Source organism: Vulpes vulpes, chromosome X (assembly GCF_048418805.1).
Source record: "Vulpes vulpes isolate BD-2025 chromosome X, VulVul3, whole genome shotgun sequence".
Taxonomy (NCBI): domain Eukaryota; kingdom Metazoa; phylum Chordata; class Mammalia; order Carnivora; family Canidae; genus Vulpes; species Vulpes vulpes.
Window position 1 is genome coordinate 104,261,654 of NC_132796.1, and position 108,144 is coordinate 104,369,797.

Sequence of the window (108,144 nt, forward strand, 5' to 3'; positions counted from 1 at the left end):
AACAGATGAATGACATCGATCTCTTAGGTAACCATGCCATGGGAACCAAAGAGGATTGACTAGAGAAGGTGACACAAGAGGCAAGGAGATGCATTAGTCTAAAGGAGAGATGATAAGCGCCAAAAACAGGTGATGGTCAGGAGGATGGAGAGGAATTCAGATGATACAACAGAGTTAAAAATGGTAAGAGTGGATAGCTAGACTTACAAAGGGTTAATGTATAAATTTATACAGGCTTGAGAGAGAGGATGGAGCAGATAATAATGCCCATTTTCCTGATAGGCAACTAAGTGGCCAGGGGTGCTGTTCACCGGGATGGGAAACATTGGAGGAGCTGATCTGGGAATAAAAATGAGGAGTCCTATTTCGGACATGTTGAGTTCAAGGTGCTGTAGGACAACCAAATTGAGACTGCAGGAAGTAGCTGTATCCATGGGTCTGGTGCTCAGGAGAAAGATTGGGATGGAAAAACACGGACATGGGGGTCACTTGCATTTTCATCAATGAGGTTTTAGGAATAGATGAGGTTGTCCAGAAAGAGGCTATAAAAAGGAAGAGAAGAAGAAGAAGTGTCGAGGATATCAAATGTTCAAGGGACAGGCAAAGGAGGCAAAGCCAGCAAAGAAGACAGGGGTGGTCAGAAAGATTGAATGAATGCCAGAAAAGTTGGGATCATGAAAGCCAAGGAAGGAGAGATTTATCAAGGAGGTGAGGGTCAAATAATGTGGAGATGTCAGGATAGGAATTGAAAAGTGTTCCCTGGATTTTTCAATTAAGAGCTCATTAGTGATTTCTGAGAGTAGGTCGCTGAGGTAGAAGCCTATTTAGTAGGCTCCAAGTATAGAAGTGAAAGCATGGTAGAAAGAGCATGGATCCCAGAGGCATACGGACCAAGGTTTCGAATCCCAGCTCCACACATACTAGCATCTTGTTCAACACCTGTGCCTCTGTTCCTTTTTAAGATGGGGATAACCAGTACTTCATACAGTGGGTGCAAATGTTTTGTGAGCTCAACCATATAAAACACTTAGGATAGAGCCCAGAACATGGGAGGTGTGATATTGGATCTACTGCTTCAGAGTAGGAGACATAGCCTCCAAAGGCATCCTAAGCAGAAAGGTAATACTTGGTGCCTAAAAAATCATTGGCTACAGGAGTAGAAGTCAGGGGCTTCTGTTGGACTAATGGTTTCAAGGTCATCGTACTGTAGTTGTGATCCAAATTTGGTCCAGGAAGCTTCTACTCCTGTTCCACCCCCACCACTGTCACAACAATCTCCCAAGCACAAAGCCATGAGTGGACACACTGGAAGCTACAGTTCAGAAGCCACAAACACATCTGTGGAACTGCCCACCAGCTGCCAAGCCCCAGGAAGATGGCCTCTGCCTCATGTAAACCTTCCAAACATCATGCAAAGGCATCTCATTGGCAGAACTGAAAATACGTCAGAACCCACATTGTATAGAGAACCCTACTGCAACGGAGTCTGAAATAGGTCTTTTGTTTTGTTTTTTAGGCTTCCAGGGAGAAACACAAAAGGGGTAGGAAGGGAAGCTGAGTAGCAACAGATACCTACAGCACACCTGTCTCGAGGTGGAGCAAATATTTTTATTTTGACTGCTGACACCAGCATTCCAACTGCAGTCAAAATGTAGGCTTCAAGTGGTTGACAAAATCCTGATACAGGATGGAAAATAGTGTACAGTTCATAGGTTGAGGATGGAAGGAGAGGGGTGGAGAAGTTAAGGAAGGCCCGTATTATCTCTGTAAAGCAGGGAGCAGATCTCACCTGCCCAGACTGAAACAGGTGGAAGACAGCTGGAGAGCGGACGCCTAATAAGTAAATGGGGTGGGGGGGAAGCTGCCATAGCATGAAAAATCCTTCTGCACACTGGTTAGAGAAAAAAAGGAAGAAAAAGAAAGAAAAAGAAAAGAAAACACAGGACTTAGTTTATAAAGCACTGTTATTCTTATTTATTGAAAACGTCCATTTTAAAAGTCTTCAAAATAAAAACAAGTTAGAAAATTTGAGCTTGTGTAAGAAGAAACATGATGGAAGAGGAACTAAAAAGCCTCTAAGGGCAGCAGTTTAATTACAGAGTAAGAGGAACCCACTTATAGAGTATGTAAACAACACAACTATGAAGACACTGCTCTCGGGTTAACATGGCTTCATTTCCTTTATATTACTGCTTACTGTGTGAGCGCAGACACCACACTCTGCACAAGCTTCACTACCCAGAGTACCGAGGGCCTCTCCTCAGAAGGTCAAGTTCCAAAAACATGCATATGTACACTTTACTTTAAAATAAAGACCTTTCAGTATTATAAGCAATCTTGTACCTTATCTACTAAAGTATTTTGTAATCACAAAAATGTTCCCTATGGATATAGTGTGCGCATTTACTGTAAGCCATTGATTAACCACAGATGGGGCAGATGCTCAGATCTTTGTGGTTGTCGTTAATTTTTAGGTGAAGGATGGCACAGCTAAGCTTCTGGGCTTAAAAACAGAATGACGGCCATTTCTAGAAATCTTCACTCTTCAGCTTCCAAAGATGGCTGCATGTGGTTGGCTGATGGCGGACTGCAGGTAGAGTCCCTTTCCTGTGGATGGTGTCATTTCTGCTGTGCAGCAAGTAGTCAACAGCCCTGTACCGTGTAGCTATGGGAACTTGAGACGCCCACCCCCCCCCCCCCCCCAGTATGAGAAAGAAAAAGAGTTTAGCAAGCTGGGGGATTCGAGCTTCAAGTGTGCTTTCTTAATAACATTTGCAAAACCCACATTTATAGGCACCCGCCAAATATATCTGGAAGACTACCTTGACCAGACCATTGGCCCTCTGCCTCTCTTTCCAGTGATCTTCCCCACCTGCCCAGTTGCACCTGTCTTGGGGAGAGAGAGGGGTGGGTCGCACTGTGCTAACTTTCAGTTGTGCTGAATTTGCATGAGTTCTGCTCTTCTGTGACCCTCCTTCTAAACCTGGTTTACCACAGTTTTAATTGTTGAGACACTTACAAAGGTGATCGTTGGATTTAATGAGCCACTTTAGTAAACCAGTTCCAAATCCTGAGCTTCACTAGCAACCAGCACACAACCACTAGAGGTGTCCATTCTTTCTGGATATACAAACTGGACCAAGAGCACATTTCTGCAAATAATGCTTCAAGGCTGAGGAATATTACAGCTTCTCACTGCATACCTGGTAGAGCAATAAAGTGAATTAAAGCAGTCTACTAGGGCATGATAGCTCCTCAATGCAGATTGTTTTGAAGGATGAGAAGTCACAAGTTGAATATGCAGTGTAGATGAAGCAACTGCTCACAGTCTATATTTTCAAAAAGGAAGCGAAGCACACACATACTAGTTTACACATCGCTTCATATGGTTGGCTAAAAGCACTGGGGAAATATAAAACTTACATACGAGGCAGAAGGTTGGGGGGGAATCTATCATGCACTGGGGAGAGATGATCAACTCTGCTGCTGAAGGGGAAGATTGTCTAGTGCAATTCGCTAATGGATCTGGTATTGGCATGGATGACCGGAGCTTCTGCCCCATAGAGTTAAAATGTAAACGCACACAAAAGGAATAAGGGTGCTACTGTTTTCTTGGCCTTATAGACAACACAGGGCAGTAATTTTTTTTAAAAAGTGTGCATTGAGGGCTGGCACATGATAGTCCAGGGAGGGTGGCTGGGTCACTGGGCAAATGTGCTAGTCTTCCAATCACCCTACCCTAGTCATAGCTCAAGGAGCTTTGTCTTCCTTAAATTGGGTACAGAGGGGCTTCCAGATACAAGAAAGCATGAGAGAAAAAGTCAAGTTCACATTTACTAAGCCATGGCCAGCCACTTTGACATGGCATCCAGCCCAAAAGAGTGATGGGGCGGGGCGGGGCGGGGAGGGGAAATGGCTGGTTGAAGAGGCACTATGAATTGAAGGCCATCTGAAGACCATTTAAGTCATTTGCCTATACTAGTTTTCCTTTTCTTATTGAATGGAAAAGACTCTGGAGAGACTTCCACCACCACTTTCACTTTTACCCCTGTCAGAAAGAAAACAACCAACCAATAACCAAACAACAACAAACACTCAAGCAAACAGAAAGCAAACAGAGACAGAGAAAGAAAGCAAGAGCGAGAGCGGGGGAATGGAAGGGGGGAGAGAGGACTGACTCAGATACAAAATAAAAGCCAAGGAAGTGAGCAAACAAATCATTCAGCTGGACATTTCGAGATGCCCCGAAGGCACGTCTGCCCAGCTGCACAGTGATAGTTATGGAAGAATGGAGGTCTTGCTACTGGATTCAGCCCGAATACACTCATCAGTTTGCTTCAACAGCCTCCGGACCAACTTTTCTAGGTCCCTTCTTGATTTCAATTCTTCTTCCAGGCATTGCTTCATTCTTTTATTTTCCTACGATGAGAAAAGACTCATTAATTCCCAAACTACGTGGCCCCTTCCCAGGGCTCCTCCTGTTCCTCCTCTTGGCAGCTTTCACCACTGACTACACTTTCCTTCCTCAGACTCCTCTCCTTCAGCTTTTAGGACAAGGCAGCCCCCTGATTCTCCTACCTTTCTCTGGCCGAGCCTTTGCAGTCTTCTTGCTTGCAGTCTAAGCGTCCTGTACAGTATTGGCCCGGGCCCTCTTCCAACTCAGCTCTCTTTTCACCTAGCGTCTCTTCTTCAGCTCAACTCAGGGGCCTCCCTAATCCCTCTGACACTTGACCTCATCTCATCTCATGAACACCAGGTCCACAGTCCCTAGTGTCGAGTTGATATTTACAAGCACTTCAGACTCATATCCTAGAGTGAATTCAGTCTCTCCTCTGTCACCCCAAACTTCTTTTCCTCCTGTGGTTCCTGAGTTCGTGAAGGGCACTGCCCTATCCAAGTAGATATCCATGTAAGAAGCCTCATCTTCAATCTCTGGCTCTCCCTCTCAATCCCAACATCATGGCATCAATTTTTCATAGGCTCTAACTCTACGATGTGCCTTCCTTTACATTTGTTTTCCTTCTCTGCAGCCTCAATGGCACTGCCTCAGTTCAGAACTCCATTGTGTCTCACCCTAAGTTTTGTGATAGATAACCTCCCAAGAGGTCTTCTAGCCTCTGTTCTCCCCCTCCAGTCCATCCTTTACCCCGTCACCAGGTGCAGCCAGTCCCCAAACACCAGGAATAGTGTGCACCATGGAGCACTGGATCACATCTTCAGAGGAGCCCGCAAATCAAGATTTATGGTTCTCTTTATACTTACACACTCGTGGATGACTTATCTTTTCTAAAATTCTGTTTACAAATGTCAGAGAACATGAAAGCTTAACTAAGTATTGGGAACTTATTGTAAACTGCTAAATAGTTATAGGAGCAAGCCTAAGAAATTTAAACCCAACACTACATGGCAAAATCAACAGAACTCACCCTGTAGAAATAAGAAAAATCCCCCCCTCACCACCTTGTTCCTATTATATGACCCAAGAAAATCAGTTATATATTTCATTACCTGTTTCAGTTCTTTGACCTCATCCTTCAAGGCATACACAGTATCAACCAGACTCCTAGAACATGAAGTTCAGAGATTCATAGCTGGCACTGAAACACTGTCACATAAAACTTAACCATAAAAGCTGCTTTCAAGAAATACAGATTCTGAAAAACAGTGGCCTTTCTAGCTGGTTGGGAGAGATACTGCTACGAATGGCCCCTGTGGTCTCTATTTTTATGGGCAAACCACCACCAGCCCACATGCTCATTCAAATGCCATGTCATTACACCTTTATTTTTTATTTTTTTTTTCATTACACCTTTAATATAGTGCCCTCCTCCTTGGCCACTTATTTCCCAGCTTGGGGGATTTACAAAAATAGAGACTAGAGCTCATCGCAAGTTTTTGACTTTCTTAAGAGCAGGAGTGAACATCACATAACATATAATGAGGGGTGTCATGAGGCCCTGCTTATCCTGTGCTATGGCATTGCTGCTCTCACCTCTGTGACCCTACGTGACCCTATATGACACAAAGTCAGGGGCATTCTTTCTGGAAGGTCTCATCTGTTCCAAAAGAGGATAAAATGCCCTGCCTGAGTCATGGAACAGTTAATTCCCAGATGGCTCTCTCCCTGGACAAGAATTCTAGAGATCTGGGTTCCAGGTCTGACCCTACCACTTACCATCCTCCAGCCTTGGGTGACCAGGTTCTTTCTCCTCTTCTTGCCTTACTTTCTTCGCATACAAAATGGGGATAATACCACATTCCCCACAAACTTCACAAAGTTGTTGTGGGGATTAATATAGCTCTCTATAATAACAATCCTTATTACAACTGTTATCATTTATTGAGTGATTACTATGTGCCAGCCTTTATACTTATTATTCCATTTAACTTCACAACAAACCTTAAAGTATTACTATCATACTTATTTACAGATGGGGAAATGGAGGCACAGAACGGTAAAGAGGCTGGCCCCAGGTCACACGGCTAACACGATGCTGAATTTGGGCTTGAACCAGGACTGTTCTCTTGAGCCCAAGCACTTTACCATTTTGCCACATCACTTCGTATACCAGATGGAAAAATACATTGACGATGTCAAGCACTTTGAAATATGCTGTACTATGCAAATTTAGGCCTGACTTCAGAAATGACTCAAGTTTAAACAAATGAATTATTTGGCTACTTTGTGTTTATTTTATGAGCCCATAGGTACTTAACCTGATTTTTCCCCATTAGGTCACCCTCATTAGTGTGCAAAGGTAGACCAGGAACATCATTTCCCTGAACCTCAACTTCAATAGAATTGATGAAAGTAATGCTTAATTCACTGGGTTTCTGTAGGATGCTAAATAGGCCAAGTATGTGAAAGTCCAGTGTTTGATTCAGTAAATGTGAGAAGCATCCCTCTGGGCAAGGAAATTGGTGCTGTGGCCTTCCCAAGCACCATCTAGACCCATCTAGAGTGCGATTCTTGCATACCCTGAAGCACTTTACTGTATGGGGGAGCTAGCCCCAGGGGCAGCCACCACACACAGAATTCCAGGCCCTCTGCCTCCCCTGCCGCCTTCCCCTGATTGTGGGGGCAGCCCTCCTGCAGCCCAACTATATTCTTGGAGAAGGAGGGACTGTCCTTCAGCGCGGGCTTTGCAAGAGACGCATTGCCTTTCTGGAACCTTATTTCCAGTCCCCAGACAAATCAGAAAAGGTAGCCCACTCTACTCACTTTTCTTCAATGATAGTCTGGCCATTGCTCCTGGTTTCTTCAATGATGAGTTTCTCTTCCTCAGGGAGTAAGACTTGTGGAAGTGAATCTTTGCGAGCACCTACAAACAAGGGTTGCAAGAGGGACAAGAGAGGAGAGTTAGCAGAGACTATTCTAGGTGTTGGTCCCTTCTACTAACGTCACTGAGGGGTCTCTGCTGATGGCATGTTGCTGCTTTGCACCCAGAGAGCAGCCATCCAACATTTGCTGACATGAGAAAACAGACAACTACATCAATTGGATTTTGGCCAGGGTGGAGGCACTTTATCAGTCAAGTTCATTTGGGTCAAGGGTGGAGAGGGGTTTGGGGATCGTCACACCAGCACAAAGGTGTGGACATCCTCATGGCTCTGCTCAGACAGTCTCCAGGCTCTGGGGATGGAAGAGGTGACAGAACAGACAAGGGACTGGACCAAACAGCTCTCCTGCACCTCTAACCTCCCCCTCACTTCTGGATCCTTACTCCTGGAGCTCAAGGCCTTAATCTTCAGTCTCCCTGAGCCTTCAAGTTGTGTGCGCTCACTGTCTCATCTTTGCTCAGGTGGCAGTGGCTTTGCCTTCCTGGGCCCAGTACTCTGTAGGTGCTTAATAATTAGACAGCAGACTGGCTGACTCACTGGTTAAATGTAGCAGGAAATAACAGCAGTGAGGTCCTAGGAAACAGGACTTCCAGCTGAAGAGGGACAGAGGATGGAAGGTCGCCACGATGCTAGACAACCTGCCACGTGTCGGGGACAGGCTAGGTAGGAGGGGCGGAAACGTGGCTCTTTAGGCCAGAACACCTGCCTGTGCCTCCTACAGATCTGCGGATGCCGTGAATGTGAAGAGAGCAGGGTCGGGGAGCAGATGAGGTCACGTTTTGTACGAGGGAGGCTTCTTCTGGTGTCTCCCTGTCCCCCTCTCTTTCCTAGCTTTCATGCCCCAAACTGCTCTCGCTGTCCTTTCCTGCCTCCTTGAAACTTGTTCACAGAGCTGGGCATGTCCAAAGCCACCACTAGGATCTATCTGTGAAGCAGAGGGTGTGACAGACCTCTCTTCACGGCCAAATGTGTCAAGTTTGACATCAAATGTTTTCCTCATGCCAGCCTTAGTTAGGGACAAGTTCCTTTGGAGGCACCCAAGTGATCCCCACCTCCAACTCGAGTGATGATGGGACAGCAGCTGTCCAAAATGGAGCATTATGGAGAACTCACTTCTTGTGTGGATGCAAACACCTCACAGAGGTCTCCTGAATGTCTATAATCATGCAAGACAAGACAGGACTGATGCGACCCAGTTTTTTGAGAAGCTCAAGGATCAATCAGAAAACCTCATCTCGCTTTCAGTAGCCTGAAAGGTGTTGGAGTGAGTGGGGAACACCCTTCCTGATCACTCCCTGAAAACTGCAGACATTCCAAACAGCCCCTGCTAAGCAGCTACATTTCCAGATTTTCAGAGCAACTTTGAAACTCAAGCTGGGTGGAGCACTGTTCACTTAAAAATGCAGCTGATCAAAGATAGTATTGTAACTTCCTTTCCAAATCTGCCTATGAGAAGAGATTACCATCAGTTCACAGACACAGGAACTCTTCTGGGCTCTTTAATTCCTAACTAGTGCTGGCAAAGGTATCTGTATACTTCAAAGGAGAAGGACTTTTTTAAAAAAAAAAAAAAAAGACTTCTTTTTTTCATTTCTATCACCTCCAACTTTTTTACTCTTGCGTCTCTCTTTCTCTCTGAGTGAAAAGAAAGAGTGGGTAAACAAACCGCCTGGCAGCTAAAAGCACCTTATCGGAAAGATGCAGTTCTGCACCAGGTCACCTGCTTTCCACACCCTGCAACCCATCTGGGTTGCTTTGCTCTTTTTCAAAGAGGTGCTGAGCAGTCAAAAAGAAACAACATTCATTAGAGAAAGTGGTTTGGGGGGGAACCTACTTGAGCCATGGCCTTGTTGAAAATTCGCGCTGGTGCAGTAGGCTTCAATCACTTTAAGGATCTGAGCATCCTCTTCCAGAGCAGCCGTACCTATTGGATTTAATTAATAATGACTTTGCAGATAGAGATCCACCTCTGGACCCTCAAAATGATGCCATGTACTCAGTTGCTGGGGACTGGTTTCCCTGACCGGAAAGCCTTTGCCAGCAGCGGCAGCTTTCTTTCAATTTTTCTTTTCTGAAGAAACTTCTACATCATTTGGAGGCTTTTACTAGACTCCTAGGGGCCACGATGACAGCACCAGGCTTGGCGCTAGCCTCAGTTCTCACCCAACATACACCACAGCCTGCCTCTCCTCCAAATTGCAAGGCATCCCTTCTCTAGGAAGCTTTCCCCCATAGACCTCACCCGGTTTTTCCCAATCAGCCGGGAAAGGGAGAATCAATGACAGCAGTCATTGATTCTCCCTTCCCCTCCAACTCTTTCTTGAAATGACTGGGAGGCGGAACCCCGCTCGAGGGATGATGCATGCACCCAGGGGTGGGCTGGGCGATGCAGAAGCTGGAGTCCAGTAAAGACTTCTACAGATTACTTTTGCCTGAGACACACAATTCTGCCACCCTTTTGGGATGTACCACTCACTCCTTCATGTGTCTCCCAGAGTACCTTGGTCCCAGTCGTAGAGGCAAATACGGACATATGGACTGGCCAAAGGACTCTGTAGCCTGCCTCAGAATCAAGCCATTTCTACATGGCAGCAGGGTGACTGCTTAGCTAACTGGAAATGTCACTGAGCGTTAAACGTCCAGAAGGATTTCAGCCTTCAGGTCTGTTTCGTCTATCTCAGTAGGGAAAACATCTTGTGTATGAGAAACTGAGGGAAAGAAATGAATCTGTAGCAAATGAGGCCCTTTAGTGGTTCTCACCCAGGTGGGGTAAAATATTCTATGCCAAGATCATACAATGGTGTCTGCCTCAGATCACATGAAGTGCAGAAGCAGGCAGCTCATTCAAGAAGCTTAGAAGTGACCAGCCCTAGAATGGCATTTTTCTTTGGGTAACAGGTGATAACGGGGGACAAATGGCTCTAATCATCTGCTTTCAACAAAATTCTTCTGATAGCTCATCCATAACCAACTGTCAAAAAAGTGCAAGACACATACTTTTCCGAATCACATATTCCTCCTCAGATGGCTTTCTTTCCGTCTTTCTTTTATGAAGAAACTTCTTCATTGTTTTGGGGCTTTTACTAGACTCCTGTAAGGATAGAGGTTTCTTTATGAATTAGAATTATCCCCAAAAAAAACAAATTAAAAAGAGCAAACGAACTTAAACTGCGTGACTCTCCCTTACTTTAACAGTCTCAAGAATGCATCAAAATGTAATAATGTACACAATAAAAATGGCTCCAGTAAATTCTAAAAGATCACATAAAACAGAGGCAATGACATTGTCTCTTCAATTGCCATAGGGATGGGTGCCATCTGCAAAGAAAGTAGTGGGTGTTGATCCTAGGGAAATAAAAAATGAAGAAATTCCTAACTTAGTTGATGGTCTTCACTGATACAGTGTTAAGGGAATTAAACAACTATTGTAGTATATGCTGCTTTTCAAAGAGTTTCAAAGCGGTTTAAATACATTTTCTTTAGCAACAGTCCCGGAAAGAATATTAATTTCCATTTTTCAGATGGAAAAATTAAGGCAGAGGGACTAAATAATTTCCCTGAAGTCAGAGAGAAGAGCAAAATGAGGGATCTCTGAATAAATAACTTGGGGTTAGGAGTAATGGGTGTAGCTCCAAGCTTAAAAATACATATATAAAGTGTATTTTAAATTAGTAGATAAAAGAGCCATGGATTCTTGAATTTGCTTTTGCCGTATGAATAACCAGAGCCCGTGAACAGGTACCCAAGTAAACAGATTAGAATCTTAGACCCTAGTGACCATTCTTATCCCAATCTCCCATGTGTATATAAGTGATGTATGGATAATAACTAGTACCTTAAAATATATGGAACAAAGAATTTAATTTCTTCCACTTAACCACAGTGACCCACTTAGGCTTGAGAACAGACAGACATGGAAAACTCACGAGGGACAAAAATAACAGGAAAAGGAGCAATTTAAAAGAACACAAGGAAAACAGGCATTTTTAAGGCATCTAAGACTACATTTTCACATGTGTTTCATAAGAGCCTGATTTTTTGAAGCAAATACTTACATGTCAGAATTGCATCTTCATACTCTAGCCACCAATTAGAACAAGGGACACAACAAGCATAAAGGAAAGCTTCATTCATCAAAGGTTACAGCACAGCATTATGATGTCACCATAAGCCAAAGATATTGTTCTACCCTTACCTTCAAGATATAAGACATCCTCTAAAGTGAATATGTAAAGAAAGAGAAGATGAGCATGAGAGGTCGATGGTTATAATGATCAAATCCATTTATCAATAATTCTAAAACAACATTTGAAATGTTAGTGTTATCATCAATTACACAGAAGGAATATCATTATGTTTCCCACATTAGTCTCAGATGCAATAGCATCATGCAAAAGCCCAAGAAATACAGTTCTATGCAGAATAACAAATACTGAAAATAACCGAAATACACACTATGCAGTAAGAATATATTAATAACTCTCTTCTCCCAGCAGAAACAACATGATCATGCCTTAGTTTTAATGGATTAGTTCTGTGAAGGATTAAGTAAACTTTACCCTTCAAGGCTCACCTTCATTTGAACTTAGTAACTGACAATTCTAAAATATCCATCGTTAAAAAGGGGACCCAGATAACTATGCAGTGGCACTCCTGCTTTACGTAATCAGAGAAGAAAACTGGATGCTTGCGGGTATCACTGGTCGATTTCCAAAGCAAACCTGTGGGACTGTTTCCTGGCCCAATTCTGAACAGAGGTACATGATAAGGATTCAGCTCAAGCATTATTTCTCCTGTTGTGCCCGTATCATTTTTTTTGAAATGATCAAAAAAATCCTCCAGTGCCCAAAGTTTGTTCTATTTTTTACTGCATGTGGAGTCGAAGGCAACAATTAATGGAAACAGCAGCATGGTGTTTGAAATCAAGATCAACTTGAAATGGAGCTAAATCTGTATCACATGTCAAAGCACACGTTTGATATGCTGTCTTTACCTCTAATTCTAAGATGTACCTCATAACCGTCATGGACTTAAACTTTCACTTGGTAAGATCTGGGTAAAGAACAGTTCCAAATAAATGAGGCTCTTTACTGAAAGCTGAAATGATGAGAAACAGCTTAGGGGAAAAAAACCAACCCAAAAAACACTGGATGGAAAAAGTAACTGTCCATACAGTCCTAGAAGCTAGTGACTGACATTTCCTGACTGCGACTTTCAGGAAAAAATAGAAAGAACCTCAAAGTCCCCCCACTACCCAAATTTATCCTATGTCTTCTAGGGTTGTCGCTTAGAAGCCTCTGTGGAAAAGATGTTCTTTTCATTACATTCTTTTCCCTTCTCAACTGCAGCAAAAAGTCTAGACCCTCAAAATTCAGACTCACGGCTTGGTCCCATAAGACTTTCCTGGTTTGGCTTAATAGATCAAAACGGTCCAAAATGCAGAATTGGGTCTTCTTGGCCGGAAATTCAAGTCAAATGAAGTGGCTCTTGTTTGAGATGTGTGGACATTATTACCAAAGTATACAATCAGGTGAGCCAGAGGCACTTCAGGAGGGGGCCAGGGAACTCAGGCAGTGCACAGAAACTCTGTGGATGTTTGCTAAATATTTGTGCGGGGACCATGGGAAAAAAGGGAAATTAAGCAACAAACAAAACCCCTGAGTCTAACAATTCATAATTGATTGACATGTATCACCTAGCATAAGTTCTAGCACATTCCCACAGAACTCTTTGTAACGAGCTATGAAATTAGCTTGTCAGAAGCATTTTATACCACATGTAGCAAAATTACCTCTTTATAACCTAGTGCTGCTGATGGTCTAAGTGGAGGTGCGGGTCGTAGACAACTTAAACTCCACGGTTTTATAATCTGAGGAGGTTCCAGGGGTCCTCGGGGCTGTCCAGTAGAGCTAAAAGACTGGGAAAATGTCTGATGAGATGTTGGCAATCTGCCGTCTGAACCCGACCTTGTGCCACACGGCGAGAGAACAGCGACAGTGTCATTGGATCAGCAAAGCCAGCCATAGAAAAGGAGAGGTGGGAAAACAAAATTCTCCAGTTTGGGAACTGGCACTTTCCAGTTCAGATTATGGGGTCTCTAAGGAACAGCACAAAATTGACTCAACATCCTATGATCCTGTCTTCCCTCTCTCTTTGGGAATGTCACTCAAGTCAGGGGTGGCTTTCCTTTAGGAAGCAGGAAAGCTGAGTCAACATTGACTGCGTTCAGTCATGCGTTGGGCACTCTACTAGGTGCCGAAATAGGTTATTTTGGCAGAATGACTTAAGACGAACCTTAGCAAAGCAAAGCAGCTAGCTGGCAATTGAACAAGCCAAGATTTGAACTCAGATCTGATGCCAAAGCCCTTGTTCTTCCCACCACAATGCACAGTACTTAAGACTGGGGTTTTGGCATTGCCCATTTGAGTGTTAACAGACAACACAACAATCTGCGCTCTCACTCAGCACATACAGTAAAATCTCAACGATTCCGAATCTAGGAATTCCAGATTCATGATAACCTGGAAGAAGGCAACGCTGAGAGTTTACCCTTAAAGCTGACCTAGTGAATGCAGTAGCATAAATGAGATTCCATGAGGGCACTTAAGGATTTACGAAGGTAAACTCTGTGTTTTGACTCCGCACACAATTCACATGAGACTAATGGTTGACAATTCACATGAATCTTGTTTATCACTGAAATGTCTTAGCAGGACTCGTGATGAGAAAAACTTTGCTGGCAGTCAGGGGGAGTTGCTTAGAATTGTCAAACAAAAGCGCACATCCCTTGGTAAAATGTTTTATTAATTCGGATGGGCCTCCCTCCACAGCAAGAAATCAGAATTAATGAGGTTTTACTGTACTTCAAAACCTACAAATATAGAAGACCCAAAGACTGAGGGCATGCTAACTGCTTCTTGAAAGTTCTCTGCAGGCAGGTCTGATGAGAGACTCATCAGTCCCCAAGCCGCACAAGTGGACTACTTACAGAATGAGTGCTGCAAGATGACGATGATGTTTTGGATAAAGAACTGCAAGAGGCAGGGCCCCTGATGAGTCTGCACAGCTGCTCCAGCCACTCCTGGAAGTCCTGGCTATTGTTGCAGTGGATCACAATTCTGTCGACCATGTTACCTGCATCGCCCGATGGTGAGCATTTGGAAATAAGAGGCAAGGAGAAGCTTGAACGCACCTCATTCATAAACAGACCTGACGCAACTAAGAGTTGGGTGCCTGTTATCAGGAGGGGTCACACCTATGGGGTGACCCTATGGAAACTTCTATGTCAGGAACAGGTAATGAAGCAAGGAAAGAAATATCTGTGTCTGATTTTTAAAACTGTCCTTGACTTCTACTGCTTACAGAATCTGAGGAAAGTAGTCTAAAACTTCACTTTAAACAAACTCACAGTGCAAAAGTGTAAGCACAGAGCCCATCTAGATCGCAGCCTACAATGAGAATGCTGTCCTGCTTTACCCAATATTCAAGTTGAAACAAGGCCAACATCCAAGCTGGGCTCCCTACTGGGGAAGAAGGGGGGAGGCCTGGGGCCATAGTCCCAGTACTAGCCACTGTGCCATGTCAGTAAGAAAAGGAAAACTGCCACATGGAAATTACACAGGCCTGGCAAAAGGGACCACAGGCCACAAAGGTCAGGCCTGGTATTTTGCTCAATTTGTTCATTTACATCAGCCTGTTTTGTTATTTTTTAGTTCTAACAAGTGGCTCCTGTGCAAGAAAAGATTGAAACTAATGGCAAAGCTGAGGCTTTTGAATGACTGAGAGACTTTGTTCTTTCACTGGATGCTAATTATCCCGGGAAAGAGAACAAACCTTGCCGTGCCCAGGTAAAGCTTGTTGCTCATAGACTTAGGGCAGAAAATAATAGCATTTATTTATTTAAATCCCACTTTGCTCCAAAAAGAATTTCAAGTAGCTACTTGAAAAAAATAAAATTACCTACCTGTGATTTCAAATGTATTGTCATTCCCTTCAATTTCATCTAATCTGGTCACCACCATTCCCGCCACTGGTATTTTTCCCTATTGGAAAAAGAACATTTCCATTAATTCTGTGGTTATATGCATCCCTGCTTATGTCTATCAGATTTTTCTGACCCTCTCAGGAATCACTGCTGAATTATGGCCAGACATATCTCTCTGGCCTGTCAATAGATAATATGTTTTCCTGCTTTCAATTTTAATTAGACAAAAAAGCAAGGGGGAAATGTGGGTTGTGTTTTGCTAACACGCCCTAAACCATACGGTGGGGATTTACAAACAGCTTACTTTTTTCTAACACATTTGGGGGAGAATCAGTAAACAAAGTAAATATTCAAAAAAATTCCAATTTTATGAAAATTAGTAATCACTAGGCCAGTTATAACAGATGACAGTAACTCACTAGCCTTCCATATTTTGGGAGCAGACAGAGGAAGTTTAATTTCCTAAGGAGTTTCATGACTTGCACCTCAGAACCCCAAATCATGTGATATGACTGTAGTCACAGGAGCAGGCCCCAGCTTTACAGTTTCTCAGCAATAATGATATGATATGAGCCTGTGAAATATGGCTGCTAATTTATCTGGTTGTAGACTCAGAATTCTATTTGAACATCCATAACCTAGCTCATAACCAGAGCAGTGGATATTCAATATAAACTCATTACAGCGATATAAAGGTTTCTGATCTAAGGAACATCTGCTCTTATAAGCTGTTTAATTACAACAAAGGGTCAGAACATTCTGTCTTTTCTGGCTGGAGCTTTTAATGCCAGAGTGGAAATATTGCATCTGGATGGAAACCTGTTTTCATTCTGGATCCTGCTATTTGCTTTATATGAAATCTACTAACCTGATAGATAAAGCCACTCATCCGAGGACTTGCAGATAACATTATCAAGACACTTGAAAACAGCATGAGGTACCGCTCCTCTTTCTCCTAAAGTGAAATGAAAAAATGTTAAGTGGAGAACAGAAATTGGACATTTTATTTGTTAAGAATTTCTGGAGTCACTGTTGTATAACACAGAGCTTGTATAAGGCAACAGAGCACAAAAAGTGACCGTTTAAAACAGATACCCAACCTAAAAGCACAAAACTGGTTGAATTTTGCTTTGATATGAGTACAAACCCCTGGTTTATCCCTTTTCTTCATATACATAAGTTAGATACAAATTAACCATGCTGGTTCCCCAGGTATGCACACCTGAGACATCACACAGTTAATGGCAAGGCACAAGTCTCTGGGTTTACAAAATGAAAATGATTTTTCCTTTGAAAAGGAGCAAAGCAGAAGGGGCTTTGGGGCAATAGGAAGTTTACTATGCTCTAGCATGTATATTAAAATCCTATTCATAAAATTAATTTTTATCTTAATTATAAGATCACTTAATCACTAAAATTTTATTTTTAATTTATTTTTAATTTTTAAAGATGTTATTTATTTATTCATGAGAGACAGAGAGAGAGAGAGAGACAGAGACACAGGTGGAGGGAGAAGCAGGCTCCATGCAGGGAGCCTGACATGAGACTCGATCCTGGGTCCCCAGGATCATGCCCTGGACTGAAGGCAGCGCTAAAGCACTGAGCCACCCAGGTTGCCCAATCACTAAAATTTTAGAACAAGGTAGCTATTGTTCCCACATAACACGAAGAAGTAAATACTTTTTGAAAATGGCACTAAAGGAAACTTCACACAAGAGGGCTTCTCTGAACTCCTTACACAGATGTGTGATTAGTAGGTGCAAAAACTTCTGTTTGGCTGACACATCCAGCCATGTTAGCTACAACGATCCTTATGCCTATCTCCATCTCCTTCCTTGCACTTGAGAAAGGCAATCAATCCTTTGAGGCTCACTCTTCTAGCAAGTTCTTTGCACCCTCTCACGTCTTTCTCTTGCTTGGCTTCCTTCTGCAGACACTCTGTCTCTTCCCTGTCCTTCCAGCAGCCTCGCCCACTTACCTAATTTCTTCTCTTCTGCTTGTTAACATATGGCCAGCTTCTGTCCTAACAGGCCTTCATGGATCCCATGGCTCCTTCTGTGTAACACGGGCCTGCCTCACCTTACTGTGCCTCCCCGTATCGGGTTTCACGGGGGTTTTTACGCATTGAGCGTTCGTAGGGCCCGGTGTGGAGTGAGTCTGTAGGCGCCATTTTTCCAACAGTATTTGCTCACTTCATGTCTCTGTCATGTTTTGGTAATTCTTGCCGCATTTCAAGCTTTTTCACTATTACTGTTTTTGTTATGGTGATCAGTGATTATGACTCACTGAAAGCCGTGATGCTGGTTAGCATTTTTTAGCAATAAAGTATTTTTGATTAAGGTCCGTAACTGTTTTTAGACATAACACTATTGTACGCTTAATAAACTATGGTATAGCATAAAGACTACTTTTATATGCACCGAGAGACCAAAAACTTCATTTGACTCACTTCACTGCACTGTTTGCTTTATGGCAGGTGTCTGGAACCCAACGTCCAACATCTCCCAGGTCTGCCAGTACCTCCTGGTCCTTGACACTATATTGCCAAATTACTTGCTGTCTTCATTTTTCTCCCCATTGATTCCTCCCTAACTGCAGCCCCACTGCTCTCCCGAAGTCATCAATAACTGCCTTCTAGCGAAATCCAATGGTTTCTTCTGGGTCTCCAGACTCCTTGACCTCCGAACCTTCGAACCTTCAGTGGCACTCAGCAGGCTGACCACTTTCCACAGCCCCTCCTGGAGTTTCCATGACAACACACTTCCCCAATTCTCTTTGTCAGCTCTTTGAGGCCCTGGCTCCTCCTCCCTTCACCCCAGAGGTTTATCCCAAAGGTGTGAAAGACTAATAGTTAGACTGGCCACCGCATTAACCCTCCCCAGGGTATCTGCATCTTAAATGAGATTGCTTATTAACCCTAAGTAATGAATCTCTGACAGAGACCTGTCAGGGACTATAGGAAGATGTTTTGGGACAGGGAAGGCAGTTCTAACACTCGATAAATCATACCAGGTGACATAAGCAACCTTCCTCCCCTACTCTGCCCCCTTCCTAAAAGACATAATCCATCTTCAGCCCTCCGTGCTTCTCTCCGGATATTTACTTCCTAGGAGGGCACATCTGTCAGGGACATCTGAATCTCTGCCTCTCACTCCCACTCACATTTCTCTACTGTTTTAACAGCTGCCTACAAGACCTTTCCACCTGGAGACCTATGGTTACAGGCAAGTTAACAGGTCTAAGAGAACATCCATCGTCTCCTCTGGCCCCCAGGTCACTGCTTCCTCTCAACCTGCCCTCCTAAACGGGGCTCATTTGCCCCTGCACTTTCATTTTCTCCCCTACCACCTTCGTGGGGGGTGCTTCTCACTGTGCAACCCAGCTGGTCCCTTCTGTGCCTAGCCCCATCCCCCCAGTTTACTGACACACATGGTTGGCAGAGTGAATATTGTTATCACCCCTGTCGTCGTGTTTCTCTATGACTCTGCTGCCTACCTTGTGGATCTGAACAGCTCTTGCCTGATGCCCGGGGTTCTCAAAACCTGATGTTTCTCTCCATCTCAAAAGGCCACGCTCCTGTTCTTTCCAGAGGTAAGAACAGCCTCTAACTTACAAAATCCTTGCCATCTCTCTTCCTGGCCCTCCTCCTCAGGTCCTACCTCCATAAGGCTTTCCGTGGAATCCACTGTGGAGACCACACAACCTACGCTGACTATTTGGGTTTGTTTGCTAGTTGCAGCTTGAGTTTCCATCTGTTTTGTAAGGCATTCCTCGAAGGCCGGGATTATCGCGTATTCTCTCCTATCTCCCACAGCACCCAGCAGAGTGCCGGGCAAAGAAGAGGTGCTCAGTTTCTTTGAATGTTCAAGCACTTGACCTTGACGAAAGGACAAGTCAAAGAAGAGAAACAGGAAAGATGGAAGCAATGGCGTTGAGATTTGAAACATCTTACCTCAGACGTTCCGTATTGCATCATTACTTGTGACATAAACAGCACGTTTCCCAAGGTTTTAATATTCTCTCCTTCCCATGCCTGAATAGGTTCTGAAAGTATCTGCAACTCCAGCTGTTTTCTCTTTCTTAGATCTTGGCACTGGCCCTATAGAACCAAAGCAGAACATAATAGAATAGGAATTCTTGTTACACAGACCCAAAACAAGACCAAAGTGAGATGGGGCTTTGCACTTTCAGATTGCCACGGAGTCCCTATTCCTCATCACGAATCCCATCACCAGATGTGCTCCTGACACATAAAGAGATCCACTATCTTAAATCTCTAGCCAAAGGTTTTGTGAAGAAGGGCCACTTTTGCCAAAACAACAAGATAAAGCGGTAGAAGGGGCCCTGTATTTGTTTCGTTATAAGATCAATTTGATTCACTGTGGCATGGCCCTATACTTTAGGCACTAGTAGTAGATCGATATGGAAAAAAAAATACGAAATTAATTTTCATTCCTAAGAGAACCGTGAAAAAGAGATACAACTGAATTTTACTAATACAAACTGAAAATACAAGCCAGGAAACAATATGTGGCATATGAATATGCTATATATAAATATCACTGCTTCAGAAAGTGTGAAGTTATTTCTTAGAGTGATTTAACAGTACTCATTCCAAGCTGAATATGAAAATGAACATATGGTTAGCTATGCTACTGTTTCCAAATAAATGTCATAGTTTTTTGGGGTGTGTTTTCTATAAAATCTCTGCTGCCCCTTTCAGCTACATGTAAACTTAAAGACAGCAGTTCACTGTACACACATTTTTGAAGCATCTATACTGGGAATAAACATACTATGGCCATCAAAGCAAGCTTCACAACATGTACAATGGTCAGAAAGAAATATTATTTTTATAAAAAAGAATTCTATATTCAATTTACATAGGACAAATCAAGGGACACAAGTAGTAATAAATGCCATATTTCGGTGAGCTGTTCTGTTAGGTTGAGCCATAGAAAATTGCCAATATTCAACCGTTTTTGACCTATGACAATAGCAATTTTAACCTAATACCTTACTCTGCTCTTCAATTTGCTGTTTCCTGTGGACACACCAGGTACTGATCTTTTAACAGCAATAAAAATGAGGTGATGGTGAATGCTGCCTCACAACGTTATAGCAAGGATCAGTAACTGACCATGGAACCCAATCACTTGGAATGCCACAGAAATGTCTAAAATGAAGCTAAACTTGGGGTTCCTGGGTGGCACGGTCACTTAAGTGTCTGACTCTTGGTTTCAGCTTGGGTTGTGATCTCGGGGTTGTGAGAAATCCCTGCGCCCAGCTCCATGCTCAGCGTGGAGTCTGCTTGAGATTCTCTCTCCCTCTCCCCTTGTGCTCCTCTCTCTCAAATAAATAAATAAATATTTTTAAAAAGTGAATTTGAACTTAATCAATCACTCAAAGTAACACTATCTTTTCTCCTAAAATGCTACCAAGTGCCATCAGTGGGTTCCAGAAGACATTAACCATCATGCTCAAGATACAAGATTACAGATAGCTTTGATAGCAATCTGTATAAAGCAACTGTATTTGAGTAGGTTTTCTCCTTTTAGATTTGATGAAGGATTTCTTTTTCATATGCAAAGAACAAACTCACACCTTTTGGCATATATATATGAATCCATTATCGATGCCAATCAGTGAACGACAAGTTGCACAGACATAAGGTGAACGACACGGGGGGAAAGACAAAGAGACAAAAGGAAACCCCCCACCTACACAGCAATGCTTAATGTGGCAGAAACTTCAAATGTGAGTGCTTTATACCCTCAGCCTGGCAACCTTTCATAGGTGAGCATGATTTTTTGGAAGACAAAATTAAATGAGACAATCACTGCGGTACTGTCACTAAAGCTTATTGTTTCCACTCTAAAGACCTTTGCATAAGGAAAGAAACGTTACACACATGTCACTCTTTTAGGAACAAAGCATACAAAACAGAATTATAATTGGAGAGCATCACCTACCATGAGAGTTTTGAATGCTATGATTGCTTTCAGAATATCCTGATGATCCGGATGCGTATCCTATTAAAGGAATACATTGCAAAATAATATTAAAGGAGAACAGATCAGCCATTGCCAGGGGTTGAGGGGGGAGGGTGTGGCAGCCGCAAGGACTCAGAGGAAATCTGAGGGGATGATGGACCTGTCTTGTATCTCCATCGTGGCAGTGGTCACATGAATCCACAAACGTGCTGAAAGCCACAGCACTATACGTCAAAAGAAAAAAGTCAATTTCACTGTATGCTAATTTAAAGATCAGAAAATAAGACAGCACCTGAGCATTTGGCGTCTCAGCGCCTCCCAAGATCAGGTGACCAAGAAACGCAGACAGGCGGTAGGTAGCGCATCATGGATTTGGCAACAACATGCTAGGTGTGGTTACTGAGTCTCTAGATAATAAATAATCAGCAGTCAGGAGGGGGCATCATCAGGCCACGTTGTTAATAAGTGACAAGAGGTAGGGAACCGTGGTTACAGAAAAATCAATCTCATCTTACTTCTTAAAATGCCTTAATTTTCCTCCAGGAGGCTCAATGGGGCAGATGGGAACAAAATTCCAAGTTTCATACCATGTGCTTCTTTGTAAGCCACATGTATGGTCTGCAGTTCTGTGCTACTTACAACCCCGAAAAGCGGACAGGTTCCAGAACGGCTCTAAGGAATGCATATCTCCATGACGACTCATGAAGGGAGAGGGGAGATTCTTGGGGAGGTATACCCACCCCAAATACCCACCATGGGAATATACCCACCATGGGAATATATGTCTACCTAACCTTTGGGATTCAGCTGGCCTAACGGAAGCTCCACCAGCCATAGGTAAGAAAACACACAGCTGGACAGACCAGGGTTCTGCCCCAAGCCAAGAACATTATTGCTTCTGTGAAGAAGGTTTCTATTCTTTTATGGTCAAATGTATCCTTTGCCAAATTAACCAACAGCTATTTTGATTCTAGGCTCCCCTTAGCCAGCGGCCATGCTATTTGATCAGAAAGCTGGAGAAAGTGGCTCACCGGATGGCTAACTAGTGCTGATGGTGTGGGTTATCTGATGGTGGGAAACGGAAGGCAGCCCAAGGCAGGTGAGCAACAACCAACGGAGGCAGGAGTGCAGACAGGCTCCAACACACAGAAGCCCATCGGAGGGGATCCAGACAGCGGGGGCGGCTGGGGATTCTTCTCCTCAAACTGAGTATATGTTACCACTCCTGCATTGAGCAGGAACAGAAACTGAGGCCGCTGGTTTCTGGATTTCTGCAATAAGCAAGGAGGGGCAAACCTCAAACGGTTCAGCAAACTGGTTTAGCTCTTGGGAAGGCATCCAGAGGTCAACACCTTCCCAAGGCCTAACTGAAATTTCATCCCAGCAGGCTTTGCTCACTAGCTCCCTGCTGCCTCCAGCTTTCCGGCAGGCCAAACAACCTGAGAATGTGGTTTTGCTCAGAGTACACGCTTTCAATCCTTACAAATGCTGATGAGAACGGCGGTGTGCAACCTTTTTCTTTAAAGATAATCAAACCCTTTAAAACCTCAAAACCTTTCCCCAGACACAGGAAGAGCAACTAGGGTAAACGCAGCCTCCCTCAGAGGGCCCTCCTCTCCCACCCACACCTCAAACACCCATGCTCGATGGCGCAAGGATGACTCTAGAAGCAATCCCTGTTGATTGGTTTTTAATAAAAGGATCTGGCCTCTTGCTGAAACAGTATTCAATGGTCAGGCATCGTTGCCAATCTTAATATTTAGGAAAGATTATAGCTATGCTGCAGCGATTGCCAATCAACTCTAAGTTTATAAACACAAATGTGAGGGGGCTTTGATGTAGGTCTATGGGTACATAGACAGATCAACTAATATTGGTTATCCTGTTTATGAGTCTTTAAGGAGATTCCAGAATGTTCCAGTGTAACCCAGAGTCAGAAAGCTGAATGATCGCAGTGATCTCAGGGATTTATCCCTGTCTATAAGTGAAAATGGTGTTTATATTTTCCGATGCTTTGCTTTGTTTGTATCCCACAATCAGGCTGGTTCATATACCAGAACAACAGAAAATCTTGGCCAATTTTGACTGAACCACCATCGACAGAGGAGGAGAACCTAAGTCAACTTGAGAGAAGCACTGGGTTTGAGGCTGGGAGGACAAATGATCACAAATATTTTGTAGTAAAGGAGGGACCTCGTGGTTGCAAGATGAATGAATTCCGGGGATCTACTGTACGGCATGGTGGTTATAGTTTCTAGCACTGTATTGTATACTTGCAATTCACTGAGAGTATATTGTAAGTGTTATAAAAAAATTACTTGTAACTGTGTGAGGTGATGGAGGTGTGAATTAACTAGCTTGTGGGAATCATTTCACAATATCTACAGATATTAAACCATCACATGGTACACTTAAAAAAATCACATTGTACAACCTAAACATATATGGTTTTTATTTGTCAATAAAAATGGGAAAAATAAATTAAGTAAAAATAAAACAATCTTAAGAGGGGGGAAAAAAGAATGCCCCCTTTCTATTTTGCTGCATAAAGAGGGACACTAGAAGCCCAGGAAGAGGGAAGACTGGATCAAGTAAAATGTGAAACCAAGGCTTTTCCTGAATTCCTCAGCAGGGTTAGTCTGAAGGGAGACTGGCTGCTTCCTCTAGAGCAGAGGCCCACACACTGCCTTCTTACCTCCATATGCCGTTCCAACTCTTGCAAGAGAGTGACATACTTTTCCAGTCGCATGAATGGTTTGCTGAGGCTGGTTGTTAGAATGAGGATCCCTGGGCTGGACGCACCTTGACTTTCCATGAATTGTTCCAGATCATCACTAGCAAAAGAATGAACATGGTTTTGTTACTGCTTAATGTTCCAAGTAAAAACCCAACATTATTTTCCTGTATTTTCCACAATATAAAACCAGATATAAATCAGTTTTGCTCAACCAAATGCTGTCCAACTCATGTCAGTTCCATTTGATAAACCTTTATTCAGCTCCTGCTATGCAATCAGCCTTGTGCCCAGCACTGGGGCTACTGTGGCAAGCCAGAGTCACTGTGATCCCCTGCTTCATCTGTGCATACAACAATCATTGATTGACATCTACAAATAAATGGGCTCTGTTCTCTGCAGGGGACACAGCAGTGGATGAAATAAAAATCCCTGCCCTCAATTAAGGAGACTGCCCCCACCAACATGGAACATACAGTCTATCAGACGGCCTCCACATACAACTTGAGTCATTTCAAACTTTCTGGTTATTGACTGATAAAATGCCAAGCGGAGCAACTCACCGCATACTCCCTATCATCGGGCACCCACTTGTAATGTTCAGAATCAAGTTCAAAATTCAGATAGCTGCATGTTTCTATGACTAGCCACAAAGTCACTTAGCCTAGGATCTGAAACCAGCACAGCAGGCTACACAGACAGTTCCATAAGGCAGCAATTGGGTTAAAAGAAAAAGACCACTAATATGTTATGAACCATGCCCTATAAGCTTGGGCTTTTCTTTTCTGCTTTTTTGCACCGTCCTAATTGTCTCCTTTCTAGCAACGTGATCCTGAGTCCTGGGGCTGCAAGATCATTTTAATATTCATTTGTGCAAAATAAAATTAAAGAAGGACACCCACTGCCTACCTGACAGCATATTCTGAAACTTCTGCTTCTGACTGGGCCCCCTCTGCCTCCTTGCTTGCTTGTGCATAGCCAATCAGTCTCAAGTTGATGCCTTTCCATTCCCGCTGCCACTGCCGCGGTTCAGACCTTTATCTCATACCATCTGGTTCACTCCAAGAGTCCAACTGGTCTCCTGGCTTCCAGCCTTTTTGGCTTCCAAGCTGGCCTGCAGACTACCACTCTAATCCTGTTGCTTTCTACTCAAGAACCTCTGATTGCCTACAAACTCAAGCCCACACTTTTTACCTCCCACTGGTCCCACCAATCTTTCTCATCACTCTCGATCATGAACTATCTACTTCAAAATGACTTATTCTCCCTAGAAGACAGCTCAGGCAGGCAGTTCCTAACCATGGCATGTTGCAATCAGTGGTGAAAGGTTTTCAGAGAAACTTGCTATTGGCAGTAAAATACTGGGTGGTGGGGTGGGGATGGGATGGATTGTAGGTTATCCTATTAATAGACACACTCTTTTCTTGGACTTTTGTGAGTGGGAGAGAAAGGGATGGGGTTTCAGCTAACACCCCAGCAACCTGGAGCCATGCAGGGTCACATGTATGTCAGAGGGAAAATGGACTAGGAATCACTGCTTTGATGGAAGCTGGATGGTATCTGAGTGGCCACACCTGACAATCCATGCTGAGTATTGTATCTATGTTTGCCGTCTTGCCCCAGAAGCCCCTGGGAGGAGGGAAGAACTCTGGACCTGGAGTCATGAATTAGGGCTGGTGCCTCTGGATCAGTTACCTGGACTCAGCTGACTCATTTGTAAGACAGGGATTATATCTACTTCCTACTAAATTCTGAAGATTCACTACTGGGGTTCAGAAGGTGACTTGTTTCATGCTAAGATCTTCACAAACATTCATTCCTATTTAATATGCACAGTGGCACTTCAACCCAGGTGTTATCCTCATTTTACAGATGAGAAGCCTGAGACTCAGGAAGAGTAATTGGAAGTAAATGGCTAAATTGGGGTTCACGCCCAGGTCTGAAGTCAAAGCCTCAAGTCTTTCCATGACACCACATGCCTTTGTGTAGAAAAGTATTTTGTAAACTTTAAAGTAGCCTATAAATGCATTTATATTACTATTATTACTATGCCAAGACAAATACCTTGCTAAAATCACATCTCTAAAAACTACCATTAAGCTGTGATTTCCAGCTTAATGGAAACTCAATTGATGTTAAATTTCCAACCAAGAGCATAAAGTGCACAAAGAGGTTTAAAAATTCATTGCATATAAAATATAATTAGGAAAATAACTTGAATTTGGAGAGTGCATTTGAATAGAAATGTAATTTAGAGAAAATCACTTTCCTAATTTCTTTTCAATTAGGTAAACAAGTCTTATTTTTTTTTCTCTCCATGACTAAATAAATGCCCCCTGTCCTCAGTGTTCTACACTAATTGATACAAGGCTTACAACAATTAAAAGCAAATGCTAACGTGTATTTTGTTATTACTTTCCATGCCACATTCTAACTTTTAGGCTTGCTAAATATCATAAAAGAGGGTCTTTAAAATTTTTTCCACTTAACATGAGATCATCAGCTATTGGGAAGAAATGAGCATTTTTACTAGTGCAACAAATGAACAAAACTGTCTTAATAAAGCCACTGCCCAGTACAATAACTAGATCCTACAAGACACATTTTACTTGGCCAAATAAACTTAATCCACAAATTAAGGTCATTATACAAAAATGTAAGATTCAAATATCTATTGTTATATCAAAGAACAAGCTGTCTTTAAAATGCGGTTTTTAATTTTATATAGCCTGTTGGAAATGTCAGTGGGTTAAGACTTGTTTTTCAAGCTTCACATGTTCTGTACACATGATGTGATACAAGAGAAGCAGTTCTCAATGTATGAATGCTGTTTTAGACTCAATATACCTTTATCTCACAGAATACATGGTGGATGGGGTTCTGGGATGTTTTGGGTTAGGCTAGAAAGCTCCAGAAAATGATCCTAACTTCTAATACTTCTACAGAGGTTAACCATATCATGTAAGAGTGTTTCTGTGGAATATTTGCATAGATTTCTACTTTGAGGATGAGAAGTCTACCTAAAATAGCTGGAAAAGGATCAGATATTCCCCCCCACACACACTTCCTTCCTCCCCCTGCCCTGCTTTCATGGAAATCACTGTGGCCTAGAAAGGGGGAAGTGAGGCCTGAGGAGCTGAAGGCCTGGACCTCTGGCCAGTGGGAAATCCCAGGGATGCCACTCAAATGGGTTAGGTGGATCCCTATTATCCCTTTATTCATTCATCTAGTCCCAGAGCCAAGGCTGTCTGCTTCTTTTTCATCCCCGCCACTTTTTGTTTGTGATCTGTCCCACGTGTGCTCCCTCCCCCGGTTCCTCAAAGACACAGACAGAACCGAACCCAGTCTCAGAATGTTCCCTAGGCTCCTTGTCCCTGGAACGAATACACAACACAACTTTGGGTTTTTCCTCCAAGTTTTCATTGCTGACAACAGGGTAAACAATATGACAACAAGAGGGACCAGGCACAGTGGTGACATGGAGCCTGAGGTAGGACTAGATCCGGTGTCTCCAGGATCACGCCCTGAACTGAAGACGGCTAAACCACTAAACCGCTGAGCCACCGGGGCTGCCCACCTTGCTCTCTCTTTCAATCTGAGTCCCTTCCCTTGTGAAAAGGATGGGAGACACACCAAAGCACGGGAGAGAAGTGGGTATTTTTGTAAGGGAGCACTTATTCCCAGGAAGAAACAAGAGCTACAGTAATAAGCCTGAAAGGGAAAGAGAGGGGAAATCCCAAAAGACCTCAACCAGGGGATAACAAAAGACTGGGGCAGCCATTCAAATATATGTAAATATGGGGACACATCAAAGTTGGGGTCTGCTTCTATATCCATATTCAGATGATACATCACTGCATTCTTAACAAGGTGCCAACATGTAATGAATTTCAAAGCTGTAGGTCTTTGCCAAATGTCAGGTATATTTCTGGTATGATGCTGCCATCTGCAGGCCGAAAGGAAGAAGTTCAACTGACTGGCCTGTTTAGGCTCCAGTGGTTCTCCAGTGTCTAAGCATCCACAGATTTCGGTCGGGAAAGAACAGAAATCCACCAATATCCTTATTTCGGCTGACACTTTCATCTAAAACAGGATTTTAGGGGTGCCTGTGTGGCACAGCCAGTTAAACACCGACTCTTGGTTTCAGCTCAGGGTCATGAGATCGAGCCCCACATCAGGGTTCCATGATCAGTGGGGAGTCTGCTTGGGGTTCTCTCTCTCTCTCTCTCCCTCTCTCTCTGCCCCTATCCCATCTCTCTCTCTCTCTCTCTCTCTCTCTCTCTCTCTCTCTCTCTCTCTCTCAAATAAATAAATAAATCTTGCTTTTAAAAAAAACAATAAAACAGGATTTTAGACTGAAATTTCATTCACCTATACCTTGTCTCTAGTCTTCAGCATAATTTGCCCACAAGATACATGTAAAAGAGCTGAGATTATATTAGAAACACATCTGGGGAAACCTCCAAGGATTTCAATTTAATTTTCACCCCTTATATACAAATAAAAGGTAATATAAAAATTCAGTTCTATGGGACTCCAATGAGTCTTCCATCATTTCAAGGTATATTATAAAATTCTCAAAAAACACCACTAACCAAAATGAAGTAAATAGGATATGATAATCCCCCCAAAGTTGAGAACCTTTAAATTAACTCTCTAACAAACTTTTTTTTTAAGATTTTGTTTATTTATTCATGAGAGACAGAGAGAGGCAGAGACACAGGCAGAGGGAGAAGCAGGCTCCATGCAAGGAGCCCGATGTGGGACTCGACCCCAGGAATCCGGGATCACACCCTGAGCCAAAGGCAGGCGCTCAACCACTGAGCCACTCAGGCATCCCTGTAACAAACTTTAAATCATAATGGTTGAAGGAATCTCTACTGTTATTTACAAAATTAAAATCCTAATGTGGGTAAATGCAGTCATAACATTCTAGCACACAGAGTTACAACCGAAACTTCTCTGAACACTATAGAAGTCGGCTCCTGGAGGTACACCATTTCTTTCTGGAATTGACTTTCTCAGGTTAAAAGGAAAAGAAAATGTGCTCATATTCTAACATGAGGGGGATCTCTTTTTATTGGTATTAAGAAATTTGTCTTTATACACACAAGATGTTTATCCACCACAGGAAAAATGCTTCTGGGTATTTTTTTCTTAATTGAAGATAGATAGTAAAGTATGAAAACATTTCTGGAAATGATAAAACCAAATTCAGGACTGTGGCTCCCTGTGGCATCGGAGGGAGGAACAGGAAATAGGAGAGAGTACATATAGGACTATGACTGCAGCTAGAATTTGTTTGTTAAGCTGAATGGTGGCTACCTGGGTGGACTTTATTTTATTTCTGTTTTTTGTATGCTGGAAATGCCGCATACAACTTTCTTCTAAAAAGTAACTAATGGCTGGTAGCAAATGAATAAAGTAGAAATAAGGAGTGGTGACAACTGCCTTGTGCTAAATACTGGGTACTTTGTAGACATTATCTTATTTAATCCCCACACAAACCTGCAGGTTGGTGGAAACTATAAAAGCAACCATTTCAGGTCTCCAGAAATTGTTCTAATGGCATAATGATAAGTGAAAGAACATTTATTCAAGAAAACATTCCAATCCTCAGAACAAGGAGAGTACCTGGCATTTGACCATGAACCTGCTATCTTCCTCTCTCCTTCCCTCCCCGCTCAGCTTGATGGAGGCTCTACCTCTTGCAAGTGTGGCCAAGACTTCAGGTCTCCCTCCCTCTCCCCTCAGCTCCCAATCCAAGGACACAATACCTCACTAGCATCTCTCATCTGCTTAAACTTTAAGCTGAAGAAGCCAATTCCTAGCCAGCATGGCTAAGAGGTGGAGGCTTCCTTCTCTATTCAGCCACACACACACACAGACACAGGAAGAAGGCTCTATCCCTGCAGTGGCAGGCTGAAAACACTGGACCCAACACCTTCACCCCTACTCACTTGCTGGGCAGAGATTTTGTGCTGGGAGAGGCAAGCAGAGAAGACCAGAGGCTAGTGCCCTACCCAGTGCCCAAAACAGTGGCACAAAGATTTTTCCCAGGGAGGAAGGCAGCCTACAGGAACAGAGAGTTCTGAGGCTCTCCCCAGAGGAACTGGTTTTAGTTGAAAAAAAGTGTGAGGGGTGAGGGAATGGGGTAACTGGGTGATGGGCATGAAGGAGGGCATGTGATATGATGGGCACTGGGTGTTATATGCAACTGATGAATCACTGAAAACTACATCTGAAATAAATGATGTACCAGATGTTAGCTAATTGAATTTAAATTTTTAAAAAAGGAAAAAGAAAAAAAAATGTGGGGAGGGGTGCCTGGCTGGTTCAGTTGGTAGACCATGTGACTCTTGATCTCAGCGTCATGAGCTAGAGCCCCATGTTGGGTGTAGAGCCTACTTTTTAAAAAAAGGAAAAAAGAAAAAGAGTGTGAGGAAATCCAAACCTTAAAGGTTCTTGCAAAAACAATGAAGATTTTGGTGATGAGGAAAAGAAGAGGATGCTGGCAGCTCTTTTTAATTAAGAGCAAGAATGTAAACCATAAGCCAGTTAGGTCACTAGAAAGTACCAAGGAAAGACACAGCTAAGAAGGGTCAGAACACACTTCAAAGATTTGTCTCAAAAACTACCCCTGCCTGAACTTCATTGGATTGGATGACAGATCAATTTATGTCCCACAGGGGATTGTCAAAACCATGAGAGCAATCCACTGGAAGTTAGTGGAGCCTAACAGCTGGATCTGATGCAGAATTGGGTAGACAGCTTAACAGGAAAATCAGGGAGAGATGGTCAAAGAGAACCCTGCTAAAACCACCATCCTTTCAGGGTGACTGTGTGCATGACCAGGGCTATGCCCTCTGAAGGATGACGTCAGAGGTGCACACTGTGGGTGAAACAGGCGTCACTAAGAGAGACTATCAAGTAACTAAACAAACAAATAAGCGAACAATAACAACAACACACACCCAAGAGGAGAGAAAGGAATCAGTATCCAGAGTTTCTAACCCTAAAATTGCATAGTGTCTAGTTTACAACAACAAAGTGTCTAGTCACTAGACAACATAGTGTCTAGTTTACAACAACAACATGCAAAGAAACAGGAATGTGTGACCCATACACAGGAGATAAAAAGAGATAATAAAAATTGTGTGAGTTACAAGACTTCAAAGCCATTATAAATGTGCTCTAAGAACAAAAGGAAACCATGCTGATTAAAGGGGAAAGAAGAGAAAATGAGTGGGAAATAGAGAGGGTGACAGAACACGAGAGCGTCCTAAGTCTGGGAAATGAATAAGGGGTAGTGGAAGGGGAGGTGGGTGGGGGGATGGGGTGACTGGGTGACGGGCACTGAGGGGGGCACTTGATGGGATGAGCACTGGGTGTTATACTATATGTTGGCAAATCGAACTCCAATAAAAAAATAACAACAAAAGAAGGAAACCATGCTTAAAGAACTAAAGGAAGCTATAATGACAATGTCTCACCAGAGAGTATCAGTGAAGAGACAGAAATTGTTTTTTTAAAAAGAACCAAATAGAAGTTCTGGGGTTAAAAAATACAATATCTGAGATTTTAAAATTCACTGGAGATGCTAAGTGGTAGATGTGAACTGACAGAAGAAAGAATCAGTAACTTTAATGATAGATTCAGAGAGATAATGTAATCTGAGAAAACAGGGGTGGGGCAGGGAAAAACGAATAAAGAAAAGTGAACCAGCCTCAGAGAAATGTGGGGCATCTTTGAGCACAACAGCATATGAATCATGACAGTCCCAAAGGAGAAAAGAGAGAATGGAGCAGAAAAAAATATTTGAAGATGTAATGACTGAAAACTTCCCAAACTTGAGGAAAATGTTGATCTATGTAGCCAAGAAACTCCATGAATTCCAAGTAGGACAGGTGCAAAGAGATCCATATACAAATTGTAGTAAAAATGCTGAGAGACAAAAAAAAAAAGAGAAAATCTTAAAAATAGAAAGAGAAAACTGATTATAGGCTAGGGAACCCGAATAAGATTAACCACTAATCTCTCATCAGAATTAATATGGGCCCAGAGGCAGTGAAATGACATATACCCAAGGTAAAGAAATGAAACTGCGCACCAAGAATTCTATATCCATCCAAACTATTTTTCCAAAATTTAGGTGGAATGGAAACATTCCCCAATAAACAAAACCAAAGAATTACTTGCTGGAAGACCCAGCTTACAAGAAAATATTAAAGTTACATGAGAAAATTAAGTAAATCCAGATGTAAATTCAAATCTACATGTAAAAAGAGCACCAGCAAAGGTAGTCATGCAATTGTGAAAGACATATTTACATATTTCTCCTTTTTCTCTTAACTAGTATAAAAATGATTGTGTAAAGCAATATATCATAATATCATTGGGCCTGTAACATATTGAAATGTAATATATTTTACAAGCACAGCACAGTGGCAGTGGGTGGGAGGAAAGCACTATTGGAGTAAGTATATGATACCAGATAGTAACTCAAATCCACAGGAAGAAATTAAGATAAACACATACTAAAAGTGAATGTTAATATAACAGATGCTCTAAATATATCCTTGTTCTCCTTTCCCTCTCTGTTTCATTAATACACATAGCATTACATAAAATAATATTTACAACAATGTATTTCTGGGTTTATAGCATATAGATATAATATGTATAACAGTAGCCCCAAATGAGAAGAGACAGGGTATACGAGGAGTAACATTAGTTTATCACACTAGAATTAATTTAGTGTGAATATAAAGGGGATTCTGATAAGTTAAGATATATATGGAAAGTCTCAAAGCAACCACCAAAAACAGAATTCAAAAAAATCATTAAAGGACTTCTGGTTTCAGCTCTGACATATAGAGTTTGGAAGGCATCCTTACTATTCTCCCAAGAAAAAAACCACTGGACTAATTGAAAATCAATGACTTTCCTTAGATCCACTGGGAAATGAGATGACAGGGAAACCCCTCCGCCCCAAATCTGGAAAGGCAGGAAAATACAGAGAATTAAAACAGAGATCTGCTTCCCTGAAGGAGAAGCCATGGGAGCCAGTAACTGGTAGAAACACTCAAATGCTAATTTTGATGAATTTTAAGAGTCTACGTATGGACTAGCTGAACAGTTAAAAAGTCCCAGGGGCCTAGTCTCAGGATCCCTTTGCATCCAAGAGTCCACTCAAGTTCTCAAGGCAAAGATTATAGAAAAATCTCCTCGCATATTGTTCTTACACTTAGAAATCTGTTGAGGGTATATCTCATGCTATATATATTTTCTGCCACAATAAAAATAAAAGGGAAAAGAATTTTTTTTAAGTGGAGGAGAGGAGCACCTGGGAGGCTCAGTCAGTTCTGAGTCTGACTCAATCTCTGCTCGGGTCTTGATCTCAGAATCATAAGTTCAAGCCTTGCATTGGGCTTCACACTGGGAGTGGAGCCTACTTTTTAAAAAATGTGGAGGAAAAATACTTCCTCAGGCAAACAAAAACTGAGAGAAATTATCACCAGTAGACCACCTTCGCAAAGATTGTTAAAAGAAGTTCTTCAGAGAGAAATAAACTTAGACCTACATAAAAAGGGAAGAGTGCCAGAGAATAATACATGCAAGTGAAAGAAAACCTTTTTCTGATTCTTTTTTTTTAAAGATTTTATTTATTCATTCATTCATTCATTCATTCATTCATTCATGATAGACACAGAGACAGAGAGAGAGGCAGAGACACAGGCAGAGGGAGAAGCAGGCTCCATGCCGGGAGCCCGACGCAGGACTCGATCCCAGGACTCCAGGATCGCGCCCCAGGCCAAAGGCAGGCGCCAAACCGCTGAGCCACCCAGTGATCCCCCCCTTTTCTGATTCTTAATGGATCTAATAGATAACTGTTCAAAGTAATAATAGTGACAATATATCAGGTGATTTTACCTTATGGATAAATGAAGTGAATGAGAACAATGTTGTAAGAGATGAGGGGGAATTGAGAATACCACCTATGAATTCAAAGTGTTATATGAAAGTGCTGTTAGTTATAAATGGCTATTATAAACTCTAGGGAAACCACTAACGTTTTTTCAGAAGTATAATATGCTAGGAGAGAAGATAAAATGAAATCACATAAAACATTTAACTAAAACCAGAGAAGTCAGTAAAAGTGGGGTAGTAAAGAAACAGAACAAGTACAATAAATAGCAAACAGTTATAGGGACACCTGGGTGGCTCAGTGGTTGAGCATCTGACTTTGACTCAGGTCCCAGGATCCCGGGGTCCTGGGATTGAGTCCTGCGAGGAGCCTGCTTCTCCCTCTGCCTATGTCTCTGCCTCTCTCTGTGTGTCTCTCATGAATAAATAAAATATTTTTAAAATATTTAAAAAAAGAAAACTGTTATAAACATGGTAAACATGAATCCAACTATATCAATAATCACTTTAAATGTAAATGGTTTCAATATGCCAATTAAAAGACAAAGGCTGTCAGAGTGGATTAAAAAACAAGACACAACTGTATATTGTCTATGAGATATAAATAGAATAAAAGGGAAAGGATGAAAAATATATGTCAAAAATGTGCTGGGTTAGCTACATTAATTTCAGAAAAAGCTACATCAGAACAAGGAAAATTATAAGGGATAAAGAGGGAGCATTACATAAAGATAAAAGGGCCAATTCCCCAACAAGACAAAACAATCCTTAATGTGAATACACCTAACAACGGTACAACAAAACACATGAGGCAAACATTAATAGAACTGAAAGGAGAAACAGATAAATCCACTATTGTGGTTAGAAACCTCAACACTCCTCTATCAGTAATCAACAGATCCAGCAGATAGAAAATTAGTAAAGACATAGCTGAAGTAGACAGTGCCGTCAACCTAGTAATCTCATTTACATTTATAGAATATTTCATCTAACCACAGAAAAATATACATTGTTCTGAAGCTCAAGTGGAGCATTCACCAAGATAATCCAATTCTGAGACATAAAACAATGTAACAAATTTATAGGAATAGAAATCAACAAAGGGTGCTGGGACATTAGACTTACACACACAAAAGAATGAACTTGGACCCCTCCCTCATACCATATGCAGAAATTAACTCAAAAATGGATTAAAGAGCTAAATGTAAGAGATAACACTATAAAATTCTTAAATAGGCATAAATTCTCATGACCTGGATTAGGCAATAGTTTTTTAGCTAAAACATCAAAAGCACAAGCAACAGTAGGAAAATAGATATGATGGATGTCATCAAAATTAAACTTAAAATTAAAACTTTTGTGCTTCATAGGGTACCATCAAGAAAGTGAAAAGACAACATACAAACTGGGAGAAAATTTTTGCAAATCATGTATCTGATATGAGGAATATATAAAGAAGTGTTACAACTCCACAATGAAAAGATAGCCCAACTAAACAACAGGCAAAGGATTTAAACAAACATATTTTCAAAGAAGATCTTATAATAGCCAACAAGCATGTGCAACCATGTTCAACATCATTAGCCATTGGAAAGAAGGAAAGTGACCGCTACTGGCTATTAGGTTTCTTTTGGGGGAGATGAAAATGTTTTGAAACCAAATGGTGGTGATGGTTGCCCAACCTGGTGAATATATTAACAACCACTTAATTATACACTTTAAAATGGTGCATTTCTGGGACGCCTGGGTGACTGAGTCAGTTGAGCACCCGACTCTTGATTTTGGTTCATGATCTCAGGGTTGTGGGATCAAGCTCCATGTGGGGCTCTGTACTCAGTGGGGAGTCTGCCTGAGGATTTTTCTCCCTCCCCCTCTGCCCCTCTCCCCAGCTCGTGTGTGTGCGCGCGCGCGCGCGTGTTCACACACTCTCTTTTACTCTCTCTGTAAAATAAATAGAGACACCTGGGTGGCTTAGTGGATGAGTATCTGCCTTTGGCTCAGGGTATAATCCTGGGGTCCTGGGAGCAAGTTCCACATCAGGTTCCCAGCAGGGAGCCTGCTTCTCCCTCTGCCTGTGTCTCTGCTTCTCTCTCTCTCATTAATAAATAAATAAAATCTGTTTTAAAAAATGAGGTATCTAAATAATGGAATCTTCTGTGGGGATTTTAAAAATGAGGTACTGGGGGATCCCTGGGTGGCTCAGCGGTTTAGTGCCTGCCTTCAGTCCAGGGTGTGATCCTGGAGACCCGGGATCAAGTCCCATGTCGGGCTCCCTGCCAGGAGTCTGCTTCTCCCTCTGCCTGTGTCTCTGCTTCTTTCTCTTTCTCATTAATAAATAAATAAAAATCTCTTTTAAAAAATGAGGTACAAATAAGTACTACAACACGATGAAGCTTGAAAACATGACGAGTAAAGAAAGCTAAACATAAAAGGCCTTGTAGTGTGTGACTCCACTTAAATGAAATGTCTAAAATTAGCAAATCCAGAGTGACGTAAAGTACTTTAGGGGTTGCCTTGGAATGGCAATGGAGGGTGCCTGCTAACGAGCATGGGATTGTTTGGGGAGTGATGAAAATGTTGTTCAATTGATTGTGGTGATGGTTGCACAACTCTGAATATGCTAAAAATAATTCAACTGTATGCTTCAAATGGGTGAATTGCATGGTATGTGAATTAGAATTCAATAAGGCTGGTAGATAAAAAAGGAAATGGTAACGCTTTCATTCTCTCTTTTTTGGTAATGTTTTATTTTTTAAGCTGGGTGGTGTGTATACGAGTGTTCATTTTATTGTAATTCTTTAAATTTCCATTTAAATTATACTTTGTAGGGAATACATATATATCTTAATAAAAATATTTTTTTAGAAGTGTGATAGACCTGGATGCTAATTCTGGCTCAACTACTTAAGAGCTGTGAGCTCTCCGGCAGATTACTTGACCTTCCACTGTCTTATCTGTAAAGCAGTGAAGGTAGTAATAGTAATTCCCTCATAGGCTCTTATGTGCCTGGTGCACTGTCAGTGCTATTATTAGCTAGTATTAGCTATAAGGAGTTCAGCCCTTGCCTAAATAACTCAGAATCATGGCCTCTCTGTCTTTAAACTCCAACTTCCATATTTGCTATTCTACAAGAACTTATGACTTTGATCAGGAGAAGAAAATTGATCTCCAAGCAGGACCCACTGAATTCTACCTTAAGAATCCTTACTTATTGGCTCTCTAAATTCAATAAAAGTCCTAACCAACCAGGATAAAACCCAAATTTCTACCACTTCTGAGGGTTCGTGTCAACTAGTGTTCCAGTCTGGCTCTGGGGGTTCAAGTCTGAGCCAGATTAAGAGAAGAATATTCTTTCCGGTTTCCAGTCCTGAGGAATCCATATCCATTCTGAGTCTCATTTCCGGGTCAAGTACTAAGAGACTCTGTGTGGTGTTCTTGCTATTGTCTTCCTCCTCCTGACCCCCACACTAGATTTCTAGCACATGATTTCAAAGTCCAAACTGTATCTTTAAACCTATCATCCAGGGTTCTGGTCCAGATGAATGCATCAGTGAATGCTTCAGGGCTGGGAAAGGAGATGGTGAGGAAGGGTAAGAGAGATACAAGCTTATCTGGGTCCCTCGCAAGGACTCTTAAAGGAGATACCATTTCGTTGTTCCCCATGAATTGTGAACAATTTATATTCATGTACAATTATTATCACAGCCCGTTGCTTAAAACGCCTGCCAGATAGTTCACACTGCTGGTTTCCTTCTGCCCTTACAGAGTAATGAGTATCTGCCTTTGAGCCATAGCACTGTTTGAAACTTCCCCCACCAGAGAACGGGAAAGAGAAAAAAGGAATGAACCCAGGCCCTTTAGCCTTCTGTCAGCAACTCAGATCAATCATTCACTGGGATGAGGAAAGGCTAAAACACTGGATCTAAATGGAGTTTTGCTTCAGGAAATCTTTCCCTGATCTTCCCTCATCCCACACTAAGCTGGTACCACACTGCAAAGTCTCACAGCACCCTTTTAATTACCCTTTTGTAATGCCACATGTTTATGACATTTCATTTCATGTCTGTATTTCCCTTGAGATTCTATGCTCCAGGAGGGAAGGGACTTCCTCTTCCTTGTTTGCTACTGTATCCCCCCTCAGCTAGTATGGGTCTCTGCACATAGCAAATGCTCAGGAAATGATCTGACAGACCAAAGAGACAGACTAGCAATCCATGTAATGACAGATTAACTCCTGCAATTGTGAAGGGGGATAATCAAAAGTCCAACTGGACACCTTGGATTTCTAAAGGAAGTGGTTCTAGGAAAGGATCTCACTGCAGAATGGCTTATTTGGGCAAACAGTTAACAATTTACCTGTGCTGTGTGAGTACATTGACAGCTGAGGGGTGATTTGCACAGTAAGCCAGATACATAGATTTAAAATGAGGCATGAGGTTCAGCAGACAACCTCCTACTTTGTGTTGGTTTTCTGGAAACCTGTAAGTAAGACAGATGAAACACAGAATGTAAAATATGAAACAAGGGACAAAGGAAGAAGATTACCAATCAAGCCTGGCTACATGCGAACCTTTTGAATTATTTTGCGAAAGTTAAAAGAGAAAATATGTTCTAACCACTTTCTCCATGGAATGTAAGTTCTTGACCACCACCTTATTTTTTGTTTTTTGAAGGGATAATTGACCACCACTTTAAACTTGAGCCGCCAAACACAGAACCAATAAATAGGGGCTAGATGCTTACTTGAAATTACTAGGTAGGGTTTTTTTTAAAAGATATTTGTTCAAATTATAATATTCAAAATTTTAGCCAGGCACACAAAAAATACTCTTGGCTAATTTATATGAAGTTAAAGGACAGACAAAAGTAATCAAATCTAAAAATGACACATCACAAAGGAATATTATGCAGTCTTCGTGGCTCGGTGGTCGCTAGGCAGGATGGCCTCAAGACTAATTATTTTAAGTTACAAGCCACCTGTCTTCATTTGTAGACAAATCAGAAAAGTGCAAGAAAAAAATTATTCAGCATTCCACTGTTCACAGACAGCTATTAGAACAATTTTGGCATGTTCCTTTGTCTTCCTTCTACATGTTTCTCTATAAAATGGAAAACAAAGATTACAAATCTAGTTTGTAACTGGTTCCTCTCAGTGACTTATCTTTCCACATCAATAAGCTGGATCGTATCAGTATTTAGGATGGCTTCTCAGGTCTCTTTGGTATAGGCTCTTACCATCTTCCTTCCTGGATGACCACCTGTGTCCCAGAAAGCTCAAGAAACAGGCAATCACCCCAATTTCCCTGTAGACAATGAAACTTCTCCGAGATACAGTGCTTGGAAAATTAATCTTGCTACAAAAATATATTGCCTGATGATCTTTACAGTCCATTCTGTATATGAAGTTGAACACCTCAATTATTGAGCTAGCCATCAAATATGTATTGTGGGTCACATAGATATACTTTCCTTTCCCCACTTTTTTGTGTATTTCAACTATTAATATAATAGACAAGATAGCAGGAGTGATTTAAAGAGAAAAAGCAGCTTATGCAACTGAATGAATCATCTGACTAATTTTTCCAAGTAATTTGCAGTATACAAAAGAAAATATCTAATCAATGTCAAAGGCATCGTCCATGGTCAGTTGAGACCTTATTTGCCTCTTACACTGATCAGGAGCAGTAAACCAAAACAATTTTTAAATAAAATCAGAAAAAACGTACTGCATGGAGAGCCCTGATATACAATGCATTAGTGGTTTGGCTCTGTAAATACCACCACCTAGTGGGTTTTTCTCTATACAGGACAATTTATCAACGTTGTAACAAATGAGTAAATATAAAGTACCCCTATCTAAGACAACAGGTAAAGGGTAAACAAAAGACACCAAAGAAATGGTATTGCTGGCTACCCTAATGGCAACACCCAACACTTACTTTGAACATTCTTCCAAGGCTTGGCAGAGTGTCTGTTGAAATGAGCATACTTCCTCAAAGTTCCCCAATAAAGATGTAAACTCCACAGTACTCAGACTGAAAAAAAAAAAAAAAACACACACATGGTTTCAGTAAATAGAACTTCAGGATGATTCCAGTTACCTACCTCTAGTCTAGTGAGATGATTATTTGCTAAAAATTGGCAAATGGGATGAGGGAAGGGCAATCTCTAGATTTTAACTTTCACTTTTTAATTTACAACAACTCTGTGGTCTTAAACAACTTTTAAAAGTGTCTTTCCTTGATTTATTTTTTCTATAATAAGAATAATGATTCCAGAGCAGACAAGTGTTTATAAAAGACATTTAGGTGTTTCACAATGCAATGAGTGAACAAATAACAAGTGTGTAATATTTAAGTATCTAAATAGGCAAAATACATCATGGCTGGGGAATAAATGTAAAAAATTTTGAGTATTCTCTTCTAGAGGAGCTGGGAGATTAATTGAAAGATATTATATATTCTCATAGATTGCACTGGGAAAAATTGCAAAATCCACTTTCTCCCAATTTAATGCTCATAAATCAATAAAAGGAAATCTTCATGAGAGGAAGTAGAGGAGAAGAAAATAGTACTGATTTATTTGCTTGTTTTCTTGCTTGTTTGTTTGTGGAATGGAATAGAGCAAATAAAGGCCAACTGAAAAATTTTATCCAGAGCCTCTGTACTATGAATTTTCTCCATTTTCCCCCACCAAATGGTAGGTGATTACATGCACCAACAACACTCACACAGCACTTAACACTTCTCCAGGTGTTTCACAAATAATAACTCATTTTAACCTGACAACAACCTCATGAGGTGCCTGCTATTGTCTCCATTTTACATGTAAGGAAACCCAGGCACACAGAGGTTAAAGCAAATCACCCAGCCACGAAGCTAATGAAGGGTGAAGCCAGAACTTAAACCACAACATTCTAACTCCAGAGCCCATGTTCTTAAACACTTTTTGGGAGAAAACTTTTCTGAAGATTTAGAAGGCCAGTGTCAGCCACACATTCTTTATTCTTCATATAATAGGGGAGTGTTTCCAAGAGAGTATTTTTGCTGACAAAGAAAAGGAAGCCCCACACAAACCTTACCAGTAACCCCTCGAGTATAAGAAGTGCCCAGTTCCTCTGCCATCATGCCCTTCTGAACCACAAGCTGGAAAACCCCTAGTATGGGTATCAAAAGTGAAACATTCAGCCAGCCAGCTTCCCTGACTTCCTTCTCTCATGGCCCCAAGAAGGTGACTGGGGAGTCGAACTGAACCTGACTGGGGCTTTCTTGGTCCCTTCAGGATCAGACAGTAAACAGTCTGGTTTGCTCGAGTCACTCTGTCTAGAAAGACAGCTGGTAGAAACAGACCCCAAGTGTATTCTGAATTTACATGGCAACAGCACAGTTCTGAGTCAGGCTTCTTGCCTCCTTCATTTGAAACCTTCCCATCTCCCCTCTCAGGGTCATCACCTCGGTTTCCTGCCCCTGTCTGTCACCTCTACAAAATGGAAGGCACATTTCAATCAGCGGCAGGAGGTGCAGCTGGTCGAGTCTGGCCACTTACTGGCTGTGTGATGGGTACAGCAATAAGCCTCTGGACTTCAGTTTCCTTATTTGTTCAATGGGGATAGTCATTTCTTCCAGGGCACTAGACTCAATGATTCATTGAGGTTCCTTCCATTCAGCTCTAAGAAGTATGATTCACAGGATTAACTTCATGTTTTACATAATAATAACAAAAGACACTTTGTTGTTGATCATGTTTCAATGCTTACAAAACACAGGAATACAAAATCCTTTCATACCGAAGTTAAGATTCCCATAGTGCCATGGAAAATAACCAACTGGGAAATTTAGCAAGACCTTATGCCTTAGCAAACATGATTTGGAAAAAAAAAAAAAGGGAGGAAAAAAATCACAAAATATGTTAAATTTATTTAAGCCTGAAGTCCAATAGCTGAGGCAGCTGTCCAGCGAAAGTAAACTCTTACTGAGGGGAAGGAGGAGGCTTTTGTCCTGCAGTTTAAGGGCCTGTGGCTCAATTTTCTATTTGACTTATAGATCATAATCTCTAGTAAAGTGTAATCAATTAAAATAAAAACACAAACAAATGCAGTTAGCCACTATTTGTTAAATAGGCCACGCCTACAAGCACAAAAAAAATGGTCAATGTTTTTCTTTTGTGAAAATGAAGTTTTCAATTCAAGCTCCAGACATTTCTAAGACCAGAATAAGGTTTGAGTATTTTATTTAAAACAAATACACAGGGCAGCCTGGGTGGCTCAGCAGTTTCAGCCTAGGGCGTGATCCCAGAGACCTGGGATCGAGTCCCACATCGGGCTCCCCGCATGGAGCCTGCTTCTCCCTCTCCCTGTGTCTCCGCCTCTCTCTGTGTGTCTCTATGAATAAATAAATAAATAATATTTAAAAAAATAAAACAAACACACAAACATTTTAACAGTTCTATCATTCTCTTTGGTCTGAATGAAAACGACCTCGAGGTGCCCTTAACAAACATTCACAAAATGCCACATGCTTTCCCTTCTCAGACCATGGGGAAGAGTTTCTGCCCCGGCAAGCAAAGGTCAGGGGGAGCACAAAACTTTCCAGTTTATATGTTTTCTGCATAAAAACACTAGCAGGATCCGTGTGTGCAAGGTAAAACTGCACATATCACTTTTAAAACATACAAGATAAAAACTGCGACAGACAGAAATGCGGATGTGCTCATTCCTTCCACAGGCAAAAGAGAAAGAAAGCCAAGCTCTCCAGCAGCAACATCTTGTGTAATTTCCGTTGCCCTGACCGTGTTCTTGGCAACCTGTGATCTGTGGAAATTCTTCTAAAGGGCAAAATCAATTATTCAGTGACATAAGAGCAATTAACTCTGGATGCTGACATTATCTTGCTTTATTTAGCAAGGGGTTTAAAATGTAAATCTTACTTGTTATTGGACTGCAGGGGTCTTAAATAAGTGACAAGTAGAGACTGAAGTTCTTTAGCATAATCCTTTTCAGTGTCCAAAATGTTCTGTAACACCTATGGAGAAACAAAGGTCAAGGTCAAGCTCTTGTATTTCTCAGGACAGTCGAAGGTAAGATATAGCTTGAGATCTTTTCATCAAATTACTAGGCTAGCACTGTAAGAAGCACAAAATCTGAATGCATTTTGTTTCATTCTAGCAAACTACCTTAATAATTGCATGACAACTGGTTATACTGCATAATTCATATGAATACAATTTTTCACAGTTACTCATAACTGGAGGGACCTGGCCATTTACACAGCACTGTTGAGAATGCTTTCACGTGCTCTAAATCATTTATCCTCGGGAAAGGCCTCAGTTAACTAACAAAGGACCATATCCCATTTTATGGATGCGAATATAGAGACCAGTTACCTGAAGACATATGGATTCAATGTCAGGATAATTTCATGATAACTGATGTCAAAATACCACAAAAGGGACGCCTGGGTGGCCCAGCAAGTCATGTTCCAGTAAGATCTTTAGGGGACAAAATCTGAAGCCACAGTGAATTTTTACATGTTCCAGTAAGATCTTTAGGGGACAAAATCTGAAGCCACAGTGAATTTTTAAGTAGAGTTAAAACTGGTCTTTTAAGAAAGGTAAAAAGTACTAGTATGCACAATTCAGTAAGAAGAGGAAGCTGAAGTGTGAGGAATTTAACAAGGGGAATAATGAATTATAACCAAATTATAATAATTGGTTTTATATGAATAATAACCAAATTAAAATCCTTGAGGCAAAACAACCCATGTACAGTCTGTGATTTCTCTTGCCCTGTCAGTCCTAGGGGCCTGTCTCATTTTCCAGCCTCTTCTGGAGATACCTACAACCTACATTTCAAGCTCCTAGAGCTCACCAAGCTACTCCTAATTTACTCAACAGAAATGTACTGTATGCCCACTCCATGCCAAATACCACATGGCCTGCAGGGAGTCTCCACTGTGTTTGCAGAGGATCACAAGACCATGTGAAACATTCTTAGCTAGGAGAGGCCCCTCAGGCAACCAGTGCTCCAGACATCTACTCACAGGACAATGCATGTTGATCTGCTTTTGAAAGATGGAGTGGACAGAGCCAGTGGAGACCCAGATAACTATGGGCTTTGGGGTAACAACCAGACTGGCAGGTGGTCATCGAGGCTCTGCTACCAACTGACAGGTTGCTACAGTTTTAAGGTTTCACTCGCCTCACCTCAGATTGTGACATTTCACCTACCTCAGGGACCATTGTGAAGAGGGACTGAGACACTACACAGGTGGGTGCTTAGTGAGCAGGATACAGTCCTGCCAATGTAAAGTGTTACAAAAAGGTTTCTCTGTGGCAGCACTACTGACATTTCGGACCAGACAACTCTGCTGTGAGGGGCTGCCCTGTGCATTATGGGGTGTTGAGCAGCATCCCCAGCCTCTACTCACTAGATGCCAGTTGCACGCCACTCCTCCATCCAGTATGGCAACCAAACACATGTCCAGATGTTGCCAAATGCCACCTGAAGGACGATATGGCCTGGTTGAGAATCTCTGGGGTAGAGGCCACAAGCCACAGCATGGCTTCAAAAGCGAGAGCTTAAGTCATACTCCCCCCTCTCCAGTCACTCATGTCTCCTTTCAGTTCCCCTATTCCTCAGAAACTACTCTCAAAAGGTGTAGATGTAAATAAACCCCAGGGCCTGGAGGCACTGACACTCTCTGAAATTAATCCAGTGACTGAACAGAAATGACTCCCCCCCATAGAAAGCTGAAACACCACAAAGGAAATTGGCAACTATCTTGAGATGAACAAAAAAGAAAACACAACATAAAAAACCTCACAGGATGCAGTTAAAGCAGACAAATATATACCTGTAAATGTCCATATGGAAAAAGAAGAAAGAGGACTTCTGGTTTCTGGTCCAGCATTTAAGCAGTGTAGACGTCATTACCCCATCATAACCATAAGTAAATAGCTAAACTAACTGGGGAAAAAAACCCACTTAAATTTTCTTATATCTGTCAAGGAATTGAGGCCACAGGGGAAAATGTCTCTCCCAAACTGGAGAGACAAACAGGAAGATACACAAAATCAAAACTTGCTGGCACAGAAATCCATGAGCAGAGGCCTATGTGGAAATCAGGAGCAGGACAGGACAACTTGAGCTGTAACTGAACTGCTGGGGGCACAGGGTGGACAAGTCTGAGAGTTCAGACCTCCAGGGAGCCCAGTCACAGAGCAGCACACTCACCTTTTGTTATATGTCCAGTGGCTCTACCAGGCTGTCACAGTAAAGATAGGAAGAAAATCTCCCTCCTGCTTCAGAAGTGGGAAAGGAAAGGTGGCCATTTTGGAAATACACCAGAGCATTCTGTCCACCCTGACAAGGTCTGCCCTCAAGAGAGAAACTATTTGACCAGGGTCTAACTTTTTAGGTCTTTACCAGAGCCGAACCTCACAAGAAGAAGGGAAATACCTACCCCAGCTCCCTCCAGCCTTCCTGTCCCCCCCTAAAAGAGTAAAACAACCTGGGAAGCACTGGTGAAGTTTACAATCTAGAGACATAAGCATACCGAAAGACTTAGACTTGATCATTGGACTTCAGAAAACCTCCCCAGCCCCCACACCTCACCATCCTACTACTGCAATTCCTTTTACACAGTATGTCACATTTGGCTTCCAACAAAAAGTTATAAGGCATACTAAAAGGCAAAAAACATAGTTTGAAGAAACAGAGAAAACACTGGAACCACAGTCAGGAATGGCAGGAATGTTGGAATCATGAGACTAGGATTTTAGAATGACTATGAGTAATATGCTAAGAGCTCTAATGAAAGTAGACAACAGGGGATCCCTGGGTGGCACAGCGGTTTGGCGCCTGCCTTTGGCCCAGGGCGCGATCCTGGAGACCCGGGTTCGAATCCCACATCAGGCTCCCGGTGCATGGAGCCTGCTTCTCCCTCCGCCTGTGTCTCTGCCTCTCTCTCTCTCTGTGACTATCATAAATAAATTAAAAAAAAATTTAAAAAAAAGAAAGTAGACAACATACAAGAACAAATGGGTATTGTAAGCAGAAAGATAGAAATACTTAGGATGAAAATGAAATGGTAGTGATCCAAAACACTAACAGAAATGAAGAATGCCTTTGATGGGCTCATTAGTACACTGGACCACCAAGAAAAGAATCTCTGAGCTTGTGGATATGTCGATAGAAAATTTTGAAACTGAAAAGCAAACAGAAAAAAAAGACAAAAAAAAAAAAAAGAAACAGAATACCTACAAACTGTGGGATAACATATGTTTAATCAGAATGCCAAAAGAGGAAGAAGGGGAGAAAAGGACAGAATACTTGAAACAACAATGATAGAATTTTTCCAAATTAATGTCAAACACTAAATGACAGTTCCAGGAAGCTCAGAGAAAATTGGCAGGATGAATGCCAAAGACAAACCCACCTACGCATAATCATATTCAAAGTACAGAAAAGGCAAAGATAAAGAAAAAAATCCTAAAAGAAGCCAGAGGGAAATAAAAATCCAGCTTACCTATAGAGGGGCTAAGATAAGAATTATATCCAACGTATTCTCAGAAACCATATAAGAAGAGGGCAGTGGAGAGAAATATTTAAAGTGTTGAGAAAAAAACATCCCACCAACCTAGAATTCTGTACCCTGTGAAATTTTCTTTTAAAACTCAAGAAAAAATAAAGGCTTTCTCAGCCATACAAAGATTGAGGGAATTTGTTTCCAACAGACCTGCCTTGGAAGAAATGTTTCAAAAAAGGTTCTTCAGAGAGGAGGAAAATGCTATAGGTCAGAGACCCAGATCTACATAAGGAAAGAATGAGAGAAGAAATAAGTAAAGATAAAATAAAAACTCTAAATTTTTGTATTATTAATTGATGTAACAGATATATGCTTATATGCTTGCATATAAATAAGCGTATATGATTTTAAAATTTTGTATTTATTATCTTTAAATTTAAATTCAATTTGCCAACATATACTATAACACCCAGTATGCTTATGTATAATTGAAATGAATGACAGCAAAGATACGAGGGATGGGAGGGAGGAATTAAGAATACTCTGTTATTATAAGGTACTCACACTACCTGTGAAGTAGTATACTACTATATTTGGACTAGTTCTAAATATACATTGCAAACTCTAGGTCAACCACTGAAAAAAGTAAAAAGAAAATTCTAGAAAGATACAAACTACCAAAACTGACTCACAAAAGGAATAGAAAGTCTCAACAGCTATAACAAATAAAGACATTGAATAAGCATTCAAAACAATTCCCATAAATTAAAGCCTAGGATGAGATGGCTTTTCTGGTTGATTCTACCAAAAGTTGAAAGAATTCATATAAATCCTTCACAAATTCTCAAAATATTGGAAAAGAAGAGAGTAGAAGCTACACTTCCCAATTCCAAAACATACTACAAAGATACAATAACAAGATAGTTTAGTACTGGTATAGGATAGATATATAGATCAGTGGAGTAGAATTGAGAGTCCAAAAATAAACCTATAAACTGATTTTTGACAAATGTGCCAAGACCATTCAGTAGGGAAAGAACAGTCTTTTCAACACATGGTGCACGGACCACTGGATGGCTATATGCAAAAGAATGTGTACCTCAACTTTATAATATATACAAAAATTAACTTAAAATGGACTCAAGACTTAAAACTATCAAACTTTTAGAAGAGAATAGAGGAGGAAATCTTCATGACTTTGGATTTGACACCAAATCACAAGCAACAAGAGAAAAAGTACATAAATTGGAATTCATAAAAATTAAAAACTTTTGTGTGTCAGAGGACATTATCAGGAAAGTGAAAGACAAGCCACAGGATGGGAGAAATATTTACAAGTCATATATCTGAAAAGGGTCTAGTATCCAGAATATATAAAAAACTCTAACAACTGAATAGTAAAAATAATTACTTGAAAGTTGGCTAAGGATTTGAATAGCCACAGTTTTACGATATGACCCAGCAGTTCAATTCCTAGAGAAATGAAAACAAATGTCCGCACAAAAATCTGCAAGTGAATCTTCATAGAGCATTATATTTTTAAGATTTATTTATTTGAGAGTGAGAGAGAAAACACAAGCAGGGAAGAGGGGCAGAGAGAGAGGGAGAAGCAGATCCCCCACTGAGTAGGGAGCCTGACTCAGTGCTTGATCCCAGGATCCCAGGATCATGACCCAAGACAAAGGCAGGTGCTCAACTGAGCCACCCAGGTGCCCCATTCACAGAGCTATATTAGTAACAACCAAAAAGTGGATACAATCCAAAGGTCCATAAACTTATGAATAGATAAACATAACCTAGTGTATCTATACAATGGAATATTAGCCATAAAAAGAAAGAAGTACTAGTAAATTCTACAACATGAACGAACCATGAAAATAATATGCTAAGTGAAAGAAGCCAGACACAAAGGAACAAATACTGTATGATTCAGTTTATACATGTCCAGAATAGACAAAATCCATAGAGACAGAAAGTAGATTAGTGCTTCTCAAGGTCTGGAGGAAGTGATTGCTAATAGGTACAGGGTTTCTTTTTAAAAATTTTTCACTTAAATTCAATTTAGTTAACATATACTGTATTATAACTTCAGAGGTAGAATTTAGGGATTCATCAGTTGTATATAACACCCAGTGCTCAGGGGCACCTGGGTGGCTAAGTGGTTGAGTGTCTACCTCTGACTCAGGTTGTGTTCCCAGGGTCCCGGGATTGAGTCCTGTATTGGGCTCCCTACAGGCAGCCTGCTTCTCCCTTTGCTTATGTCTCTGCCTCTGTGTGTGTGTGTGTCTTTCATGAATAAATAAATAAAATAAAATCTTAAAAAAACACCCAGTGCTCATTCCATCAAGTGCCCTCCTTAATGCCCATCACCCAGTTACCCCATCCCCCCCTTCCCTCTGTCAACCCTCAGTATGTTTCCTAGAGTTAAGAATTTCTTTTTTTTCTTAGAGTTAAGAATTTCTTTTTTTTCTTAGAGTTAAGAATTTCTTAGTTTGTCTCCCTCACTGATTTTGTCTTATTTTACTTTCCCCATCTTCTCCATTGTTCATTGGTTTTGTTTCTTAAGTCCCACATACGAATGAAATCATTTGGTATTTGTCTTTCTCTGACTGACTTACTTTACTTAGCATAATGCCCTCTAGTTCTACCCATGTCATTGCAAATGGCAATATTTATTTCATTCTTTTTGATGGCTGAGCAATATTCCATTGTGTATATATACCTTCTTTGTGTATATGCCTTCTTTGCCCACTCATCTGTCGATGGACACCTGGGCTCTTTCCATAGCTCAGCCATTGTGGACATTGCTGCTATGGGTACAGGGTTTATAACTGGGGTGATGAGGTGATGAAAATATTGTAAAATCAGACTGGTGATTGTCACATAACTATTAACTTATTAAAAATCAGTAAATTATACAGCTTAAAATGGTGAGTTTTGTGGTATGTAAATTATATGTCAATGAAGCCATTTTAAAAAGTCAAAGCACACATTTTGCATCTGCTAATAGAAATTCTTTCTGATTTTCCTCTTGGACTCCAAGTCCTTATCCAAGAGAGTGTCCTTCCAAACTCAAATTTGTCCATCATAGAGCTCTCTGCCCAGCTGGGCCACTGTTCAAAGCATGCAGTACCCCAGCTCCTCACCTATATGCATGCTCAGCACTAATATTCATTTTATATTCTTAGAAATGGAGAGAACTGCACCAGAATTCAGCAGTATCATCTTTTATTAAGGAAGAGGTAAAACATATATATGCATACTGCTTAATTAACAATATTTATTTTTCTATAGAATTTGTATTGAGGGAGGGGAAAAAGGATGGTAGCAAGCCTTCCTGCTCATGTTCAGGAAGGAATGAAGTCATCTCATCATCTCCTTTTGTTCACATTTCTCTAAAAAGACTGCGTCTGGAAATGAGCCATCCCACATCCTCACCTTCCTCTCAAGCGCTGTTGCCTATAACTGCCACCCTACCCAAATTGCAATGTCTGCTGAAAACAAGAAAAAATAAATAAAAAATCAAACTAGATCCAGTCATTCATTGCCTGAAGGGAATTTTTAAATTAGAAAAGTCAGTCATATTTACATTATACAATGTGATTTTTAAAACAATGCTGCTTTAATCTGTCCTCCCTCTCACCACTGAAACAGCTTTATTATTTCAACTTCCTTTCAAATGCTATCATCTGGGGCTTCTTTTAAAGATATCACTAAGATTTTGAAAAAGAGAGAGAGAGAGAGAGAGAGAGAAGAAAAGAAGAAGAAATCACTAAGATTTTGCAAGAAAGGTGCTAACTGTCCTGCTCCAGTAGGTATATTTGTGAGGTGAGGCAGGACACTTTGTAGGAGTTCCATTCCTGTTGGAACCACTAGCTTGGGACACACAGAACACAAAGGTAACAAAGGCAAGGAGACACCTCCTGCTGCTTCTCAATGACTCCTCGAGAGCTACACCAAAAATCTTTTTAACTCATATCGCTGTAAGTTTTGAGGGTGGCTGAATGCTGACTTTACAAAACTGAATTGACAAAGGTGATCAATGAATCCTTCATTAAATAATGCAAAAAAAATTGAACGGTAACGTATTAGATAGTTCTGCCCTTGCTGTGGTCTGATTAGTAGAAACACTCTTCTGGGTGGATGCTTGGGATTCTTTCCCAAATTCATCTGGACTTTCATTGCTTTCCTCAGTCTCAAAAGACCAACTGATGAACTTCTGATACTGGTTCTTTATTTTGCAGGCCACAGGGCATCTACTGTAAAAGGATAAAAAGGGAAGCAGACAGAGAAGGCTATGTGTTCCCAAACAGAAGGCCTCAGATGGCAAGGGGTTTGGCAAGCCAACCAACTTCAGAGCAGTACAGTTTGATCGAAATGAAACCCATTCAAACTGCTAAAATAGACTGCATCCAGACATTGCCTTTGCCTCCCTGACTGTCTCCACAAGGGTAACTGAGTATCCTTTTGCTCCATTAACCTTTGACTAAATTCAGAATAAGACAGATGGGGAGAAGCCATAGAAAAAGAGGTGGAGGCCTTTTGTACCTCTATCCTGGGCTATTGATTCTCCAATAAAATGTATTTCCCACATTTCCTGGGAATGCTTTAGAGTGAGTTCATTTTTATAACTCTTTCTTCCAAAGGGAAAGAGTCATAGAGTATGAAGGAATTATTTTAAGAGGTGAAAATGCATAAACACAAAGGCTGAAAATAGAGAAAGGTCCAATGATCACAGAAGATTATAATGGCCTCAGGAAACCTTAAAGCAAAGACGTCATAGTATAGGAATTCTGAGATAATTATGATGCCCGTAAGAATGAGTTCATGTTGATAAAGTCCTGTGGGACCTAAAAAGGCGACCTATTCCTGTATTTATGTAATATTTGACTTATATGCTTACATTCAAATGCAGTGACTGATTTCACACCTCCAGGTCCCTGGCTTTCATGCAACAAGCAGCACTATCTCCCTATTGACAGACTATGCAAATGATGTCACCACCTCGACCTCCAGCCTTCAGATGGAAGATAAACAGCTGACCTCTGAACAACACAGGTTTGAACTGCACAGGTCCACTTATACGTGAATTCTTTTCAATAAGTGCAGTACAGGACTGTAAATGTATTTTTTCTTCCTTATGATTTTCTTAATAACATTTCCTTTTCTCCATCTTACCTTATTGTATGAATGCAGCATATGACACATATGACATGCAAAATATGTATTCATCGACTCTTCATGTTATCAGTGAAGCTTCCAGTAAATAGCAGGGTCTCAGTAAAGTTCTTGGGGAGTCGAAGGTTATACATGGATTTTTTGACTATGCAGGGGGTCAGCGACCCTAACCTCCGAGTTGTTCAAAGGTCAACTGTATATGGATGAGTAAGACAGGAAATGGGTAGGTAAGAAAAAAAAGTACAGGGATACGGAGAAGGAATAAATGGATGGATGGATAAAGTAGTTTAGGTCGGTATATTAAAAAAGGGAAGGTGCGGGTACCTGGGTGGCTCAGTGGTTGAGCATTTGCCTTTAGCTCAGGTCATGATCCCAGGGTCCTAGGATTGAGTCCCGCATCGGGCTCCCTGTGGGGAGCCTCCTTCTCCCTCTGCCTATGTCTCTGCCTCTCTCTCTGTGTCTCTCATGAATAAGTAAAATCTCTAGGGCAGCCCTGGTGGCGCAGCGGTTTAGCGCCGCCTGTAGCCCAGGGCGTGATCCTGGAGACCCTGGATCGAGTCCCACGTCAGGCTCTCTGCATGGAGCCTGCTTCTCCCTCTGCCTGTGTCTCTGCCCCTCTCTCTCTCTCTCTCTCTCTGTCTCTATGAATAAATAAATAAAATCTTTAAAAAAATCTTTAAAAAAATTAAAAAGGGAAGGTGCACAGTGGATTTTTAGGACAGTGAAAATACTGTGTATGATAATATAATGATGGATGATACATGCCATTATACATTTGCCCGAACCCAAAGAATATACAAGACCAAGAGTGAGCCCTAATGTAAACTATGGACTTTGGATGATCATGATGTGAAAGTGTAGATTCTTCAGTTGTCACAAATACACTACTCTGGTGGGAGATGCTGGTGGTGGGTGAGGCTGTGCATGTGCGTGGCTGTGGGGGGTATATGAGAACTCTCTGTACCTTCCGCTCAATTTTGCTGCAAACCCCAAACTGCTCTATAAAATAAAGTATTAAAAAGAGGGGGGTAAGGAGTTGATAAGCACTAGAAAGATAGAGAAAATTCAGGGTGGGAGAAAGTGGGCAGATAGATGAGTAAGAGAATAAATAGAGTAAGCAGAAAGCAGGCAGTAAGGGCAGATATTACAGGAGGTTTCCTGGGATTTTTGTGATGTCACATGCCACACACTCCCCACCTTTCCTACTGAGTGTAGGCTCTTTAAGACATACCCTTTAGGCATCTGCCACAAGTAACCGTGAAGTAGAAGAAAACTAGAGAAAAAAATAAATAATGCTGGCCATTACAGATTGAGTTTTCCTGTTTGGATGTAGGGAGACACCATCTCTCCCTCTGCAGATGGATGCTAGCATGCAGAATTGAATATTCGGATCACTGCATATGGCAGCACAAAGGACAGCATTCTTCCCGTGTGCCACACTGGTTGCAGTGAATAAAGCACTGCAGCTTCCCAGGGGCATTTTGATGGGTGAAGAAGAGAGTCCTATCCACTCTGTGACCTGAGGGGAGGGACTGCAGGCGTGCACATTCCTGCCTGGTCGGATGTGCCTGTATAGTCCCGCTGCCCCAATTCCCTTTCAGCTGTTCTCTGCTTATCTAGGTCTGGACATGACTGAGTCTCGTCTTCCACTGAACCTTTCCCTTGCTGGGTTCTCCAACTTCAGTTTAGTGAGCTTCAGAATCGCCTGTGGGGGGTGGTAGGGGTGAGGAAGGGGCTGCAGGTTTCCTGAGCTCTGCGGCCAGAGATTCTCAGGAAGAGTAAGTCAGGTGTGGGGCCCACAACCTGTACGTTTAACAAGCTCCCCGGGGGCTTCTGATGCACAAGACCTCAAGCACAGTGTAAGGAACCCATCTTAGGACACTTTTATAATGTGACATCTCTGCCACATGCCTTACACTATCACGTCTGCCCCGCCTTCCCAGTGAGGCCATGGGTGCTAAGAGCTAAGTGCCACAATGCAAATTAAGCCTGATAACAAAGCCACTTGGATTCCTTTTTCTGTTCTTTATTTTTTCAGTTTTACTGAGGTACAACTGACCAATAAGAAGTATATATATTGGAGGTATATAACTTGATATTTTGATAGAAGTACACCTTGCGAAATGATCACCACAGTCAAGCTCATTAACAACCCTCCTCTCACATTACCATTTTCCTTTCTTGTTCCAATTGTTGCTGTTGTTCTTTATTTTTAAATACTTCCTAGCACATAACATCGAGTTACATTTCAAATCAGATGTGCTACCCAAATTGCATCAAAGCCTGAGTAGGGCAGGAATCAGAAGATGATCCCTTGGAAACTTGAAAAGGGGGACACCATATCTACAGACTTGCAAATCCAAGAGGTCTCCTTCCCATGTTTTTAGGATGTGATGGTTAATTTTACATGTCATTTTACATATCAACCTCACTGGGTCACAAGGTACCTGGCTTAAACATTATTTCTGGGTGTGTCTGTAAGGGCATTTCCAGGTAACATGAGCCCTTGAATTGGTAGAGTGATTAAAGCAGACTGCCCACCCCCAATGTGAGTGGGCATCTCCCAATCTGTTGAGGGCCTGAATAGAACAAAAAGGGAGAGGGAAGGGGAATCATTCTCTCTGCCTGACTTCTTGAGCTGAAACATCAGTCTTCTCCTACCCTCAGACTAGAACTTACACCATTGGCTCTCCTGGTTCTCAGGCCTTTGGAAAATTTAATTTCTAGGAATCTACTCTATAGATCTTCATATACTTTGCCAACGTCCTATGATAAGATCTTCACTGCAGAACTGTTTATATAGCAGCAGGGAACTAGAAGTAATGCACACGAACTCCAATAGGAACTGGGACATATAAATTGCAGGACACCCAGAATTTGTGTATAAGTATATATACGGTTTACATAGGCCCATAAGAATCACAGAGGTTAATGTGCCTTGGATAATCCCAACAACATTTTAAATCAGTAGAATCATTTATGTATATACCACCTTTTCTTTATCCATTCATCCATCAGTGCACACTTGGGCTGCTTCCATACCCTGGCTATTGTAAATAATGCTGCTATAAAAATAGGGGTGCATGTATCCCTTTGAATTAGTGTTTTTTGTATTCTTTGGGTAAATACCCAGTAGTGTGGTTGCTGGATCATAAAGTAGTTCTATTTTTAACTTTTTGAGATACACACACACACACACACACACACACAGGAATATTAGCCACAAAAAAAGAATGAAATCTTGCCATTTGCAACATCATGGACGGAGCTGGAGAGTAATTATGCTAAGTTAAATACGTCAGTCAGAGAAAGACAAGTACCATCTGATTTCACTCATACGTGAAATTGAAGAAATAAAACAAATGAGGAAAGTAAAAAAAGAGAGAGAGAGAGGCAAGCCAAGAAATAGACTTGACCACAGAGAACAAACTGAGGCTTCCCGGGGCGGGGCGGGGAGAGGATGGGTGAAACAGATGATGGGGATTAAGGAGGGCACTTGTGATGAGCACCAGCTGATGTAGAGAAGTGTTGAATCACTAAATTGTACACCTGAAACTAATAGCACACCATATGTTAACTCACTGGAATTTAAATAAAAACTAAAATAAATAAATAAATTGATAGAATCCACAGAAGCAGAGACAACTCCAAAGCAGCTCGATGGTATACTCCAAATCCACAGGGAAAAGAAGCTATGGTAGCATTTTCATCCCTCATTTGACTGCATCTTTTCTTTAAAAATTAAGTCACTTGTGGAGGGGCACCTGGGTAGCTCCATCGTTTAAGGGTCCGATTCTTGATTTTGGCCTAAGTCATGATCTCAGGGTCATGGGATCAAGCCCTGTGTCGGGCTCTATGCTTACTGGGAAGTTTACTTCTCTCTCTCCCTCTGCCCCTCCCCCCGCTTGTGCAAATGGGTGTGTGTGTGCATGCTCTCTCTCTCTAAAATAATGAATAAATCTTTTTAAAAAATTAAATCACTGAGGTAGGGTGCCTGGGTGGCTCAGCTAAGTGTCACACTCTTGGTTTGGGCTCAGGCCATAATCTTAGGGTTGTGAGATGGAGTCCCTGTTGGGCCCTGCACTCAGTGCAGAATCTGCTTGAGATTCTCTCCCTCACCCTCTCCCACCACCTCTACCCCTCCCCAGGCCTGTGCATGCTCTCTCTCTCTCTCTCAAATAGATAGATAGATAGATAGATAGATAGATAGATAGATAGATAATGTCTTAAAAAATTAAATCACTGGGGTCACTTGGAGGCTAAAAGAAATGATCACAAGGAAGGGAGAAGGGAGCCCAGCTCTGTTGGGTAATAGATTTTAACCCAATGTAAGAGGAAAATAGTGTAAATGTAAGAAGAAAAATAGTGACAAAATTGTCCCCTATGATTATTTTCCATGTCACCTATGAAGCTACTTCCTGAGTTTTCATGCCAACTATCGCCCTGCCCACGTCATCATTATGGAGCAGATTCACTGAAGAGTGCAAATCTGTTTTCTGAAACGCAGTGTATAGAGATGTTTAAAAACTATCCATGCACAAAATGAAAGCAGTATGCAGTCCAAATGCATATCCAATATTGGGGGAAAAGTGACACTATTTCAGCTGAGGTGGAGGATGATGACAAAGCTATCAGACAGGAAAACTTAGAGGTTATGATGACTTGACCTTTTCATTAGTGACTGGGCTAAGTCTGGAAAGTAGATATGAAAGAAAGCAGAGAGAAGATTGAGGAGAATAATATGATTTTTTTCAAATGAGAACTTATTTTGAATATTGCACATGCCCTATTTATAGCTAATAGATTTTGACATATCTGTGTTCAAGCCAGAGCCATTTAATTCCTTGCTTTTTGCCAAAGGGCAGTCTTCCCTTCAGGCTCTCCTCGAACACAAAGTTGATCATATTTCAGAGGACATCATAATGGATTGATTTATTCTAAAATAAAATCACAGTATGCAATCACTTAAAACTTACTGCTTAGAGGAACCTGGGAATTCACCTTCTAAATATTTAGTAAAGCTATATCTACTGCTGAATTTCCCCATGATGCCTACCTATGGACCAATTTCTCTTTCGGCACTGTTCAATAGGCCTTGCTCAGAATCACTGTACCATCTTTGAATTTTTCAGTATGGTGAATCTAAAACTTCTAGACATCTGTAAGAGGCCTACAAGCAGAAGAGCTTTACTGTAGCGCAGCTGACATGAGACCTTTGCAATACTTTACCCAGTCTCCCATAAGTGTTACTCGACACATCAGTGGCTCAGCCACTGAAAAGTTTCCATACAGTCAAGAAACTTTTTGGTTATGATCTGAACACTCACCACAGTATAATAGTTCTTGGTAAGTGGAGTTGTTTCAAATCCTTTGACAGCCTTGGGGGAGAGAGGTCTCTCTGTGAATGAAAGACATGTAAATTATGTTAATGTCATAGAAATCTAAGAGGAACATTTTATTACACAGGTCAACTCACATACAGTAGATATTGTTAAATAGAATGATCAATGGAAATGTACATTCCTCAATAAGTGAAACTATAATTTTGCTAAACTCTAGATAGATCTTCTTGTCCAGGCCCCCTCAATTTCTAAGGAGGTAAGGCCTAGCTAATGAATGGCAGGCCCAGGGTAAGAACTTCACTCCATTCAGGCTTGTTTCTTTACTCCAGTCTTGTCTCTCCACTCAACTTAATAAAAACAGATAAGTAAAGCCAACACTAACCAAATATATATATATTTGTAACTCATAAGTTACTATACAAGTATAATATAGATAATAGCAACCATCCTTTCTTGGGGCTCTCTACTGTGCCAAAAATAAAATAATCAGAATCTCTAACACATTAAAAACTAGCAGAAAGGGACGCTTGGGTGGCTCAGTGGTTGAACGTCTACTTTTGGCTCAGGGCGTGATCCCAGAGTCTCGGGATTGAGTCCTGCACTGGGCTTCCTGCATGGAGCCTGCTTTTCCCTCTGCCTGTGTCTCTGCCTCTCTCTCTCTCTCTCTCTCTCTCTCTCTCTTTGTGACTCTCATGAATAAATAAATAAAATCTTAAAAAAAACTGGCAGAAAATTCTTCTTTATGTATCATTTTAACATCATGACATTGAGTGATAAAATGCTTTCTTTTACAAAGTTAATCTTAGCTATTAAACTCACAATTAAGAGATAGCCTAACACATTCTTTCTTTTTTTAAAAGATTTTATTTATTTATTCATGAGAGACACAGAGACAGAGAAAGAGGCAGAGACAAAGGCAGAAGGAGAAGCAGGCTCCATGCAGGGAGCCCAATGCAGGACTGGATCCTGGGTCTCCAGGATCACTCCCTGAGCTGAAGGCGGAGCTAAACCACTGGGCCACCCAGGCTGCCCCACATTCTTTCTTTAAAAAAAAAAAAAAAGAAAAACAAATAAGATAAATACAAGATGGTGATGATAAATGTTTAACAGCATCACTAATCTTTCCTACTTTCATTTTCTCCTTTGCTTCATTTTGTTTTATATTCCATTTTTACTTTACTATATTATATGGTACTTTAAACTTGTTCTGAAGTATGGTAGAGTATATATGAATAACTAAATGTAACATAACATCACGCTTGATTTTTCTTTTTAAAAAATGTTTTATGGGCAGCCCGGGTGGCTCAGCGGTTTAGCGCCTGCCTTCAGCCCAGGATGTGATCCTGGAGACCCAGGATCAAGTCCCACATCGGGCTCCCTGCATGTGGCCTACTTCTTCCTCTGCCTGTGTCTGTGCCTCTCTCTCTCTCTGTGTGTGTCTCTCATGAATAAATAAATAAAAATCTTTTTTTAAAAGTGTTTTCTAGGGATCCCTGGGTGGCTCAGTGGTTTGGCTCCTGCCTTTGGCCCAGGGCGCGATCCTGGAGTCCTGGGATCAAGTCCCACATCGGGCTCCCTGCATGGAGCCTGCTTCTCCCTCTGCCTGTGTCACTACCTCTCTCTCTCTCTCTCTCTCTCTCTCTCTCCCTATCATGAATAAATAAATAAAATATTTTTAAAAAATGTTTTCTAGTTCTAAACATATTACATTCTTATCCTAAAAATGAAAATTATAGAAAAGAAAATAAAAACCAATGATTAGCCATCACTCAGAGCTAACCATCATCAGAGTAACATTATGAAGCATATCTTCCTTTTTAAAAAAATGTTTTATTTATTTATTCATGAAAGACAGAGAGAGAGGCAGGGACATAGCCAGAGGGAGAAGCAGGCTCCTCTGCAGGGAGCCCGATGCAAGACTCAATCCCCAGACCTGGGATCACGCCCTGAGCCAAAGGCAGATGTTCAACCGCTGAGCCACCCAGGCGTCTCTATAAAGCATGTCTTCCCACTTTTTTTACATATGTATTTGTGAAGAGACACACACACACACACATGCACACAGAGATCTTTCTTACTTTACTTATAGTTTTGCAATTCTCCTAACAATGTTTTTTTTTTTTAATGTTTTTGTGTAGTCTCTATCCCCAATGAGAGGCTCAATGTCAAAATCCCAAGATCAAGAGTCACATGTTCTATCAACTGAGCCAGCCAGGTATGCTTCTAATTCTCCTATCATAACATTATTTTATGAATATTTTGTCATCTAACCTTGACTTTTAATTATTATTACATTAAAAATATCCTTTATGTTTATTTGGAACTTAATAGCTTTTAAGACATTTTATTTGATCCTCACAACAGCCCTGTCAGGCAGAGGTGATCTCATTTTTCAGAAGAGGTCACTAAGTTTCAGGGAGATGAAGCCAGTTGTCTAAGGGCATGTATCTAGGAAATGGCAAAGCCAAGATTGAAGCCCAGATGTGCCTTGAGAAGAGCCTGCATTCCTAACCCTTATGATGTCCAGAGATAAAGCTACTGAAGGGTTCAGTTGATGGCACTGGTAGTGATTCCTACTGGAGTTCAGAGGGACCATCAGTTTGAGCTGGGATGGTCAGAGAAGACTTAGCTGGGCAAGGGGCACTTGATCTAGTCCTGGAGAGTGGTAAGAATTCAAACTGGGAGAGAAAACCGTAGAGAATTTTCTAGGTAGAGAAGATTCCAGAAGCACAGCTACAGAAATGGCAATGTTCAAGGGAGGACTGTTCCTGTGACAGTGAATCATCTGGCTGGACCATGCTGGGTAGAGTGAAAATAAGGCCAAAAGGCAGCAACCTGGGCCAATTCTGCCACTTGCAAGTGATGACAAGTGGGGCATAGCCAGTTTTGGGGAGCTTTGCGTTATTTCAAGATCCTCCTGGATCTACCTGGTGACTTCACAAGGCCTTACTTATTGGGCAAAACTGAACAATATACAGCAACCTTGCCTATACTTGAGATTGTAAGTGGCAGAGCCAGGACTTGAACCAAGTACTGTACAGCCAAGTGTGGTATACTTTCCAGTATATCATGGTGTTGTACACTCACATATCTTCTAAGTTGACAGTTACCCAATTCTTTTCATTTTTGATTAGGCAAGTTTTCTACAATGTACCCTTAATGGTTCTACTTAGAACTCACAGTTGCTTTGTGCAATGAAAATACAAGCCAGTCTTGGTAAAAATTAAACTTTCTAGAGATACCAGTAAGATGTGGTCACCTTTCAAAAGCCAGGCTGAAAAGGAGGGTAAACAGTAATGGAGAGCCTGCCAAGAAACAGAAGAGAGCAGGAAAGGCCACTGGAATGGGTAATTGCAAATGAAACAAAATGTTAACTATGCAATGTAGAATGGAGAGACAAGAATTGAAAAAAAGGAAGTAGCTGATCTGGAGATTCCTGGGTGGCTGAAGGTGATGCAAAGAAACAGATGGCATTTTGGTAAGATCAATAAAATTATCAAACCTCTAGCGAGATTGACAGAAAAAAAAGAGAGAAGACACGAATTACCAATATCAGGAGCCAAACAGGGGATATCATAACAGCCCCTGGAGATAGCAAAAAGAGGAAATATCAGAAAGGGAGAAAGAACATAAAGACTCCTAACTCTGGGAAACTAACTAGGGGTGGTGGAAGGGGAGGAGGGCGGGGGGTGGGGGTGAATGGGTGATGGGCACTGAGGGGGGCACTTGACGGGATGAGCACTGGGTGTTATTCTGTATGTTGGTAAATTGAACACCAATAAAAAATAAATTTATTATAAAAAAAAGATGATAAAGCAATACTCTGTACAACTCTACACATATAAGTTTGATAATTAGATGTGAAATGAACCAACTCTCTCCCGAAAACAAGAACTACCACAACTTACCCAGTAGGAAACGGACCATTTGAGTAGCCTTATAACTATTAGGGAAATTGAATTTCTAAATTTAAAACTCGTGAAAAAGAAATCTCCAGGCCTATATTTGCTGGAGAATGCTATCAAATATTTCAGGAAGAGGCAATACCAATTCTTTATAGTCCCTTAGAGAAAATGAAAGGAAGGATAGCCGTCAAACTCATTTTATGAAGTCACTATTACCCCAGCCCTGAAGCCAGACAAAGAGAGTCTTAAAAAAGAAAACTGCAGACCAACAGCCCTCATGAATATAGATGCACAAAATTCTAACAAAATATTAGCAAATAAAGTTCAGCAATATTTTTAAAGCACCATCGACCATGGAATTCATCCCAGGGATGCAAGGTTGGTTAAATATTCAAAAATCAATCAATGTGACCCACAACATTAATAGTCTAAAAAGAAACATCACAAGATAATATCAATCAGTGCAGAAAAAGCACTTGACAAAACTCAACATTCATTCAAGGGGTAAAAAACTCCCACCCCCACCAACCCCCCAAACAGGAATGAAGTGGAACTCCTTCAACTGAATAAAGAGCATCTACCAAAACCCCACAGCTAGCATTTACATAAATGGTGCGAGATGGGAGGCTGAGCCAACGCCCCCTGAGATCAGGAACAAGGCAAGGTGGCCTCTCTCATCACTCTTACTCAATTCAATTCAATCACTGACATCAGTCAGTGTCATGAAGAATTCAGATGGGTTATCTGGCATAACAGAACTCAAACAATAGAAGTATCACACAGATGCAGCCCTCAGAAGCCCTCCTAATCCTGATGTAAATATCCTTTCCAATTTTTAAAAAAGATTTTATTTATAAGAGACAGAGAGAGAGAGGCAGAGACATAGGCAGAGGGAGAAGCAGGCTCCCTGTGGGGTGCCTGATGAGGGACTCAATCCCAGGACCCTGGGATCACACCCTGACCTGAAGGCAGATGCTCAACCACTGAGCCACCCAGGTGCCCTGATCCCTTTCCAATTAACCTCCGGTTCCTTCCCCTCCCTTGCCACTGTACAGAGTCCTATTGCCTGTGGTGGTGACTGGACAAAAAGAAATCCAGTGACAACTAGTTTCTTTGGATAGGAAACATCTATGTAGTGGGGGTAAGGAGGCCCCAAAATGCAGAATACAAAATCTCAAGCCAAAAAAAAAAAAAAGGAAACATCTATGTGACATACCCAGGGGACTACAAAAGGAAATCTAAATATAAAGCTCAATCCTAGTTTTGGTTTACAATCAGTAGGATGAGCCATTTCTTAATCTGCCTTAATACAAATTTAATTAGAATGCTACCTAATCTCCTCATGTGATATCTATATTTTCTTGCTAATAAGTTTTAGAAGAAGGATTTAATGACCCTTTAACTGAACTGGTGGCAGAAAACAGAATTTGCTTAAAATATCTGTTCTGATCATACTTGCTTCAATACTTCCTTGGCATGGAAATTTTGCCAGGAAAATTTTAACGCCAAGTCCTGATAGAACCCTTAGCTTTTTTCTAAGGAACAAAGACAAAAATGAAAAAGAGACATAATTGACCATGTTCCTGATGTATTGGCAGAAATTTCTCTAATGTATAAATAACATGTTAATTTATAGGTCACCAGTGATTTTTAAGTAAAGGACTGAAAATTGTAACAATGGCTAATTTTCTTATTTGTAACGTATCTGATTCAAACAGAGGGGCAAATGCCCTTAATGTAGCTTCTGTAGCTTATATAATGACTAATTTATTCATACATGTGTTTTTCTTTTTTAAGATTTTATTTATTTATTCATGAGAGACAGAGAGAGAGGAAAAGACATAGGCAGAAGGAGAAGCAGGCTCCCTGCGGGGAGCCCAATGAGGGACTCCATCCCAGGACCCTGGGATAACGACCTGAATCAAAGGCAGACGCTCAACCATTGAGCCACCCAGGCACCCCTCATACATACATTTTTCATGAAATAAAATCTTTGAAAAATATTTTTGTTCAAATTAGGGTTTTTCTTATGTAACAAGAAATCGAGAGGTATGCAAGCAGGACTGAGAACAATGGCTTCTTAATGTCACCACTTTCCAGATTCCATCATCCTTGGTGAGAGGCTTTTATCATCATACTCATGAAAACCTATTCTACCTTCAGCTTCAAGCTCATGTTGAAAGGAGTTTGAGGGTGCGAGTGCATGTTTGTGTGCGTGTGACAGATACTCAAATATTCTATTTATTTTTTCAAATTTATTTATTTATTTATTCAAGAGAGGAAGAGGGAGAGAGAGAGAGCACCAGCATGGGCAGAGGCAGAGGGAGAGGTAGAAGCAGGCTCCCTGCTGAGCCCAACATGGGGCTCAATCCCAGGACCTGAAGATCATGACCTGAACCCAAGGCAGATGCTTCACCATTTGAGCCACCCAGGCACCCCTCAAATATTCTATTTCTTAACTTTCTACAGAAGTAGATTGGTAGTTCCACAAGTCCTCTGAAACCAGCCTCTGCCTGAACAGAGGGAAGAAGCTGCCCCCAGGGCTTTGGCCATAATTATCTTCTCGACAAAAGCTACAGTGGAATCTAAAACTTAAAATGCCACTCCCCTAGGACATTTACCAGAGCACAAAGTACTCTTGTGGATGACAGGCTCAAGGGAAGAAAACTGTGCACAGTACTCCCACGGCACAGCAATCTGCAGGGCGAGGGTTTGCACCGGCTAGGGTTGCTTGTTTTGTTTTTAAGACAATACAAAAGAATGGGTAATGTTGGCCTGAATGAACAGTATCCAGGCTACCTTGAATGAATTTGTCAGAATTACAGACTACTTGAGTGACCTCAGTGTTACATATGTGACCCAAGAGTAAGCAGAAAGAGATGACAGGAGGCCTTTAGTTTGATGCCTGATTTAACTTCTATAGATGACCCAAGAGGTTGTATAGCCATGGGGTTTAAAACTGAGTGGCCAATTTCATTTCTATGAGAGATGCATTTCATCTATGGATCACTTTTTTAAATATTTTATTTATTTGAGAGAGAGAGAGCACAGAGGGAGAGGGAGAAGCAGACTCCCTGCTGAGCAGGGAGCCTGATATGGGACTTGATCCCAGGACCCTGAGATCACAACCTGAGCCAAAGGCAGACTCCCAACCGACTGAGCCACCCAGGGGCCCCTTTGAGTCATTTTTTTAACTCCTTAAAGACAAACCTTTCCTAAGCTTATATATCAGTATGAATTTCACGGACAGACATTAAAAATTGACAAGCATTTTCTAAACCAGACAAAACAGCAGAGCATAGAACTTAAAATGTCCCTCAGCAGCCTCCTCAATGGGTTTTGGCCTACTCCCTACTCTGTGAAGGCAGCACAAGTTGGGATGGGAAAGAATTCAGGTCAACAAAGGCTCAACACCTCCTTCCCAACAACAGCTCATTCCATCAAACTGATCTCCTCCACCATCCCCCAGGCTCCCTTCGACTCAATCCTACCACAGATCGTCTGTGGCTTTTGTCCTGCCCCCATGCATTGCTACAACTTGGATCACCCTCCCCTCTCATCTGGGCCTATCCACAGACTACCCGTCTTTGAGGGCTTGGCTCAAGCCCTACCTCCTCCACAGAGCCTCTGACAACCTCTCCACCCACAGCGCACTCTTTCTGCTGTTGACCGGCTATGCAGTTTATACTTTCTTGCCTCTCACCTTATACTGTCAGTTCTCAGTTTCATCGCCAGTTTTTAGCTCTCCCTCAGACTCCAAATCTGGAAGGATAACTACCTGCTGCAGATCTTCACAACTATGACTTTCTGGCACCTCCACTCGACATGTCCAAAGCAACTCCTCATCTTCGGTCCTGACCATCCACCCAACACACGCACTCACAAATACCCTCCTCATCCCATCTTCTCTATTAATGGAGTTCAGTGCGTATCAATTCCTATATTTCCTGTGCCTAAAGCACTGTATGAGGTCCTATGGAGACAGAAAGTTGACAAGGACAAATAAATCCCCCTTGACCTGCATGTCCAGTGAGTCAGGCATCCCTCTTCTGTTCGCCACTCTTCATAGCACCCTGCATTTAACTCTATCACTGGAGGATCCCTGGGTGGCTCAGCGGTTTCGCGCCTGCCTTTGGCCCAGGGCATGATCCTGGAGACCCGGGATCGAGTCCCGCGTTGGGCTCCTGGTGTGGAGCCTGCTTCTCCCTCTGCCTGTCTCTCTCTCTCTCTCTCTCTCTCTCTCTCTGTCTATCATAAATAAATAAAAATAAATCTTAAAAAAAAACTCTATCACTGAACTTCTCATGCTACATGGTAAGAGATCTGCCCCCCCCCCCACTAGACTATGAACATGTCTATATTTCTGTGCCTCACCAGAGTCCAGGACAGAGCCTGATGGCCCAGTTGTGACAAAAAATTACCCTTTGCTGTCTGGCTAGGTACATGATACTACATGCCCTTAAAGAGCTCACCCTCAAGCTAAACCCCTAGACTTGGAGTTATCTTCACCTCTTTCCTTGTGCTCATAACAAATTGTCAGCGAATTTTCTTGATTGTATGTTGACAGTCTCCACCACATCCACCCACTTCTTCTTTCACTCCACTATCACAAAAGTGGCCCAGACCACTATCTGGTCTGCCTAGATCTTAGCAAGAGTCTCTACTGGCTTCCCCACATCCTCGTCAGTTATCCCCACCATTTCTCTGTCATCCAGCCTCTATACTAGCACTAGAAAGAGCTTTCCAAACCACATGCTATATCCCTTGCTTCTCACTGACACCCTTCTTCATGCAGCTCCAGGCAAGGCCCCACTTCTCTTTACTTGCCTTCCCCCCAACCCAAATCACCCTACCACCTGTCAGTGCCTTGCCCTCCAAGTTCCATTCTTTAACTTACTAATGCCCTCTAACCTTGTAGTATATGTGCTGCCGAAGCGAGCACACCCTCTAATCTTCTACCTGCAGAAGCTTCTTTTCATCCTCCAAGACCCAATTTAAGTGCTCTCCCCCCGCTGAGGTTATTGTTAATAGAATCATTTCTTTACTGCTCCAACAGCATCTTATCTAGACTTAGAGCTCTGTCTGTGTTACTTACCTTGTGCTATCTTGTTACAGTTGGTTACATACACTCCTATCTTGACAGTAGACTGTAACATCCTTAGAGGCTGGGTCTGTGAGGACAGACTATTATAGCTCTACCACTACCCAGTATCTAACTGATGCTTAGTGAATGGGTTGAACAGAATGTAATGACCTGCCCCACAGTATTCATTCATCTTACAGATATTTACTAAGCCTAAACAAAACAAAAACATCTCTGCCCTCATGGCACTTACACTCTAATGGTATGATACAGACAGTAAATGAAATAAATAAGCACACGTATATTATATTAGATGGGGAGAAGTGCTAAACCAAACAATAGAGCAGGGAAGGGGGACAGAGGCAATGGGGATAAGGCTGTTTTCTCAGGTGATCAAGAAAGGCACTACTGCAAAGCAGACAAGTAAGCAAAGACTTGAGGAGGTGAGGGGACCAGTCATGCAGATATCTGGGGACAGTGTCCCAAGCAGAGGGTCAGCAAGTGAGGCAGGTGCCCGTCTGGCACAGGCAACCAGGAGGCCTGTGTGGCTGAAGTGGAAGGAGTGAGGGGGAAAAAGGTCAGAGAGGATGTCAGAGGACCAATGGGAAGCCAAATCCTGGAGGATCTTGTAGACTACTTAGATGACCTTGGCTTTTACTCTTTTTGGGATGGGGAACCATTACTCAAGTTCCATTTAGAAAAGAATCACTCTGGCTACTGAGTTTAAATTACATTTCATTTAACTAGCAGACTTCCTGGGCCCCACTGTACAGATCTATCTTTGACAGATGGGCGAAATGCTTCTAAGGATTACCTAAGTGCTCAAATCAGAGCCAGACCTTGCCATGTGAGTCCTTCACTGAGTTGCAAGCCAAAGAGAGTATAGAAGAAACCTGAAGAAAAGAGTCCAAAGCCCAGGACAACAGCCCAGGGCAGTCCCTAGTACAGCAGCCAGCCTGGGCTACAAGGCATCTCAGTAAGGGACACAATAATGAGGGCATGCTGTGTGTCCACTCCCTGTGCCCTCTCAACAATGCTTGGGATTCCCAGGCAAGGCAGCAAGTGCTGGGGCTTTTAATTTTGCAGATGAAGACACTGAATCAAGGAACAAAGCTAGAGTGAGTCTGGAAAGTTACCCTGATAACCAGATCAAAGCAACTGAAAGATGTAGCAAGGGGTAAAAATCAGCTGTGAGGATCATCAAAACCAAGGAAATTCAAATCAAGGCCTGTGAAAATATTTCAGGACTCAACAGAAACATCTTGATTCCCAGTAAAGAAATGCTAAGGGGCACCTGAGCAGCTCAGTTGGTTGAGTGTGTGACTCTTGATCTCAAGGTTGTGAATTCAAGCCCCACACTGGGTGTAGAGATACTTAAAAATAAAATCTTAAAAAAAAATGCTAAGAAGTCCACACATACGTATATAATTGTAAATCTGTTAGTAAACATTTATTCCATTAAAAAAGATGCATTCCCTGCCCTTAAACCAACACACAACAGAGAAAGTGTGCAAACTAAACTTTCTATTAAATGTTTTAGGGAAAAGCTCCCAATGGTTGGTGCCTATCTGGGAGAGGGTACAAAGGAGAGAGGAATTCGTATTATTTACATTATACATCTCTGTAATGTTTTAATTTATTTACAGTGAGCCTATAATTATATTAGTTAATAGTATTAATTTTGAGGCATTAAGAAAGCAATAAAGGCATCTACAAAAGAAAAACTGCACTGAGGAGATAACCACTCAAAGGAGCCCTTGGGTAAATAATTTGGGGAATTATAATAATGTAAATAACTGAACGCTATTTTATCCAGATTGTGACATATTTTTACGTATCAGGGGTCTTTGGTAATAGAGAGGCAGGATCTACTTTCTTAAATAATAAAAGGTGGGACACCTGGGTAGCTCAGTGGTGGAGTATCTGCCTTTGGCCCAGGGCGTGATCCTAGGATCCAGGATCGAGTCCCACATCGGGCTCCTTGCATGAGGCCTGCCTCTCCCTCTGCCTATGTCTCTGCCTCTCTCTCTGTGTGTCTCTCATGAATAAATAAGTAAAACCTTTAAAAATAATAATAATAAAAGGCAAGGAAGTTACCTAAGAAAGTTCTAGAAAGACTAATGAAGAATTACTAGATTTTATTCTCTGGATATTATTATGAAAGAGGACAAGCAGTTAGTAGTATGCAATGAGTTAAGGACAATCTTATTCAGAACAAAGCGGCCAGACAGCTTCTTGCGGTCCGACAATTATTATTTCTCAAACACATCTCTGAAGCATTTAGACATAGGTCTGCTTAAGGAGCGTAGGGTTAAAAAAAGGAAGTTAGCACATGGCCTCTCTTATTATTGTTTTCTGCCATGGTGAGCCTTGGAGCAGCAGGCAAGACTATGTACTATATTACATGAGCTACAATTAGTAGACAGAAGAGGATATAGTTAAGGTGGAACAGTTAGTTGTCTGAGCTTTGAATTCTTTTGCTTTTTGGGGTTTCTGCTGCCTTGATATAATCTAAATACAACTGTGTTTCAAAATATCTACTCACAGATTTCCATGCGCCCCCCACCCCCACCCCCACATTTCTCTCCTACTCTTACTGTGGGCATACAGATACAGAAACAAATAGTTTCTGGGAACCAATTAAAAGTACAAGATTTGGGATACCTGGGTGGCTCAGCAGTTGAGCACCTGCCTTGGGCTCAGGGAGTGATCCTAGAGTCCCGGGATCGAGTCCCACATCGGGCTCCCTGCATGGAGCCTGCTTCTCCCTCTGCCTGTGTCTCTGCCTCTGTGTGTGTGTGTGTGTGTGTGTGTGTGTGTCTGTCATGAATAAATAAATAAAATCTTTTTTAAAAAGTACAAGATTTGTAGTAGAAATACAAGAAAGTACAAGAGTCACTTTCAAGAAGGCTCTTAAAAGACCCACTTACCACTGGATTTAATTTCTCGGACATAATTACTGGGGAACCAGCCTGTTCTGCCATTTAACGTGCCTTCCCACCAGCCTCCTTCTTCAACTCTGGTGACATAAATGATGTCCCCTTTACAAACGGACAATTCGTCTTCATTCGTCTGCTTAAAGTTGAATCTTGCCTTCACTATCAACTGATGGCTCCCATTTTCCGTCATCTCCTAAGAGGAAAAAAAAAAAACACACACCAGATTAAGCACTCATCTACATGAGGCAGGGTCAGGAATTAAATGAACTGAGGCAAAGAAGGTAGAGTGACCAAGGATGAAACCCCAGGTCTACCTCAATCTTGAGTCCTGAGTTTTTAGCTGAGGAGTGGGACTGGGGCTGAGGGGAGGCTAATAAGACACTCGGAAGCACGCACGACCTTTTGCATTTGTGAGAATGTATATTTTGAAGGAGGCCATAGCTTTCATTTCCCTCTCCCTCGCCAATTACCTAAAGATACTTATTTAAATGAACTGCGAAACAGAGTAGAGTGATAAACTATTCCACCCTGCCTCTACCACAAGCAGACACGGTCTTACATAAGTATACGGCCAAGATTAGGTACTAATCTACCCATAAAATCAGCCTCCCACCTCCCAATTGCTAAGAATATCTTAAATTGGCTGTGCTTTAGTCATATGCAAACATCAAATACCCCATAGTTACCTAAATCGGGAGTTGTTAACCTCTCATGGGTCCCTTAGAGAAGCTAATGAGCACAACGGATCTTTACCCAAGACACACATGCATAAATTCACACACAGGAGATTTTGCACACAATCTGTGAGGGTCCCAGGGCTGTGGGACCGTAGAGTTCATCAGCTCCTCAAAGGCATCGTGATCCCGAAAGGTTAAGCACTTTGGAAGTAGTTAAAGTGCTTTGGAAGTAAGAGCTCCTGATGGCTTAAAGGGAGTGGGTGGCTTCTGACAAGGAATAAAGGTTTCTAAAGAGCAAAAGATAGGTGGTTCCTCCCAAATAGAAGCTCCCATTAAGACCAAAAGCAAAGATAACTGGGCTATGCCAGTGCGCAAGCTCCCCACAGGCTCACTAGGAATGCAAAGAGAAAAATAAAATGACAATAACGATGATGAGAGCAAGTAATATATATTAATTGCCTATTTTGTGCCAGGCACAATTTAGTTCTCCTAATAAACCAGGGGTAGAGGAAACAACAGCAAACTGCCATTAGGAAGTAGTTATAAGGACTTCCAGTTGTATAGCATTCTCTGTGAACCAACTCACTCAGTTCATGGAAGGAAAACATCTCTGGGGCTTCAACCCCAACACTCTGACCCTCTGGCTCACATACCTTTGATGGGTGCCAGTGGGCCAGCCCGAACTGGAGCTGGGTTTCAAAGTCGTTTTGTGGGTGACGCCCCAAACACACAGACCCGGCTATCTCACCACATATGCAGATGAAACCAGGATAGGGATCTCATTTTACAGAGTTTAAAACAGGCAAGGGGAATTGAGTTCTATACTTACCACTGTCTTTGACTGCCTTTGCAGGCCTGGAGCTGTGCTAGCAACTCCTCCCTGTGGGTTTGTCTGAGAACTATTAGCTGCAGTAAGAGAAGAACGTCCACATGGTCTTTCTGATAGCTGATCTGTGAAAAGAGGAAAAGGCAAGATAAAAGGAACCACTCCTGTCAGAAACACTGCTACAACATAACGTCATCTTTCATGGGACATTATCGAAGGCACCCTGGCCGTCCTCCTCACTGTTACCATTAGGAACATGCCAAGGGTATTTCATTCCCCCTCCCTCCATCTTGGTGGCCAACTTCCTTCTGCGTAACCTTACTGGCCATTGCTGTCCAGTAGAATGAAAAACAGCGACAGAGCCACATTTTCTCTTAACCCATTTCCCTACAACTCTCCTCTCTTAAACCAGTTGCAACAGTACGCCCTGTTATCCAAGGCAGAACTATATTGGGTACCAAACAGCTGTTTGTGGCTCTTATTACTTTGAAATATTTCAAACTTCTCTCTTTGTGTTTTGGCCCTTAACTGGGTGGTTCTTGTCTTCCTCATAGGCAGCAGTATGTGTGGCGATTGTAATGTAAACTCTACCCCAGAGCCTCAGGGTGGGGGGGGGGTGGTGGAGAAGGATAATCCGAGATATCTGGGAAAGACGCAATCTTGATACCAGTATTCTTCTTTTAAAAAATCAAACTCAAGAATCTTCTCTTCCTTGAAACCTTGTGAAATTTGATCAGACCAGCGCTGAGCTGGATGTTTTCTGTACGCTGACAGTGTGCTAAAGAGAGGAGCTGGCTCTTTGACAAATTCAAATGAGGGTTCTTTTCCTCTCCATTTATTTTTAAAAGACATAAACTGCAAAAGTCTAAAGCCCAAACATTCCCTAGGCGACAAGCTCAGTATCCAAGTAATTTCCTTGATGCTGTGGATTTTAACTTTCACCTCCTTGTATTTTATAAATATCTGTGGCAAGGGAAGAGACTGTAAAACTTGCTAGCAGAGTTTGGCAAAGGAACGTATAATTTGTATGGCATAATGTTAGAATTATACGATCCTCCCTGCCCAGCACTGGGTAGTTGTCATGTGTGTTAAATATAGTTACTTGAATTAGCTGTACTTTCTGCTATACGCCTTGCAATAGCTCAAAAGCATTTTTTTCCCAAATAGCAAAAGAACAACTCTAGAGAAGTATTTTTACATTTATTGCTATTATATACAGTTCTTTTGACTAAAACTATAATTACTTGATAGCTTCCTAGATGCTCCATTCTATTTGGCACTTGACTATATTGTCTGCTCTTGTTCGCTAATTGTTTCATGTGGGTAAGTTGAGTGTCCCTAAATAGACAGTCATTTTCTCAAGGGTGGGGACCATAGCTGACACTTCCTTTGTAGCACCTGGCAGTGCTGAGCACACAGCCTATGGACTCTCCCAACAGTGTGAACATCAAGACCCATGCTCGGCCATAAGGGTCCCAGGGTCAGTCCGATGTAGGTTTGAATCCCAGTTCTGCCACTTACTTTCTAACTGGGCAACTGTGGGCCTCACTTCCCTTATCCGAAATATGGACCTAATAATAATACCTACCCCCAGAGTTGTTTCAAAGATGAGACCAACGGTGGCTCTTAGAATTGCTTAGACCCAGGATGTCTGGGTGGCTCAGTGGTTGAGCATCTGCCTTTGGCTCAGGTCATGACCCCAGGGTCCTGGGATCGAGTTCCGCATCGAGCTCCCCACAGGGAGCCTGCTTCTCCCTCTGCCTATGTCTCTGCATGTCTGTGTGGGTCTCTCATGAATAAATAAAATCTTTAAGAAAAAAAAGAATTGCTTAGACTCATGGTGAGGGCTTCAAGCATTTTAACTCTGGTTATTCCCACCCAGCTGTAGGTAAGGTGCTGTCTCACAGGAGTGAAGCTATACTCCAAGGTATCAGCATTTTTTTCACATTTACTAGGCTTTACATTCAATATGTCCAATGTGGTAGCTATTAAACGTTCAAATAAAAAAATTTTTTTCCAGTCCCTATGAACCTGAGATTCCATTTCCAGGGCCAGGTTACTGATGGCTTCCTTTACATGGACAGATACACACAAAAATCTCTGAGAAAAACATGCTCTAGTGGGGACAGGGAAGTAACAGCTATCTTCTGTAAAGTTCATGAAAAAGAGAACTGGTTTCTTCCTTTTCATTTTCTGTCTTGTTACACTCTGTTGCTTATTCCGTAGCTTTGAACGAAATGGTTTCTTGGCTCTTGCCATTATATGGGGGGCATTACAGGAACATCTGTGATAGGCATGTTTAAATCCTAAGCTATGAACAATGAAAGCATGTTGACACCCACTGCGATTTATTTTCGAGGAGAGGAGAAATCTGCACCAATCGAACAATCCTGGCCACAGTTGGCTCCCAGGGGAATGAGAAGCCTGTGGATCCTAACATGTCATGTACGACTCATAAATCACAAACCCTGCTTACCTTCTGTTGCCTTGTTGACAGCTAAAAGAGTACTGAGGACCTTGGAGAAGTTGGCCCCTGAATAAAGGTCATCAGGATCAAATACCTATGAGAAAGGAAATTGAAACTGTCAGACACTGTAAGTATTCAACTCAGCAAACCTTTATACTATCAAAAGGCCACTTCCTCCGGCTCTCAGGAGAAAAAAATGTAAAAGCCAAGACCCAAATCTCTGTATGTATACCTTTGGGAGAAGTGAAAGCAGCAGCTGAGCCACCTAATTACATGTGGCAGGCCATCAGTGAGTCAGAGTGAAGCAGTGATGGGAAATGAGAGCCAAGCTGAGAAGCAGGGTCCCCAGCAAACCTAGGCATGTCAATACGCAGCCCAGTTCCAGGAAACCCGAATGTATGGGTTACAGTTCATGCCCATCACCTACATAAAGTCCTTACAGCCCATGAAGAAGGTGGTGGAGCCTTTCTGACACATTGCCAAGGGCATAGTTCAATCACTGGATTCAGTACAGCCACTACCCACACTGCCTTTCCTCATCCTCCCTGCTACCACCCACTGGGTCCCAACAGCCTGGGATCCTAAATCCATGCCACCCAGAGTTCTCCAGGCCTGCGTTTTGCTCCCAGCCTCTGTTCCTGGTCTCTGCTGCTTGACCTTGCCCCTCTTGGTTTGTCTTCATGAATCTGAAACTGTGCTGGCTCTTCCTGGCCTCAGGTGACTTTTCCAGATGTGACCTCTGGCCTTCCTAATACTATTCAACTGTCAGCAATAAAACATGAAATAAATACTATATTTCACTTTGTCTTCATTCTGATATGCCACTGTCCCTAGTGAAAACACCAGTCAGCTATTGTTTTAAGTACAGATTAATTGTTCTATCAGTGTATTCAATGCATTAAAATGTATGGAGAATTCTTCTAGTCTCATACATGTGTATTTGAAACTAGAAGTATTTTGAATCATAGGTACAATCTATTAATTTGCCAGCCAAGGATGTAGATATATTTATCTATAGGAAACCAGATGCCCAGGTTCTGGATGAAAATGCACCTTCTTTTATTAAAAAACCTTATCCATCTATTTATCACACACACACACACACACACACACACACACACACAGGGAGAGGCAGAGACACAGGTAGAGGGAGAAGCAGGCTCCAGGCAGGGAGCCCAATGTGGGACTCCATCCCAGGTCTCTGGGATCATGCCCTGAGCCGAAGGCAGACGCTCAGCCGCTGAGATACCCAGGGATCCTGGAAATGTACCTTCTAAAAACATTTCATTCCAGGAATTATAGAAGTTTGAATATTCTTTTCCCAGATGCAGCGATAGGAATAAAACATACCTTTTCATGTGGGACATGATTGGTAATGGGCCTATTATTCAGAGCCATCCATGTCATTTGCTAATCTGCATGTTTTCTGGAAGCCACGTCAAGACAAAATTCTGTCTTCTTTGTGTACATATTCTTTAAGACCTAAACTCTGTCTCTAGAATGAAAATATATAGTGGCCATTTTTTTCACACTGGGAAGAGGTGTCAATATAGATAATATAAGCAAATATGAGCCGACAGAAGTCTGCCTATTCTGGGATTCACGACTGTACTACTCATTTGATCAATGAATGTTTTGCATTCAAACAATATGACTGAAGAGCCCGATCACATCTAAAAACGACATGTTAGAGGCACCTGGGTAGTTCAGTTGGTTAAGCTGTCATCTCTCTCTTTTTTTTTTTTTTTAAGCTGTCATCACTTAATTTTGGCTTAGGTCACAGTCTCAGAATCCTGGGTTCAAGTCCTGCCCCAGGCTCTGTGCTCCTCAGGCACTCTGCTTCAGGATTTTCTCTCTTCCTCTGCCCTTCCCCCGACTCACACGTGTGAACGTGTGCATGCTCTCTCACTCTAAAATTAATAAACAGATCTTTGAAAGAATAAAAATTACACACTAATCTACTTTTAGTAAAGAGGTAATCTCAATATTACTAAAGAGTCAAATGATATTACATCCCAAATATGTTTCTGAATGCCACAATATTAGATTCAAAGTTGTCCAGGATTAAATGGATAGGCATTCTGTTTTCGTCTGCCAAAGTCTGGCTGAACAAGATGCAGCAGACCCTGGAGAGAGTATCTAGTATCCCAGAGGATTCCAGATTCACTTAACCTCCCTTAGAGCACATCAGTGGGAAAGTGTTAATGACATGTATGCCAAAATGGTAACAAAGCAAGAAATTCACTTGTTTTTAGCCCATCATTCCTAACAGGAGCATGAAAAGGTGTGTGCATGTGGATGTGTGTCTTCGGTAGGTGTAGTGGAGACGGGTATAGTGTGAGATAAGCAGAAGAAAATATTAGCAGAATAAGGCATGAGAGCAAAAACTGTGATAAAACCTCCCCCTTTTTCTGTTGCTCCTTATCCAGGGTAACTGACTGCCTATATGTGGCAATAGTGCCATGATTCACTTATATGGGTACTTGGCTGAAATTAGGACAAATAACCTAATCAGAAAATGAAACTTGCATCAGCAAGAGTCACTGCATCTGCGCGAGGGAAGTTGCCTGGACTATACAGTTTCCTTTTTAGAAAAGGCCAATACACTAGAGTTTACCCATGGATACTGTTTTTCTCATTTTATAGCACCAAGCACTCCACAGGAAGAGCTAAAAGACGTCTCTAGGGAGGAGTACAGAAAGAAAAGCCTAAGAATTACAAAGTCAGAGCAGTTGAAAGATTAAATATAACCAGGAACACTCTCCACTGCACCACACCCTTCCAAACCCCAAAATGAATGCTAGTAAAAATTCCACCCCGGGGACTTTTCCTCCATGTGCTGAGACTGGTCCCCTACTAAAATGGAAACATTTGGAGGGAGCACAACACTTTCAGCTGTTAGCAGTCTTTTAGACCCTCATGGAAAGGAGAGGCATGAGACCAAGTTTAGAGATGATGACGCAGAAAACCTAAAGGCACTGGTGCCCCGCTGGGAAAAGGCAGGAGAATTGCCCAATGCGGAGGGGGGTACGGAGAGAACAAGAAGTCGGTTGCAGTACAGGCCATTTGCCTCCAACTAATCCCAACCATTTCTATATACAAAATGGAGAACCAATTCCCCTCTTCTGTCTGCAAAGCACAGAGGCTTGTTAAAAGAAATGCAGATTTGCATATTTACGCTGCCTGGGTTTTTCCAACATGAAGCCATGATGCTACTCATCTTCTGCTACTCTGTGCGAGCCTCACTAGCCTGTTTAGTATGGCATGAAGCTGAGCCACAGATTAGCTGCACTTTCTCTGTACCATTTGGGTCCAGAAATTAGCTGGTTAGTTCCAGTTGGATCTGCCAAGGTCAGATGAACAAGATCCCCTCCCTCCATTTACCACAACTGTGATGTGGACAAGAAAGAAAAGATTGCTTCTCAGACGACTCCTAGATGCTTTCAAGGTTCTACTCCTGCAGTGGGATGAGGTGAGGTTAAAGGATAAAAACAACAACAAACATTTACTCTACTCTGGGTAAGTGACAGGAAAGACAAAGATTAAACTTAAAGGATTTTTTGTGGGGAGGGGCACCTGGGTAGCTCAGTGGTTGAGTGTCTGCCTTTAGCTCAGGTCATGATCCTGGGGTTCTGGGATCGAGTTCCACATCAGGTTCCCTGCAGGGAGCTTGCTTCTTTCTCCCTCTGCCTATGTCTCTGCCTCTCTGTGTGTGTGTCTCATGAATAAAAAAATAAAATCTTAAAAAAAAGAAAGATTTTTTAAAAGCGCTATTGACCCGATAAACATGGGTTTGAAGTGTGCAGGTCTACTCGCACGTGGATTTTTTTTGATACATACAGTACAGAACCATACATGTATTTTCTCTTCCTTATGAGTTTGTAATAACATCTTTTCTCTAGTTTACTTTATTGTAAGAACATAGTATATAATACATAGAACATACTAAATATGTTAATTGACTATTGATGTTATCACTGATACTTCTGGTCAATTAACATAAGGTGAATTTACATAAGGTCCAATACTACATCAATAGCTGAGTTCAGACAAGACATTGAATTTTTTTTAAAGATTTTATTTACTTGAGAGAAAGAGCTTGCTCACGGGGATGGGGGGTTGTGGGGAGGGGCAGAGGCAGAGGGAGAGAGAATCTCCAGCAGACTCCCTGCTGAGCACAGAGCCCAATGCGGGGCTTGATCTCACAACCCCGAGATCATGACCTCAGCCGAAACCAAGAATCAGACACCTAACCAACTCCACCACCCAGGCGCCCACAAAACATTTGATCTTTATTTTTTTAAAAAGATTTTATTTATTTATTCATGAGAGACACAGAGAGAGAGAGGCCGAGACACAGGCAGAGGGAGAAGTGGGCTCCATGCAGGGATCCCGATGTGGGGCTCCATCCCGGGTCTCCAGGATCAGGCCCTTGGCTGAAGGTGGCGCTAAACCACTGAGCCACCTGGGCTGCCCAACATTTGATCTTTAAATGTTTCCTCACATTTTAACATTTTGGATATCCACAATGACAACAAAACTTCTTTTCCATCCACTCAACACCAGGTGTTAATTCTAAACTGTTGAGGATCTGGCAGTATAATCCACACAACAGTTAATATTTTCATGGCTTTACAAATAGACCCTTAGGAGTAGTTTTCAGTTTCAATACGTATGCTGTTTTATGACATTTTCCTTAAGCAGACAAACATAAGGAAACACATGAGAAGAAAATCTCCAAAGCCCCTGCTCCATTTCCTCACTAATCTTGTAGGTATAGTGTACTGACTTACTGAGACCTTGCTATGCACTGACACCATGCTGGGAGATACATACATTTGTCTCTATTCATTGCACGTGTTTCTCCTAGCAAGCTTGTAATGTAGGTACAATTATTTCCCCCATTTTATAGATGAGCAAACTGCACTCCAAGTAGTTAACTCACAAGGCAAGAGAGTGCTGGAACCAATGCAGATACACAAGAAAGTGCTCTGAGGGGCATTTTAGTCCTATCTGAATACCTTCTACTGTCATGAGGCATTAAAAAGAAGAAAAAGAAATCTGCGGATTTGTACACAAAAAGAAATCCCTTGCTGCTGTCAATATGAGCCACATCTGTACCATCGGCAGCAAGTTTGTTACAACCTTTAAAATGACTAATTCAACTAATCGTGGCAAAGAGAAAATCTCTCATATGACAAACCTGTCTCCACAGAGGCCATGGCTGATTCCAGCACTGGCCTTTTCATTTCAAGTCCTGACCCAGTAAGCATCTGCTGATGTTTGCCGGAAGTGGGCGGCTGTGCTGAGCTACTCCTATTTGTTCATCTAGTTCCACCTTGTGAGCTGCCGTCCATATGTGTGAAGTGTCGGTTGGGTGGGGGTCCAGCCCATGGTTACAGGACCAAGCTGAACCATTCCCTGGCACCTTGCTCTAACCACCTGAGATAACCAGTGACACCCCTGGCCACATCCTTGTTAGGAGAAGAAGCCACACCGTATACACGATCAGAATACGGTGATGTCTCTAGTGTCATGGGGCTTCAGTACCATTCAATCGACTTCCAGTTAAAGCTAATTTAGGGTTTGGGGTGATCACAATAGGCTCTGTCACTCATCTGTTAAAACATAATCAGCTGAAAAGCAAGGGATTCAGTAGAACCACATGGACATAGCTCTGTTTCAGGCCCATAAAAAAAAATTCCAAATATTTTAAGAACATTCCATCTCTCCCCTGTTCCTATTGAATAAAATCTTAAATTAACTTAGGCCATCTTGAATCACATTCTCCGATTCTCACAGCTGAGCATGCTGCCTCTGTTAACCCCTGAACTTTGGAGGAAATGTCATTACATAGTGCAATAGAGCAAGCAAATCTAAGCTGCTTAGTCATATTTCACTGGGTAGCATTGCTCCTGGCTCTGTGAACACAACCAGGGATGCTTTCACATAGCTCCTACTAGAAGCAATCATAACATCAGCAACAAATAATGCTCTTAGCTCAGAAACTGCACTCAATTAGCCACTGGCACACCACTTACTAGAATACAGTAGATGGCATTTTTACTGTGCCTGGTTTTATTTTTTTTTAATTTTTCCTCATGGCATAGATTTTTTTTAATAAATTAATTTTTTATTGGTGCTCAATTTACCAACATACAGAATAACACCCAGTGCTCATCCCGTCAAGTGTCCCCCTCAGTGCCCGTCACCCACTCACCCCCGCCCCCCGCCCTCCTCCCCTTCCACCACCCCTAGTTCGTTTCCCAGAGTTAGGAGTCTTTATGTTCTGTCTCCCTTTCTGATACTTCCCACACATTTCTTCTCCCTTCCCTTATATTCCCTTTCACTATTATTTATATTCCCCAAATGAATGAGAACATACACTGTTTGTCCTTCTCCGATTGACTTACTTCACTCAGCATAATACCCTCCAGTTCCATCCACGTTGAAGCAAATGGTGGGTATTTGTCGTTTCTAATGGCTGAGTAATATTCCATTGTATACATAAACCACATTATCTTGTGCCTGGTTTTAAATAATTACTTCCTATTTGATATGGGGCAAACTTAAGAGAGCAAATCCAGCTCTCCACTCCTCTCTTATTTCCTTCCTCTATCTCCATTCAGCAACTCAGGGAATGAGATCTGACCTGGGTGTGTGGCTGCAAAAACATCAGTGTTTGGAAAGAGCACTGGTGTGAGGGTCTGAAGACCTTGATTCTAACCCCAGATTTGTCACTGCTGAGCAGTTGTGGGGACCATAGGAAAGTCACACTACTTTTTTTGCAGCTCTGTTTCCCATCTGGAAAGTGAGAGATGTCTTTGACCCAGACCAGCACAGTGAAAGGCTCACTGGCACATCGTCTGAATAGGGGCTCTCAAATGCATCACCTGGGCTGTGTCCCCAGGGTCCAGAATCTAGTATTTGATTCTCATGGCTCTTGAGAATGGACTCACACTAACGAAGTTCACAAAAGGCCAATGCATCAACCAAAAGGCCAATTTGCTAATTTCTGCTAAAAGAAATAGACCATTAAGGAGATTGGATACTCCCATTTTATGGCCAGCATATCACTCTCTCACAAGAGAGAAATCTGCATGGTAAGCCAAATTAGAAAGTTAGAAATCTGTTGGATAGTACACAATCAAAGCAAAAGGAGTCTGGGGTATCACAAGCTAATGTAATTACTACCTGTTTGTTAGTGGACTTTTTCAAAATGTCATTTTTAAAGTGACCTATTGGGGCACCTGGGTGGCTCAGTCAGTTAAGCACGTAACTTTTGATTTCGGCCCAGGTCAGGCTCTGCCCTGGGTGTGGAGCCTGCTGAAGATTCTCTCCCCCCTTGGCCCTTCCCCCGTTTTCCCTCTCTAAAAAAAATACAAAATAAATAATGACCTTTTTATAAATTCTTGCTCTATCTTGCTACCACTGCCTAGTGGCACTTGGCCTGTGATTGTGGACAGCTTTAACCATTTATGTTCTTTTGTCTCTGTGGATTTATATAGTGTCATTTTACATAACTAATGTGGGCTTCTAGATTGCCTGGACCTTACAGAATCCAGAGCCAGGAAGTTCAGCTCCACAAAGCTCCTATGACAGAAGTGAAGATCTGCATGTAACACCACATGACTCACACCTCAGTGGAACATCACCAAATCCACTTCCTGATGGCCATTTCAGAATCATTGACACCTTATGGCCTCTATTCTTCCTCGTTAACACTCCTGTAGGGGAAAAAACCACATTCTCCACAATAGGGAATTCTTTTATTTTTTTAAAGATTTTATTTATTTATTCATGTGAGACACAGAAAGGCAGAGAGATAGGCAGAGGGAGAAGCAGGCTTCCTGCGGGGAACCTGATGCAGGACTCGATCCCAAGACCCCAGGATCACGACCTGAGCCAAAGGCAGATAGATGCTCAATCACTGAGCCACCCAGGTGCCCCAGGGAATTCTCTTCAATTGAGTATTAAGTGTTCAGGAAAGAGCTAAATGACACAAGGAATGATATAGGTATCTTGGCCAGGATGGTCACAGGATTAAAAAGAGAAAGAGACAGAATAACTGGCTTTGGATAATTTCACCAAGAAGAAAGTGGGCATGAAGAGAATGAAAAGATAAAATCCCTCTTATCAATAGGGCTTGCCAAGCCCAGGACAGAAAGCTGGGCACCTAGAACCAGCTGCTTCTCAGCAAGACGCCACTGTGGCCTGCCCCCTCCTCCTGCACTCCTGTCGCTAGAACCTCTGCAGGACCTGCACTGGCTGCCAGTTTTGAGGGGTGGGGTGGACGGGTAATTCCTCAGCTGCTAGAGCATCTGGGTTCCAGACCTGGGGGTGTCCTCCCCAAGCTCCTCACCCCCATCCCTTCAGAGAAGGGGACTCATTTCCTAGCATTCCAAATTGGAATGTGGAACACATTTTCCCAGAGACATAGTGTCACATCTGCCACTTAGTGTGTGAATTCTATAGTTCAGCCATACTTATTAAGCAGGCTGTTTTGGGCCAGCCAGAAAACTTAATCAGCACACAGAACCTGGTTTCTAGGGGGCAAAATGTTTTCTGTGTTCCTAACAGTAACTCACAAATGAACTTTTGGAAAAGAATCCATTTTACATTGAAGAATGCCTGGTCGTGTGGTCCCAAATTAATGTCCACATCTGTTATACTTTCTCCTTGTCCTTTCAAATAAAGGATGAACAACTACCCCAGATAAATAAAGGATGAACAACTACTCCAAGTGCTATTTATCTTAGAACTGTCCATGATGAGACAATCAAGTGATACATACGAAGATGATGAGAATATCCTCAGAAATTGTAACAGTTGACAAATCATGCCTGTTTAACGGGCCAGACAGTTAAGGAGGAGACTCTCATGTGAAGAGAGGGCTCCTGCAGCCGCAGCTTTCCCAGGAGTCTGCTATGGTTGGAGCCTGGGAGTCTAGCAGAATCAAGGGCTTCACTACAGATTCCATGCACCAGAGAGACTGATGTTAAATGAACCCCACACAAAGATTAGGGAAGGAGGAGCCTTCCAGTCTGTATAGAGGCTGCACACTTAAGCCCTCAACCACCTACTAACTGTAATATTCTCTATTTATTCGGTGGGTATTAAGATTAACTCTGGATTTCCAATTAGAAGGCAGACTCTTAGAAGTCCAAATTGCCCCCACAGACCCAGCCCACTGTTCAACATATGTGAGACTCAATAAATAATTATTCATTGGCTGATCAACAGGATGTACTGGCAGAAAGACTTAAACACAAATTATACCTCAAATGCAAGCCCCATGAAGCCAATTTTTTAAAAAACTTTTTCACTTCTGGATCCTCAGTGTCTAGAAGAGTGCCTGTCACACAGCAGGCACTTAATAAATATTTGATGAATTGATGAAAGTTTAGAAGCTCTTGCCAACAGATGATTAATCATAATTGAAGAAAAAGCATTGCCAGAATTACAGTAAAGTTCAAAAGAAATTATGATTAAGGGAGAAACAATCAATTTCCACGTGACTTTCCAGGAAACAACTATTAGCTAAAATAATATTACAACCATACAAGTCATCAAAATTAAGCCTTGCAACTGTGAGACGACTAAAGGTACTTCAAGCTCCAAGGTTGTGGATTTCATTGAGTTATGTGACAGTTCGGGCCAAGTCTGCAATTGCTGGCCTGTCTTGGATAGTATAGGTGCCTTTCATTCCCCTCACAAAGCACCATGACTTACACAGTACAGAGAAAGAGAGCAGGAAAGAACTGTGAGATTTCACTGCTTTGCTGGAGTTGGCTATATTTTTCATTGTAAATAGCTTAAAGGACAAACACTATAAGCCAAACTCATCTGTTCATCCCTTACTCCAAAACAGGCTCTGAGTCATAGACAGAACACAGTGGGACATGGCAAAATATGCCAAAGGAGCTCACGAGAAGCAAGAAGGGGTGACAGGCAAATTAAAAGCCTACAACCCACATGCCCAAAGTCCTTCTTACACCAGCTAATCTGGGTAGGAAGGATGTTGTGCCAAAGTTACAACCATTTCCTTTATTTAGAGATCACCCTCAACAATATATTTGGCAAAGACTTTTGGCACTCCTTGCTTATGTCTATGTGTGAGTCACCTTTTCAAAAGTATGCCATTTTCAGAGATGCCCATCAATGCCTGACATCAATCAATTAATTAATTTTTCTCCATGTGATCTCAAAGATTTAGACATAGGATACAATCCAAATGTGGTGAGGTGGTATTGGGAGCTCACCTATCAGACATGTCAGGAACGGTGCTTTCCATGAACATCCATTAGGTCTCTCAGCCTAATGGAACTCAGCCTGTAAGTGCCTACAAAATCAAATCCCCAATCTTTAAGCTGGCATTCAGATTTCTTCTCAAGCCCATCATTTCTCACCATCATCAACTCATATGCCCCACAATCCTTCACTTTCTTCACTGTGCCTCTCTTTGATACACACACTTCTCATGAAACGGTTCCCTCAACCATCTGAATCCCAGCTGTCCTTTGGGGCCCAGACGACATCATTTCCCCTCCATAGGGTCTGTCCCAAACACTACACCTCAGTATACAGTGGGCTTCTTCTGAACTCTGCGTTATGCTCTAGACCCTGGACCCACTAGCTTGGATACCTTGCCATACAACACAATCCACGTTGTTCAAGTCCACGATTTCTCGTACACCTGCTGCCTCTTCCCATAATGCCACAGGTACAGCACCCACCGTACAGATGGCAAACTAGTACTTGCAGACTATTATTCTTTCCTTTTCACCTAAAAGTTAAACAGGTATTTCTTCCACCAGAAACACTAGTCCTTCTGGCATGCCTTCCTCAGAAGGAAAGACAGAGAAAAGGTTGGGTTTTGTTTTTTTTTTTTGTTTTGTTTTGGTTTGGTTTTTTGGGGGGTTTTTTTTGGTAGAATTTGATAAATCAGAGCTCAACTCTTTTTTCATCTCTTGGTAAAACAGATTCTTCTTTTGGATGGCTGTGATTGAGAGTCATGAAGAATGCTGACTAAATATTTATCTCACCAAAAGGAAGCAAAGGTACTGCCTAGGATCACTTGGGAGAATCACAGTTACAGAGTCCTAATGTGAAAGTGTCACACCTTGAAAACCCAGTGAAATCAAGAGAGTTTGGGTAACATAAGAAATAAGAAGTGAGCTGAGGACTGGAAAAGCAGAGAAGGTCTTCCATGTGACATTATGGGACTTAACTTGCAAACCATTATTTTTTTCTTTATTTTTTCTTTTTCTTCTTGAAAAACCTGTAACAGGTACTCTAGCTTGACACAAAGAAACAGAGTAAATACTGTATTAGGAAAAACTCAGCTTTCTTTTTATCCTGATTTTCATTCACTAAAGAGTCATTTCTATGAATGAAAGTCAACTCTTGAAAATCTACATATAGACTCAGATAACAAGCTATCTAAAATACATTTTTACAAATTCATCCAGGGGCACCTGGGTGGCTCAGTTGGTTAAGCATCTGAGTCTTGGTTTCAGCTCAGGTCACAATCTCACAGTCGTGGGGTTGAGGCTCATGTCAGGCTCTGCACTGTGCATGGAGCCTGCTCGAGATTCTCTCTCTCCCCTCCACCTTCCACTTGTGCTATCTCCCTCTCTCTCAAAAAAGATATCATCCATTCATTCTCCATTTAACAAATATTTACTGAGCACCTGGTATATATGCCAGGGACTAAGAGAGAAATTTGTTGTAAGATGAGACATAAAAAGGATAGTATGTAAAATCTGTCAAATAAAGGAGTCACTTACAGTCTCACCAGCCACTAAACCATTGTTTTCCACTCTGTTGTCTTTTCTAGAAGGTAATTTTTCAATCCCAAATCAAGATTTTCCCCAATTCATAACACATTCATAAAACACCAGCACGTCTTCAGGAAAACTGGTTGTGCTACAGCACAAATGCTTAGTGACACTATCACAACATATATGCCCCCAAAGAAGTGGTTAAATTCCTTTTGTTTCAAAAATAATGCATTTTCTTGGTTTGCATATGTTTCTCACAAAGTATTGGTAAATAGCCCCAGTTTGCCATGAAGAACAGACAAATTATAAGTTAGAATGTTCCTTAGTGCTCAGGTCTGCTTCATACAGATGTGAAGAGCTTGACACCTTAAAGATGCCTCTTAAAATAATGTCCATGCTTCCAAGGATAGAGAATCCTGCCTGCTATTGTCTAGAGCGAGACAAGCCCTTAATAACAGTGTCACTCACTGCTTTGCAAACTGCAAACTTCGATCTCACCTTAATTTAATCCTTTCTTTTACCTTTTGCCTACTTCAATCCCTCAGCTGATATGTCTGATCTCTGTAATAATATTCAAGTCCCCAAGAAAGTATAAAGCTGGGATTTTACTCTATTTGTCTAAGCAGAACTTAATTAGGAAGGTAAATCTTCTGCCAGAAGTCAAGTACAAATGATGAGTGGCTCTAAGCTCTTTCAAATCAGCCACTTCTCTGCACCCATACACTCCTCTGTGTCATAGGGTCCAGTCTGCCAATATACAACAAAAGCTAGAGCTAATCAGAGAGATGTCTGGTGTCCTAAATCCTCCAGATGACAGCAGAGGAAGTGGCAATGTCACTGTTGAAATGCAGTTATGGAGCAGCTTCTGGACTGGGTGGACATATATTCCCTCTACAAAGTTGGTAAGTAAAGTCCCTAAAACACTGACAAGTGCCCTCACACTTCTTCATTGGCAGTCCAGAGGCCAGACCTTACACTGCCTTTTGGTACTAACCCCAGAGTCATTGCCAGTGGCTCAGCATACCTTTTGCTGTGCCAGCAATGTCTTCACTTCTCAGATTGATCCTTGGGGGCTGCCTCAATGATAACATATGACCAGATTAGAATGGGGCTGAAGTAGGGGATAGCTGGCCGAGATTCTGTAGTTCTAGTAAAGAGCTATATTTTCCTCTGGTGCCCCCCGAAACAGCCTGAATCAGAATCAACATTAAAACCGAATTAGAATGAATGAGATTTAAAACAAGATAACTTGTGTATCTCCCATCAGGAAGATTTAGTTGATCAAATTTTCCAACAAAATGTATTCCTTTTGGTACTATCAATATACATTCAACCCGATTCAGAAATGACATGTTTCCTTTTTAAGTATTACATACCATGTTTCTTTTTTTAATAGAGACAATTGATTTTGATTATCCCCCTCAACTATGCCCAATTTGACAGATTCATTACGTATTTCCTGGGGGCAAGGGGAAATGGTTTTTGTCAGTCATCACCAAAACTAGAAAACCATTTGTTGAACAGTTAAATTTAACTAAAACAAGCATCTTGCTCGGGGGTATCTTTCTAAATTTCATTGTTGCCATTATACAACAAATATGTTTGTTTTAAAAGACACAAAAATTTGAAAATAACAAAAAGTCACAAAAATTAAACTATTTCATCCAGGTAGTCAATGTAAGAAAGCAGAAATATTCTTTTATCACCTTCTAGTTTATGCATAGAGTAAAAAAGAGAAAAAAGCATTCCTGATTTTTCAATTCCAAGAGGAATCCGTCCAAACTGTTTCTATTATTAGCACACAAAATGGTAGCTAAAGAAGTTACTGTGGTTAACAACTGAATAATTCATAGTCTCTGAAGAATTTGCCTGCTTTGTCTTCCCCAGGTCCTCCTTAAACCTGGAGACCCACACATCTCTAGTCCTCAGTTCTTACAAAGGAAACCATCTACAAATTGTTTTCAGCAGTTAAAAACTGGCCAGGGTAAGCACTGAGAACAACAATAAGACAGCCAGCCGGAGAGCTTAACATGAACTTTTATAACTGATTCATGTAACTCTTAAGCTTAGACATAAATTGACAGAAATTATAGTGGAAGGTTCCAGTCTCTGTTCCATGGATATCACTGAACCACGATATCACTGAAATTTAAACTGTCTTTACGTAGCCCTTCAAATAAAGTGTGTAAACAAATTAAATAGGACATACAAATAATTTTAAACACATTTCAACACACTCTAAGCTAAATTCAAATTATTTTCTATGATGTGACACACTGAGAATCTCAAGTACAAAAAAAAAGGAAAAAAGCACTTCAATTAGTGAGTGAAAGATGTTAATAATGTTGAAAGGCCTGATGCGTGCTGGCAAATGCAACAGAGGCCAAGGCCACTACCACGATTCATCCAAAGTTTCCAGAAACACTCAACTTGGGTTTGCCTTCAGAAGAGGGGTGGTAAGCATGAGAAAGTATGTGGGCATCTTACCTTCAACTTTACTTTTAAAAAAATGTTTTTTTCCAAAAACAAGCAGTCTCTGTCCAATAAAGCACAGAACTAAGGAACAAGATGGCTGATTTTGTTTTCCTGTTTCAAGGTTCCTCCCTGTTTAAATTCTCAAAGTGACTGGTGTATAAGTTCAGAAACCTAGTGGGAAACCATCATCCCACAGAGGCCGCAGCTTACCCCTGCCTGTACCCAAGTTTTTTGTTTGTGTAAGCAAGCCCCATACTCAGCATGGAACCCAAGGCAGGGACTGAACTCACCACCCTGAGATCAAGAGTCAGATGTCTAACTGACTAAGCCACCCAGACACCCCCAAGCTGTTTTTAATGTTAAGATTTCAAAAGAAGATCTCTCTGTACAGCATAACTCACTTTAGAGTTTGCTTGACGTAACCAAAGACTTTAAGTGAACTTTTATTTTATTTTTTTTTTATTTTTTTTTTTTAAGGTTAGGATTTTTTTTTTTAAACTTTTATTTATTTATGATAGTCACAGAGAGAGAGAGAGAGGCAGAGACGCAGGCGGAGGAAGAAGCAGGCTCCATGCACCGGGAGCCTGATGTGGGATTCGATCCCGGGTCTCCAGGATCGCGCCCTGGGCCAAAGGCAGGCGCCAAACCGCTGCGCCACCCAGGGATCCCGAACTTTTATTTTAGATAATGCAATGTTATCATTCATGAACATTAGTCTACTGGGATATATGAAAATTCCAGGTAGGAATGAGCTTTCATTGAGTCTACTCAGTGCCAGGCACTGTACCAAGTGCTTTCTCTGCCTTCTCTCATTTATGGCTAAGAGGTAGTGTATACCTGGGAATAATAAAGTGGCACATACCTAGTATTACCTCCCACTACTACCAAGGAAGTTGGCATACACCCAGTAAGTGGCCAATCCAGGTCCATTCAAGTCCAAAGCTCAGGCTCTTAGCCACCGCACTGCTATGCGACTTCTGTGTTCAGGAACACAGGTTTCCCTGACCAGGATTCAAACCCAGACCAAGGTAGAAAAAGTCACAAATTTGAGCCACTAGACCACAGAGCATGTGCTGAGTTGGCCTGATTCCACACCAAAAGGCCCCAGATGGTTATATATTTGGAGATCTGCTTTTTAGAGTTTTCCCGTCTCCTTTCCTGGTGTGCTGTTGGTTTCATTTCTTCTGCGTTATACGTGGATATGCACTCTTTCTACCACTGCTGGCACGTCTAGTCCCTGGCAGCCCCCCTTTTCCCTTTATCATGACCTTCTATCTAGATGCTGTTCTCTAATTTACAAAGTGCTTCCACATACCTTATCTCATCTAATCTAATTTTCTATTTCTAATTCGTTTTGGGATGAGCAACCAGATTACCCATAATTCCAACATGCTTAGATAAGTAAAAGTCATTAGGCTCCAAGTGAGATCCTGAGGCAGTCTCCCAGGAATAACGTGCAGAAGCCTTAGTGCAAAGATGGGGGCGGTATGTCTCTTCTGCAGCCCAGATCTTTCCTCACCATTCATTCATCCTACCAGTCATTCATTTAATAAACATTTACTGAGTACCTGCTTTGTGCATGTGTTATATTGAGTGCTGGGATTATAAGAATGATCAAACTCAGGTTCCTATAATGAGAGTGGCCTGCCAGCATTAGATATCCTGACACAAAGGATTATGGGAATGAGGCCAATAGTTGCCCAATTCAGCAGAGACTTTCTAGATCTAAGGCTGTGGAGGAAGTTTGGTATCTCTTTCTTTACAGTTCTCAGCTAAGTGGCAGACATTGGAGGTTGCTAGGTCACTGAACTCTAGATAAACCATGGAAATGAGGGGCACTGGGTGGCTCAGTGGTTGAGCATCTGCCTTTGGCTCAGGTCATGATCCTAGGGTTCTGGGATTGAGTCCCACATCAGGCTCCCTTCTCCCTCTACCTATGTCTCTGCCACTCCCTGTGTGTCTTTCATGAATAAATAAATAAAATCTTTTTTTAAAAAAACATGGAAATGGTTCTCAAATCTGGCTGCACATTAGAAGCACTTGGGGGACCTTTCAAATCAAAATAATTGCATAGTGACTTTGAGAAACTGTCAGGCGGTACCTACTCAGGCTGAACATACCCTGAGTCCCAGCAGTTCCGTTACCATGTACAAACCCAACAGAAATGTCCACCAGAAGACATGCATGAGACACGCACAGCAGCACTGTTCATAGCAACCAAAAACTGGAAACAACCCAGATGTCCATCAACAGGTGAATGGATAAACAAAAGATGGTACATCCACATGATAGGATCTACCAGCAATAAAAAGAATGAACCTTTAGTATCCACAACATGGGTGACTTGTACAAATGTTACCCTGAGTGAAACAAACCTTATACAAATGAGTACATACTGCATGATTCCACTCATATAATATACCAAAACAGAAAAAAAAAATGAATCTATTGTCTTAGAAGTCAGGGCAGTGGTACCCAATGATGAGGGGTGTGACTGGGACAGGGGATGAGGGTGGCTTCCGGGTGCTGATAATGTTATGTTTCTTAATTGGTGTGCTGATTATATGGATGCATTCAATTTATAAATACTTAGGATTTGTGCGATTTCCTGAATTCATGTTATATTTCAATATGAAGCTTATTTAAACATTAAAAAAAATACCAAAGTGCCTGTATGGCTCAGTTGGTTAAGCATCTGACTCTTGATTTCAGCTCAGGTCATGATCTCTGGGTTGTGAGGTCAAGCCCCATGTTGGGCTGCATGCTCAGCAGGGAGTCAGCTTCATATTCTCTCTCCCTTTTCCTCTGCCCACACCTCATGCTCTCTCTCTCTCTAAAATAAATAAATAAATCTTTAAAAAAAGCTTCTCTCCCTCTCCCTCTGTCCACCCCTCTTCTTCTCTAAAAATCAGGAGAAGAAAAGAAGAAGAAGAAGAAGAAGAAGAAGAAGAAGAAGAAGAAGAAGAAGAAGAAGAAGAAGGAGGAGGAGGAGGAGGGGGAGGAGGAGGAGGAAAGGAAGGAAGGAAAGAAAGAAAGAAAGAAAGAAAGAAAGAAAGAAAGAAAGAAGAAAAAGAAAAAGAAAAAGAAAAAGAAAAAGAAATACTCAGGCCTGGGCCTCACTACAGACCAATTAAGCTCAACTGGGGGGGGGGAACACCCCAACATTTGTATTTTTTAGAAGCACCGTAGGTAACTATGATGTACAGCCATATCTAAACACCAAGGGGCTTGGTGTTCCTGTATTTATTAATAGCTCCTTTTGGGGGACAGTCTGCCACATGGCAAATGGAATGAGTTCTGGAGTAAGGCTCATCAGCAATGACGTTCTGATTTGCACTGACAATGTGGGGCATTTGTCTGGATCATCCCCAAACCTCAGTTTCCTCCACTGCACAATGGATACAACAATTGTTGGGAGGATTAAACAAGGTAATTATATACTTAACATAGTACACAGTACCTAGCACAGTACCTAGAACATAGTAGGTACTTGAGAAGTGCTAGGTACTCCACTCCTTTTCCTCCTTTGCATCTAGGTTCTTAAGTACAGTGATGAGCAGATCGTTATAAAGGCACAAAACTCATGCTCTCCAATTTCTCCTCCTCAATGAGTCTCTTTGTAAAGACTTAAGTAATATTATACTTGGACTAATGATGTCAAATGAATATCGGACATTTCTGGGCTGTAGTTTCCTCACTGTCTTCAGCACATGCTATCCCTGAATATGAATGGAGAGGACACAGACCACACGTAAATGGAAACCACAGACCCTCCTCTAGAAAGCTTTACTCCTGGCCTCATCCTTAAGAACAGTGCCAGCCCTGTGCGAGCAAAGACAAGGCCAAGATGTGAGTTGGCAAAAAGAACAGAAAAAATTAGTAGCTTGGAAGACATACCATCCATTATATGTGCCAAATGAAATGCTTTTGTATAAAATGCCACATTTTAGTAAAAACAAACAAAACAAAATCCTGAGCTGAGAGGAGAAGATCCAGGTTGGACTGGTAAACTGTATGACTTTGGTGAGCTAACTTTTCAGTTTCCCTGCTGAACGAAAGTAATGCTACCTCTCCTGCATGCTTTACAAGGGCATAGTGAGTTGCAAATAAGTCATGTAGATGGCATTCTAAAAAATTAAGCAGCCAAGAAATGCAAGAGGACAATACAAGCTGCAAATTTACTTTGTTCCAAACTCCAATCACCAACCACCACCACCCCCAGAGACTGAGAACTCTCTGATACTAACCGCTCCAAGCACACAGCCTGAAGCTCACTTATGTAAGACGGGACTGCAGCATTGCCTGGCATGTAGCATAATACTTTGCTTAAGAGAAATCCTTGGAAATGCCTTAGCTGAAGTACAAGGGCAGGCCCAGGCCTTAATGTTTTTGAGAGAGGTGCTCTCAGTCACAGAATACCAGAACTGTGGCTGGAGCAAATGATGTCATCCAAGCTCCTCTTACCATGGTCAATGTCAAAATTAAGATAGGAAGTTCAAGGACAAATTGTGGGCTTTCCAGACAAAAATAAGTTAGAAAAGCAGTCTGGACCTTAGTATCTTGCTGTTAAAATCGTTAATACTTTATAAAACATCAACTTAAATTTATCCTATTCTGTGACTTGGGGGGGGAGGTTATGTGGAGCTTTTATTCACAAAAACATAAGTAGTTGCATAGATAAATATATTCTCTTATTCCATTTTTATTCCCACTACACATTAAGAAAAGAAAAAAAAACATGTGAGTCACCCCTATAACCCAAGACAATAACAAACCAAAAATAAAAATAAAATTTTTGAAGAGACAGATAAACTTAAGGGCTCTGCACTCTAGAGCTAAGAAACAAAATAGCTCAAATACCTGTTGGGTTCCTAAATGACTGAAAAATGAAAACTCGAAATTAACTACCGGCACTTTGGTACACCTTCCAGAGTACAGGTCTTCCCCCAGCTACAAACCATTCCTGCGACAGACCTGTGTACTCGACGCCGAAAATATCCCCAAATGCGCGGATGCCAGGGACCGAGGAGGCTGGGGGGAGGCATCAAATTAGTATCGAAAATTGTACTGTTGACTCCCGCTCTGGTTCCAGGGGAAAGAAGGAATCCTGTCCGCTGCAAACCCAGCGGCCAGAGCCAGACAACTCGCCCCTAAGTTTGCCGCGTCCTCGCTCCGCGCCCTAGGCCCCCGCCCCCCCCCCTGGCCCCCGGGATCCCAGGGCACCGCCAGGCCCTGGCCGAACACTGACCCCACGGCTGGGGCTGCAAGCCACGGCAGGGGGAGGAAGGGCGGCTCCTCTGCAAGCCAGGTCCTTCGGCACCACCCGGACACTCGCGCTCTCCCCTTCCCCTGACCCCTCGCCCCCAGGCAGGTCACCTGGCTCGGCCGCTGCCCGCTGCTCCTCCCGCTGCTCGCTGGCTCCGGCCGCGCCGCCGCCGCCGCCGCCGCCGCCGCCGCCTCCTGGAAGCGGCTCGCCCTGGCGAGTCACGGGGCCGGCGAGCGGGCGGGCGAGCCCGTGCCAAGGCTGCGGGAACTGTGCACCCCAGCCGGAGCTGGGACCCTGCCCTGAACGCGGCCGCCACCCGAGCGAAACTGGAGAGCTGGGCTCGGCTCGCCCGGGCGGGGAGGGGCGGCTGCAACTTTGCTCCTGAACGCGGGCGAGGAGGGGGCGCCCGTCTCCAAACTCTGTGCCGCGCCCGCCACCTCTCCAGCCTGAGGATTTTCTTTATGCCTTTCTGTTTGTTTGTTTGTTTGTTTGTTTGTTTGTTTTTAATCTAAAGGGAAGCCAGATTCTTGCCCTCAAGTTCTTGCTGCCGGGGCCGTGCGGCTCGGCAGGCGGAGAAGCGCGGCGCCGAGCCGGGTGCGGGAGACCCGCCCGCCGGGTGCGCTGGCGGCGAGCCCGGCCAGGGCGCGCGGGGCGGCGGCGGCGGGCGGGAGCGGCTGCCCCGGACCCCGCTCTGCAGCGCGCTCTGGCTTCTCCGGCCCGGAGCCAGAGCCCGGCAGGGAGGGCGGCCTGGAGGGACCGGGCCAGCGGCGGGGAAGCGGTGACCCGGACCTGGATCGCCGAAGTAGGAACTGGAAGTGACAGCGGCAGGGCAGAGCAGCAGCCGCCACCGCCGCCGCCGTCCGGGTAGCCGTGGCAGCGGCAGAAACCGTAGTGGAGCGGCGGCGGCCACACTGCGCATGCTGCTGTCGCCGGCTCCAGCCGAGCCCCGGGCCGCTGGCGCCTGGCCTGCCGCGGGCCACTGCCAGACCCTCAGGCGGGAATCCCGGCCTCACGGACTAGCCCTTCCCAGCGGCCCGCTTCCGCCTGCCACTCCCCGACGCAACTTGGAACCCCCCAGCTCTGTGCTGAGCCGCCGAGACAGTGAGAAAGGTAGCGCTCTCCGGTGGCCCTCCACATCCGTCCCTTCCCTAACTATCCTGGATGCCCTTCCTGGGTTCTCATAACAGGACCCAAGTCAAGTGAGCCTTTTATAAGCATAAAAAGGTTCTTGATATTTACCGCCTTACTTGAAGTCTGGTTTTTACAGAAATACAGTGCAGTTGGTAAAAGATTAGGATGGCCAGAGCCCTGGGTGTCAGCTAATGTAACTCACAGAAATTCTGTTAAGAGTGTCAGATTTGCTCAGCAGGAAAAACAACAACAACAACAACAACAACAACAAAAAACCAAAAAACAAAACAAAAAAAACTTACCGAAATCCTTGTTAGTCTTCCCACTAGCACAAATTGAGCCCCTAAATATACAAAGCTCTGCCCAGCAGAAACTCATGGAATTGGGCCAGTTAAAAACAGAGTGCCCAAAAGTTAGATATTACCAATCCCTATTCTAGTCTCCTCTTTCACAGATGAGTCAACCCAGGCCCAGGGAAGGGGGTCTCTGACTTAATACAGGTGGCAGACTTGGTTTTGAAGGAGGGTCTGATACCCATGACAGGTACTGGTTAGTTTCCTGACCTCATGTCTCACTCCTCCAAGACACTTCTGTTCTCCTAGAGCTGGGGGTCTCTTATGGAACATTTAGTCTTGACTTTTGGTCATTAGTAGATCTGCCTTCCTTCCAAAACTGCTTCCCTGCAGAGCATTCCCTGGGAAATGGCAAATTGTCCATCCCACAGGCCCCACTTTGGGGATGGCACTCGTACTGTTCCAGTGACAAGGCAGATGGAGTGACTCAGGGAGACAGGAGGCAGTGAGGGGGTGGGGGCAAAGAAAAGCCATACTGAGACCAGCTGGTACTGGAAAGAAAAGGAGAGAAAGAAGAAAGAAGGGAGGGAAGGAAAAAGAGAGAGAGAGGGAAGCACTAATTGAGCCTCATATACATTCAATCAAATCCTTCATGAACAAAACATCTTTTTATAAAAGTAGGCTTGGTCCAGGAGTAGAACAGGAGATAGGTATCCCTGGCCGTGGGTTTGTGGTAAAGGTGGCAGGGGACAAAACAGGAGTAACAGCTGGTCATGAGGCCAGGGGGAGAACATGAAGGCTGCAGCCAGAACAGTGTAGTCAAAGAGGTATCTCATCCAAGCCACTCTCAATTGATCAGAAGAAATGTGTCTGCCCCTCCTCCTTCCAAGTTGAAAGGCAGAACGAAAACAAAACTACCATTGCTACCATGGCTAATGTTGTCAGAGGACTTCCTGGTCAAATTAGTGACACTCTACCTAGACATGAAGGGTTTTCCATGTGTTCTAGAAGATTTTCTCTTGAGGCCTGAGTGTCCTCCCTGCCTTCTCCATTCTGTAAATAAATAAAAAAGAGAGTTGTTTCACAGAAGAGGAAATACAAATGGACCATAAAGGGGTCAGCAGATGTCCAAATTCTCTGGAATCATGAACATCAAATTACAGCAGTAAACAAAATACCAATTTTCACCCAACCTTTTAGCAAACCTGAAAGATACATAATATCCAGTGCTGCCAGGGACATGAGGAAGAAGGCACTTCCTACTCTACTAGTGGGAGTATAGCTTCATATAGCATTTTTGTAGAGGATTTGAGAATATCTATCAAATTTTGACACAGAAATTCCATTTCCATGAAGAAAAATGCCTCAAGAATAATCACAGATGTACACAAATCTATCTCTAGGTACACATCTCATACTACAGTAAGACCCGCTGGGATTTATCCCCAGCAATGCAAGATTGAGCTAACATATGAAAATCAAAGTAATGCAACATATCAAGATATAGACAAAAAAAAACCCCAATGGTTCTCTTAACAGATACAGAGAAAGCATTTGACAAAATCCAGCCTCCTTTCATGATAGAAAAACTCAAAAAACTAGGAATAGAAGGGAATCCCTTCAATTTGATAAAGGCTATCTATGAAAAATTCACAGCTAACATCCTACTTAAGACTAAAAACTTTCCCCTAAGATTAAGAACAACACTAGGATGTCCACTTTAATCTCTTCTATTCAACATTGTACTGAAGGTTTCAACCAGGCAAGGTAGGCAAGAAAATGAAATAAAAGGCATCTAGATTGGAAAGGAAGACGTAAAACTATATGCACAGATGACATGATCTTGTACAAGAAAACCACAAAGATTTAAAAAAAAAAACCTATTAGAATTAGTGAATAAGTTCAGCAAACTTGAAGGATACAAGACTAATATGCAAACATCAGCTATATTTCTATACACTTGCAGTGAACAATCCAAACATGAAATTAAGAAAACAATTCCATTTACAATAGTATCAAAAGGAATAAAATTCTTTGGAATAGACTGAATCAAGGAAGTATAAGATGTACACACCAGAAACTACAAAACACTGTTGAATGAAATTTTTTAAAACAATTTATTTATTTATTTGAGAGAGAGAAAGCACAGGCAAGGGGAAGGATAAAGGGAGAGGGAGAAGCAGGCTTTCCACTGAGCAGGGAGCCTAACTCGGGGCTCCATCCCAGGACCCTGGGATTATGACCTGAGCCAAAGGCAGACACTAAACGGACTGAGCCACCTAGGTACCCTGTTGAATGAAATTTTAAAAGACCCAAATAAGTAGAAAGACATCCTGTGTTCATGGATCAGAAGACTTAATATTGTTAGGATGGAAATATTCCCCTAAGCCATCTACCAACTGAACACGATCCCTATCAAAATGCCAGCTGGGTTGGGGTTTTTTTTTTTTTTTTTTTTTGTTTTTTGTTTTTTGTTTTTTGTGGAAATGGACAGGCTGATCCTAAAATCCATATGGGTACACAGAGGATCCAGTTGAGCCAAAATGATTTTGAAAATGAAGAACAAATTTGGAAGACTCATGCTTTCTGATTTGAAAACTTACTACACAGCTACATTAATTGATTGAGTGGGGGAAAGAATAGTCTTTTCAACAAATAATGTTTAAGAGAATGAATTGAGGGGTGTTGCCTGGTGGCTCAGTTGGTTAAGCATCTGACTTTGGCTCAGGTCATGATCTCAGGGTCTTGAAATGAAGCCCTGAGTCAGGCTCCCTGCTCAGCAGAGAGTCTGTTTGTCCTTCTGCCTTTCCTCCCACTTGTTATCTCTCTCTCTCTCTCTCTCAAATAAATAAATAAAATCTTTTAAAAAGAGAAAATGAACCTGAAATCCTACCTCACACCATATACAAAAATTAAGTCAAAATTAATCAAAGACCTAACTGTAAGAGCTAAAACTATAACACTCTCACAAGAAAACATAAGTATAAATCTTCATGACTTTGCATTAGACAATGATTTTTTACACATGATACCCAAAAGATAAGCAACAACAACAAAAATAGATCAGTTTGACTTCATCAAATTTAAGAAACTTGTGTGTTTCAAAAGATATTATCAAAGTTGGGGAGGTGCTTTAGAGAGTGCTTTGTTTCTTAGATGTCTCAGCAGACCCCCTCGACCAGTTACTAGCTAAGTGATCTTCTAGGGACCCTAGGACACTACAGCCATATGAAAACACAAAGATGAAAGTCCCTTGGAGAGGCCCACGGGCCACCCAGAGGTTCAAAAGGCAGCAGCTCTTTAATGGAGCCACTGTGCCCCATAGCCAGTACTCAAGATGTCACTATGCTGCCCACCCCATCTCTGGCTTCATTTTTCTACATTTCCCAACTGACCCTTTTCAAGCTGGCACTCTTTCTTTAGACAAATAATAGTGTGTTCTGGGGGCACCGGGGTGGCACAAACATCTGACTCTTGGTTTTGGTTCAGGTCATGATCTCAGAGTCTCGAGCTCCATGCTCAGTGGGGAGTCTGCTTGGGATTCTCTCTCTCCCTCTCCTTCTATCCCTCACCCAACTTGTGCTCTTGCTCTCTTTATCTCTGTCTGTCTCAAATAAATAAATAAAATATTTAAAAAGTCAGACTTGAGAAAAAGCAGAGTGAAATGGTGATTACCACGGGATGCGGAGATGGAGAGATAAACATTGATATTGTTCAAGGTCACAAACTTGCAATGAGTACTAAGTAAGCAACAGTGATCTAATGCCATGGCATAATATGAATATAGACAACAATACTGTACTAGTATTATGTGATGTGATAAATATCACTGCAACAGCAATCATATTACAACATATAAATATAGAAAGTAACATGGTATACACCTTAAACTTCCACATCATATGTCAAATATATTAAATTTAAAAAATGAATTTGAAAAACTTTGTAAATATTCGTGTCTTGGTCTGTGGCCTAGCTACCTGGGAACATGAGACTGGATGGTCAGTATTCCTGGCTACAAGGTGCCCCCCAGCTCAGCACTATCTCATTTGATCCCTAAAACAATCCTATGCAGTATATATTATTGTCTCCATTATGCAGATGAAGAAACTGGAAAATAGAGGGGCCAAGTAACTTTTCCCAGAGTCCACAGTCAGTAACCCACCAAGCCAAGACTCTAGCTCAAGTCTGTCAAACTAGAGAAAGTTATGTGCTTAGCTGTGGTGCCAGATATGCCTTATTCCAATACCCATACAATGTTCAGGCCAGCCTTAATGATCAAAGAGAGACAAAAGTATGCCCAATGCCTTTCATTTAAGAAACGAAAATTAGGGGCACCTGGGTGACTTAGTTGGTTTGGAGTCTGCCTTTGGCTCAGGTCATGATCCCAGGCTCCTGGGTTCAAGCCCCAAGTCGGGCACCCTGTTCTGCAGGGAGTCTGGTTTTCCCTCTCCCTCTGCCTCTGCCCCTGATTGTGCTTTCTTTCAAAGAAATAAATAAAAATATTTTTTTAAAAAAAAGAATGAAAATTAGCATATACTTTTCAGAAAGATTTTTATCCAAAGTGGATGAATTTTTTTTTTTAAGAAGGAGAGGAAGAAGCAGGCTCTCTGCTGAGCAGGAAGCCTGACTCAGGGCTCAATCCCAGAACACTGAGATCATTACCTGAGCCAAAGGCAGACACTTACCCGACTGAGCCACCCAGGTGCCCCAAAGTGGGTGAAAATATTTTAAGCATGGGTACTTAAAGGAGTAAGCATTAGTTATTAGTTATCAGAAAAATCCACTTTTGTGAAACGACTCATTATCCCACAATGCCAGACCCAGAAGTTGTTTCTATATCACCTAGTATTCTTAGAACTGCAAAGAAGTTCAGGATATCTTCTGGCAGCTATCAGTGCAGAAATCACTGGCAATCTCACCATGTTTTTTATTTGTCAAATAAAGAAGAAAATACCATGATCTGTACCACAGTAGACATTATTCTATAAGATATATAGAGAAGTCTCGGGCTACACCTACCTCAAAAGCCATATACACACACACATGTGCCCTTGCAGGCACACAGCTAACTATGGGCAATAGGGACACCTAGAATAAAATACTCTGAGACAACTATAGCCTAATGCTGTGGCTAACTTTAGGAAAAATTCCGAAGCAAGCCAAATTAATCTGGGGCAAAGCGACTTGTATTACTACTAATAATAATAGCTAATACTCGGAGAATACTTACTATCTGCCAGGCACGCTTCTGGGGACATGAATTAATTGACATACTGGTCCTATAAGATTGGTGCTGCTATTATTCTCATTTTATAGGTGGGGAGACTGAGGCAGTCAAAGAACATGCCCAAGGTCACAAGGCTACTAATGAGAGAGAACTGAGCTTTGAACCCAAGCAACCTAGCATTGGAGTCCATCATCAACCCACTACCAATACTTTTTCACAAATTATACTGCTAAAACAGGTCTACACTTCTTATGCCCCTGGTTCTTAGCTGAGCACGGTACATACATTATCTCATAGAATTTTTTCAGGTTGAAGCTCCTTCCTCTAAATTATTATGTAGTATCTCATTTGACCTTAAAACAACCCCATGAGGTAGCTATTATGTGTCCATTTTACAGATCAAAACACTGAGGCAAATAGCCAAAGAAAACAAAAACATGAATTAAAAAAAATATGTAGGGCCGCCTGGGTGGCCCAGGAGTTTAGAGCCTGCCTTCGGCTGGGGGCATGATCCTGGAGTCCCGGGATCGAGTCCCGCATCGGGCTCCCTGCATGGAGCCTGCTTCTCCCTCTGCCTGTGTCTCTGCTTCTCTCTCTCTCTCTCTCTCCTCTCTCTCTCTCTCTCTCTGTGTGTCTCATGAATAAATAAATAAAATCCTTAAAATAATATGCACCCGTATGGTGATTAAAGCATTATTTGCAATAGCTAAGATATGGAAGCCACCCAAGCATCCATTCAGAGATGAATAGACACAAATATGGTATACATGCACTCAATCATATAAAAAAATGAATGAAATCTTGCCATTTGTGACAACATGGATGGACCCAGGGGGTATTATGCTAAGTGAAGTAAGTCAGACAAAGAAAGGCCATTACCATACCATTTCACTCATGTGTGGAATCTAAAAAACAAAACAAAACGAAATAGAAACAGACTCATAGAAACAGAACACACTGGTGGTTGCCAGAAAGAAGGGGACTGAGAGGATGGATGAAATAGATGAAGGTGACTAATAGGCACAAACCTCCAATGTTACAATAAGTAAGTCATGGGGATGACAAATAAAACAGAGGGAATACAGTCAATAATATTGTAGGGTCGCCTGGATGGCTCAGTTGGTTAGGTGGCCGACCCTTGATTTCGGCTCAGGTCATGATCTCCAAGTCCTGGCATCAAGCCTCATGTCCAACCCCACCCACACAGAGCCCCCAGTGGGCTCCACGCTTGGAGGAGAGTCTGCTTCAGGATTCTCCTCTCCCCTGCCCCTCCCCCACGCATTCTCTAAATAAATAAATAAATCTTTAAAGAATAATATTGAAGTAACATTGTATGGTGACAAATGGTAGCTACACTTACTATGGTGGGCACTGTGTAATGTATAGAATGTTGAATCACACATTGTACATCTAAAACTAATATAATATTAGTTAATATTAATATCAACTAATATTAATATCAATATAACTATACTTCCATTTTAAAAACCTACAATCTTTTTTAAATGAATGTATAAGACTTCAGCATCATTTGAATGTACTATAATTTATTTGACTATTCTCCCATTGCTAGTTATGGATGTTGTTTCCATGATTTTGCTTCTGCAAATAAAGATGATACACACACACACACACACACACACACACACTGAGGAACAAAGAAGTTACATAATTGGACACTCAGACAAAAGTATCACCTCCTTTGCAGCAATACCCCCAAACATACTGTAAGGATCTATATGATATAAAATAATGCAATGTAAGTTAATATACAATTTCTACCACAGAGCCAGGCTCTCTTGGCTTTTCATGGCCTCTGTTCTAAAGTGTTAATAGGAAAAAAGTGACAGTATACTTTCATCTCTTCCCAACTCGGGGGGGGGATTACTGTGACCCCCTAGAGCAGCCAATGGCCTGCTTTTGGTTCCTCCCAGGAGGGAGGCACACTACACAACCTTTGTCACTGGAAGCCTGCTTTCAGGGCACGGATGCTGTATTAAAAGATAGCATATTCTGAGTTTTGATTTTGTTTTGTTTCATTTTGTTTTGGAACTGGTTTCTGGAAAAGATAAACTAACCAGCCACCACTGGAGACCACCAATCTTAACCATGATCTCCATAAAATGCTACCCCTGTGTAACAGTCAGAAACAACCCAGTACTTTTAGTACAACACCATTTTCACTAGCAAGGCAAGGCACCCCGGGTGGGCTTACCTCCACTTGAAGGGCTGCACATCCTTTCAGGAAGTCACTGATGTTGTTGAGGCAGTCAGCTTCGGTTTGGGGCTCCAAACAGTACTAGAAAAACATAGCCAAATGTCACTTGAACCCTGTTATCGCATACCAAGCATACAACATAGTCCTCATTTTCTGATAACTAGATAGGTAAGCTTTTTAAGGCAGGGGCCACATTGCTGTCAATCCAGGAAGAGAAATAACCACTGGAGGAAGTGATGTAAAAGTCTAAACGGTCGGTCTGTTTCAAATGTCACCAAACTTCCAGTCCCAAACCACCTATCTCTACTGACAAACTATTTTTCAGCCTTCAGCCAAAGTGCGGAGACAGCAAATTAGATCCAAGCTGTGTTTTGACCTTGGTTCTTGCTTTTAAGTTATTTTCTTGCTCCCTCCTCCCCATGATAATTTATTAACACTCTATCCTCCCATTTACTGTTTGTTACATTTGGTTACAGTTCTGCATGTTGCACTACCACTTCAGCACTGTTTTTCAAGTTTCAGAGAAATTATAAGTAAACCAATTTGCTCAATAAAAACACCAACCAGTTCAAGAAGGCAAAAGCACTCACGTTATGCTCATAGTCACGTCCCCTGCTAACCTTAAGAAAGTAGCTGTAGGATTCAACTTTTAAACTTAAAGTGCCTACTTTAGAAATTATCTATCCTTGTGATCATGGATTTCCAACATTAAAACTTTTGGCTTTTTAAAAGAGAGTAAGTTTAGTTTCACTTTGAACACATGTTGCATACAAAACATATATCTGGTTTCTATTGTTTTAACAAACCTTTTCTGACATTTTGGATTATTTCTCCTGGTTGTCTCTGTTTCAAAGGATATTTTATTTCTTTGAGAAGCAAATCAACATTGATTTTAGTCAAACTGTCAATAAACACCATCAATATCTATTATAAATCATCCCATTATTACACCAATTCATATATACCCCAACTTCAAAATATGCCCTTGGTACACAGAGAGGTATAACACATATCTCTATGACAGAGCAAACGATACGAGTATTTTCTCCTTGTCCCCTGGCACCAACATTGTATCATGATTTTACTATATTTGGGGGCCAAGTGCTAACGGATAACCTTTCATTTTCTGAGCTTTTTGAACTACAAAAACAAGACAGAATGCCAAACTCCTAGGAAGAGATTCAAGTGGCAGAGTCCCATGATCCAGGCAACAGAACATCTCAAGGGTTACATTATTGCTGCTCTCTGGTGGTAAGCAATCCTAAAGAGAATGCCCATTTCCCTTACCTTTTCTAGAGAGCCAGGCCTAAGTCTGTTGATCAGTTTGCACAGCACTACCCCATTTTTCAGCGAGGACTTCAAGAACTCCTCTGGATCACAGATGGTCTTTTTGGGGGAATCTAAAACTCCCAAGGATATAAGCCATGTCACGATTCGCTCTTCTGGATTCATCGCTGAGGACTGTATGCTCTGCACAGCTCCCCAGGGCAGCTGCAAGGACTAAGCCACATCCGTAATTGCATCTGCTACTGCCTTCCGTTTTTATAAGTTCTCTTCTGGGGCTTGCAGAGCAAAGCGTTTCAACGACTTTCTTAGATAACGCGACCCCACTCCAATTACAGGATCTTAAAGCCACAGAGATCACACTTAAAAGATGTAGAAATAGAAAGAATAAAAATCCTTGGATAATGCTGGATTTCTTTTTCCAAACCTGCAAAGCTAACTTATCAGGGTTAAAAAAAAAAAGAAGAAACACACATAAACACAGCCCCCCCCCCCAAAAAAAAAACCCAACAGTGCAAGAAGCTATAAGGGAAGGAAGTGAGGAGGATGCTGGGGAGGGAGGAGAGAGAATGAAGCAAGTGCTCTTGGAAAACACAGGGACTTTGGCAATGAGACACTCATGGGCCAGTCTGAGGAAACACTGTCAATAAATAGTCTAGCCCCAGTGAAAATCTGGCTGCTGTCAGGAGGAAGATGCCAACTGGCTCTTAGGTCACATAGATCTGAGGCTCATGGAGAAGGTAGGCTGAGAAAATTCTTCCAAGAAATGGCCGGATGTCCTCATACTGTCTCACAGAGATGGTGTGTCATGATCATCCCTTGTAAAACACGTTGAATTGCATGGTGATAACGTGCCAAGCAAATGAAGACGGTGCCTGCTGTCAGCCATCACTGTGTATAAGCAGAAGCTAGAAGAATGGCATTTTACTTTGCAGCCAAAAAGCTATGTTTAGGGAAATAGGCTAAGGATAACATCTGACATCCTGTTTACTTGCATTCTTTAGCAATTCTTTTTCTGGACCTGGTTCCACTACACAATCCAGCTGCAGTACCCCTAGCAAAGGCTCTGACACAGTCCTATGAGCGGGTACAAAACACTTGAAAACAGAACTTTTGAGAACAAAAGAGCACTTGTCCTCTGTCTATACTACAGTCTGGAAAGTTGATGCTTCCCCAACAAGAAACACTTTGCGTTAAAAATGGTGCTCTAGGGGCGCCTGGGTGGCTCAGTTGGTTAAGCATTTGCCTTCAGCTGGGGTCATGATCCCAGGGTCCTGGAATTGAGCCCCACGTCTGGCTCCCTGCTCAGTGGGGAGTCTGCTTCTCCATTCTTCTCCTCCCCCACCCCCCACTTGTACTCTCGCTTTCTCTCTCTTTCTCAAATAAATAAATAAAATCCTTTTTTAAAAATGCTGCTCTGAAAAAAAAAAAAAAAAAAAACCTGGTCTAAAACAAGAGATCTTTTCACAACCAGTTCAAATAGTCATACTATTGGGAAACTTGTAAGAAGACCAATGAGAACAGCATAGCCTTAAACTGGCAAATGCATGCTCCTCCCCATCAGTCACTGCCCCTCCTCAAGTAGGGGATCCTGCTAAGCTTCTGAATCCTTCTCAACACAGCTTTAGACATCTACTACCAAATAATCAGCTTAGATAATCCTGCTAAATGTTTTCAAAGCTTCCTCTTCTTGCCATGTTCCTAACACTTATCACGTTACTATTTACTTGTTGATATGTCTCCTCCACCAGAATGTAACTCCCTAGAGTAGACGTCTTGTTTGTCTTATTTAACACTGTTCCCAGCAGGACCAGGTACATAGTAGATATTATACAATGCTGAATGAGGGGTACCTGAGTAGCTCAATTGGTTGTCTGCCTTTGGCTCAGGTCATGATCCTGGGTCCTGAGATAGAGCCTAGGGTCAGGCTCCCTGCTCAGTCAGGAGTCTGCTTCTCTTTCTCCCTCCATCCCTCCCCCTTCTCCATCTCCCCTCTCCCTGCTCCTGCTCTCTCAAATAAATAAAATCTTTTTAAAAAAATGCTGAAGGAGGGATCCCTGGGTGGCTCAGCAGTTTAACGCCTGCCTTCGGCCCAGGGCGTGATCCTGGAGTCCCGGGATCGAGTCCCACGTCGGGCTCCCTGCATGGAGCCTGCTTCTCCCTCTGCCTGTTTCTCTGCCTCTCTCTCTCTGTGTCTCTCATGAATAAATAAATAGAATCTTTAAAAATAAATAAAATTAAAAATGCTGAAGGATCAAAAAAATGCTGAAGGAATGCATGAATGAACAAATAAACTCTTATGTATTAAAACAAAAATTTTTCCTTGCTGATTTCTTTTACTGAGATATAATTGATGCATAATAAGTTGCACCTATTTAAGATGTCCAATTTAATTAATTTTCACATATACACCTGCAATACAATCATACACAATGCAAGTAAAACTTTCCATCGCCCCCAAAGATGTCCCTTCTTCCCTACCTTCCCTTCCAATCTGCTTTCGGCCCCTGCAGATTAGTTCACATTTTCTAAAATCCTATATAAATGGAAGCATACAGTGTGGTACTTCCTTTTCTCTGTTTTTTTTTTTTTTTTCACTCAGCATCATAATTTTGAGATTCATTCATGTTGTTTTTTCTATCAATAGTTCTATAACAAGGATTTGACCTCCAACTGTTTGATTTGATATAATTATACTTAGAAGCAAAATAAATATACTCAATCAGGGCAGCCCCGGTGGTGCAGCAGTTGAGCGCCGCCTACAGCCCAGGGCGTGATCCTGGAGACCCACGATCAAGTCCCATGTCAGGCTCTCTGTATGGTGCCTGCTTCTCCCTCTGCCTGTGTCTCTGCCTCTCTCTCTCTCTCTGTGTGTCTCTATGAATAAATAAATAAAATCTTTAAAAAAAAAGTTTTCATTGACTTTTGACCCTGGCCAAAGCTGTGTCATAGGAAGAAATATAAAATCCACTTGTTGATAAATGAAAGTCCCAAGTCAGACCTACTTGAATACATTTTTTAATGTCATTTTGACAATTTTCACAATTGCTCATCAAAACTGTACTTTACAGGGGCATCTGGGTGGCTCAGTCAGTTGAGCGTCTGCCTTCAGCTCAGGTCATGATCCCAGGCTCCTGGGATCGAGCCTCACACCAGGCTCCCTGCTCAGTGAGAAGCCTGCTTCTCCCTCTCACCCCTGCTCATGCTCTCTCTCACTATCTCAAATAAATATTTTTTAAAACTGTATTTTACAGACAAATCTGATAGTATTATTGAGGTATCACTTACATTTCCTGATCCAGAATAAAGCCTAGGTCATTTCAGGAACCCAGCCTTGCCCAAAACAGGCTTCAGCCCACTGAGGTCACCCAGATGAAAATCTGCCTCATTTTAGACAATGGCTATAGCACATTACTATAGCCACTAAAGTTAAATGAGAAAAGCCAGGCCACTGCCTCAAAGCACTTCTATTAGTATGAAGATTGGAAGTTGGGGTCAGTATGGTCAAATGTCAGGAGAGCAAGGAATTCCAGGACTGTAGCAAGCATGTGGCTGAATCACTAACCATGGAGTGCAGGTTGACTAGGGAAGCAAGTGAGGAGAGAAAGGAGCTGAGGAACTGGGGGAATAGGATAGGCCACTGGGAGACTAGAGGTCATGGTGATACAAAGAGCAACAGGCTTCACATAACAACAGGAGTAAACAGAGAACAGGTTTCTCACTCAACTGCAGAGCTTAGCACTATGCACCCTGAGCCACTGAACCAGCCTCCCCACTCACTGGCTTTCCCACCTGCATCCTCTCATCCTAATGGATTCTCTGGCAGAGCATGGTCTGGTTGATCTTCCAGAAAAACCTCTTTGATAGTGTAATACTCCTGCTCAAAAACTCTCAAAGGCTCTCCGTAACCTAAAGCCATGACTTATAAACAACAATGTACAAAAATAATCATCTCTTGTGAGGAAAGGTGGAGAAAAGAATGAAAAGTGGAGGAGCCTGGGGGGCTCCATGGGTGAAGTGTTTGTCTTCAGCTCAGGTCATGATCTCAGGGTCCTGGGATTGAGCCCTGCATCGGGCTCTCTGCTCAGGGGGAAGTCTGCTTCTCCTTCTCCCTCTGCCTCCTCCTCTCTGTCTCTCTCTCTCTTAAATAAAGAAATAAAATCTTTAAAAAAAAGAATGAAGAGTGAAACTTGAGCCAAAATAGGTAACATTTTATTAAAAATAAAAAGAGGGCAGCCCTGGTGGCACAGCGGTTTGGCGCCTGCCTTTGGCCCAGGGCGCGATCCTGGAGACCCGGAATCGAATCCCACGTCGGGCTCCCGGTGCATGGAACCTGCTTCTCCCTCTGCCTGTGTCTCTGCCTCTCTCTGTGACTTTCATGAATAAATAAATAAATAAAATCTTAAAAAAAGAGAAACTGAACAAACAAGCTGGAAAGATGGTAGGTTGTGGTTACAAAATGTAATGATTGAATTCATGATTAGGAAGCAGAGAAATTTGTGTAATGACAGTACATGTTGTGACCTTTCAAGCGATTGGCTAAAGTGAAGGAGTGTTCATTGAAGATAACGAGGCATGTCACTCTGGGTCCAATCAGGACAGAGAAACCACAGAGGAATTTGAAGAGGAAAAGTTTAACATAATTATTAACAGTAACAGGGGAATGGAGTAATAAGGGATTGACTAGTAAGAAGTAAAGAGAATTCTTTTTTCTTTTTTGAGAATTCTGAGTATAGGACTAGCAGATAAAATATATAATAGCAGACAATATGAAATAATACATACTACTCACTCCCCTAGAACTGTGAGAACCTCCCCTCTCCACCTGCAGCTGAGATCCAGGCCTTATTATAGAAGTTGCCATGGGGCTGAGTCAGTGGAAGTAGCTGGATATGTGTCCTCTAGAACTTGCTGAAAATGTTCCCCTGTAGGGTGCTTGTTTCCATTCATGGGGGAGGTGGTTCACCAGAGACACTTTGGTATAGAACCTCCCCCACAAAGGTGGTGCCACGGGAAGCTGCTACCCACTGTGAACTAGAGGAAGCCAGTGTTGCAGAAGGAGAGCACTAAGAAAGTTAGGAGCTCATCAGGAGCCTGCGGAGTGAGCACACAGGAAACAGGAAGTAAAACCCCTTCTTCCTGCAATATCTCTCTACCACCAGCTACCGATAAAACTTCGTATCAACTTCATATGGTGCCAGCTGGCAAAATAAATATGATTTAAAAGCCCAGGTCTGTTTTCACAGAGCAAGCATGGAGAGGAGTTTGAGGTAATCCATCAAACACAAAAAGGAAAAGCAAGGAACTAAGCAGTCTTGACCTGGATGTTGGCAGAAATTGGTGTGGAGTCAGGGTGCTTTGGTGGCTCAGTCCTTTAGCCACTGGCTCAGGTCAAGATCCCAGGTGGAGCCCTATATCCAGCTCCCTGCTCAGTGGGGAGCCTGCTTCTCCCTTTCCCTCTGCCCTTCCTCCTTCTCCTGCTCATGCGCTTTCCCTCTCTTTCTCTCTCTCAAATAAAATCTTAAAGAAATTGGGATGGAGTGG

General features: G+C 42.0%; 1 protein-coding gene across 12 annotated transcripts; it reads right to left on the bottom strand.

The window, feature by feature from the left end:
• Positions 1–1,950: 1,950 nt before the first annotated feature.
• On the bottom strand, positions 1,951–103,927 carry ARHGEF6 (Rac/Cdc42 guanine nucleotide exchange factor 6). Of its 12 annotated transcripts, none has more exons than XM_025987826.2 (22): positions 102,604–103,927; positions 101,314–101,397; positions 72,930–73,014; positions 70,457–70,578; positions 68,942–69,143; positions 57,009–57,079; positions 42,905–42,999; positions 39,919–40,014; positions 38,336–38,458; positions 24,014–24,152; positions 21,298–21,357; positions 19,278–19,424; positions 16,194–16,280; positions 15,305–15,383; positions 14,330–14,475; positions 13,133–13,258; positions 11,537–11,557; positions 10,339–10,432; positions 9,176–9,265; positions 7,223–7,322; positions 5,509–5,563; positions 1,951–4,419 (listed from the first exon to the last, which is right to left on the bottom strand). In XM_025987826.2, exons 1-22 carry the CDS (start codon positions 102,766–102,768, stop codon positions 4,279–4,281), a joined length of 2,328 nt encoding a protein of 775 aa, XP_025843611.1. In that variant the 5' UTR covers positions 102,769–103,927; the 3' UTR covers positions 1,951–4,278. The 12 variants fall into 12 exon arrangements, with proteins under 12 accessions (XP_025843611.1, XP_025843612.1, XP_072599457.1 ...); XM_025987827.2 differs by having other exon boundaries at positions 13,133–13,270; positions 102,604–103,284; XM_072743356.1 differs by lacking the exon at positions 11,537–11,557 and having other exon boundaries at positions 102,604–103,499.
• Positions 103,928–108,144: the final 4,217 nt, after the last annotated feature.

Bases quoted from the DNA above. Each gene is read 5' to 3' on its own strand.
- ARHGEF6 (XM_025987827.2), bottom strand. From the start codon at position 102,768: ATGAATCCAGAAGAGCGAATCGTGACATGGCTTATATCCTTGGGAGTT. The intron at 13,271-14,329 runs GTAAGTAGTCCA...ACATCTCATCAG, and splicing joins CATCTTGCAGCACTCATTCT to ACATTTTCCCAGTCTTTTAG. The intron at 5,564-7,222 runs GTGAGTAGAGTG...TTCATGTTCTAG, and splicing joins CAGACTATCATTGAAGAAAA to GAGTCTGGTTGATACTGTGT.